General features: G+C 43.7%; 4 protein-coding genes, 1 non-coding gene and 1 pseudogene across 12 annotated transcripts in view; 4 read left to right on the top strand and 2 right to left on the bottom strand.

Annotated features, from left to right (window-relative positions):
- LOC143656395 (putative palmitoyltransferase ZDHHC11B) overlaps window positions 1-4624 on the top strand; it is a 106981-nt gene extending 102357 nt beyond the window's left edge. For all 8 annotated transcript variants that reach the window (XM_077128492.1, XM_077128491.1, XM_077128489.1 and 5 more), the window contains one exon: window positions 3191-4624. In XM_077128492.1, the coding sequence (XP_076984607.1) occupies window positions 3191-3630 (440 nt within the window). In that variant the 3' untranslated portion in view covers window positions 3631-4624. The remainder of the gene's footprint in view (window positions 1-3190) is intronic.
- A 56400-nt stretch (window positions 4625-61024) lies between these two features.
- LOC143656619 (U6 spliceosomal RNA) lies at window positions 61025-61131 on the top strand. The gene has a single exon (XR_013162535.1). It is a non-coding gene; the product is annotated as a U6 spliceosomal RNA (small nuclear RNA).
- Window positions 61102-62000, top strand: LOC143655513 (protein PHTF1 pseudogene; annotated as a pseudogene).
- A 19062-nt stretch (window positions 62001-81062) lies between these two features.
- On the top strand, window positions 81063-93130 carry CHRNA5 (cholinergic receptor nicotinic alpha 5 subunit). The gene is made up of 5 exons (XM_077128487.1): window positions 81063-81165; window positions 86627-86671; window positions 87977-88086; window positions 90099-90927; window positions 92603-93130. The coding sequence occupies exons 2-5, from the start codon at window positions 86645-86647 to the stop codon at window positions 92762-92764; spliced, it is 1128 nt and encodes a 375-aa protein (XP_076984602.1). The 5' UTR covers window positions 81063-81165; window positions 86627-86644; the 3' UTR covers window positions 92765-93130.
- Window positions 93131-93934: 804 nt separating this feature from the next.
- CHRNA3 (cholinergic receptor nicotinic alpha 3 subunit) lies at window positions 93935-118331 on the bottom strand. The gene is made up of 6 exons (XM_077128486.1): window positions 118241-118331; window positions 116311-116450; window positions 116152-116196; window positions 114228-114337; window positions 104440-105451; window positions 93935-95310 (listed from the first exon to the last, which is right to left on the bottom strand). Exons 1-6 carry the CDS (start codon window positions 118329-118331, stop codon window positions 95182-95184), a joined length of 1527 nt encoding a protein of 508 aa, XP_076984601.1. The 3' UTR covers window positions 93935-95181.
- Window positions 118332-122209: 3878 nt separating this feature from the next.
- Window positions 122210-141241, bottom strand: CHRNB4 (cholinergic receptor nicotinic beta 4 subunit). The gene is made up of 6 exons (XM_077126673.1): window positions 141156-141241; window positions 136860-137008; window positions 128191-128235; window positions 127979-128088; window positions 125492-126407; window positions 122210-122600 (listed from the first exon to the last, which is right to left on the bottom strand). Exons 1-6 carry the CDS (start codon window positions 141208-141210, stop codon window positions 122460-122462), a joined length of 1416 nt encoding a protein of 471 aa, XP_076982788.1. The 5' UTR covers window positions 141211-141241; the 3' UTR covers window positions 122210-122459.
- Between the last annotated feature and the right edge of the window lie 2938 nt (window positions 141242-144179).

Here is a 144179-nt window from a genome sequence, read left to right as displayed (position 1 = left end):
ATTATGGGCTCCCTGTTTTTCAGCTGTTCAAATGAGCTATAGATACATGGAGTTAGATTATGTGCTACAGAAAATTTAAGTTCCAGAATAAATAAACCTTTCTTCCTTTGGTCTCAAAGAGCATGCATGATTCTAAAATACAGACAATGTGCTCTTTACCTCTGTGTTCTGAATACTTTAACCCCAACCTGATCAGCTTTGTTGTTATCTCTAAATATCAGGTTTTTTGTTTTTTTTTTTAATGGGCAGGCACTGGGAATCGAACCTGGGTCCTCTGACATGGCAGGCAAGCATTCTCGCCTGCTGAGCCACCGTGGCCCACCCATATCAGGTTTTATATATATATATTCTAACTTTATATATATATTCTAACTTTTTCATGTTGGAAGTGACCGAACATTCCAACATGAAAAAGTTAGAATGTTAGATATATATATATATGAGACTCTCAAAATCCAAAAATGATAATTACCACTCCAGACTAAATGTGTATGCTATAAAATCTTACATTCTAGGCCCCTGTTTTCTTATAAGCATTTTCTAAAGGAGACCATACCATAATTGTTCTTCCATTTCTGATTTATTTTGACTCACCAAATGTCCCACATGTTCATTCATGTCATTACATGCCTCACAACATCATTCCTTTTTGTAGCAGCAAAACATTGGATCATATGTATACACCATCATTTGCCAATCTAATTCTCAGTCAGTACATCCTTCAGTTACCTGCATTCACCAGTCATCACGTATAGTGCCCAAAGTCCCTGGTCCATCAACACTCTCAATTTTAGATAATGTCATTTTTCCCAAGAGAAAGTCAACCAATATACATATCATCACCAAACAGGAAATCTAAATCTCCTCTTAGCTCTTGTCCTTCCCCCATTACTTACCTCTGCTGTAGCTGTGGTACTGGTGATGTTTTCCTTTTAAACATAACCCATAGCATGCAGTAGCAGTTTCCCGCCCCCCATGCCCTGGACATAAGCACTGTTTGTACATGAGTCATACCTCTGAAGTAGTTCTTGCAAGAACAATTTATATTTCTAGTGTTAATCAATGGGACACATAGGTCTATATAACCTCTTTCAGTCTTGCTCACCTTCAATATGGTAATATTACCTATAGACCCATTAGAGAGTCACCTTCACTTCTATCCATTCCCTTACTTTGAAGTTCAACCTCATTAGCTAACTGTTCACCCATCTCTAGCTTCTGTGTAATTCTAAATCCCCTATATTCTGTATTATAAGCCTCTGGTTTTACCTTCACCATAGTCATAAAAGTGGAATCATACAGTATCTATCCTTTTATGTCTGGCTTATTTCACTCAGAATTATGTCCTCGAGGCTCATCCATCATGTCATGTGCTTCAGAACAATATTTCGTCTTACTGCTGCATAATATTCCATCATATGTATATACCACATTTTGTTAATCCACTCATCAGTTGATAGGCATTTGTTTTGTTTTCATCTTTTGGTGATTGTGAATAGTGCTGCTATGAACATCTGTATGCAAATGTCTGTTTGTGTCATTGCTTTCAGCTCTTCTGAGTGTATACCAAGTAGTGCTATTGCTGGGTCATAGGGCAACTTGGTACTTAGCTTCCTAAGGAACCACCGAACTCTCTTCCATAGTGGCTGCACCATCATGCATTCTCACCAGCAGTGCATGTGTTCCAGTTGCTCCACATCCTCCCCAACACTTATAGTTTCCTGTTTGTTTAGTAGCAGCCATTCTTACAGGTGTGAGGTGGTATCTCGTTGTAGTGTTGATCTGCATTTCCCTTATACATGCCCATCTTTTGATACTAAAAAGTTTTAAGAATTACTGCAGATTGGGGAAGACAGATTGACTGGCCCATAGGCCATCTGACTTCCTGCCCAGCAATAAACTTTCTCTCTTTTGAACACTGTTGTCCCAGGAATTGGTCACTGAGGGCACTGGGCAGAGAACCCACCACCTTTGACTGGTATCACAACTGGGCTAAGAGGGTGATCCCAGGTCTTCAAGCTGAGAATGTAATATGGAATAAATCTGGTCTGGTTACACCAGGGGCCGTTTTCATCCTATTCTTCCAAGATTTTACACAAAGAAAAACAAAAAGCTCCACATTAAAAAATGAGCACAGATAGAGACAAAGGCCTGTGAGTGAGGAGCAGACTCTGTGGCAGACACAGTCACATGAATATTGCTGGGCTGGGCTCATGGGCACTTGGCCATGCCGCAAGAAGGAGTTCAAGGGCACAGCACAGAGGGAGAAAGAGGCCATTAAAGAGTGAAAAATCACACGAATTTGGGAGACTACTTCTCATACATAACTGTTAAAGGATTGGTATCTAGAATATATAAAGGTTTATCATTCAAGGGGAAGAAAAATAGAAAAATGATTGAATGGCATATCACAAAAGAGGATCCCAAATGGCCAAGAAACATATGAACAGTGCTTAACTATTTATGCCATTATATAGGGAAAGCAAAATTTAAAGCTTTGGGAACAGGCCCTGGCCAGGAGGGGAGTAAAGGAGATGGCCCCCATGCTGGGAGCATTTGGCCTGACCCACCCTCCTGGGAGTGGGAGTTCCAGTCCTGGGGGGCCAGTATCAGAGAACTGGCTGCCTTGGTGCCAGGCAGGTAATATGCGCCACAGTACTGAGTGTTGGCACCTCAGGCTGGGTCAATGGAAATGCCCATTGCAGAGACTAGACAGTAAACAGGGACAGTGTACAAGGAGCTACTACACTGCACTGAAGTGAAGGAGGCCCAGGTAGGCACTTGCACCAGTTTGTGTTATTTTCTTTTATTCTTATGATGAAACATATCAAGCACACACAGGAGGGGATAAACCCCATAGGTAGATTTAAGACAATAACCCATGTGCAGGAGATACACTTGTTGGTAAGTTTCAGCAGCCCCATCCTGCCAAAAGGGGCAGGTGCATGCAGGAGTCTCGGCTTAGGGCTGTGTCCTGCCAAGACCTGTGAGAAGGTCTTCCCAGGAACCAGCTGCCCCATCCAGCAAAAGAGGGCAGCTGTCCCCTGCTCCACCCTGATATGGGTGTGGGGTGGACGCCCCCCCATATTGATCCTATGCCATCAGGTGACCCCACCTGTGCCACAGACAGAGCCCTGCCTCTGCAGATGTCCCCCCAGCCCCTCACCCTGATATTTCCTTTCCTCTGCAGGAGATGATCCACCAGTTCCAGCTGAGGGCTCCACATGGCTGGAGTTATTCAACTCAGAAGCCCTGGGGAAGCCCCTGCCCCCCAGAACACCAAGCCCCAGCAGCCATAGTCCATCAGCTCCTGAGCTCTTGGGAACCATCCAGGAGGGCCACAAGCCTCAGAGCTTGGGGTTAAATGCTGGTGCCAGGAAATCTAAGGAGCCAAGCTTCCATCTGGGGTGTGACCTCCAGCAGGACCCACTGCCTGAGTCCAAACAGGATGAGTCTATGGATGGGGACTCAGCTGCTGGTGGGGAGACAGCTGCCGGTGGGGACATGCCATCCAGCCAGGTGGCCACAGACCTACCTGCTGCCCAGGGTGAGGTCAGGATTGACCTGTCCCCTGTCCTGAGCCTGCACAAGTCTGAGGCCATCCCTGTGGATGATGACATTGGGATTTGAGAAGGGGATTGGTTGTGGAGGGCCAGGAGCAATCAGTCAGGCCCAAGCAGGGAAAGTCCCCACACCATTGGGGCGGAATGTCCCCGAGAGTTAAACAATAACCAATGTTAGGAAACTGAGGGAACGGGATGTGTTTTGGCAACAGCTAACGGCATTTTTCTGCTTCTATGATCACGCTTGGCTTGCTAGCAACTGCAAAGCCACAGCATGATTTATAAGCTCACCTTGAAAACCCCTGCGGGCTGTTCTCTGGATCTTCCTTCTGGAGGTTTCTGAGGCAGTCCCCGGCCGGCTAGACTTCAAGACTCCAAGTTGGCTTGCAGTTTTGAATTGTGTGGTCTCTCTTTCGGTGCACCCCACAACAGAAGGATAAAGAAAGTTTCTTGACCAAAAGGAGTAAGAGAGAAATGAGACAAAATAAAATTTCAGTGGCTGAGAAATTTCAAATAGAATAGAGAGATTATCCTGGAGGCTATTCTCAATACCCTGGAGGTTATTCTTATGCAGTATGTAGATTTCCCCTTTAGTTTATGGTGTATTGGAGTGGGTGGAGGGAAGTGCCTGAAACTGTTGCTCTGTGTACCTTGTGTACCCAGCTGGGAACCTTGATTCCAGCCTTGGTTCTTGAAGACAATTGTATAAAGATACAACTTTCACAGTGTGACTGTGCAATTGTGGAAGCCTCGTGTCTGATGCTCCTTTTATCCAGGGTATGGACAGATGAGTAAAAAAATATGGATTAAAAAATAAATAATATGGGAACAAATGGTAAAATAAATTGAGTAGGTGGAAATACTAGTGGTCAATGAGAGGGAGGGGAAAGGGGCATGGTATGAATGAGTTTTTTTTCTTTTTATTTCTTATTTTGAATTGATCCAAATGTTCTAAGAAATGATCATGGTGATGAATATACAACTGTGTGATGATATCTTGAGCCATTGATTGCACACCTTATATGTATATGAACATTTCTCAATAAAATTTTTTTAAAAGATCTCAGCCACAGAATCATTCCCACTTTCTGTCAGCACTCAGTCTATAGTAAACCCACACTCCTTTAACCCACCCCCAAATCGCAAACACAAGTGTAAGTCCTATACTAACACCCTTCGATTACCTCTTACTAAACTGCTCTTATGTTTCCATGGTCCTCTTTCTCTTCCTGATTGCAGTAGAAAATCCAGTTTTTGCTCAACGACAGGTGGGTTCCTGGTTGTCTTTAACTGGAAGGCACTGATATGAATCTCTGAAATCTGAATGTGTCCATGTGCATGAAGGCACAGGCATCATTTTACTCTACACACCTGAATCTGCTCTCAATATTGAAACCCATATTCAAGAAATGAAGTCACTAAACCTGTGCTGACAGCACCTCCAAGGAGTGACACACATGTGGGATATGCTGAGTTGTGGGCACCAGTTATTGTGGAGCCAGTACACACTATGGCGGTGTATGCGAGTGCCTTAGGGGAAGTGTGGCTGGGGTGGGGGAGAGGAAGTTGCTCTGAGTGAGGGAGCAGAGAGCAAGTGCTTGTGACTGTACCTGGGCAGTTAGTTTTCCATCCACTACCCAGAGAGGCAGAGGACAGGGTGTCCCAGCGTTGGAGATGTGGAAGCACCTGCCTGTTCTATCGGCGTGCATGTGTGTGCATGCATATGTGTACGTGCATGCAGTGTGTGTGTACATGCATACATGTGTGTGCACTCATGAGGTGGGGGTTAACTGGTGAGGAGAGTGGAGGTGGGTGGTCTGCCAGTTTGAAGCTATTATCCCAGAAAAGCCATGTTTTAATCCTGATCCCATCTTGTGGGAGTAGCTGCTTCTTTTAATCTCATTTAATACCGCTGGATCAGATCTTTTTGATTGACTTGTTTCTAAGGAGATGGTTTCCATGGAGATGTGTTCAAGGTGGGGTTGCTTATTAAAGCCCATTAGGAGGGAGCCATTTTGGAAAAAAAAGCTTCCGAGACCTTTGGAGGTGCAGAAGGAAACACCCCCAGGGGTGCTGTTTGAAATGAGAAGCCGAAGACCCCAGCAGATGCCAGCCACGCGCCTCCCCAGCTGACAGGGGGGTTCTGGTCCCGCTGAACTTTCCTGAGCCAAGGTGTCTTTCCCTGCATGCCTTAATCTGGGTATTTGCATAGTGTTAGAATGGTAAACTTGCAATTTCATAATTCCTTTTTAAAAAGAAATTCTATTTCTAGTATCTTGTACTCTGGCAGCTTTATCTAACCATTACTGCAGGCAAGCAAGGAATCTGGTGGGGAAGGCTACATCCAGAATCAAGGAACTGAGAGTGGAGTGGTGAAGTCCTCACAGATGTATTCAGGAAAGTGGAGACGTGATTGTGTGTGAAAAGGTCAGTAACGCACTGTAGAGTCCTGGAAAACGAAAAAAAAATAAATAAAACAACCACACGCACACCCTCACATCTTTCTGTTCTGGGGTTGTTGCCTTAAGTGGCTTTGGTCCTTCCCACATGTGGAATGCAGTGGCCCAATTCAGCTTGCTGGCCCACAACTAGCTGCTCTTCTGAGGCCTGAACAGATATGAAAGGAGCTCTGAGAGTCCCCCTGGCTTTTCACTGCCTTGAGGTAGGCAGGACTTGAGTCTAGACCATACCAGCTCCCCTTTCCTTGCAGGGCTCCTGGGTGAAGTTTCCAACCTCCTGCCCATGCCTGGGCCAGTCTTCTCTCTCTTTTTTCTTTTTTTGGCAAATACTTCCTCAGGAGGCAAATCAAATCTCCCTTGCCTTAATGTTTTTCCATTTCTTCTTGTTTAGACGCCTGGTAATAAATGCATTTTGTCTTTATTAAGTAGCTGTATCTTGAAATTTTTTGATGAGCTTTGAGCCTCTCAGAAGAAAGATACTTTTAAATTCAATAAATAAATATACAAATGAACATGGCATTCCTAAGATTCTGACTCAAACAGGAGAGAGGGTAGAAAGGGTGACCTGAGACTCCAAATAGAATCTGAATCTTTTCCATGAAGTGCAAAAGCCAATTCTGGACTCCGCTGTTGTGATGATGAAAGAGGAGGGCCTGGGCTGGCGCAGCAGAGAGATGATGACTCTGGTTTCCCAGGGAGAAGACTCCCAGGGCCTCTGGGCAGGGAACAATCAACAACAAGCTGAAGATGCAAGTAGGGACTTGTAGGTTATAAGAATGGAGATATATATTTTTAAATGACCAAACTAATCAAATGGAACTATGCAGCCCTATTATTATGACATACTCATGTGAAAAATAACTTTGCAGTGACTACGTCAAAAGCATCCTGTTCACAGCTGGGTTGGGCTTCCTGTCCTGTAATGTGCTTGGAAAAGTAATATATCCACTGGGCCATGCCAGTTTTCTGTTCAGCAAGCCCATATGGAGAGGGAAACATACTGCTGTCATTGGTTAAACAGAAAAAGTGGAGTCACACTCTTCATTAGAGTAGGATTTATGACAATAAGTTGAGTTCACACAGTGATCTCAAATGTAATGTCTGATTTCCAGTTACCCAAATGAAGACAGCCAAGGCACAGCAAGAAATTGAATACAACACAGTAAGTGCATACTGAGTGATTGTTAAATGTACCTAAGTGAGTGTGCAAAGAGTGAATCTGGTTTGCACTGGCTGGTTGTACAATATGTGCTCAATGCATAGCTCAGAGACAGGGCTAATCTTTTTGAAGTAAGATGGCTTACAGAGTATATGTGAGGATTTTCAGTTGAATAGCTCATAATGGCTCTGCAAGTACTGAAACTTCACTAGAACAGAGCAGTTGTGCAAATAGTGTATTTGTAATAGAATTAGTGAGCAAGGAGTGGAAGTGGCTCAACACAGTTAAGTGTGTGTACGGAATGATGAATGGCACTGAGTAGGTCTAATAAAGGTTCAACCCCTTTGATGACTGAATCTTGCCATATTCAATGCCTTTTTAACCCCTCCCTCTTCCACTTCTGCATAACATTTGAACAAGCTGATAAAAAGGCCTGGTTGCTTTTGCACCAGTGAGAGATTCAAGTCACAAAAGCCTCTGACTATAAACTGGAACTTTACAGTTCCTCCCTCTAACCACTCTTCCCTGCTCTCCTGAGCTACTTTTTGCCCCAGAAAGCCTAATTATATGAGTAACATATCTTTTCATATTCCCTTTATATGTACATGGTGCCATAAGTCCCTATGTTCTAAGCAATTTTTGGTGGAGGTCCCTTCTGCTTCCTTGGAGTGACCTCATCAGCTGGGGTAGCAGGCAGGTTCTCGAGGAAATAACCAGTGTTAATGGAGGTCTTTCTTCTATTGCTTTGGCATGTTAACTGGCTCTGCATACTTCGAGTCTGCATGTTGAGCTGTGTTGTTTTGTGTTGTATTTGTCATGTGCCAACAACCCTCTGTAATAGATTCAACCAACCTAAGTAGGAAGTTTTAATGAATAATTGGCATTTAGTGGCAGGAGTGTGGGCTTGGGGCCCTTCATAAAATGGTCCTGAGTCGTGAGTCACAACCCAGACTTATCTTTGTGTCTAGCTGTGACTGATGCTAGGCTCAGGAGAAGCTCTCTCACCTGCAACCAATTGGTTGTGAGTCTCAACACAGTCTTGGCCCTATTTTACACACCAATCCAGAGAAAGCCTATCTTATGTGTGACAGATGGGCTGTTGGGTGGTTGCTCATATGGAAGGAATGCAATCACTATTTGAAGCACAGACAAGATACTTTTGCTGCTGCTGTGACAAAGATCCTGATCATAAGGACTGTGGGGAGCAACACCCATGGCACCCTGAGTGGAAGTGAGGGTGTTAATTCAAACCAAATTGGATCCTGGCAATCAAGGTTATGGTGGAGACCCCAAACTCCACAATCTTTATTTGAGACTCTTTGGAGGAAGAAACACCAATCTGAGCATGCTAGAATGCCCCCAGCGAAGTATATTCAGAAACAAACAAACCAGAATAACCCAAAACCCTGGATACAGGGAAGGAAATAAAAAAGGATATAAAGGTCCACAATTTGACTACACTGGAAATCCAAATTTTACTAAAAAATTCATACAACAGAGAAAAAGGCGTTGGTGAGATTTTATACTTCTACAACATAGGTTCTGAATTAAATTCAACATCTGCTGAGATGCATTAAAGGGAAAATTTTCATAGCATTTATACTGGGCCTACATTAGAGTTATAAGAGAAGATCCACCTAAATGTATACTACTTACACCCTGTAGTCTTAGGAGAGTTTCTGAACAAAAAACAGAGTACAAGCAGGTGTGCCTCACTATACCCATCAGAGCGAGGGCCTTGCCAGAATGCCCCATGGTCACAGTACCCTTTGCCCTAAGACATCCCGGGATGGTAAGGGACACGCTGATTCAATGAGTGGAAAATTAAGTTCTCTTCAGTGCCCATTTCAACAGCCTCCCTGTAGGAGTTTGTCATCATCTACGGAGGGACACAGAACATATTGCAAGAAAAGTTCTTGGAATCCAACTTTGTCCAGGAGCCCAGGTGTTAGATTACATTGATGACCCCCTCCCCCAAGGTGATTCCGTCGAAACTCCCATTCAGGACAGAGTAGGGGTCCCCAAGACCACCCTCAGCCTCAACGATTCACTAGAAGGGCTCACAGAACTCAAATAAATAATAAAAAAAAAAAACAGTTACATGCACAACTATGATTTATTCCTTTGAAAGGGTAGAGATTATAATCAGCAAAGGGTAAAAATCTGCCCAAAGGGTGGAGTCCAGGAGAGACCAGGCACAAGTTTTCCATTGTTCTCTTGAGTGAAGTTGCATGAACAGTCTATAATTCTCCAGACAATGCTGTGCAGAAATACATGAGAAGTTTTGCCACCCAGGGAAGCTCACCAGATCCATGGCATCCAGGGGTCTAATAGGGTTGGTCCCACAGGACTTGTACACCCATGGGAATCATCTTGGCTTCTCATTTTCCAGTTCCCTGGAGGTCAAACTGACCAGCATGGCCCAAAGGCTCAAATATACACAAAATACAGCATTCAACCTAAACCTCACAGTTAGCATAACCTAGGCCAAGGCCTCAGGCACACAAACACTCCCAACATGAAGGGTATTCCAAGGACTCAGATGTTATCTCCCCAGAGTGGATAAGGGCTATACCTGTGCAGTGGAATATGCAAGGTTTATGCAACCCAGGCCTGCTGACTTCACTTTTTCCTGCATAAGAACAAACATATACCCACAAAGGAGCTTATTGTGCTGGTTTGAAAAGGTTTATGTACCCTAGAAAAGCCATGTTTCAATCCTAATCAAACTTGTGAAAGCAAAGTTTTCTTCTAATCCCTATTCAGTATTGTATGTTGAAAATTTAATTAGTTTATCTCTGTGGAGATGTGACTCAAAGTTCCCATAGGCAAATGTGAGTATGTACATGGGGACAACTTGTCTGCAAATAGTTTGGCGGTATATGAAAGACAAATGTTAGTATGTCCTAATGCCTAGCACTGATGGGCCAAATCCTAGAGAAATTCTCCCATATGGTCACCAGAAAACACGTACAAGAAAATTCTTATCAGCACCATTTGCCACAGCTAAGATTTATAATACTCATATATACCCCAAAGAAAGAATGTGTCATACAATGGAGTATATTATGCAGCAATGTAAATACAAGTATAAAAATAACTGGAATGAATTTCACATAATGTGAAGAAAAAGAGGCAAGTCCAAAGGGCACTAAAATTTAAATGAATCTGTGCTGTTAGAAGTTTTGAGAAGAACTTTGGGGTGATAAAGTTTGCCAGGAAGCCCCAAGGCAGCTTGAGAGGTACAACAGGCAGCCAGTTGCAGTAGTTTCAGTTTGTGCATTCATCAACTGTTTGCATGTTATATTTAATACAAGTTTTGATAAAGAGAAAACAAATTTTCAAAGTAATTTTAAAACTCAATAGTCAAAAACTCCCAAGAAAATGCCAGTTCATGGAGTCTAATAATATTTTAAGATTTATATACGATGACTTAGAGGGATTTATCCCTGGAATTCAAAATGGGATCAACAAAGATCATCAGTCAAGGTACAGGACCACATCAGTAGAACAAAGACATACTAGAACTGTTGCTTCCTATTGAAACGGAGCTCGAAGGATATTAAGGAATGATGAGAAAAAAAGAAAGGAAGAAAGAAAGAAAGACACCGGGCTCAGGGGGTCTGAAGCTTGAGTTTACTTCAGACAGACTCCAGACAATTTTATTCTTAACCAGATCCTGGTTATATACCACAGGATGTCAATAGATATACATGCATTTCCTGAGGGAACAGAGTTCTTATCTTTCAGTGTTCTTCATACTTAACATAACCATTTGGGGTAAACATTCTCTTCCTCTCAGACTGCGCTACATAACAATCTCCACAGTTTACTGCTGCCATCCTGAGGCCAGCTGCTTGCAACAAATTCTGTAGGTCTTGCTTTAAACTCTTGGCTTCTACATTTCCCCCTTTTTATTTTATAAGCCGAGGAAAACAAGAATCACCTTTTTAGGGTGACTATAAGCAGAGGTGACCGCGCCTGTCTTAGGTTGCCCTTAGGCTCTGAAGGGTCTTACCCATCATTGGCTGCCAGTCAAGCTCTCTGACTTTGATTCTTTGTTGTTAAACACAGCTGAGGAGGAAGCGAAGTATAAACAGCCCCAAACCTAAGATTTTTTAGCTCTTGGTTAAGTGATTGTGTAACATTACCTCCATAGGCTACATGTAAATTACTCTGAGATAATTCTAATACCCCTTTTTTGTAATTCTAAGATATCAGGACTTAAACTATCTGAAAGCCTTAAAAGATGCCTTTTTACCTTTTCCCATTCTATTTCAGACAGGTTATATGTTAAAAGGGGGTAATACAAAAACTACTCTCTTTCCATTTACACTTTAAACTTTGTAAAAAATTTAAATTATACATTTGCTCTCCAATATGAACCAATGTCATTTTTATATCATTTAGTCTATTATTAATTTGCTCATCAATGAGATTGTCTATGCCACTGTTCACTGGTGTTTTTCTAACAATGCTGCATCTGTATAGTTTGAGGCAATGCAGTTCCAGTGACTGCAGCCACTGTGATGCTTCCAATGATTCCAATGACAGCTGCAATAATGAGTCCAATTAGTCTATTAGTCCTTTTTAGATATTCTTTTGCCAAATGGATCAGTATATGTGTTTCTGCAGAGGATTGCCAGGATCTTGACATCTGCACTGGCAGCCAAATACCTCTTCTCCTTGCTGCTATAATCATCTCATTTTCCTGCAAAATAAATGCTTGGAGACAAGTGAATAGAGAACAATTCCCACAATTAGAAGTTGATTTCTTATATGCATATGAACTTTAACAAATATATATGGATCTCTAATACTTATTTGTATATAGTGTTTATGGCTGCTGTTTAAAAAGAAGTTATAGTTACTAGAATTGGCTATAAAAATTGGTCTCAGTCCTAGGGAAATTTTCTGTCAATTTCTTTGACTAATGCTATATTTATCATCCCATGAATTTAGCACAAATTATCCTTCATGAATTAAACCCTGATTTAGCTTGCCTGTCCATATAGTCTCAGTTATCTTCAAGTTAGAAATGGGAGACCCCACAGGGGCTGCATCTCTTACAATTCCATAGGAATCATTAATTATGATAACTGCTCAATCCATATGACATAACTGCCATCCATTCCAACTTTCTTTCCCATCTAACAGGCAAGTATCCTTTGTTTCCATAGAGTTATGCATACAGGTCTTTCTAAAAATGGAAGAATTAAATTTGACACCAGTTTTCTTCTTACTGGACTTGGGAATCCTAAACTTGTATTCAGATTATTTTGGTAAAGTTGGATTGGCCCATGTTAGGGCCCACAGCAGAGGTGGGTTAGGAATATAAACCCAATAAGTATGACTATGTCCCTGTCCTTCAGCAATTAAAGTTATATGTCCTATAATATACATTACCCATTTAGTTATTTTCGTCCGGGTTGACATGTCTGGGTTTTATTCTCTTCGAGGGAATCCAAACCGAGTTTCCGTCATCTGCAATGACAAGAGCAAATCCCCTACCCCACACCTTTACCAGTCCTGGTTTCCATAAATCATCTTTAACATCTTTCCAATAGATTGGCTGCAGCTGCAGTTCTGTTTGGGTTGTATCATTTTTCTTTCCCAAATTACTAAAATGTTGTTCTGCAGGAGTCTGATGAATTATCATAAATGATTTTTTTTAAATTTAAAGTAAAAAGTGCTTTTGCTAATTGATCTTTAGGTGTACTTATTTTCATAACGTCATTTTCCTGATCATCATCTCCCCCTTTTTGTTTAAAGAGCGTAGACTTTAGCGTCCAGTTTGCTCGTTTAATAATTCCTTGCCTTGAGGGATTATGAGGAATTCCTGTGATATGAGTAATATTAAAAGTAGTACAAAATTTATGAAATTACTTTCCTGTATAAGCAGGACCATTGTCCATTTAATAGATTCAGGGCATCCCACAACAGCAAAAGCATTAAGTAAATGTGATTGAACATGGCAAAAACGATCTCCAGATTGTGCGGTAGCCCAGATGAAATGAGAACAAGTGTCTATGATAACATGTACATATTGCATTTTACCAAAATGTGAAATATGAGTAACATCCATTTGCCATAATTCATTTGCTTTTTGACCTCTAGGATTAATCCCTGATGCAAATGGGAGTGCATTTAAAGGTCCACAGGTTGGACAAGTCCTAACAATGTCCTGAGCGTGCTGTTTAAATAAAGATGGAAATTTCTTTCACAGCCCTTTGCTATTGATATGAGTCAATTTGTGAAATGTAGTGGGATCTTGAATTAAACTCACAAGACTATCTGCTTGCTGATTTTGTAATGACAAAGGACCTGGAATATTGGTATGAGCTCTTTATATGCAAGATAAAAAGGATTAATTTGACTTCTGATTAATGTTTGTAAATGTAAAAACATTCAGGAGAGTTCATCTCTTTCAAACAAAGAAGCTATCTCAATGTGAGTAACTGTTTGGCAAACATATTTAAAATCAGAAACAATATTAAGAGATTGTGGAAAACTTTGCAATACTTGAATTACAGCTGCTAATTCAGTACGCTGGGCTGAGGTATAAGGCATTTTCTAACTTGTTTTCCACTGGGGTGACATATTCCCATTAATATTATTATCAGTAAAGACAGTAATAGCTAGTGGGGAAGCCAGAACTATTTTAGGCAAAATCCATTGCGTTCATTTTTAAAAATTGTAAAAGTTTTGACATAGCAAATGATTATTCATTTGTCCTTTAAAATTATTTAATGCTATTTGCCAAGAGGTATTGAAAATATATAGACTTTGAACCTCTTCCTTTGTGATTTCACACACTATGCGATGAGGATCATGACTTCTTAATTAATAATATTTTTGGTGACTTTTGGCTATTAAAGAAATAATCTTTTGCAAATATGTATTTAAACATTTTTGTCAATTGTTTGGTAAAAAAATCCATTTTAAAACACCGTCTTGCTAAAATAGGCCTGTGAGAGATTGCAAGGTAAAGAAAATTATAAAATCAACAGGCTTTTTTAGATCTATTTGAACAAGCTGTCCTTTTTGAATGCATTGTTCAATTAATTGTAACTCTCATTCAGCTGCTTAATAAATCAGAATCTCCTTGTAAAATATCAAACAAGTTTTGTAACATATAATTAGGAATCCCTAAAGTGGCAGGTAGCAAAAATGAAAGCAGAGTGCCAATAGTGACGTGTACCCATAGTAAATGACCAGATTTTTAAAACTGAATTCATTGGATTGATTGAAAAGGAATGCAAGAATGTGGATTCTTTATAATTGGTTGTGCATTTTTTCTAATTTTAAATTTATTGCATGCAGTTTTTATGATATTTTCTACAATAGTGGCCAAATTCCAATTTGCTTACATGACCGGGCCCAGTTGGGTCCTCTGGGAACTGGCTAGGGACCAAGAGGAGCTTCCTGGGACCTAGATATCTTTATTAAAGTACACCTCCTTCTGGGGGGATAGCCAGTCCTCCCAGCTAGAGTGTACATTTTAACTATTTCTTACCAAGGTCATGTGATAGCAACATCAGGTGCATGTAATGGCAACATCAGGTGAACAAAAAGGACTCCACAAGTATATTTTTTCCTTGCATTCAACCCTCAAATCTGATCTGCTTCCAATGTAAGCCATGGTTATCTTGGGATAAATTTAGTTTATACATATATAGTTTATATAAACACTGGACAAAGCATTAAAGTATTTTGGCTTAAAGGAATTTAGGTATTTATATGATTTGAATATTATTTAGTCAGTAATAGATTCATTTATAGTAATAGTACTTAGATAATCGATTAAGCCACCTGGTTTAGGGCAAGAAGCAGTTTTTGCCAGTATAATGATACCCAGGAGAAAATCAGTATTTTTTATACAGATAACAACATGATAAAAGTTAATAGAAGTTATTTTGATAAAACACAGACTCTTTGCTTTTTAACTAATTATTTAGAAAAAAAAATTTTTTTATCTTTTCATTAGAACAGCTTAAGAGTCCAAGAAAACATTGTCATTTTAGACTCATTAAATCTGTCTTGATTTTAACCATAATTTCCATTTTTACAAACCCTCAGCACTTATTATATTAGTTTAGGCTTTGTCCCATATTTTTCTCATTTAGTAACAGTTATTCATTTTAGGATAAAACTATTCTGTTTTCCTATTAATAAAAATACATCTTTCATATTTTTCATACTTAAATCATTACTTTGAACAAATATTTTACCACATATAATTACCATCAAAATTAAATTTGTTAGAATAATGTTAAATACTTAAAATACTTTAGTTAATGTTTCAAATATGCGTTAACTATCAATATATAGTTTTTAACAAGAATTTTTAGTTTTAAAGTTCTTAAAATATATTTATTTTTAAAATATGAATAGGAGCTAAACTCATGGCCAGTTTCCAAACCACTGCCTGTCGAGAATTTAAGCCAACAAAAGAAGATGGGGTTACCATTCCCACTCTCCGTCACAAGACTTTACCTGTAGTATTGGTATAAATCTCATAGAACAATCATTCAGACTAAACAAAGGTAACCTAACAGAATACCTTGAGTCAGAACTACAATCCCGAACTGCACACCCTATTGGGGACCAACCTGCCACAGGAACCATCAATGAGCACTCACCCCCGTTTGGTATGGCACCTTTCTCACTGAATACTTTCTGACTCAGGTGTACATGAATCCCTATATAAAGGCAGCCCATCAAGAACAAGCCCAGAAACCAATCTTTCTTTATCCTGCTCTGCCAAAGGCATGGCAAAGAAGCAATTTTTAAAATCTATAATAAAGCAGTTCTTAGAAATTACAACTGGTGCGGGCAAGCCAGGCTGCAATGACTCCATAGGCTGAACCACAGTATCAACTTTTATCAAACCAGTCAACATTGTCCATTTTCCTGACCTCCCTCCTGCAATAAATATTGGAGAATTCCAAGAACCACGAGACTCCTCTAAACGTCCTGCTCCAAACTGTTCCCAAATCAACCGAGTCAGAGCCTCAAACCTCTCTACAGATAAGGGCCACTGCTCAACCCACAAAGGCCCGCCTGTAGTATTTGTAGTGGGTGTCCCTGGAGCGTCTGCTCACTTAATGCTTTAAGAGCTCCCTTATTAGATCCCTGTTCGGGCACCAATTGCCGAGTCCAGCTCAAGCAACTGTCCAAACAGGGTAAGAAGGGGTAGTGGGAGATTGAGAAGAAACACAACTTAGAGTTTAAGACAAAGCATGAGCCAGGTAGTTCATTGCCTGACTGAACACAATAACCAAATAGAAACAGGAATATTTTCCCCATTTTGTTATGTTCACTGCAAAGCCTTCATAACCAATTTCCATTACTTAAGATTTAAAACATTATGGCCTTAAGGCTGAAACCAAAAACAATGTTTTTGAATGCGATCAAATAAGCTTACTGATTCAGATGTTTTAACAGGCACCCCAGTAGCTTTAACGCACACACATACTCCTCCAGCCGCCTATTATGATTACCCATTACCCTGATGATCCAAGGAAAACGCTTACTTTACCAACATGACTCAAGTCCTCTTCTATCGGCTGGACACACGTGCCTCTAATGAGACTTTTCCTTGGTTCCTTAATATCGATTTGGAGTCTTCTTCTTCGAGCCCCACGTTGGGCACCAAATGTTGCTTCCTATTGAAACGGAGCTCGAAGGATATTAAGGAATGATGAGAAAGAAAGAAAGACACAGACGGGCTCAGGGGGTCTGAAGCTAGCTTGAGTTTACTTCAGACAGACTTCAGACAATTTTATTCTAAACCAGATCCTGGTTATATACCACAGGATGTCAATAGGCATGCATGCATTTCCTGAGGGAGCCAAGTTCTTATCTTTCAGTGTTCTTCATACTTAACATAACCATTTGGGGTAAACATTCTCTTCCTCCCAGACTGCTCTACATAACAATCTCCACGGTTTACTGCCACCATCCTGAGGCCAGCTGCTTCCAACAAATTCTACAGGTCTTGCTTTAAACCCTTGGCTTCTATATAGAACAAACACATGATAATCTCGACTGATACAGAAAAGCAATTTGACAAAATCCAACATGATTTAATAATAAAAACACTCAACATCATAAATGACATTTATGAAAAATCCACACTCAGTTGTAAATACTGAAGGTTTTCCATCTAAGATCAGGAATGAGACAAGAATACTTATTTCACTTCTGCCACTTAATATTTCACTGGGAGTTCCAGCCAGAGCCATTAAACAAGGAAAAGTAATAGATATCTTTCAAATTGCTAAGGAAGAAGAAAAAGTAATTTTGCAGATGGCCTGATCCTTTCTATAGAACATCCAAAAAATTCCACAAGAAAACTATTAGGGCTAATACATGATTTCAGCACAGTTGCAGGCTGCAAGTTTAATGTCCCCAAATAAATTGTGTTTCTATACTCCAACGATGAGCAATACACAATAGAATTCAAGAAAACAATTTAATTTATAATAGCAACAAAAAGAATAACATATCTAGGACTGAATTTAAGCAAATATATAAAGGACCTGTATGCAGAAAACTATAAAAGATTTCAGAAAGAAATTAAAGAACTCAATAAATGGAGATATATCCTGTGTTCATGTATTGTAACAATTAGTTTTGTTAAGCTGTCAACACTACCTAAAGGAATTTACAGAGTCAGCAAAAGCTCAAACTTCCAGCATCCCATGTTACAAAAGTGGAAAAGCCAATTCTGAAATTCATATGAAATCACAAGGGGCCTTGAGTACCCTATGCAATCTTGAAAACGTGCAAATGTGGACATCTCAGACTTCCTAATATCAAAACTTACTGTGAAGCTATAGTAAACAAAACTGTGTGGTACTGGGATAAGGATGGGCATATACACTTATAGAATATGATTTAAAAGATGCTCAACATCAGTAGTCATTAGGGAAATCAAACCCAAAATAAGCTACCACTTTACAACTATTAGGATGGTTATTACTGATAAAACAGAAAATAGAATCATTTGGCAAAGATGCAGAGAAATGGAAACACTTGAACACTGTAGATAGGAATGTAAAATGGTATATTCACTTCCAAAACAGTTTGGCATTTCTACAAAAAGATAAAAATAGCATGACCATATGACCCAGCAATTCTACTTGTAGGTACATATCCCAAAAAGTTGAAGACAGGAACTCAGATACTTGCACACCAATATTTGTGGCAGCATTACTCACAATAGCCAAGAGTTAGAAACAATAAAAATATCCATCAACAAGTTAATGGATAAATAAAATGTGGTATATACATACAATGGAATCTTTGTTGCAGCTCCTACATGCTACAACATGGTTGAAAGTTGAAGAGATGCTGAGTGAAATAATCCAGGTGCAAAAGAACACATACTGTATGATTCGACTTTTGTGAAATATCTGGAAGGATAAAATTCATCAAGACAAAAAGTAGACTGAAGGTTACCAAGGTTTGGGGGAAGGAGAAGTGGAGAACTTATTGCTTAATAGATATTGAATTTCTGTTTGGGGTGATGACAAATTTTGGCAAAGGACGGTACTGAGCGTAGCACAACATTCTGAACATGGTTTAAAATGGAAAGTTTATTTATATACACATGTATAAATACTTGTACATATATAACCATGAACACACACCACAAACACACAGACAGACACACAAAACTCAAGAGTGACAGGTGATTGAAGACAGGGTCATAGAGTCTTTGATTTTAAACCCAAACCATCCAGCTGTGAATCTGATGCAGCAACGTTGTCCCAGCACCACGAAGCCTCACAGAAGTGTCCTCAGCATCGTGTGGCATTCACATTTAGTGGAATGAGGACCAAGGCCACCAAAACACAAACACCTGACTGACTCCCAGAAATCAGCTTCGAGAGGTGTGCCAACGTCTTTGCACCCCCTTTTCTTCCACTTGGGGTCGTGGTTGCTCTCATCGAACCAACGTCCACCCTGACGGAAGGCAGTATTAAAAGAAGTGACGCAATGTATGCCAAAAGCCATGAGCAAGTCATTTCAACCATTTATGAAATATTTTTATTTTTAAATGTGTGATTTCTTGTAGTTTTCCACTGTCTTCCTAGTTCATACCCATTTTAGGCATGAACTAATGAAATTTTCTGAACTTTTCCAGTAAGTTTTCTGTCATGTTATAATCTATAAGTAACTGCAGTCATAATCTATAAGCAATCTGGACACACTCCGGGGGTGAGTTTATGCGATTTGCCCATTCTTAGATTTCTACTTTTCTTAGCTTTAGGTTACTGTCCCCATTTTCTTTTGCCCACATCACCATTTGATTAACCAAGCATTTCTTTGCTAAGAATGTAAGATCTGTGCAAATTCTACGTGGCAAGCCATCATGAATCAAAGCCATTTAACATAAGATCCATTTAATGGGGACATTTGGGACCAAGTGATTCATGCATGGATTGAGTAAATGGAAATTGATGTAGCCAAAAAACATATCAAGGAGAGAAAATAACTTGTAAACAATTTTTCTTGCATATCCATGGGTTTTAATAAGTGATAAACCATGATTACTACTAATTATCAAATATTAGTTATCAAAATATATTTTGATAAATGTGTATTATTCATCAAAAGGACAGGAACATACAACTTTGACAAAGTATAAAGGCACCTAAGTCACCTAAACCTCTGATGTGAGCAATCTAGAGCTGGTAATACCAGTTAGAATACATACATCTTAAAACACGGACCATCTTTTACAAACAAAGTAAAGGCTAGGGATTTCCAGGGAGCAGGAGACGGGGGGACCGAGCTCACCCCTGCTCGGTGGGACAGAATGCGGGGCAGCGAGAGAACCGCCAGGGCGGGGGACAGGGACGAGGAAGCGGAGGGGCTCCAGGCAGGTTTGCGGGAGCGAGGCGGGCACCGGGCCAGGGAGAGCCGGGCGGGAGGGCGGGAGGGCGGAGCCGAGGGGTGCGGCAGAGGAGCGGACCGGCGGCTCAGCGGGCTCAGCTCCCCGCGCGGGTCAGCGGCCAGCAGGCCCGGGACGCGGCTGGGCTGGGGGGTGGGCGGGGCAGACCCACCCTCCGCAGCGGGGGGCAGGCGGAGCCAGCTCCACCGGCGCGGCGTCTGCTGACCTGCCAGCACTGCGGGCCGCCGAGCCCCAGCTGCTGGGCGTCCCCAGCCCCGCCGGCGGGGACGCGGAGGCCGGTGGCCGAGGCCGTGGACAGCCTGCCACCTGCTGCCGCGGCCCGCAAGCCAGGAGGGGCGGGCCTGAGGGGGGGGGGGGGTGCCTCGGTCGCCCCCTGCTGCCGATAACCTGTAAGTGCAGGCAGGCTGACTGCCTAGGCTTTTTAATTTTTTTTACTTTATTTTTTAATTTTTACTTTTACTTAATATTCTTTTTTTGTCCCCCTTTTTAAAATATATTTTTTCTCAAAAATTTTACTCTCTATATATTTACTCTCTCTATATTATTTATAGAGAGTAAACATAATATATTTATTATATATTATATATTTATTTATTATAAATTATTTTTATATAGAGAGTAAATATATAATATATAATATAGAGTAAATATATAATGTAATATATAATATAGAGTAAATATATAATATAATTTATATTATATGATATAAATATTATATTTATATTATAATTTATATATATAATTATTTTCATTCTTTTTTATTTTATTTATATAGATTTTTATTTTTTGATTGACAGTTGTAAATTTTATTTATTATTATTATTATTAATTATTATTATTATTTGGGGGGTTCACTGTTTTATTCAGTCCCACGTTTTATCCTCTAGCTTTCCTTCTAGTGACATGCATGACCCCAAACTTCCCCTTTCACCCACAATCACCACTCACAATTCAGTGCTGTGAATTACATTTACAATAATGTGCTACTATCACCTCTATCCACTTCCCAAAACTTACAGTCAATCTTATGAGAAATTCTGCACAAATTACACATCACTCCCCATTGTCTACCCTCATTCTATCTCCTGGTAACCTATATTATTAGAGTTTAACTCCATGAGTTTTCTTATTATAATATTAGTGAGACCATACAATAGTCATCCTTTGTTTCTGGTTCATTTCCCACAACATAATGTCCTCAAGGTTCATCCATGCTGTCATATGCATTGAGACTTCATTCCTTTTACAGCTGAATACTATTCCGTCACACGTGTATACTACATTGATTATCCACTCATAGGTTGATGAACTCTTGGGTCATTTCCATCTTCTGGCACTTGTGAATAATGCCACTATAAGCACTGGTGTGAAAATGTGTCTTTGTGTCCCTGCTTTCAGTTCCTCTGAGTGTTCACCTAGCAGTGGCATTGTTGGATCACGTGGCAATTCTATCCTGAGCTTCCTGAGGAACCACCAAACTGTCTTCCACAGGGGCTGCATCCTTCTCCATTCCCACCAGCAATGAATAAGTGTTCCTGTTTCTTCGTGTCCTTTCCAACACTTGTAGTTTTCATTTCTTAATAGTGGTCAGTCTAGTAGGTGGTAAATGATATCTCATTGTGATTTTGATTTGCATTTCCCTAATAGCTAGTGATTTTTAATTTTATATATTATGTTTGATTATTCTATTTTTGTTCATTATTATTGTTAATTCTTAAATATTCTCCCAGACTAGTACCAGTCTCACTATATCTAGGGGTGTCTCCTTTTGACTCTAGGGCCTACGATTGTTGAGGTGTGTTTCGTTGTTGTTCTTGTTGCTTGTTCATATTTTTATTATATTCTTATTTTATTTTATTATTATCTTTTTAAACACTTATTTTGGGTGCATGGGCTGGGGATCAAGCCTGGGTGTTCCACGTGGTGGGCAGCCGCTCTGACACTGAAGTACCCCCACCTCCTGGTCTAGCTCCTAATAGACCCTCAGGTTGAGTTGTATCCCTAATGAGATCTGGACCTTGTCTGGAGGGGAATAACTGACAAACCAGGTGCAAAAGGAAACCTTCAGTGAAAACCAAGTAAATACAAAACTAGATGAGTAAAGGAAGCCAACTTGAAAAATAACCATAACAAGATAATCAAATGACCTGAACACAAAAGAAAATCAAAAACATATGTGAAGATCCAAGCAGAAATGACCCAGCCAAACAAAGAAATCAAAATTCCAGAGGGGACACAGAGTATGGAACAACTACTCAAGGACATTTATAAGGAAATAAAAGATATTGGGAAGGCACTGGAAGAACATAAAGAAGAATTTGGAAGATTAAGTGGAGAAATGGCAGATTTCAAAGAAATGAAAAAGAGACCAAATTAGAAATATACTAGAGACACACAATAACAGATTTGAAGAAGCAGAAGAAAAAATAAGTGAGTTAGAAGGCAGGACACTTGAACCATAGCACACAAAAAGAATAAATGACAAGAAAGATGGAAAAATGCAACTGGATCTTATGGAAATGATGGACAAGGTGCACAAATATAAGAATCATTGGTGTCCCAGGAGAAGAAAAGAGTAAAGGGCTGGGGAAGTTAGTTGAAGAAATAATGGGGGGAAACTTCCCAACTTTTATAAAAGACACAAATATGCAAATCAAAGAGGCCCAATGAACTCCAAATGGAATAAATCTAAACAGGCCCACTCCAAGACGCATATTAATCAAACTGTCAGGTGTTGAAGAGAAAAAGAAAGTCCTGAAAGCAGCATGAGAAAAGATTGATTTTGGACTACTCAACAGGCAATATGGAAGAAGAAGGCAATGGTAGGTTATATTTAAGATACTGAATGAGAAAGCCTTTCAGCCAAGACTTCTTTATCTAGCTGTGGTGTTAGATTCAGTTGCCAACTTGGCCGGGTGAAGGCACCTAGTTTTGTAGCTGTGGACATGAGCCAATGATATGTGAACCTCATCTGTTGCTCGTTACATCTGCAGTCGACCAGGAGGCATGCCTCCTGCAATGAATGACGTCTGACTGAATTGGCTGGTGCTTAAATGAGAGAGCACAGCATAGCACCGCCCAAGCAGCTCAGCATACCTCCTCTCAGCACTTGCAGCTCAGCCCAGGCCTTTGGAGATGCAGAAAGAAGTCACCCCAGGGAAAGTTGTTGGAACCGAGAGGCCTGGAGAGAAGGCCAGCAGAGACCATCCTGTGCCTTTCCCACATAAGAAAGAACCTCGGGTGAAAGTTAGCTGCCTTTCCTCTGAAGAACTAACAAAGTAAATCCCCTTTTATTATAAGCCAATCTGTCTCTGGTGTGTTGCATTCTGGCAGCTAGCAAACTAGAACACTAGCCAAGTTATCCTTCAAAATTGAGGGAGAGATTAAAATCTCCAAAGACAAACAAAGATGGAGAGAACTGGCCAACAAGAGACCTGCCCTACAAAAAAAAAAAAATACCAAAAAAAAGTATGAGCTGACAAAAAAGACAGGAGAAGGAGATCTTGAGGAGAGTGCAGAATTGAAAATTATGAGTAACAGTAACTTAAAGGATAAAAAGAGAGAAGAGGAAAACCATACTGATCTGACAATAAAAATTAAAGGATAGGATGGTAGAGTCAAGAACTGCTTTTACATTAATTACTTTGAACACTAATGGGTTAAACTCACCAATTAAAAGATACCAACTGGCAGAAAGGAGCCCCAAAGTACATGAGGCAACACTGGCAAAACTGAAGGGAGCTATAGACATTTCAATAGTGAAAGTAGGAGACGTCAACAGACTCCTTCAACAAGGAAATAGAGAAACTAAACAGTGGGACAAATGAATTAGACCTAATAGACATATGAAGATCGTTATACCCCAAAACACCAGGATATACATTCTTCTTAGCACACATGGAATATTCTCCATGACTGCTAATATACTGGGATACAAACCGAGTCTTTATAAATTTAATAAAATTGAAATTCTCCAAAGCACTTTCTCTGACCACAATGGAATAAAGCTGGAAATTAATAATCACTAAAGAACCAGAGTTTTCATAAATATATGATGACTAAACAACACACTCTTAAATAATCAGTGGGTCAGAAAGAAATTGCTAGGGAAATTGGTTAATATCTAGAGATGAATGATGATGGAAATATAACATGTCAAAACTTATGGGATGTGGTAAAGGCAATGCTGAGAGGGAAATTTATTGCCCCAAATGCCTATATTAAAAAACAAGAATTAGGGTGGGCAATGGTGGCTCAGTGGCAGAGTTCTCACCTGCCATGCTGGAGACCCAGGTTGATTCCCAGTGCCTGCCCATGTAAAAAAAAAAAGTGAAAAAAAAAAAAAACCAAGAAAAGCAAAACTTGGGGATTTAACTGCTCACCTGGAGAATTTAGAGAAAAAGAACAGCAAACTAACCCCAAAGAAAATAAAAGAAGAGAAATAAAAAAAGATTAAAGCAGAAATAAACTAACTGGAAAACAATAAAATAATAGAAAGACTCAACAAAACCAAAAGCTGGTTCTCTGATAAAAATTAATAGAATTGATGGATCCCTAGCTAGACTAACAAAGAAAAATAGGACAAAAATAAATAAAATCAGAAACGAGATGGGTGTCATTACCATAGATCATGAAGAAAGTAAAAAATCATAAGAGAATATTATGAACAACTAACTATATACCAACAAACTAAACAACTTAAACGAAATGGATAAATTCTTAGAAACACATGAATTACATTCACTGGCTCAAGGGGAAATAGAAGGTCTCAACAAACCAATTACAAGTAAAGAGATTCAATCAGTCATCAAAAATCTTTTCAGAAAGAGAAGCCCATGACCAGATTGTTTCACAGGAGAATTTTATCAAAAAGAAGTAACATCAATCCTGCTCAAACTCTTCCCAAAAAATGAGGAAAAAGGAATGCTGCCTAACTCATTTTATGACACTACATCACTATAATACCAAAATCATATAAAGACACTACAAGAAAGGAAAACGACAGGCCAATATCCCTAATGAACATAGATGCAAAAATTCTTAACAAAATACTAGCATATCGAATCCACACCACATTAAAAGAATTACACATCATGACCAAGTGGGATTCACACCAGAAATGCAAGGGTGGCTCAACATAAGAAAAGCAATCAATGTAATGCAGCACATTAACAAATCAAAAGGGGAAAAGCACATGATCATATCAGTTGATGCTGGAAAAAGGCATTCAACAAAATCCAGCATCTTTTGCTGCTAAAAAAAAGTTCAAAAGTTAGGAATTGAAAGGGCGTATGTGAAAAACCCATAGTCAGCACCACACTCAATGGTGAGAAACTGACAACATTCCCTCCAAGAGTGGGAACAAGACAAGGAAGTGTGTTGTCACTGCTATTATTCAACCTTGTTTTAGATGTCCTAACTGGAGCAATTAGACAGGAAAAAGAAATAAAATGCCTCCAATAGGAAAGGAAGAAGTAAAAGTTTCATTATTTGCCAATGACATGATCCTAAACTTAGAAAACTGAGAAATCTATGGCAAAGCTGCTTAAGCTAATAAACAAATTCAGCAAAGTGGCAGGATACAAGATTAATGTACAAAAATCAGTAATGTTTCTATACACAAGCAATGACTTATCTATGGTGACAATTAAGGAAAAAATTCCATTCAAAATAGTAGCCAGAAGAATCAGGTATCTAGGAATAAGCCTAATCAGGGAGGTCAAGGACTTATGCACAGAAAATTTCAAAAAATTGCTAAAAGAAATAAAAGATGACCTAAACCGATAGAAAGACATTCCATGCTCATGGACAGGAAGGTTGGATGTCATTAAGGTGTCAATTCTACCCAAACTGATGTACAGATTCAATGCAGTATTAATCAAAATCCCAACAACCTACTTTGAAGACATGGAAAAGCTGGTTATCAAATGTATATGGAAGGGAAAGATACCCCAAATAGCTAAAGATATCCTAAAAAAGAAGAGCAAAATAAGAAGACTATCATTTCCTCACTTTAAAGCCTGCTATAAAGCCACATTGCTTGTGTGGTCAAAAACAGCATGGTACTGGCACAAAGACAGAAGTATCAACCAGTGGAATAGAATCAACAGTGCAGAAATAGACCACCAAATTTAAGGACATTTAATCTTTAATAAGGCCCCCAAATCCACTGAACTGAGAGTGAAAGAGGACCCCTACCTTATACCCTATACAAAAATTAATTCAAAATGTATGAAAGACCTAAATATGAGAGCCAGTACCATAAAACTTCTAAAACAAACTGCGGGGACCCTCTTCAAGATCTAGTAATAGGAGGTAGCTTCTTACACGTTACACCTGAAGCACAAGCAGAGAAAGAAAAAACAGACAAATGGGAAATCCTAAGATTAAGAGTTTCTGTGCCTCAAAGGATTTTGTTAAAAAGGTGAAGAGGCAGCCAACTGAAAGGGAAGAAATATTTAGAAACCACATGCCAGATAAAGGCTTGATATCCTGTGTAAAGAAAGAAATTATACAGCTCAACAACAAAAGAACAAACCAATTATAAAATAGATAGAGGATACAGATAGACATTTTTCTGAAGAGCAAATACAGATAGCCAAAAAGCAAATGAAGGGGAAGTTCATTGCTTCCCTGGCTAAAAGGGAAATGCAAATAAAGGCTACAATGGACACCACCTCACACCTATAAGAATGGCTGCTGTTAAAAAACAGGAAACTACAGATGTTGGAGAGGATGTGGAGAAATAGGAACACTTATTCCCTGTTGGTTGGAATGTATAATGGTGCAGTTGCTATGAAAGACAGTTTGGCAGTTCCTCAGAAAACAAAACATTGAGTTTCCCCATGACCTGGCAATACCAATACTCTTTATATACCCAGAAGAGCTGAGGGCAGTGACATGAACAGACATTTGCACACTGGTGTTCATAGCAGCACTATTCACAATTGCTAAGAGATGGAAACAATCCAGTGTCCATAAATGAGTAGACAAACAAAATGTGGTATATACATATGATGCAATATTATGTAGCAGTAAGATGAAATGATGTCTTGAAGCATATGACAACAGGGATGAAACTTGAGGACATAAAGCTGAGTGAAATAAGTCAGTTACAAAAGGACAGATACCATATGATTTCATTATTATCACTTTGGTAAATGTAATCTCAGAGTATGTACTGTAGAGTATAGCAGACGTGGAGGTACACAAAAACTAGATACAGAGGAACTACTACCCAAAAGGTTGAATCTAAATGCGAGGGGATGGGTAGAAGTGATGGTAACTAACTAGTGGGTTGTGAAAAACATGACCATACTGAAGGTGACTGTGACTGAAAGGGGATGTGTAGTGTCATGGAGCCTGATGATTAAATTTACAATTATAAATAAGTCCTCACAGGAACTATTTCAATGGTTTGATGGTGGACATAGAGTCAGTAGAGGAGGGATATGGGTGGTGGGTGGGGGCTAGAAATATATGCTATAGCCAATAGTTAGCAGGAAGACACCGACAGTACCACAGCACTACCAGGAGAACTAACTGGGGGTGGGGGAGGGACAAGTGGTAAGGGGCAGTTATGATTCGATAGTTGGTGATGTTATGTCTGCTGGTTCTTTGTCACTCTGGACCAGTGAAAATTGTCTAAAATTAAGAGTGCTACTGATTATACAACCAACCAAAGATACTAAAAGACATGGTTTGTTTATTTTGGACATTACCCATGATGACCAATAGATGAAGGGAGCTGGAGGAGACAATGACTGAGAGGTACAACGGTGAGTGGTGACACATGTACATGATGGAATTTGGTCCAGCTACAAAAAGGAGGGATGTCAAGGGACACAAAATGAACTGAATAAATCTTGGGGACAACGGGCTCTGCAGAATGGGCCAGAAACAAGACAATAAATATGCTAAGGTCTCTCTCAGAAAATACTTATTAAAAAGCGAGTGCATGGATTGTGGACTCTTATCGCAGCCACGTTTGGTCTGAAATTGTAGCTGTATTTCTGGATTCTGAGACACTGAGCTATACGTGTATCAGCTGGTATCTCCCTGGAACTTTCTGCGACAGAAATGGACCTGAAAGTTAGCATAGCTGAGCTGTATATAACAACAGTTGAAGTAACCAAGAAAGAGATCACACCTCAATCAGAGTTTAAAGTGAAGCCAGTCTGGCTGGGTCTAAGGTGTATTAGAATGCAGGGGAAAAGACGATGGTGTGTGCACTCTAGACCTTCAGCTTGAATGAGGTCAAAGGCGGAGAGGTTTATTATGTCTAGAACCTAAATTTAATGTAACACATAGTCTGACTCAGGGTAGCTCACTTAGCCCAGAATCCTGGAGTCCAGGTGGGGATGAGGTCTTATACTTCTCTATGCCTTGGTGTAGTGCCAGGATACATCTTAGAGTGTGGTGGGATGACAATTAAGAAGTATTGGTAGACATTGATTGTACAGTTTGGATGATTACATGGTAAATGAGTATATGAAATACATCAATAAAATGAATAATTAAAAAAATTATTGGTAGAGTCTCTTGAGGATCTCATAAGGGGGAAATACATACATATATATGTAACTATTAAATACATACATATATATATGTAACTCTGATGCACACTGGTCTACGTCATGGGGCCCTTTGTGTGCATGTGTAGAGCTGCGGGAACAGGTCGGCATTACACCTTCGCGCACGTGCAGATGTGGCCCGACTGTGCAGGTCGGTACTTTCTCAGAGCTGGGAAGTGAGGCTGAGGGTTGTGTGCATGCGCAGTTCTAGCCCTCTTGGTTTATTTTATTTAGCTTTTTTTTTTATATGTGAAAAAGAACATATATACAAAAAAGCAATAAATTTCCAAGTGCATTTTAACCAGTAGTTATACAACAGATTTTAAAGTTTGGTGTGGGTTACAGCTCCACAATTTTAGGTTTTTATTTCTAGCTGCTCTAAGGTACTAGAAATATCAATATCTGAATCACCACTCATATTCATTTGTTAAACCTGTCCTTCTCTGTAGGGTTCTCTTTTTAGCTTTCTTTCAGTCTCTAGGGCTATTTGGGCATGGCCATTCTAGCTTTTTCATATTGGAAGGGCTGTCAGTAATAAGGGACAGGGGGATGGAACTATTTGATGTTCTGGAAAGGCTGGGCCCTCTGCATTTCAGGACTTATCTGGTCCAGGGACCCTCTAGGTTTATTTAATCCATCTTTATATCATGCATTCATATTAGTAGTAAAGGTTTTTAAAGGAATCTCCTTGCCCTTATTTCCTCCTATAGGAGCCAAATTAAAATGAAAAATGCATTGACGATTTGAGTAAACCTATATGAATTTATTAGTTATCATTGAAGTAGATCTCATAGTTGGAGAGAATGTTCGTTTCCTTTCACCTTTTGCAGGAAGAATATTATAATAATTATATGTAATTACTATAATATATATTATAATAAGAACCTTATGATAATTTCCTTAAAAAATTCATAATCATAGAGGATGGAAGAACCCAGGTAAAATTATTATCTGTGTTTGGAACAATCTACTAACTGACTTTTTGATTCTTAAGCACTACATTGGAAAATACACAATGAGTAAAATAAAAATCACCCATAATATCCTGTCCAATATTAACCACTTTTAACTTACCCATTTTAGATGCTGAATAAGTATACTGCTGATCTTTGGCAAAATTACAGACAAGTTATTTTTAAATAGTCCTAAAGTAGAATCTAAAAATAAATGTTTCCTTTTTGCTGTTTTTCCAAAGCAATTTGCAGTCCTAGAGAGTCAGAGCAGAAACTACCATTGATTGGATAAATGGTACGTGTCAGTTACTTTAAGGACATTAGTGCTAGCTCCCACAACTGCCTTATAAAAGTATTACATTTAGAGCACTCAATTATTGAGGGTCTACTGTGTACTCGGTGATTTATCCCCAATCGTTCTACTACATAGTTCAGAAAAGTGAAAGTGTCCTCTCCAGTCCAAGCCACCACTATCATCTCTTGCTTGGACTTCTATCTATAATAACCTCCCACTCTTGCCCTTCTGCAATTGATTCTCTATTTAATTGCTAGAGTGATCTTTTTTTTTTATTATTAATTAACGGAAAAAAAGAAATTAACCCAACATTTAGAAATCATACCATTCTACATATGCAATCAGTAATTCTTAACATCATCACATAGATGCATGATCATCATTTCTTAGTACATTTGCATCGGTTTAGAAGAACTAGCAGTACAACCGAAAATAGAGTGATCTTTTTAAAGGCGTACATCAGAGCTCATGTCTTCAACTTATTGTGAAGCTAATGAAGCTAAAGCTTCAGAGCTCTTCACTGGCAATGCCCTTTCCAAGGCTCTAGGAGGGGACCTTCACAAGGTGTTCTTATTCTCATCAGTTTTTGTAAAATTGGCAAAAGGAAGATATTTTAAGTGCAATTAATAAATACTACAGTTTCCACACAAACTCCCTCTCCTATTGGAAGGTTTTGGAATGGTCAGCATGTGTTCCAGTTTGCTAGCTGCCAGAAGGCAATATGCCAGAAACAGAGCAGCTTTTAAAAGGGTGAATTGATTTTGTTGCAAGTCCACAGTTCTAAGGCCATGAAAATGTCCCAACTAAAGCAAGGCTATAGAAATGTCCAATCTCTTAGATCATCCAGGGAAAGATACCTTGGTTCAAGAAAGCTGATGATGTTCAGGGTTTCTCTCTCAACTATAAAAGGCACGTGGTGAGCATGGCAACGTCTGGTAGCTTTCTCTCCAGGCTTCTTGTTTCATGAAACTCCCCTGGGGGCATTTCCTTCTGCATCTCCCAAGGTCTCTGGCTGTGTTGGCTCTGTTGGCTCTAAAGCTTTTTTCCAAAATGGTTCTCTCTTAAAGGGCTCCAGTAAGCAACCCCACCTTGAAGGGAAACCCATCTCCATGGAAATCATCTAATCAAAGTTACCTCCCAAAATTGGGTGGGTCACATCTCCATGGGTAATTAAAAATCTCCCACCCAGCAACATTGAATGAGGATTAAAGAACGTGGCTTTTCTGAGTTCCGCAAATTCAAACGAGCACAGCATGTAATGGAATATACTTATTTGCAGTAACTTTCACATATAGTGAGGTTATTGTTAACTTTCCCGGGGTAGAAATGGCTTCCAGGAGATTTTCTACCACTCTTTGAGCCAACACACCCAGCATCATGACAGGAAGGTACAGAGGCAGAATTTGTACCACCTTAAGAAAAATGTCTTTTATTGTGCCCACCATTAGGAGTTTATGGATAGTGGAAGAGAAACAAGGCTTAAAATGTATGGGTCAGAAGCTAGTCTAATGGCAAATTCTTCCAATATTCAGACTGTGAAACTGTGTAAAATTGTAAACTGAAGATTCAGTTCTTATTAATGCCTAGATGAAATGGTAATTTTCTCCCTGACAGAAATGTCCCCCAATTTAACATGAACCCAAAGACTTTATATGGCATAACCAAAATGAATTGTGAAGCTGAGAGAGACTTTTCTAAAATATCATTAATAAAACCCAAATTTTGATCAACCGTTTTGGCCAAAGGGTTTATTATCTTTCTTAGAGAAGTCCTTACAAATGATTGTCATATAAAGAGTTGCAGTCAAAAAAGTGGGAAAAAAAGGTATTGTATAGCTGCATTACATTTTAACCAAAATATAATTTACTAAATACTGTTATATTTGTGGCATTTTCCAATTTTTAAAAACATTTCTTATTTCTTGGGTGTTTTTCGCTCTTCGTAAATATCTGCTTTCATACCTACTTTCATATTTGTTCTGTTCTGTTCTTTTCCTTAAAGAGGACAGCACCCCCAATAGTATAATCTTTAGCGTAAACCTTGGTTGTCCCTTGCTTTTCATTGTCCTTGGAATAAAGTTCAAGCTCTCCATTCTGCCCTACAGCAACAGCACCTCCCTCCACTGCGCCCTCCCCCTACGTCTGGCGCCTCTTTGTCCCCCCTCCCACCTTAGCGCCCTTACCCACACCATCCTGTCTGTCTGAAATGCATTTCCCACCACCCTCTGCATGGCTGGCGCGTTCTCAGTCTCAGGTCCTTGTTTTCTTGATAATTGCCTCTGCATTCTTCTCCTAGGCAGTAAGTTCCATGAAGCCAAGGCCATTTTCTTTCTTGGCCACTGCATTATTCCTAGAACCTGACACATAGGAGATACTCAAATATTTGTTGAATGGATGAATAGCTAGAAAGTGTCACAGCAATGATTCAATTCATGCTTTTCTGAAAGCAGAGATCAAATGATGTGCATTTTCTGAAATACGATGAATTTCCTATATTTCCCAATATATCATACCAGGGAGCATTGTAAAGATGAGATCTGTGCCAGAAGCAAAACAAACAATTTCAACTCTGGGATCACCAAAAACAGAGAAGATCAGATAAAATGAAGGATCAGAATATCCTTTTCCATACAGGTGACTTCAAGCATTCTTTAGTGTTAAAAAAAAAAGAATTTGAAAATACCTGTTGGGAATTGAATCCTACCCCCCAGAAGAGGCACGTTGGGTTCCCAACCGCTGGTCCTGTAGGTATGGACTCGCTGTAATACCGTGGCTGTCCTGAAGATGCGACTTCAGCTAAGGTGAGGGTGGTCTCACTGAATCAGGTTGGGCTTTCAGCCCGGTTACTGGAGTCCTTATAAGCACAATGAAATTCAGACAGGGAGGCAGAGAAGTCCACAGCGAGCAGCCAGTAGCTGGAAATCAAGGGACTCTAGACGTGAAAGGAGACGATGCCACCATGTGCATTGTCACGTGGCCGAGAAGGCAAGGAGCCTCAGCGGTTGCGGGCCAACAAGAAGTTACTGAGACCAGGTAGAAGCAAGACTTCTGGCCTCTGAAACTGTGTGCCAATTAATTCCAGTTGTTACACCAGCCCACTCTATGCTATTTGTTTTAGCAGCCAGGAAACTGAAACGACATCTAAAATTAATCAGGCATATTGCAAAAGGGAGAGAAGTGTTGTCTCTTGGGTGAGGCAGTTGATCATTAATGAATGACTTTCAATTTTAAGAGATTTGGATCAGGTGGCTTAGATTTAGGTTAAAGATAATCAATTCCCTGAAACAATCAATGCCATACATTAGTCTATCCTTCAGAGGGAGCATTTTGTATTGCTAAGAAGCTGTGCATCTCATCCTGCTTCTTAATCTGTCTAGAAATCTTGACATCAATGAGTGTTCCACAGGAAATGAAGCAAGATGAGTAAGTGAACCCTTGCTAAATAAATTAAAGGAGCGGATGATTAAAGGGACAGATTGGCAACCTTGTTAGAAAAGCAGCTCCATTTTGGTTTTATTTTATCCTCACTTCCCTAAAAGCATCATGTGGCAGTTTACATATTGCAAATGGAAATAAAATATATTTAATTTTGAATTATTAGTTTTTGGCTTTTGAAGATCAGAATTTCATAAGATCTCTTGATTTAAGTGGGAATAATCTGGGAAAAGTTCAACTGGTAATCAATGAATTAAACTCTAAAAAGTGGCAGTTTCCTTCATGTGTAGTCACAGGCTTCTGGAGCATTTGTTGTTTATAACTTGTCCTTTAGACTCACTTTTGGTAGCTGTAGCTGTGCCTAAAAATACCTTTCATGTATAGCACAGAAGGCCTGAGTGAGATGCACGCTGAATATTTTGTTAGAATATTTAAATTGTACTTTTTGCCCAGAATTAAATATTTACAATTATCTTTTTTTCTTAGAATTTTAGATTCCTACTTATTGACAAATGATTTTTATTTTGCATGCTATGCATAGAATCAGGAAAAATTTTAAAACATTCCTATGAAATGATTTCAATTCTAGATTCATTCTTTGTTTTACATTTTGTTTATTTCATTCAGAGTCAAAATACTACCCATACAGTGTGATTTTTTTTAAAATCTGTCTCTAATATCTTTCAACCTACAGGTTCTTCTTCCATCTCTCTGTTTTTACCCCTTGCAATTTTTTTATATGGACGTTGTAAGTTTACAGACAATCATGCATGAAATACAGAGTTCCTATATACCATCCAATTATTAACATCTTGCATTAGTATGGTACATTTGTGGCAACTGATGAAAGAATATTTTTATAATTGTGCTATTAAGTAGTCCAAGGATTACTTTAGGGTTCGCTGTTTGTGTTGTACAGTCCTATGAATTAAAAAAAATTTTAATGCAATTGTGCCTTGTAAATATTAAAATGAGCGCATAAGCCTCTTTCTTAAATTTGCAATTCACATAATTTATGGAGAACAGATTCATTTAAGTAAAGAAATGCTTATATATACCTCAAAAGATATGTTTATTTAATATGCATATGTTGGGATTTTATATATTAAATAATTGCAAATCTGCTGAAGGCGTTTATCTACAGAAATCCATATATGTCTTAAATGAAAAGTGCTTTCATAATGTAATTCATTGCTCCCAGAGTTAAAAGCTTTTGATATTTGGGAGAATGGGGTTAGTATAGTGCATTTTCTTAAGGTGGAAAACAATTCCTTCTTTTATTATAAGAGCTGGTATAGGGCCACAGTGCTCCATCATTTGCCACTTTGCAGCTGAGTTGCTGTTCCTTGCTAGTGTGTTTTTCCATTGGTATATGATACCTGTGGTTTATGTATGTTATTATTAAAATATTGGACAGCTCTGTTTTATATATGGTTTATATTTTTGTGGTATTTGGTTTTATACACGACTATTTAGTTATTAGAGTCCAATAAAAATATAGCCAATTAATTGTCTGCACTTTTACATTTTGATTATAGTCACCGAAATAGTTCTTGAAAGGGAACTTTTATTTTATTTTTTTTGAAGAAGTGAATTTTAATATCTTATTAATATTTGATTTTTTCCTGTAATCTTGAGAATGCATTAATTTCAGCAGTAAAATTGACAGCATCCATTTTTATCTTTAATTAACTTTTCAGTTTGGCCTTCATCTTAAAGTTTACAGCAGAATTTATCACCAAGCCATAATGAAAGTGCTGAATGGAAGATTCGGAGAATCTGCCTAGCTCTGAATTTAGCTCAGTTGACCTCATTATAAAAAAGAAAAGTCAACACCACCATTGATATAAAAGAGGGCTCATTAGACCACACCATTCACAGATGACAATGTTTATTTTTTATTTCTGTTATATATTTGGTCTCCTAATTTCCTTCCCAAGCACTCTCTTTTAACTCCAAAAGCACCGTCTTTTGCTTGAAGGTTTTGCAAGTGCAGAAGCACATCAGAGAATAACTTCCATATAAATGACAGCAGCTACCATTTACTGGACACTGAGTGCCTGCACTAGGGCTTTACAAACATTATCTCCTGCAAAGCAAGTATTACTGTGCCATTTTAAAGATTAGGAATAGGGCTTAAAGAGAGAGATTACATTTAGTTTAGCCAATGGTTAAGTGTTTGAAGTGAGGCCAGATGGGCTTGAATCCCTGTTCCATCATTTTCTGGCTCACTAGCTCTGAGATTTTGGATAAACTATTAGCATTTGTTCATTCATCCAACAAACATTTTTGAGCATTTACTGTGTGCTCTATAAACTGGGCATATCCTGGTGAATAAAATAGAGAGCTGCTGTGATCCTGGAATTTATAGTCAATAGGGGGAATCAGATACACTAAAGAATATGCAATTATGAAATGTGACGAATGTGGTAAAGGGAAAGAGTAATAGGCAGGTAGGACGGTTCGAGAAGGCCTTTCTCAGGAGTTGACAGTGAAGCTCCAGTCTGAAGGAGGAGGAGGAGGAGCTGGTTAAGCAAAGAAGGGCAGGGGCTGGGGGTTTGGGGGTTGGTCTCGGCAGAGGGAACAGCATATGTGAAGGCTTGGGGTAGGCATGTGCTTGGTGGTTCCGGGGACTAACGGAGAACAGTGAGGCTGGAAATTCATCTGCAAGGGGCAAGTGTGTTAGGTGGGGGGTGACTCTAAAACTCAGGGTAAGGACTTGGGATTTGGCTTAGGTTTGAAGATGATCCCTCGGGCTGAGATCTGCAGAATGCTGGACAGGCAGGGGAGGAGACCCAGCTGAGAGGCCTTTGCAGGAATCTAACCTAGAGAGAAGCATGGATTTGATTATCATAGGTGGTAGTGGAGAGGAAGAACAGGCTATGGGTTCAAGATTAATTCAAGATAGTGTGGGATTAGACTTGGTGGATGAAGCAGAGGGGAACCAAGGATGACGCCCTGATGCTCGGCTTGAGTGATTAGTTGGAAGGTGGTACTGTTGGGATGGAAAGCCTAGGAGGGCAAAATGTTTGGGACATATCACGATCACCAAGTGATCCTGACGACAAGTAGACAGTCAGATATGCTGGAACCCAGAGGTGAGATTGTTACCAGACAAAGGCCATGGATTCTTTTGCCCTATGCACTCAGTGGCCAATTCCTGAGACCCTGGGGTTTCAAAAAGAGAATATGTTTATTTCTAGGCAAGTAGCAGGAGAGCAGATGGCCTAGCCACCCAACATCCCTGAGTTTAGGGGGTTCACAGTTTTCATGGATTTTAGGAAGGGGAGATGAGGTTATTACAATTTCAAATAGCAAGTTCTAAGCACAAAAGGGGACACATTTCAGTAGGAAAAGGTAAGTGGAAAGGAGGGGGGTCAGTTATCTTTTCAAAGGCAGAGCCTAGCTCCTGCAATTTACAAATGTGAGGGGCTGGAACTGGTTCATGGCTCACTTCAAATTCTTCATTAGCATTGGGTCTTTGTCCTACAAGTTCCTTTAAGAAAATGAGGGGTAAAGGGAGTGACAGCTCTTACAATCACAAAGGACCAGATATGGGCTTTTACAATCATTTCACTTATCAGGGCAGCTGAATTATAGGTTAAGGATTTAAGGTATCCCCTCTGTCTATTCCAATATACCAGAAAGCAAACAGGAATATCCATATCATGATTCAGTAATCAAAATCATCCCTTACACCCTAATTTCTTGGAGTATCAGTATCTGGAGTATGAATCTGGGCATGGTCCATACATGGATGGTCTTTAAAGTCAGGAAAATGGATAAGATCACCTCGGGGGTGCGGGGGCGACAGAGAAGCTTTGAGTTGGTGGAATCCCAACACATAGCAGCTGGGCAGAAGGGGAGGGAACTGCCAAGGAAACTGAGGAGTGGCCCAAACAAATTAAGGAAAATAAAAATACCTCCCTTGTAATATTTCTTGAGATTAAATAAGTTAATGTATTAAAAGTGCCGAACTTAACCCATCCCCAGTGAAAGGCAAACTCACCAAGAATGAGGTGAGGATGAAGGAGCTCAGGCAAAGGTTTTATTTCAGGAAGAAACAGAACCTCCCAGCGGTGCTCAGAGGGAGCAGGCATGCCAGAGCGGAGGGAGACAGGGCTTTTGTAGTTTGGGTGTGGGGAGGTGGCATGAAAAAACATGGCGGGGTGAGTTAGCGGTAAGTTTCTAGTCTGCTATGTGGCTCTGTATTCGGGACAGGCTGTTTGTGGGCACAGGTAGGTGGGGAGTGGGGGTGGACCTAGGACTATAGGTTTTGGTTCCACATTGTGTCCAGGGCAGGATGACCATTTGCTGTTGTGGGAAGTGGACCCGGAGTCAACCCTGCTTGGTGACGCTCTTGGGAAGTGGGACAGGTTTGTTCCTGCCCTCGAGGCCTAATGCTCAGCACTTAAGGTGAACTGATATGATGCTTATTAAGTTCTGCTTTCTATGGCACTTTCTATAACTGGCTCATGGGTTTTATAAAGATGAATAAGACACAGACCCTGAGCCTAAGTGCTCATTATCTACTAGAGCACGCAAGAGAAATAATTTATTGAGAAACAGGCCAAAAAGATGGACATTGATAAATGCTGTGAGAGAAATAAAACTAAACTGTTCTGGGAATTCAGAAAAGGAAGATGGCTGTGGCTGGAGGGGGGGGTCAGGCTACACTTCAAGGGGCAAGTGAGATTTGTGGTGGGCCTTAAAGAAAGGGTGGGTTTGTGTATTCAGAGAAGGAGAGAAGGAGCAGGAGGAGCTAAGGTAGGTGTTGGGCATGGAGCCATTAAGGAATTCACACAGAACAGCAAGTCAAAGCTTAACATATTTATTAAGGTGAGGAAGCAGGGAGAAGGGAGGTGGGAGCCTGAAAATGGCACTTGCCTGGGGAGCCAGCAAAAGGAAAGAGGAAATGGCTCCAGCTCTCTGTTCTGGGAGCTATGTTTTAAAGGGACAATAAGGTCAGGAGGGGAGGGTGCCTGCTAGGTGGTGTGTCATCCCTGGATTGGATGGGGGCTTGATTTGATGGGTGGCTGGGGGTCTGACACACGGCTCTGTCTCTCAATCACCAGACTCTGCAAAGGAAGCTGAGGGAAAGCTGAGGGACCCCTGATTCATGGAGGCCATTTTACAAGTTCTTTTTCTGAGCTCTGACATTCCTGCCTTTTTCTTTTAATAGAATTGAATGAAACTGGGGTTGGTTTTGAGTTACTACCTTAGCTAGGCTTGAGGCAATATTTTAGAAGGAGCAGGGGCATTATGTTCTTTCTTTGGCTACATCTGGCTGAGTTTGGGTGAAGTTAAGGGGGAGAAATTGCTTTGAACTGAGCGGGGGCATCATTAATTGGGTTTCTGGGCACCTTCTGTTGGGAAGGGCTGATAACAATGTTTTTGCTGTGATAGGAGCAGAGTTTCACATTTTTCTTGTAGCAGGAGTATGTTTTCAGAATTCTGCTGCATGGTTGTGGCTGCTACTGCCCTGTGGACAAATCTAGACAGACATTGTATGAGGCAGGGGGAAAGGAGGAAAATTAATAGAGGATAATTAAGGGTCTAACGAGGGGGAGCAGTGTAGCTCTGAAAGGAGTGGAAAAGAATGGAAGAAAATTTGGGGAAAATTTTCTAAGATGAATTTGCATTTGCTAAGTTATACTTGCATAAGAGTAATTTTCAGAGATGGAGGGGGCCAAGATGGCAGTTTAGAGAGGCGTGGGATTTAGTTCGTCCTCCAGAGCAGCTAGTAAATAGCCAGGATCGGTACAGAGCAACTGCTGGGGCCACATCAGTGACTGGACATGCAGTGTACCCCAGTCTGGATCAGCTGGACTGATGTGAGCCCCCCCCAGAACCGTGAGTTCCCCAAGCCATGGAGCTGGCACCCCTCCCCCACAGGCTGCTTCCCAGAGGGGAAAGGAAAGAGGCATTACTAACAGTAAGGGGCTAAGCTCAGCCAAGCTCCAACTGTGGAATTAATTAACAAATTCTGACTACTAAAAATAGGCCCCCAGCTCAGCTGAACTTTGAGTAAAAGCTGACATTGCTGGGTTTTGCCCATATGCAGAGGGGGCAGGGCTGATGGAAAAAGAAAAAAGAAAAGAAAAAAAAAACAGAGGTTTTTTTCAGATCGGACAGCACATAATACTTGAAAGGGTCTGGGCCCTGAAGGAAAGGCGGGTGGGGCACATAGGACCTGGAGAGACACACAGCAATGAATGTATCAATTTAAGCTCTTGATTGGTAAACCTGAGACAGGGGCCCTTCTCTGAAAAGGATTTCTCTTTTTCTTTTTTTGGTTGTGTTTTTATGAATTGATTATTCTTTGGATATAGTGGCAGGGCTTCTCAGGCTCACTGACCCAGGTATGGGCAGAATTAAGCTTGTTTGAGAACTTGTCTGGAGCCTATGCCTTCCCCAGGAGAGGGGTGGGGTCCAGCTCAGATGGATTCCCTCCCTCAGGGAATTCAGACCCCAGAGTCTGGAAAAGTGAAGTGATTAAAACCAGACTACAACCTCTCCTCTCTCTCAAACACGACCCCAGCGGGGACAGTCTGCTAAAGTTAAAGATAACACATCACCTTATGCTGGTGGGACCCGCAGGCAGACAAGTGCCACATACCAACGGGATAGGAAAAACACAGAGTCTAGAAGCTTCATGGGAAAGTCTTTCAACTTGCTGGGTCTAACCCTCAGGGAAAACTGACCCAGGTGACTCTTTCCTCCTGACAGGAGACCAATTTGGTCTGAGAAAATCTGGCTGGGGTATATAATATCTAAGTGGACCCTTCTAAGGGGGAAAAAATGGTACCATACAGGCAGGGCAAGAAACAAGAAAACAAGAACTGAAAAATTCTAATCTGTTATACAAAACCTAAGCTAGAGGACTAGAACAAGCTGAACTGAATGTCAAAGAACAGATGGACAACAAAGTCCTCCAGCAAGAAAATCCTAGGTAAAAAAAGTGAAGGCAATCTCCAGAATAAACTAATTAAGGAAATTAAATGCCCAGACACCAGCAAAAAATAACAAATCATACTAGGAAAATTGCAGATATGGCTCAGTCAAAGGAACAAACCAACAATTCAAATGAGATACAGGAGTTGAAATAATTAATTCAGAATGTTCAAACAGACATGGAAAACCTCATCAAAAATCAAATTAGTGAATTGAGGGAGGTTATAAAGAAGGCAAGGAATGAACAAAAAGAAGAAATCGAAAATCTGAAAAAACAAATCACAGAACTCATGGGAATGAAAGGCACAGTAGAAGAGATGAAAAAAAAAAAACAGTGGAAACCTACACTGTTCGATTTCAAGAAGCAGAAGATAGGATTAGTGAACTAGAGGATGGGACATCTGAAATCTGACAAGCAAAAGAAAACATAGGGAAAAGAATGGAAAAATATGAGCAGGGACTTAGGGAATTGAATTAAAACATGAAACACATGAATATATGTATAGTGGGTGTCCCAGAAGGAGAAGAAAAGGGAAAAGGAGGAGAAAAACTAATGGAGGGAATTATCACTGAAAATTTCCCAACTCTTATGAAAGACTTAAAATTACAGATCCAAGAAGTGCAGCATACCCCAAACAGAATAGATCCAAATAGGCACACTCCAAGACACTTACTAATCAGAATGTCAGATGTCAAAGAAAAAGAATCTTGAAAGCAGCAAGAGAAAAGCAATCCATCACATACAAACGAAGCCCAAGAAGACTATGTGTAGATTTCTCAGCCAAAACCACGGAGGCAAGAAGTGAATGGTACAATATATTTAAGTTACTGAAAGAGAAAAACTGCCAACCAAAAATTCTATATCCAGCAAAATTGTCCTTCAAAAATGAGGGAGAAGTTAAAACATTTTCATACAAAAAATCACTGAAAGAATTTGTGACCAAGAGACTGGCTCTGCAAGAAATACTAAAGGGAGCACTAGAGACAGATAGGAAAAGACAGGAGAGAGAAGTGTGGAGAAGAGTATAGAAATGAAGACTATCAGTAAAGGTAAAAAGAAGAAAAATTATATATGACATACAAAATCCAAAAGGCAAAATGGTAGAAGAAAGTACTGCCCTTACAGTAATAACACTAAATGTTAATGGATTAAACTCCCCAATCAAAAGGCATAAAGACTGGCAGAATGGATTAAAAAACAAGACCCATTATATGCTATCTACAGGAGACACATCTTAGATCCAAGGATAAACATAGGTTAGAAGTGAAAGGTTGGGAAAAGATATTTCATGCTAACAACAATCAGAAAAGGGCAGGAGTAGCTATACAAATATCCCACAAATTAGACTTCAAATGTAAAACAATTAAAAGAGACAAAGAAGAACACTATGTATTAATAAAAGGAACAATTCAACAAGAAGACATACCAATCATAAATATTTGTGCACCAAGCCAGAGTACCCCAAAATACATGAGGCAAACACTAAAAAGAAAAATAGACACATCTACCATAATTGTTAGAGACTTCAATTCCCCACTCTCATCAATGGGCAGAACATCTAGACAGAGGATCAAGAGAGAAACAGAGAATTTGAATAATACAATAAATGAGCTAGACTTAACAGACATTTATAGAACATTCCACTCCACAATAGCAGGATACACCTTTTTCTCAAGTGCTCATAGATCATTCTCAAGGACAGACGATATGCAAGGTCACAAAGCAAGTGTCAATAAATTTAAAAAGATTGAAATCATACAAAACACTTTCTCAGATCATAAAGGAATGAAGTTGGAAATCAATAATAGCCAGAGTGCCAGAAAATTCACAAATATATGGACGCTCAATAACACACTCTTAAAGAACCAATGGGTCAAGGAAGAAATTACAAGAGAAATCAGTAATTATCTTGAGGCAAATGAAAATGAAAACACAACATATCAAAATTTATGGGATGCAGCAAAGGCAGTACTAAGAGGGAAATTTATTGCCCTAAATGCCTATATCAAAAAGGAAGAAAGAGCAAAAATCAAGGAATTAACTGTCTACTTGGAAGTACTAGAGAAAGAACAGCAAACTAACCCCAAAGCAAGCAAATAGAAAGAAATAATGAAGATTAGAGCAGAAAAAAATGAAATTGAGAACATGAAAACAATTGAGAAAACCAACAAAACCAGAAGTTGGTTCTATGAGAAAATCAGTAAGATTGATGGACCCTTAGTGAGATTGACAAAAAGAAGAGAGAGGATGCAAATAAATAAAATCAGAAATGGAGGAGGAGACATAACCACTGACCCCACAGAAATAAAGGAGGTAATGTGAGGATACTATGAATAACTTTATGCTAATAAACTATACAATGCAGATGAAATGGACAAATTCCTAGAAAAGCATCAACAATCAACACTGACTCAAGAAGAAACAGACCTCAACAAACCAATCACAAGTAGCGAAATTGAATTAGTTATTTAGAGGTTCCCAAAAAAGAAAAGTCCAGGACCAGATGGCTTCACATGTGAATTCTATCAAACGTTCAAGAAAGAATTAGTACCAAACCTGCTCAAACTCTTCAAAATAATCTTGAAAGCAGCAAGAGGAGGGAAGGCTACCTAACTTATTCTATGAAGCCAACATCACCCTCATACCAAAGCCAGACAAAGATACTACAACAAAAGAAAATTACAGACCAATCTCTCTAATGAATATAGATGCAAAAATCCTCAACAAAATTCTTTCAAATCGAATCCAGCAGCACATTAAAAGAATTATATACCATGACCAAGTAGAATTCATCCCAGATAGGCAAGGATGGTTCAACATAAGAAAATCAATTAATATAATACACCATATCAACATATCAAAGCAGAAAAACCACATGATCATCTCGATTGATGCAGAAAAGGCATTTGACAAAATTCAACATCCTTTCTTATTGAAAACACTTCAAAGGATAGGAATAGAAGGGAACTTTTTCAACATGATAGAGGGAATATATAAAAAACCCACAGCTAACATCATCCTCAATGGGGAGAGATTGAAAACTTTCCCCCTAAGATCAGGAACAAGACAAGGATGTCCACTATCACCATTGTTATTCAACATTGTGTCTAGCCAGAGCATTAGACAAGAAAAAGAAATACAGGACATCAAAATTGGAAAGAAGAAGTAAAATTCTCACTATTTGCAGATGATATGATACTATATGTCAACCCCCCTGAAAAATCCACAGCAAAACTACTAGAGCTAATAAATGAGTACAGCAAAGTGGCAGGTTGCAAGATCAACACTCAAAAGTCTGCAGTGTTTCTATACACTAGTAGTGAACAATCTGAGGGGGAAATCAAGAAAAAAATTCCATTTACAATTGCAACCAAAAGAATGAAATATTTAGGAATAAATTTAGCTAAGGATACACAAGACCTATACAAAGAAAACTACAAGGAAATTGCTAAAAGAAATCAAAGGAGACCTAAATAAATGGAAGGGCATACAGTGTTCATGGATTGGAAGACTAAATATCATTAAGATGTCAAGTCTACCTAAATTGATTTATAGATTCAATGAAATATCAATTAAAATCTCAAAAACTTACTTTTCAGAAATAGAAAAACCAATAACCAAATTAATCTGGAAGGGCAGTGTGCCCCAAATAGCTAAAAATATCCTGAGAAAGAAAAATGAAGTCGAAGGTCTCGTATTACCTGACTTTAAGGAGTATTACAAAGCTATAGTGGTCAAAACAGCATGGTACTGGCATAAAGATAGATATACTGACCAACGGAATTGAATAGAATGTTCAGATATAGACCCTCTCATCTATGGACAATTGATCCTTGATAAGGTAGTCAAGTTAACTCACCTGGGACAGAACAGTCTCTTCAATAAATGGTGCCTAGAGAACTGGATATCCACATGCAAAAGAATGAAAGAGGATCCATATCTCACACCCTACACAAAAACTAACTCAAAATGGATCAAAGACCTAAACATTAGAGCTAAGATCATAAAACGTTTAGAAGAAACTGTAGGGAGATACCTCATAAATCTTATAATAGGAGGCAGTTTCTTAGACTTACACCCAAAGCATGAACATTGAAGGAAGAAATAAATGGGAACTCCTCAAATTAAACACTTTTGTGCTTCAAAGAACTTGGTTAAGAAAGTAAAAAGACAGCCTACACAATGGGAGACAATATTTGGAAATGATATATCAGATAAAGGTCGAGTATCCAGAATATGTAAAGAGATTGTTCAACTCACCAACAAAAAGACAGACAACCCAATTACAAAATGGGCAAAAGACATGAACAGACACTTCTCAGAAGAGGAAATACAAATGGCCAAAAGGCACATGAAAAGATGCTCAACTTCCCTGGCTATTAGAAAATGCAAATCAAAATTACAATGACATATCATCTCACACCCACCAGAATGGCCATTATCAATAAAACAGAAAACAAGTGCTGGAGAGGATGTGGAGAAAGAGGCATACTGATCCACTGTTGGTGGGAGTGTCAAATGGTGCAACTGCTGTGGAAGACATTTTGGCGGTCCCTCCAGAAGCTAAGTATAGAACTGCCACATGACCTGGCAATACCATTGCTAGGTATCTACTCGGAGGACATGAGGGCAAGGATACAAACCGACATATGCACACCAAAGTTTATAGCAGCATTATTTACGATTCCCAAGGGATGGAAATGGCCAAAATGTCCATCAACAGATGAGTGGCTAAACAAGCTGTGGTATATACGTACGATGGAATATTATGCAGCTGTAAGACAGAATAAAGTTACAAAGTATGTAACAACATGGATGGACCTTAAGGACATTATGCTGAGTGAGATTAGCCAGAAACAAAAGGACAAATACTGTATGGTCTCACTGATATGAACTAACACTAGTGAATGAACTTGGAGAATTTCAGTTAAGAACAGAGACCATCAGGAGATAGAAATAGGGTAGATATTGGGTAATTGGAGCTGAAGGGATAGAGATTGTGCAACAGGGCTGATTGTAAAAATTCAGAAATGGATAGCACAATACTACCTAACTGCAATTCAATAATGTTAGAACACTCAATGAAGCTGAATATGAGAATGATAGAAGGAGGAGGGCTGGGGCACAAATGAAATCAGAAGAAAAGATAGACGATAAAGACAGAGATGGTATAATCTCGGAATGTCTAGAGTATACAATGATAGTGACTAAATGTACAAATTAAAAAAATGTTTTGCATGAGGAAGAAAAAAGGAATGTCAATACTTCAGGGTGATGAAAACAGATGGTAATTCATATTTTAAAACTTTAACTTGTGTGTGAGACTAAAGCAAACAATGTTTATTTGGTACAAAATTTATATTTTGACTAGTGCATTTCCTAATATAACTTATGTGGACAGTTTAATTGAACACCATAAATACATGGAACCTTGAATAGGGCATGAGATTTTGTAGGTTGTCCAGAGTGATGCCCCAGTAAATCCCAGAGTGATTTGAACAGTAAATAAAAAAGCATTTGCCAAGTCTCCTTGGGGGAATGGTGAGAAAGGGAGAAAATTCAACTTCCCTATGTGGACAATGCCTGATGTTCTCACAAGCAGTGGGGACAACTAAAGCAATATGCCAAGCCCTCAATCTCGGGGCTTGTTCATATGAAAATTATCCCTACAAAGGATAGGCTAAGCCTACTTAAAATTAGGCCTAAGAGTCACCTCCAGAGAACCTCTTTTGTTGCTCAGATGTGGCTTCTCTCTCTCAGCCAACATGACAAGCAACCTCACTGCCCTCCCCCCTGTCTACATGGGACATGACTCCCAGGAGTGTGGACCTTCCTGGCAACATGGGACAGAAATCCTAGAATGAGCTGAGACTCAGCATCAAGGGATTGAGAAAATCTTCTCGACCAAAAGGGGAAAGAAAGAAATGAAACAAGATAAAGTGTCAGTGGCTGAGAGATTTCACACAGAGTCAAGAGGTTATCCTGGAGTTTATTCTTAGGCATTATATAGATATCACCCTTTTAGTTAAGGTGTAATGGAGAGGTGGAGGGAAGTACCTGAAAATGTAGAGCTGTGTTCCAGTAACCATGTTTCTTAAAGAACTGTATAATGATAAACATAGCTTTCACAATATGACTGTATGATTGTGAAAACCTTGTGTCTGATGCTCCTTTTATCTACCTTATGGATAGATGAGTAAAATGTGAATTAAAAATAAATAAATAATAGGGGGAACAAATGTTAAAATAAATTGAGTGGATGGAAATGCTAGTGGTCAATGAAAGGGAGGGGTAAGGGGTATGGTATGCATGAATCTTTTCTCTTTTTAGTTCTTTTTCTGAATTGTTGCAAATTTTCTAAGAAATGATACGATGATGAATATGCAACTATGTGATGAAATTGTGTTATTGACTATATACCAAGAATGGAATGGTAAAAATGTTTGTGTTTGTATGTCATTATGTTTAAAGAAAATTTTAAATTAAAAAAAGAGAGACACACATACTAAAATAAAGAGTAACCTCCAGAGTTTTGCAATCTTCAGAGGGAAACACGGTCTCTGGGATGCAGGCGCATTTTAAAGACTCTTTGACCTGATTTGCTTTGTAGAACAGATGCTACTTTGGGAGAACTTTCTAGGCGGTGGTGTCATCTGATCTGCCTGCCCTCCTAGTAATGTGAAGAAGCCTGTTAGCAGGGACAGGTCCAGCTCACAGCCAGCAATCAGGAGTAACTGGCATATCCTTCTTAAAAAAAAAGAAAATCCAAGATGCATAAATTATGCTATGATTATTTTCATGGATTTTAAAGTGCCCAACAAATTACATGCTATACCTCTCATTTAGAAACAATACTACACAAGAAAAAAAATAGAAAAAAAAGTAAAAAGTACACAAGACAGTACTAACAACTAAGAACATTTTTTTCAGAGATGATGTAAATAACCTTTGTTCTCATGGTTATTGATAAAATACTGCAGGGAGGTTCAGGAATTCCAGTCATTCTTGCTGTGGCTGAAGTAATCACCATTTAATTCAAGTTTTGCCACTGACAGGTTCTGTGACCTTCAAGAGTAACTTAATTATTGTTTCAAATTCCCTTGCGGTATATGTGGAATAATATTTTACTTTCCCCAAACATCATTAGGGTGAGTTGTGTAAGAGTCTATAAGCCCCGTAAATTCTTTAGAGCAAAATGCAAATTTTCAGTAAAAGTACCATAAGTACTTTCTTTTATTCCTGTGAATTACTAATCAGGCCATCAATTTACACAGGCCCTTTCTTCAAGCCGGGTTGAAGCAGGCAGGCTTCAGTGAATATTGTTTCCATTTTCCTGGCTGTGTTTAGGCTTAAGAGAATATGGTCTTAACAGAATTTTGCTGTTCAGATCTTCTGCGACCAGGGTGAGTTTTTCAACAGATTCACCAATTCTGGAGCTTGGAGTGAAATTTCTGCTCGCGAGTCTCAGAGGTGTCAACTCCATAAAGCTTTCTGGAAAGAATCTCTGCACGCTTTGCCACTGAAATTTAAGGATATTTTGCCTGACCCTCTTCAGCCAAATAAAGCTTTCTAATCAATTATGAACAGAGGGAATGAAACATAGGGCTTAGAGGGATTTGAGGCGGGATTCCAGCAGTCAGCATCAATTACATCGCAGTTGCTAAGGGTCGGTGGCGGAAGGGAGTCGCGATTATTCACGGATGTAAATCGATAGCAATCAGGAGAGCCTTGCGCACGTTTGAGGCTGTCGCATGTAATTTCTGTGGATGGCTTAAACTCGCAGGGTGCACGTCGGAGCTGGACCTTCGGTGTTCTCTCGTTTATCCGCCTCTTCTTAAGGATTAAGGAAACAGGGTCCAGAAGCGCGGTGACTTGTCCAGGATCACCTGTCTGGTCTTAGAACACACGCCCCCCAGCAGCCCCGGGAGCCTGGCAGGCTGCGACTGGCACCTTCCCAGTAAGGAAGAACTCAGTGGGCAGCGGGGCGGAGTGGAGGGCGCGGCAGCGTGGAACCTAGAGCAGGTCCCCCCAACCCCACGGAATTCTGTCTCAGCCTCCCGTTCGTTTCCTTTGCAGCTCTTACCCCAACTCAGCATTACTTTGTATGGTTTACTGGCTTTCTGTCTGCTGGGAGCAGTCCGGCCCTCTCGGGGCCCAGCACAGAGCAGACATTAACCGACGGTAGCTCTCCTGGGTATGCAGTGACTTGCTCAAGGTCATCCCGAGAGTCCGGCCTGGGGGAGGGGCCAGGAGCCGGCGGGGCGGGGCCAGGCGGGGGCGGGGGCGGAGTTGGGGTGGCGGCACGGGCTCGGGCTGAGGCGCGAGCGGCCCTGGCACACACCCGCGGCCTGCGCTCGGGCCCCCGGGGGCGCGTGTTCTTGGCGAGGCCGGGGGCTGGGCGGCTCCCGCGTTCCCGCGCGGACTCCCGGCGATGGCGGTGCAGGGATCACCCGTCGGGCCGCCTCGGGGCTGTGATCCCGCGGCGCTCGGCTCCGGGCTCCGGCCGCTGCGCCTGCTCTTGCTTGTGCAGCTGCTCGCTGGGCGCTGGGGTCCGGCCGGCGCGGGGCGAGGCGCGCCTGGAGGTGAGCGCGGGGCTGGGGGCGCGCGGGGTGGGGCTGGGGTCCGCCGGGCGGGGGCGCGCGGGGCGGGGGCGCGCGGAGCGGGGCTGGGGGCGCGCTGAGAGGGGGCGCGCGGGGCTGGGGCGCGCGGGGCTGGGGGCGCGCGGGGCTGGGGTCCGCCGGGCGGGGGGCGCGCGGGCCGGGGGTGGGAGCGCGCTGAGAGGGGGCGCGCGGAGCGGTGGGTGCGCGGGGCGGGGCTGGGGTCCGCGGGGCGCAGGGCCCGGCCGGGCGGGCAGCGCGGCTCCTTCCCCCCGGGTCCCGCGGCGTGGCGTGTCCGTTTACAGGCGCGCCTCGGCGCGTGGGTTTGCAGAGAGAGGTCTGCTCTTTGTTCCGCGCCCTGCGTGGCCGGGGCCGCCGGACGACTTGGCTGCACACTTGGAAGGAAGTTTTTCCCCGTTGTCATCTCGCGGGGCTCCGTTCCCGCGGGTCCTTTGTTACCGTCTTCGCGGAAGGAACGGAGGCCCGTTGAGCTTCCACCAGGGTTGAGACTGGATCTTTTGGGGGGGCTCCGCCAGCGTTTGCAAGCCTTTCACCCGAGCCCGGGGTGGAGGGCGTGGCGGGGGCGCGTCCCGTGGGGCCCTGCCTGGTGCGGGGCTGGTGCTCGCACCCCGCGTTCCTCAGCTCCTTAGGAAGGAGAATTAGCCCCGTCTACCATGTCAAGATGTTTCAGGCAGGAGTAGAAACTACGAAAGAAATGGTTAGTACTGCAAATTTCAGGAGCTTTCAAAAGTTTTAGAGTCAGAGCCCCCAATACCTTGAAGGAAACTATCCCGTTGATGGAGCACCTATGCTGGATGTAGGAAAGGAAAGGGTCCTTTGAGAGAGGAAAGGGGAAGTTCACTGCATCCCTGTTTTCCTTTTTTTTCTTAACGTATGAACATTCCATGCTTGGTGTGCAATCAGTGGCTCACAATATCATCACATAGTTGTGTGTTCATCCCCGTGATCATTTCTTAGAACATGTGCATCACTCCAGAAAAAGAAATTAAAAGAAAAGAGAAAAAACTCATAAGTAACCATGCCACTTACCCCTCGCTAGTTCACGTTTTATGTGTGTTTGTTGAAAGGAGAAAACACTGTTTGGATATGAGAAGGACCATTTCTTGTCTTCCCTTGCTTAAGGTTTTTAATTTGTGATTCCTGATTCTAGGAAACAATAACTGAAGACTAGAATTACCTATTGCGGGAGGAGATTTTTAACTTGAGAGTATTGCGTAATATGGACCGAAGAGAAATAATGTGCAGGTTGATTTAAACACATAAAGCCCTTTGGAGAGAAAGTCATGGTTTTAACTTTTTTTTTTTTTTGCAAATGGGGGTTATCCTGCCTACCTCTTAGAGTCATTTTCAAGATTAGATGATATATACATACATTTTCAAGATTAAATGATGTATACATGTAATGTCAGGCATAGTGGCTGACACTCTAGAAAATGGTAGTCCTCTACCCTTCTGCTGCAGCTGGAACTTTTTTTGAACGCACATCTTTATGTGCCCAAATAAAAAGCAGGCATTATATGGTGAAAGTAGCTGTCTCTGCTCATGCATGATGTTCAGTGTTCTCCCAGAGTCGATTGCTTCCTCCTTTCTGCCTTTCCCTCTTATAAACTACCTCTCATCACATTGTATTCCATTTTTGTTTTCTTTTCTCTTTGCCCCATGTGAGCTCCTTAAGAGCTGGGAGTTTATCCTGCTTATGTTTGTATCCCCAAGACCTAGCTTATTGTAGGAGCCGCATGAATGTTTGTGGAATGAGGGAATGGCACTGCAATTACTCTTTGCATATGAGTTCCTTCATTTATAAGCTGAGTGAATCTTAAAGGCTCCCCCTTCCAACTCTGGAATCCTGTGTGGTCTTAGTGAGGGAGCGCCTTGAAGAACAGTGATGCTGGGTGATGGTGGAGTTGCTTATTGCCTCTAAATGGAAATATGCTTTTGTGTATGAATGCCCTTCAGTTCGGGGTGGCTGAAAGAGTTCTGTTTAGGAGTCAGGAGACCTGGCACTAACTTGCTAGGTGTCCTCCAGCAGATTTCTTTCTTTTTTTTTTTTGTGCTGAATAAACCAGATTTTTAAAGTTAGAATAGCTGCAGAAAAATCATGCAGAGAGTACAGAGTTCCCATATGCACTTCCCCCTCAAAACCACGGTTTTCCCTATTATTAACTCTTTCTATTAATGTGGTATCATTACTGATGAAATAGTATTATTATGGTTTACATTAGGGATTACTGTTTGTGTTTTACAGTTCAATGATTTTTTACTTTAGTTTTTATTCTAGGAACATACACACACCCCAAATTTTCCATTTTGACCACTTTCAAATATAGTTCAGCGGTGTAAATTACATTCACGATGTTGTGCTACCGTCACTATCATCCATTGCCAAAATTTTCCATCACCTCAAACAGAAACTCTGTGCTGTTTAACAGTTAACTCCCTGTTCCTGTTCCTTAGCTTCTCCCTGGCCATGGTCACCTGCGTTCCAGTTTCTCATGAGTGTCCAGCATATTTCTTGACCTTGCTGGTCCTTTATGTCTTCCTCTTTAAAATGAGAGGGTAGGGTGTTGCCTCCGTAGCTCAGTGGCAGAACTCTTGCCTGCCATGGCAGAGACCCGGGTTCGATTCCTGGTTCTCTGCCCTTGCCAAAAAAAAATTAAAAATTAATTAATTAAAATGAGAGGGTATAACAGATGTTTTAGGTAGGTACTTTCAACTATAATTACTTCTATATTTTCATTAATTGTCATGTTCACTCTAGATTCTAAATAATAACTCTTCCTTGTGGTTTTGGGTGAACCAATCTCCATGGAAAGAGAATGGGTAGCCTGCCAGCAGCCATACCTATTTGACTAATGGAAGGTCATGGGCCTTAGAAAGGTGGCTCAGGAGGCAATTTTGTCTGTATTAAAGTATAACCAGTACATTAAAATAAAACCAGCCTTTTAAACTGTGACCTAACCGATTTATGAAAATTAGTCATTAGCCTTTTCTTAGCCATGTAATGTTTTAAATGGCTGAAACTTTATTTTTTAATATGCATAGCAGTTGAGTTCTGTTTCATTCAAGGGAACATAAAATAATTATTTGATGGAAAAGTAGATTTCTTCTCACCTTTAGTCATTTTCGTTAACGCTTTCAGAATGAACAGAATTAGACACACAGTGTATGTCTTCTCTACGTTTGTTATAATTATATCTCAAAGAGTCTCCGGGTGCCTCTGGTACTTAAACTTTTTGCACAATTAAGTTGAAAATTAACATTTATTTTGGTTTACTTGCAGATACTAAGCATGTTCTTTGAGCTGGAATGTGAGCACATGGACAGAAGGGTTTTGTTCATCTGTGTGTCTCCTGATGGTCGCAAATGTACCTGAGTTTGTGAGTGTGGTCTGTGGATGGACTTTGAACAGCTTTTCGGTCATTTGTCAGATCGACTTCTTTTTTTCCACCTATGATCTATAAGTTAGATCTAGCAAGTAACTTTTTATAATTAGGATATGAGTTTTTAGTACAGTAATTTCAGTACAGAACAGTTTTCTTCTAATACCATTATTCTCCCTTAAGAATTGGAATTAAACTATTTCTGATGATTCTGTAAGTTTAATATTAAATAAGCCTATGGCCATGATACGAGTGAAATATTAGAATAATTTTTGAAAGCCATTTAGAATATGTTTCTTTAGATAGCTTGTCCTTACAGCCTAGGCATAGTATTATAATGACAATAGGATTAAAAAGATTGTTTATTTTTAATGGTCCTTTTCTGCTCTATGACTAAAATTTTAATTTATTTGTTTTGTTCCATTTCGGAGACGCAGACTGTTGTGTATTCTACTATGTTTCTGCCACTGACCTCATGCTCTTTCCTTCTAAAGTAGAATTATAGAACATAGACTTTTACCAATAAAAGAAGGCATTAAATAATGGATATTTGGATTTTGGCAAAAAGGACAATATAGACTTTTGGTATTTTTATTTGTTTTTATTTTATGGTTCACAGTATATAAGGGTTGGGCAAAACTGTATTTTCCCTGTAGGTCAGAGTTTCTCAATCTCTGGCATTTATAATTCTTTGCTGTGGGGGCTGTTCTAGGCATTGCAGCACGTTTGGCATATCCTTGCCCTCTGTCCCCAAGGTGCCAGTTGCAATTCCCCACTCCTCAGGTCATGACAGCAAAAACATTTCTGGGCATTGCCACATGTCCCCGTGCGGACAAAATTGCTACCCGCCCACCCCTACCCCAGACACTAGCAACTCGATTCCAGGCTGTGCACACCAGGGCTTCTCACACTTTAAGATGCACACACATCTCCTGGGGAGCTTGGTAAAATGCGGATGCTGACCCGGTAGCTGAGAGATGGCTTGGGAGCCTGCATTTCTAACAAGCCCCCAGGTGATGTGAACTTTGAGTAGCAATGAGGTAGGCAGTTCCCCAGTCATACCAAATTTGGTGAACTCTCAGGGACCCGGTGAAAGAAATTATGGAAGTAGTGACTCTGTAATGAATTATAGCACAAACAACTAAGAAGAGTCAAAACTAAGAAGAAAAAAAACAAGCATTATTTCACCATTTCCACAGAGCAGCTGTCTTCACTTTTACCTATTTTCTCCCAGCCCTAAGTTATCATTCATAATGGGACAGTTGTAAAGAGGAACTTTGCAAGGGTCTTATCAGCGTCATAAGCCGAGGCAACTGCACGTACCATGGGGCGTTTCATTGCATAATACTATAGATGTACCAGCTCATACGACGTATTTATTGCAGGTGGAAAGAGTTATGATATCAAATTGAGGTCGTGAACTATGCATTTACCTGATCTGATGATGCTCAAACTTTTTTCAAGTGTGAAAGTTGTCTCTTTTCTTGAAAACTATTGACGGACCTAAATTTAACACTGCCTGAGAATCATTTTCTTACTATACATTTTCTGAGGTTTAAGGCAAGATTTTAAATTAGGTTTCCTAAAGCATCTTAGTTGCAGAGATACTTTATCCTATAATTCTGTGATTAAAATCAATATAAAATATAATGAAAATCCTGCGATGAACAAATTCCATCTGTAATATGTAATGATTGGTGAGCATGTCACATTGAAAATGTGGGGTATAATTCACGTTTTCTCTTATTTACAAGATGGTTGATTATGTTCACAGCTTTATCTTGCGATTGCTTAAAATAATCCTTCTAGAACTGCTGTAAAGAGGATTTTTTTTAAAAACGGGGCATCTAAGACACTTTCCATCAACTTTAAAAAAGAGACAAATAGAAAAAAAAAAGAAACAAGGAGACTTAGGGGGGAGGATTAACAACTTTAGGAATGCTTTGATATTTAACTGGGCATATATGTCACTCTTAGAAGCCTTTTTAGATATGTTATTTATTTCATTCTGTGGCATCCTGTGACTAAGAAAGGGTAGCCTATTGGCCGTTCCTACTAAAATTTAAAATTTACACACCCTTGACATTTCCATTTCTGGAGAGTCAGTGCTATAGAAATGCTTGTTATGAAAAAAAGATGCTTATTATTGCATTTTTCCATTATGGCATTATTAGAAATAACCAAAAACTGAAGACTGTGTAAATGCCCATCAGTGGTGAAAGCTTGCAGAGCTGGTACACGTACACAATGCAGACCTCTTTGCAGCGTGAAGAAAGAGATGGAAATGAGAAGGTATCTATTTACATGATACTGTGTTGAATGGAAAAAGTAAATTGCACAACTTAGAGGAGAACATTTGTTTTTATGGGGGGGGGTTGTACATATTTTATACTGTCTATACAGTAGACATTATTCACCAATGGTTATTTATCCTTGGAGGAAGGGGGATGAGGAGGAGGGGGGAGCTGAGGAAAATTCCCAGGGTTTATGTGCTTCTGGATTTGAGTTTTGACAAGGATCACTCATTATTTTAGTAATTAAAACATTATTTTGAGAAAAAAATAAAAACAAATCTAGGCCCTAGTTCCACCCCGGCTACCCTGTACCTACTAATGCTATACTGGAGCGTCTCAACCCGGGGTGATTCTCTTCCCCACAAAGGGAGACATTTGACAGTGTCTGGAGCTATTTTGGGTTGACGCAGGGGGCAGGGGGAAGGGGTTAATCTAGAGGATAGAAGCCAGGGCCACTGGTAAGCGTCCGACAGTGCTCAGGCAGCCCCTTCCAACTCCAGTCTGGGATGTCCACAGAGCCACGCTGAGCACGCCTGTGCTCGACTCCAGGGTTCCAGCGTGCAGGCTGTGCGCTGTGATGTCAGCCGCAGTTCACGCTGTGCGGTGTTCTCTGCACAGCTGTACAATTTAGTAATTGTGATGTCGTGAAAAGAAATAAACGTGCGTATTTGTGCCCAGGAAAGCAGGAACCGTATGTTTGTCTCCTGCTGTACCGTTGACACCTAGCACAGAGGCTGGCACAGAGTTAGCAGCCAATCAGTGTTGTTGAATGAGTGAGTGAGTGAGTGAATGAATGAATGAATGGATTGGCCTAAATGTTCTGTAATATGTAATGATTGGTGAGCATGTCACATTGAAAATGTGGGGTATAATACACGTTTTCTCTTATTTGCAAGATGGTTGATTATATTCACAGAACCTGTTACAGGTTCTCGTATACTCAAGTTGTAGTAGATGCTACCGACTTAAGAAGAATTTATGGAAGGAACTTAAAATTTAGCAAGTGCTGCCTGTTAATTTTTCTTCATCTGCAGGTTAAGAAAGACTGCTAGTATTCATATTTCTTCCTTGTTAGCTACAGAACACCTTGGTTGATTTTTTTCAAGAACCCACATTTTTTTTTTTTTTTTTTTTTTTTTTAAAGGAAAGACAGAGAGAAGGAAGGAAGGATAGAAGGAAGGAAGGAAGGAAGAAAGGGAAACATCTTTAAATATTTTCGTGTTTTTATTGTATTCTGTTTCTCCGTTTTTGTTACATGGGCTGGGGCCGGGAATCGAACCGAGGTCCTCCGGCATAGCAGGCAAGCACTTTGCCCGCTGAGCCACCGCGGCCCGCCCAAGAACCCACATTTTTTAAAATAAGAAAATCATGGTTCTTTGTGGAAAAATGTCAAATGTGTACTTCCTAAAATTGGTTTTAAAAATCCTTCATTATTTGTCTTTTTGGCTTCATACTGTATTTTCTGGGCAACAGCATTCACATACCAGGTAATTTAGTGAAGAATACTTTGAAAAAACATTTTAAATTACTTTAGACACTGCCCATAATAGTAAGATAATGTACATTATTTCATTTGATCCTCGTAGCGGTCCGGGCAGCTAGCAGAAGTTATCATTTTTATTTGTTAACATTTTTATAATGGAAAAATTCAAACATAATGCAAAATGGTCACATATAATGAACAAAAAGTATTTCCCATCCACTTAAAAAAAATACTTTTATTGAGAAATAACCACAGATGGACAGTCCAACCCTATTGTACAATCAGTGGCTCAAAATATCATCACGTAGTTGTGTATTCTTCACCGTGAACATTTTTAGAACATTTGCAGCACTCAGAAAAAGAAAAAAGAAAGAACCTCTTACACCCCTTACCCCTTCCTCTCATTGACCCACAGTATTTCAATCTACTCAGTTTTTACCCTTAATCTCCCCCTATTATTTATTTATTTTTAATCTTTATGTGTTTTACTCATCTGCCCATACCGTAGATAAAAGGAGCAGCAGACACAAGGTTTTCACAATCACATGGTCACACTGTAAAAGCTGTATAGTAATACAATTATCTTGAAGAATCTAGGCTACTGAACACAGCTCAACAGTTCAGGTACTTCTCTCCAGCCACTCCAATACACCATTAACTAAAAAGGTGATATCTATATAATGCATAAGAATAACCTCCAGGATAACCTCTTGACTCTGAAATCTCTCAGCCACTGCCACTTTATTTTGTCTCATTTCTCTCTTCCCCCTTTCGGTAAAGAAGGCTTTCTCAGTCCCTTGATGCTGAGTCTCAGCTCATCCCAGGAGTCCTGTTTCACGTTCCCAGGAAGATTTACGCCCCTGGGTGCCATCCACTTTTAACAATTACTGACATCTTGCCAACAGAGATATCTTTATTTTATATAGATTAGAAACTTGTGGCATGTGGAGGTTAACAGCCAATTAGTGGCGCTGAGTGTTCAAATTAAGTTTTCCAGCTTTGCGGTTCAGTGTCCTTCCTTCTTCGAAAGACTGTAATTAAGGAGCAAGCTACATTTCTCTGGAAGTATATGTGGTTTCACTAAATGACTGGAACATGAGATGTTTGTGGTAAATCATTTTTCCAACTCCTCGAGCCTGAGACATCACTAGATTAATAATATTTAGAGTTAAAATTGAATTTGTAAAACCCAAGTTTAAATCTTACCCACATTATGCACATTTGTACCTCTTCTAGGTATTCAGCTTACTTTTTCTCTTGTTAATTGGGGAGTACTTTGAATTACTTCAGAAGAATTACCCCATTTATCTTTTTGTTCTTATCCTATTTTTAGTCCCCTTAACTGCTCCGTTCTCTTTGTTTTTCTGAGATATGTGATGCAGCTATTAGTAGGTACATATTCTAATTATTATTATTATCATTAAAGGATATAGATTGGAGGAAAGTGTTTTATTTGAACTGTCATTGCTCTGTGTTGAGAGTGCACTGTGCCACAAATACTGTCTTCCTTTGTGTTTTTGCAGGGTTCCATTGCCTTGGTCAGCTGTACTGAGATGGTATTTGTGTGCTATGAGGAAGTTTTAAATGAAATCAGTAGCTCTGCAGGCAGTGATTGCTTTTGTTGCAATATTTTTGTGTATTTGCCTATTGAGATCTACCAGTCACCATTACTTTAACTGTTATTTGTGGAATAATAAGAAAGGCCCTGTGCTGGGTATTTTTTTTTAACTTTTTTATTGTGTAATATAACATATATGCAAAGCAAAGAAATAAAAAAGCAATAGTTTTCAAAGCACTCTTCAACAAGTGGTTACAGGACAGATCCCAGAGTTTGTCATGGGCTACCATTCCACCGTCTTAGATTTTTTCCTTCTAGCTACTCCAGAATATAGGAGGCTAGAAGGAATAAATATTTTTTTATCATCACAATTGACTTTGTTTTTCTTTTTTGTGAAAAATAGCATGCAAAAAAAAAAGCAATAAATTTCAAAGCACAGCACGACAATCAGTTGTAGAACAGATTTCAGAATTTGGTATGGGTTACAATTCCAAAATTTTAGGTTTTTACTTCTAGCTGCTCTAAGATACTAGAGACTAAAAGAAATATCAATGTAATGATTCAGCATTCATATTCATTTGTTAAACCTGAACTTCTCTGTATAACTCCACCATCACCTTTGATCTTTTTCCCACTCTGTAGGGGTATTTGGCCAAGCCCATTTTAACTTTTTCACGTTGGGAGGGTCTGTCAGTAATATGGGGTAGGGAGATGGAACTATCTGATGTTCTGGAGAGGCTGGGCCCTCTAGATTTCAGGACTTCTCTAGTCCAGGGACCCATCTGGAGGTTGTAGATCCCTGGGAAGTTACTCTATTTCATGGAACGTTTGTAGAATCTTATGAATTGCCCTAGGTGTTCTTTAGGATTGGCTGGAGTGGTTTTGGTTGGGGTTTGGCAGGTTAAGGTAGGTAGCAAGGTCTAACTGAAGCTTGCACAAGAGTGACCTCCAGAGTAGCCTCTCGACTCTATTTGAACTCTCTCAGCCACTGATACTTTATTAGTTACACTTCTTTTCCCCCTTTTGGTCAGGATGGAGTTGTGGATCCCACAGTGCCAGGGCCGGACTCGTCCCTGGGAGTCACCATCCATGCCTGAGCTGGATATTTTTTATGCAGAATTTCACTGAATCCTCACAGTAATCTTGTTACCAGACACAGGTTGTGGATCCTTTGCCCCATGTGCTCAGTGATCAATTCCTGAGACACCATGGTCTTCAAAGAGGGAAAGAGTTTACTCTTTCTATATGAAAGTGTGAAGCAGGAAACCAAATGGCCTATCAGCTCAAAAATCTTTCTCCCCAAACTACAGTAATTCTGATAGTTTTATAGTATCAAAAGATGGGCAGGTTTTAGGATAATGAACACAGAGGGGATCTAATTTTGGGGTATGCGTAAATTGGTTGCACGCTTAGTCACAGAACATATGTAAGAAAATGGTGGCCTTAATATCATGGGTATGAATTTTAGTATTATAATGAGGTATAGATGACTTATAGGCTAAGGTCTAAGCTACTGCCCGTGTTGGGCGGGGCCCATTTTGGTTCGATCCAATCTCATTTATCAGTTTGGATTGGGGTGGGTTAGTTCTGGGCTGACCCAAGGGCCTTCATTAATAAACATTAGGGGCTCTCTTCAGGGATTACAAGACACCAGAGCCAGAAAACAAGAGAAATGGGTACAAGTGATGGTCAGTCACAAGGTTTTTATAATCACAAGGGCACAAAATAAAGGTTATACAGTAATTGTCAGAGATTAAGGTAGTTAGATTACAGTTCATAGATTTCAGGTATTTCCCTCTGTCTACACGTTACCCATGTAATGATTCAGCAACCATAATCATCCCTTAAAGCCTAACTTCTCGGTTATAATCTTAAAAGGGTGATACTGCTTTTTTACCCATTTTAGAGATGAAGAAACTGAAATGCAAAGAAGTAACTTGCCTCCAGGTCATACAATAAACGTTAGAGACTGGACTGAACCCAAACTGTCCATCTTCAAATCCTGTATTCTTAACCAGTATGTTTTACTCCTTTCCTTCTTATTCAAGTATGTGTAAGACAAAAGTTTCTGACTTCAAGAAGCAGAATCTAGGGCCTTACAATCCTAAAGAGTAAGTTTGTAGAGATCGTGTGGCATTGGCTTCACAGTCAATGATAAAGATTCTCAGTAGAGATACATGGGAATTTTCAGATGGCACTGACTCATTTATTCATTCATGTATTTATTCACGAACAGCTGGTACCTACTGAAAGCCAATATGTTGATAGGTGCTGGGGATATAATGATGAATAAACCACAGTTCCTTGATGTCATTAGTTTACCCCATAGTGGAGAAGACAGATATTCATCTAATACACTCTATATTGTATGATTACAGCCCAGATAAGGAACATGGTTCTCTGTAGAGGAGCCCAAAAGAGACTGGGGTGAGGGAAGAGTCCCTGATGAAGTGATACCTGGGTTGAGATCTAAAGGTTGAGTGCAGGTGAGCCAGGTGAGGGAGAGGGCAGAAGGATATGTGCCTTGCAGGAGAAGGTAGAGGGTCGTGTGTTTGAGAAGCTGCACTGTGCATGTGGCTGGAGCAGAGACAGCAAAGGGAAGGGCTCTGCCGGAAGAAGCAGAGGGTAGGACTGTTGCCACACTTTACTATAGGAAGTTTGGTCTGTCTTAAATAATGAGAAGCTACAGAAGCTTTTTTTTTTTTTAAGTAAGGGTTAGATAACATGATCAGACTTGTGTTTTGAAAGGTCGCTTCTGCTTAAAAAAGAAGTTGGAGGAGATGCTTGGAGACCACTTCTGGTAGGAAACTCTTGCTCTAGTCCTGATGAGAAAAGCAGGTAGCTTGTATTAGCATGGTGGTGGTAGGGTGGCAGGAAATGGATAGGTTGAAGAAACACTGGGGAGAGAAAATCAACAGTTTCCTGAAGGATTGTCTATGGAAATGAGCGAGAAGGTGGTGTCAGAGATGACTTCTAAGTTTTGGGATTCTGGAACTAGACAGATAGTGGAACTGCCCCTGCAATGGGACACACTGCGAGGAGACTGTTTTAGGGAAGGTCATGAATTTAGTTTTGTTCGTTTTGAAGTTGTAATGTCTTTAAGACATCAGAATGGAGGTGATCAAAGAATTTTCAGATCCAGTTCATGGGAGGGCTGTGCATTTGAGATACATAGTCCATAAAAGCAATCTCTTCTTCCTTTAAGTTATTTTAGTTGCAGTACCCTTGGAAATGGCCTTTGGGGATTCTGTATGATAAATAAATAGACAGCTGTTCTAGAATTTCTTGAATTTCCATTGCTGTGTGTAATTTTGTAAGCCTCCTGTGAACTTTTGAAAAATAATTGACGGGTCCCTTAAAAAAAATCCCCCCCATGCTTGCTTTGGCAGCATGTATAATACAAAATTGGAATGATTCAAAGAAGATTAGCATGGCTCCTGCATAAGCATGACATGCAGATTTGGGAAGTATTCTATATTTTTCAAGGAATAGATTACCAGATGCTAGGAAATGGTGTCACCATTGGATTAGCATTTTTTCCTTTCTTATATCAACTTTTCTATGAGAAGAGCCTTGACCAATTAAAGTCCATTTCAACTGAGGAGCTCTGGACTCTCTTTTGTGGTTTACCACCTGTTACACCCGTTGTTATTTTGTTTATAATTAATTTTCTTGAGTGATCCTGTCTTACTTGGATTTTTTTTTAATGATGTGTGTGGCAGAGAGAACATGTAAACAGAGATTTTTATTTGCAAAACTCTTCAGCCATCTTACTTCCACCAGGAAGGCTAGGAAATATGAAAGATCTCATTTCAGACTTGAAAAGGTGGAGGACGTTAAGATTTAGCTGTCAGTGTTCCCTATCTAAAAAGCAGGGGTCCACAACATTCGGTTGATGTGGTTTTTGTACTGGGTCTTCTTATTGACACTTCCGATTTCTTTCATTTGTTTGGCCCAGCCTCTCCAAGGACATAAAGCTTTCCTTATGATGCATATAAATGGGACATTTTGTTCCAGGAAACAACTTTACTGCATCTCTTACTGTGCCTGGCCTCAGTGGGGTCTGAAGCCAAAAAGAAATACAGTAACGTTTTGATATTGCTTACTGAACACATTAACTTATATCTTCAGATGAGAGAAAAGCTAAATAAGAGAGAACAGCTGACCCGAGAGAGCAATGTGTTAAAGCTATCTGCCAAGCTGTTGCATACCATTACCATTTGGACTCTTTGGACTGACAATGAATCTCTTAATTTACAATATCACATGAACAGTCATTCTTTCTATTGTCTCTGGGGCTATAAATGATCTTCTGGGATTTAATATAAGACTGTGGAAAATTAAATCATAGGCTGAGCTATGGGCTTGGACTCTCGCCTTGCTGGATCAGTACTTACCCATTAAGGAAAGAGGCAACTGCGGAAACAAGTGAGTTCCCCTCCTTATTCACAGGCAGAGGTGTTCTCAGCTCTGCAAAGTCTAGTGAGTGAGATTTTCAGAGGAACACACACCCTTTTCCAACTGGGCATGCATGCTAAAAACCTAAGACTTCATGGCTCTGAAACAATATGAATGATCAGAAGATTAAAGGTGGTGTGTTATGGTAAGACAAGGACAAGTCTCTAAGCTCGGAAATGTGTTCTGGGCACTTTGGTGTTGTGACAATATATTTACATGGAAATAGTCTTTTGGGTAACAATGATAGATGCCCAGAGCATGCGGCAAATAGCCTTTACTGCAAATGGGCAAATTCAGTACTTTTCTGCTATAGTCTAGAAAATTGAATATTTCGTTTCTCTGAAAAAGAGAGAGAAAATTTAAACTATTTTAGGTTGGATCCAAATAAAAGAATTTACTGGAGGAAAAGAAATCCCTGCCAGAGTAACAGATCTGCTTAAGTCAGTAATTTGTGATTGGTTGGTATTTCTGAAAGTGTCCCCCAAAATACTAGGTTCCCTGAGGTATATTAGATGATCTGCACTGGAAGGTATGATTTTTTTTGTATACATTTCATAAATTTGAAGTAATAAGATTACTCACAGCGTTGGGGGAATTTCCATGGTGCTGTTAACGTTTGGAGTCTTTTGCACGGTCTGGGAATCGAACCCGGGTCTCCCACATGGAAGGCGGGCCTTCTAACCACTGAGCTACCGTGCCCCCGGTGTTTGCATTCTTAAAGAGCGTGCATGAAGGCACTGTTCTCATTGTCTCAGCTGACAGCATGGTAATGGTGGAGGTTAGCTTGGCTTTACATCATAAGAGTCATTGCTGACGTTAGGTACTTGGTTTGTTTTTTTTGTTTTTTTTTTTTTTTTTTAACATGGGCAGGCACCGGGAATCGAACCTGGGTCCTCTGGCATGGCAGGCGAGCGTTCTTGCCGGCTGAGCCACCGTGGCCCGCCCAACAACTTGGTTTCTGTGGTTACTATCATGGTATATTACATCTCATTTTATGAAAATGGATCAGTGGCTCCAAAACAGTGATCATAACTAGTAAAGTACAACCCCAAATCTTACCATAAATGCATTATGCGTACGGAAGGTCAACTCGTATGTCCCTGGACAAATGAATCAGCAAACGTGGTGCTTTCACTTATACTGCCAAAAAAAAAGGAAAACAATCTGGAACTCAGATTTCATCATATAGGTAATAACATTCCCCAGTATGCAGAGGTTATTTTATCTTGAAACTTCTACAAATAATCCCGGCCTCTTAAAGCATTTGTGTCACTTTCAAACAAAGTACAGTGGCCTCTCTGGGATAAATATAAAATAACACTTTGCAGTATAAAGTTGATAAATCGTGCTGCTCAAGGCAGAGAAGAGACCAAAACCGTCCAGAATAGAATGTGTCCTCTGCGGCAAACCTGAGTGTAAGATGTGCTGTCAATGAGAAACTTGTAAGGCCAGGTACAAGTTATTCTGCTTGAAGAGAAAAAAAAAGCAGAAGCAGCTATCGACAGAATGCCTCATTAAATGACACCGCTGGGTGTCACATATTAATGACGTGCCATACGGAAGCGCTGTTACTATCAGGCGTGTGTCCCCGCGTTTTGCTGGATGGGTGGACGAAACCGCTGGTGCTGAAGCACCTTCTGGCTTGTGCATACTGCATATGAGGTCCGTGTCCCTGACCACATTGTGATTTTATCATTGAAAACTCATGTTACAGGAGAAGAGATTTTAATGTTTTGCTTGGAATATTTTGTGACCCCTGAGATAGACTGGGAAAAGTGCATGGAGAATTGTTCCAGCAGACACCCTGTGGGCAGCAGGGAAGGGAGCTGCTGTGCAGGGAGGAGGTTCTGGGCTGGAGGGCCGAGCCACGGCTCACTCAGAGGATGGCGGGATGCAGTGGGCATCCTGGCCTTGACCCGGTGTCTAATGAGAAAATAAAACAGTGTGGATACAGTCCGGTCACAGACACGGAGCATATGTTTGTAGCTCGTTGTATGAAGAAATGGGCATTGCACGGGAGGCTCTGCTTGTCCACGTTGATATATCCCGACTCTCAAGGAGCCCAGTGTGCACACAAGTTCTACGGGACACGATGATGCCAGTAAGCCCAATCTTGCTGATTTCAGACGTCCTCAAATAGCACAGCTTATGGATACAGTCACATCTCGAATATCCAGAACTGATCCCTTGGGGGTCAAAAATGATGATTTTTAGTTTTGAGGCTATGGTAGTTAGATTCAGTTGTCATCTTGGCCAGGTGAAGGCACCTAGTTCTGTTGCTGTGGACATGAGCCAATGGTACGTGAACCTCATCTGCTGCTGATTACATCTGCAGTTGGCTAGGAGGTGTGCCTGCTGCAATGAATGCTGTTTGCTTTAATTGGCTGGTGCTTAAATGAGAGACTCAACATAGCACAGCCCAAGCAGCTCAGCATACCTCATCTCGGCACTCGCAGCTCAGCCCAGGCCTTTGGAGATGCAGAAAGGAATCACCCCAGGGAAAGTTGTTAGAACCCAGAGGCCTGGAGAGAAGGCCAGCAGAGATTACCCTGTGTCTTCCCACGTAAGAAAGAATCTCAGATGGAAGTTAGCTGCCTTTCCTCTGAAGAACTAACGAAATAAACCCCCTTTTATCAAAAACCAGTCCGTCTCTGGTGTGTTGCATTCTGGCAGCTCACAAACAAGGACAGAGGCGATCAGTGTGACATGATAATACTTTCGAAATGTAAATGTCCCTTTGTGTTCTTCCTGGCCCCTCGCCCCACCCCTGCTCAGGCAGGGTCAGTCTACGCTCATACTTCAGAAGGGGAATGTGACAGCCGTAAGCAGAAATAAGGAATTCCTTTTTGCCTTTTGGGTTGCAAAAACCTGAACCTTCGTTGAGAGTGGGGGGGACTTGGCACAGGCTGCATTAACGGTAAGAGCAAAGCTTCTCTCCGATGGGAGAAGATGATTCCCTGAGCTGAGGGGAGGAAGCAGAGACAAGGAGAGGGACTGCAGGGAGGGGCTGGGCTTGAAGGGATCATTGCACACTCGGCCTCCACTGGAAAGAGCCCCACCCATCAGAGGCGCAGAGAGGGGCACAGGTGGCTGTGGGCCACGCTGGGCCTGCGAGCGGAGCTGACCTTTCCTTTGACAGCAGTCGGCACAGCACCTGTGGACTGCAGCAGAAATGACCCTGCCTGTTGCTAACAGCTGAAGCTGAGTGGGTAGCATCCTCTCCACCTCCGTTTCAACATTCCAAGATGTTTGTAAGCCCCAAGTTCGTTCTCGGGCTGGGGTGTGTAGGAAACCTGTACTTTCGTTGCGCTTAGTTGGCATCAGCCCCAGACTTCCTCCCTCCTGTTCCTACTGCCACCCCTCCCACGTGGTGATTGTGTTGAAACAGTCCCACCTTATCATATTTCTTAAGAACACTTAGTGCATAAATGCCTAAAATGACTGGATGCGAGAGAGTTGAATTCCTTTCTAATGCTTGATCTGCTTTGTTTGGAGAAAGAAGTTAATCACTTAAAAATCATGTTTAAAAGTTGCATCCATGTGCTGCAATGGAGAATGAAGAGATACATTTTGAAGTGAATGCAACTAAAGAATGTGTTAGGAAGCCCGCAGGTTCAAGCTTCACCCTCAATCTGATTGTAGTGCATCTCAATTTAGAGTCTGTTGCAGCATTAAAAGCACTCGTTAGGTATTATCATCCTGCTTGCTGAGGACCAATTCTTTTTTTAAAAATTTTTTATTAATTAAAAAAAATTACAAGAAACACAAACATTCTTAATATATGATCATTCTGTTCTACATATATAATCAATAATTCACAATATCATCACATAGTTGCATATTCATCATCATGATCATTTCTTAGAACATTTGCATCAATTCAGAAAACGGAATGAAAAGACAACAGAAAAATAAAATAAAAACAGAAAAAATATATATACATACCATACCCTTCCCCCTCCCTTTCGTTGATCACTAACATTTCAAACTAAATTTATTTTAACGTTTGTTCCCCTTATTATTTATTTTTATTCCATATGTTCTACTCTTATATTGACAAGGCAGATAAAAGGAGCATGAGGACCAATTCTTCTATAAAAATGATTTGCTTTTCATAATCAATTTTAAAATTTACTAAAATCACTTCTCTGTCTGTGTGTACATGTCAAGACATAAGAAAGTTTAAGAAACAAAGCTAATCTGATGAGTGTGGGCTGCTTGAGAATTTTTTTTTAATTTATGCAGTATTTCTCCCCTTTCCATTGTTTTCTCACCCCTTTTCCCCAACCCACTTCCATACCTTCCTGGCTAACCCTTATTAATAACACAGTAAACATTTCCATAATTTTCTTCAGGCATACATAATCCTATAGATATAATTAGGTAGATTTTAATCACCCATTTGTTTTACAAAAATGGGATTATATTATATTCCCTTTTCTGTGCCTATTTTCCCCTCCAACAGTAAGTACCTCATGAAAATCCCTCTAAATCAATTGCCATAACTCTAATGCAGTTTTGGGTTTTTTTTGTTTTTTTTTCTCACGTGGTCAGGCACCGGGAATCGAACCCAGGTCTCCAGCATGGCAGGCGAGAACTCTTCCTGCTGAGCCACCGTGGCCTGCCCTCTAGTGCAGTTTTATTACTGCATAATATTTCATATACCATACGTTATTCAATGTTGTTTCTCATTTTTGCTGCAGTAAACACTAGTGCAATAAACATTCTTTTGCCTCTGTCCTTAAATACGGGTGCTTTTATTGCTCTGAGATCTGGCTGTAGGGCTGCTGAGTCAAGAGTCTGTGTACTTTTATTTTTAATAAATTTTACAAGATTAAAATGTTTCAAGATGACTTTTCAAAAAGGCAGTACAGGGTGCATGGGTGGTTCAGTGGGAGAATGCTCGCTGTTCATGCAGGAGACCTGGGTTCGATTCCTGGACCATGCACCGTCCCCCAAAAAGGCAGTACACTTTATATTTCTACCACCAGTGTGTGAGAGCAACCTTTTCCCCATATAAGAGAGACAGCATAACCTCAGGTTGTGAAGCCAGGCTGCCTGGGCTGGAATCCTGGTTCCACCATTTGCTAGCTATCTCCTGGGGATGTACTTCTTCGCTTTATCCCTTGGTTTACTCCTACCTCATGTGTTATTATGTTAATTAAATTATTTTTTCTTATGCATGCACATTTTTTTATGTACTTCAAAGAGTGCCTGGACATAGGAAATAAAAATCCATGCCAGAAACAGATGTTTTTGTTCTATTCTCAATGTTTTCATTTTTTTTATTAGAGAAGCTACAGATTTATAGAAAAATCATGCACAAAATACAGAGTTCCTATATACTACCCTATTATTAGATCATACATCAATGTAGTACATTTGTAACAATTCACAAAAGAACATTGTTCTTTTTTTAGAACTGTGGTAGTAACTACAGTCCATGGTGTACTTTAGGGGTCACTGTATGTGTTGTACAGTCCTATTTAAAAAAATTTTTTTTTCTAGTACTATATGTACAACCTAATATTTCCCCTTAATTGCTTTAAGATAATGACATCTAAAGAGTTTTTAGTATTCCAGTCCATGACCACAGAATGTCCTTCGATTTAGGTCTTCTTTGATTTCTTTTAACAATGTCTTGTAGTTTTCTTTACATCCTTGGTTAGGTTTATTCCAAGCATTTGATACTTTTAGTTGCTATTGTAAATGGAGTCTTTTTTTCTTGATTTCTTCCAATTGTTTGTTGCTTGTGTTTAGAAACTCTCTTGATCTTTGGGTGTTGATCTGTATCCCACTACTTTGCTAAATTCATTTATTAGCTCTAGGAGCTTTTTGTGGATTTTTCAGGATTTTCTGTATATAGGATCATGTCATCTACAAATAGGGAATGTATTACTTCTTTCTTTCCAACTCCTTCTATTTATTTTTCTTTTCAAATTGCTCTGGCTAGAGCTTTTAGTACAGTGCTAAAGAATGGTGACAGTGGGCATCCTTGTGTTGGTCCTTGTATTAGAGTCCTCTAGAGAAACAGAATCAACAGGAAACACTCGCAAATATAAAATTTATAAAAGTGTCTCACATAACCGTGGGAATGCAGAGTCCAAAATCCGCAGGGCAAGCTGTGAAGCTGACGATTTCTATGGAGGGTCTGGATGAACTCCACAGGAGAGTCTCGCCAGCCAAAGCAGGAAGAGAGGCTGTCTCTTCTGAATCTTCCTTAAAAGACTTTCAGTAATTATATTAAGCATCACTCATTGCAGAAGACACTCCCCTTTGGCTGATTACAAATGGAATCAGCTGTGGATGCAGCTGACGTGATCATGATTTAATTCTATGAAATGTCCTCATTGCAACAGGCAGGCCAGCACTTGCCCAACCAGACAAACAGGTATCACCACTTGGCCAAGTTGACACATGAACCTGACCATGACAGTCCACCCCTTGTCAACTTTGGCAGCTATACCTATCACCTTAAACCATACCTGATTTCTAAATAAATAACAATAAAACACATTTTTTTCTTTCACTAACAACACTCAACTGTCCTGCATATAACTGGAAACACATTAAATCTCTCTAGAATAGGGTGCAAAACCTTGGGTAATATTCATTCTTAAACTTGATATCTTACAACTTAAATAGTATAACATGAACAAGACAGCATCACAGTCCTTGTTTCTGTAACTGATCATGTGGTCGAAGTTCATATTTATCACTACCTTCTTCCACTACCCATTTCGTGTTCTCTTTACCCTCAGCAAGCGCTTCAGCTGGCCGTGGTTCTTTGCCTGGTGGGGTGACCCAAACCTTCATTCCTGAAGTTTCAGAGCCATTGGTAGTCCTGCTTGGATTGGGTTGTTGCAGATTTCCATTAGTTTTAATCACAGGGCATGGTATACTGAAAGACGCCCCAGGGGATCTCCTATATTCCAAGAAAACTCTTCTTTACCTCCATTGTGTAGTTGCAGTCCTACTTCCCCCTGATAGTCAGGGTCAATCACCCCAGCCAATAATATAATCCCCTTCTTGGCTTGTTGATCCAGGGGCATGAGTAGCCCAAAGTGACCAGGTGGCAGTCTTAGATTCCAGTTTAATGGAATCGTTGTTTCTCCTGGTGGAAGCACTCCCCATTTTGGAACAAAACCTGTAGACCAGCAAAGCTCAGGGTCACAGGGACAGGAAGCAAAAATTTTCCTAATGGATCACTAGGGGTAATAGTGAGTGGTACCACACCCATTTCCACACTTTGGTTCCTGGACCCATGAATCCTGGCTATGGGAGAAACAGCATCATACAGCATACGCTGATTCAGGTCATGTACAGCTTCCTGGAGACCATTACCCCAGCCTTTCAAGGTACTGCCACCTAGTTGGTACCGTAACTGAGTTTTCAAAAGGCCATTCCACCGTTCTATCAATCCAGCTGCTTCTGGATGATGGGGAACATGGTAAGAACAGAGAATTCCATGAGCATGTGCCCATTCCCGCACTTCATTTGCTGTGAAATGTGTTCCTTTATCAGAAGCAATGCTATGTGGAATACCATGACGATGGATAAGGCATTCTGTAAGCCCATGGATGGTAGTTTTGGCAGAAGCATTGCATGCAGGGAAAGCAAACCCATATCCAGAGTATGTGTCTATTCCAGTTAGAACAAATCGCTGCCCCTTCCTTGAAGGGAGTGGTCCATGTAGCTGGCTGGTCACCTTGGGGAATGGTGCCATATTGGGGGCTGAGTGTGGGTCTCTGCTACTGGCAGATTGGGCATTCAGCAGTGGCTGTAGCCAAGTCAGCCTTGGTGAATGGAAGTCCATGTTGCTGAGCCCATGCATAACCTCCATCCCTACCACCATGACCACTTTGTTCATGAGCCTATTGGGCAATGACAGGAGTTGCTGGGGAAAGGGGCTAACTGGTATCCACAGAACAGGTCATCTTATCCACTTGATTATTAAAGCCTTCCTCTGCTGAAATCACCCTCTCGTGCGCATTCACATGGGACACAAATATGTTCATGTTTTTAGCCCACTCAGAAAGGTCTATCCATGTATTTCTTCCCCGGACCTCTTTGTCACCAATTTTCCAATTATGGTCTTTCCAAGTCCCTGACCATCCAGCTAAAACCATTAGCAACAGCCCATGAGTCAGTATACAAATGCACCTCTGGCCAGTTCTCCTTCCAAGCAAAATGAACAACCAGATGCACTGCCCACTGGGAGGATTTCCCCTCACCACTGTCCTTCAAGGATACCCCAGAAAGGGGTTGTAATGCTGCAGCTGTCCACTTTCGGGTGGTACCTGCATATCGTGCTGAACCATCTGTAAACCAGGCCCAAGTTTTCTCTTCCTCAGTCAATTCACTATAAGGAACTCCCCAAGAGGCCATAGCTCTGGTCTGGGAAAGAGAAGGTAATGTGACAGGAGTGGAAACCATGGGCATTTGGGCCACTTCCTTATGTAACTTACTTATGCCTTCAGGACTGCTCTGGCCCTATCTCGTATATACCATCTCCATTTTACAATAGAGTGCTGCTGTACACGCCCAGCTTCACCCAGCTTATGATAGGCAATTCAGGTATCATGGTAACTTGGTGGCCCACAGTTAAGCATTCAGTCTCTACTAAGGCCCAGTAGCAGGCCAAAAGCTGTTTCTCAAAAGGAGAGTAGTTATCTGCAGCAGATGATAAGGCTTTGCTCCAAAATCCTAAGGGTCTGTGTTATGATTCTCCTATAGGGGCCTGCCAAAGGCTCCAGACAGCATCTCTATTTTCCACTGACACTTCCAGCACCATTGGATCTTCTGGATCATACGGCCCAAGTGGCAGAGCAGCTTGTATAGCAGCCTGGACCTGTCGCAGAGCCTCCTCTTGTTCAGGTCCCCACTCAAAATTAGCAGCTTTTCTGGTCACTCGATAAATGGGCCAGAGTAGCACTCCCAAATGAGGAATATGTTGTCACCAAAATCCAGGGACCAACTAGGTATTGTGCCTCCTTTTTGGTCATAGGAGGGACCAGATGCAGCAATTTATCCTTCATCTTAGCTGGGATATCTCGACATGTCCTACACCACTGGATACCTAGAACTTTCAGAGGTGGAAGGTCCCTGTATTTTTGTTGAATTTATCTCCCATCCTCTGACACGCAGAAATTGATTAAGGGGCCATGACTGTGTTTTTGTAATTCAGGTTAGACTTCTGTTCACTTGACCTAGAACTCTTTTGTTTATACAGCTCAAACAAGAATTTACTAGACTGTCCTTCTATTGTATTTCTAGGAACCCCATGATTTACTAGCCAATGCCACAGATCTCTGTGAGTCAGATTATTTTTACTCCTGCTTTGAGTTTGCTGTCTATTATAATAGCCATGTCCACCCTGTCTTTGGCAATTAAGTGCTGCCACTTGGCTTCTGCCAACTTGGGATCTGGTCATCCCCATTGTGTTTAAGGATTCCAGCTCAGTGACAGCAGTTCCCACAGTAATATCTGACCTTCAGAGAAGTGCAACTACAGAGCTCTTCAGGGATGATGGTGCACATCTCATAAATTTATTTCTCACTATTCTGGTAAAAGGTGCATCCTCTGGACATTCCTGGGGTGTAAGAGCAGGCTTTGCATGATAAATCCACTCTTAACATTCCAATCTCTCTAAGCCTCTGGATCCCCTCATCTGCATTATACCAAGGCAGTTCTGGCATTTCAACCTCTGGTAATGTTGGCCACCTTTTGATCCATGTTTCAACCAACCATCCAAACAAACTGTTAATACCTTTTCTAACCACTCGAGCTATAACATTGAATGCAGAATCTCTGCTTAGTGGGCCCCTATCAATAAATTCAGCCTGATCCAGCCTTATATTCCTCCCACCATTATCCCACACCCTTAAAATCCATTGCCACGCATATTCCCTTGATTTCTGTCTATATAAATTGGAAAACTCACACAGTTCTTTTGGAGTATAATGTACCTCCTCATGTGTGATACTTTGTACTTCACCTTTAGGGTCCTGTTGGGACTTTAGTTATAGGTCTGGAAGAAATGAGGGGTGGTGGGGGTGGGTCATGAAAAGAATTAGAAATATCTCCCAAGCCATTTGCTTGAGGGCATTCATTTGCAGTTTCATTTGGTGAAACAGAATTAATCACTCTAGGGCTATGCCGTTCAGGAGGAAGTTGGGTGGCCAACTCCTCAAGGCAGGCTGGAGGTGGGGCGGCTTTGTCCATAGGGCAGACTATTACAGGGCTGTCTAGAGAAGATTCAGCATGACCTAGGGTTTCAACCTCACCCCTGACATCATTATCAATCCATATGTCACCACCCTGTTTTTCAGGGTCCCACTCCTTTCTAATCAACACCCTCACTTTAACAGCAGCCACCATGCAACATTGAGATTTCAGTTTACATTGTGAAATTGCTACTCTAACAGTAAGATTCTGAGTCTAATTTTCAGAGACCTCAAATCTACGGCTACAGGAAACAAGATTTTCCTTCAGGATACTCATGGAAACTTCTACATCTGTCAGACAGTGCTTAAGCTTCTCGTTTGAAGCCTTAAGCCCATCACTTTCACTCCTTAACGTATCCAGTGTATTTAACAACAATCAGCCAACATCTATATACCTCTTATTTCCACAAAACTCCATAAAGGTGTCAAAAACATTATCCCCCAGAGCCTGGCTTTGTACAAGTGAAGCATTAGGAGAATCGAATGGTGATATTTTGACTATCTCTTTTGTCAACTCACTCCATGGATTGGAAGTGTCATTCTGATTATAGGAATCAGAGTCCTTAGTGCCTTTGAGTCCAGTCAGAGTAGAAAACCATTTATAAAAACCCATTTTTAAGTTTCTGTTTCTTAAGAACCACTCCTGATATCAAGATTTATTAGTTAGAGTTCTTTAGAGAGACATAATCAACAGGAAACACTCGCAAATATAAAATTCATAAAAGTGTCTCACATAACCGTGGGAATGCAGAGTCCAAAATCCACAGGCAGGCTGTGAAACTGGCGATTCTGATGGAGGGTCTGGATGAACTCCATAGGAGAGGCTCGCCAGCTAAAGCAGGAAGAGAGCCTATTTCTTCTGAATCCTCCTTAAAAGGCTTCCAGCGATTAGATTAAGCATCACTTATTGCAGAAGACACTCCCCTTGGCTGATTACAAATGGAATCAGCTGTGGATACAGCTATGTGATCATGATTTAATTCTATGAAATGTCTCATCGCAACAGACAGGCCAGCACTTGCCCAACCAGACAAACAGGTACCATCACTTGGCCAAGTTGACACATGAACCTGACCATGACAGTCTTAAAGGGAAAGCTTTTAGTCTTTCACCATGAAGTATGATGTTGGCGATGGGCTTTTCATATATGTCCTTTATCATGTTGAGGAAGTTTCCTTCTATTCCTAATTTTCTAAGTGTTTTTATCGAAAAGGGGTGCTGGATTTTTTTTTAACTTTTTTTTTATAGTATAATATATATACAAAGTAAAGAAAGATAAAAGCAATAATTTTCAAAGCACTCTTCAACAAGTAGTTACAGGGCAGACCCCAGAGTTTCTCATGGGCTACCATTCCATTATCTCAGATTTTTCCTTCTAGCTGCTCCAGAACATTGGAGGCTAGAAGAAATACATGTATTTATCATCACTTCTTTTTCTTTTTTGTGAAAAACAACACGTTCTAGTTTGCTAGCTGCTGGAATGCAATATACCAGAAACAGAATGGCTTTTAAAAAGGGGAATTTAATAAGTTGCAAGTTTACAGTTCTAAGGCTGAGCTAATTCCCAATTACAACAAATCTGTAGAAGTATCCAGTCAAAGGTATCCAGGGAAAGATACCTTGGTTCAAGAAGGCCGATGAAGTTCAGGGTTTCTCTCTCATCCGAGAAGGCATATGGTGAATGCAGTCACGGTTTCTCTCTCAGCTGGAAGGGCACATGGTGAACACAGTGTCATCTGCTAGCTTTCTCTCCTGGCTTCCTGTTTCATGAAGCTCCCTGGGGGGCGTTTTTCCTCTTCGTCTCCAAAGGACACTGGTTTGTGGGCTCTCGTGGTTATGTCGTTCTTCTCTGGCTCTCTCTGAATCACACTCATTCTCCAAAATGTTTCCTCTTTTATAGAACTCCAGAAACTTCTCAGGACCCACCCAAATGGGTGGAAACATGTCATCATCTAATCCAGCATAACAACCTCTCTTGATTAAATCACATCTCCAGGGAGACGATCTAATTACAGTTCCATACATTCAGTATTGAATAGGAATTATTCTGCCTTTATGAAATGGGATTTTGATTAAAACCTGGCTTTTCTAGGGGATATACATCCTTTCAAACCAACACACTAGCATATATAAGGGCTTCTCTGGTCCGGGGACTGTCAATAATATGGGGTAGGGAGATGGAACTAGCTGATGTTTTGGAAAAGCTGGCCCCTCTAGGTTTCAGGACTTATCTGGTCCAGGGACCCATCTGGAGGTTGTAGGTTTCTGGAAAGTTACCCTAGTACATGGAACCTTTGTAGGATCTTATATAATGCCCTAGGTGTTCTTTAGGATTGGCTGGAATGGTTTTGGTTGGGGTTTGGCAAGTTATGATCGGTAGCAATGTCTGACTGAAGTTTGCATAAGAGTGACCTCCAGAGTAGCCTCTCAACTCTATTTGAACTCTCTCAGTGTGGTAGATTTTGTCAGATGCCTTTTATGTGTCAACCTTTTTGTCCTTCATTCTGTTAATGTGGTAGATTACATTAATTGATTTTCTTATGTTGAACCAAGCTTGTATACCAGGGATAAATCCATTGATCATGATGTATAATTCTCTTAATATGCTGTTGCATACAGCTTGCTAGTATTGTGTTAAGGCTTTTTGCATCTGTATTCATAAGGGTATTGGTGTGTGGTTTTCTTTTCTGGTAGTTTCTTTATCTGGCTTTGGTATAAGGGTAGTATTGGCCTTGTAGAATGAGTTGAGTGCCCTCTCTTCTTCAATTTTGTGGAAGAGTTAAGTCTTCTTGGAATGTTGGTAGATGTTCTGTGAAGTGGTCTGGTCCTGGGCATTTCTTTGTTGGGAGGTTTTTTTTTTGACTGATTCAATCTCTTTACTAGTAATTGGTTTGTTGAGATCTTAATTTCTTCTTGAATCGGTGTAGGTAGTTTGTGTGTTTCTAGGAGTTTGTCCATTTCATCTAGGTTCTCAAATATGTTTGTGTATAATTGTTCATAGTAACCTCTTATTGTCCTTTTTATTTCAGTGGATTTGGTAGTAATATCCCTCTTTTTCATTTCTGATTTTTTATTTGTACCATCTCTTTTTTTTTTGCATAGGCAGGCACCAGGCACTGGGAATCGAACCAGGGTCTCTGGCATGGCAGGCGAAAACTCTGCCTGCTGAGCCACCATAGCCCACCCTGTGCCCTCTCTTTTTTGCCTTCATCAGTTTATCTAAAGGTTTATCTATTTTGTTGATCTTTCCAAAGAACTAACTTTTAGTTTTGTTGATTCTCCTGTTTTTTAGTCTTCTATGTCATCAATATCCATCTAATCTTTATTTTTTTCCTTTTGCTCTCTTTGAATTTAGTTTGCTCTTCTTTTTCTGGTTTTCAATTTTGAGGTTATGTCTCTGATTTGAAATACTCCTTTTTTAAGATAAACATTTACAGCTACAAATTTCCTTCTCAGTACTACCTCTGCTGAATCCCATAAGTTTTGGTATGTTGTGTTTTCATTTATTTTGAGATATTTCTTTTTTTTTAATTAAAAAAATTTTTTTAATACCATAAAACACCAAACAAATGCAAACATTCTTAATTTTTGATCATTCTGTTCTTCATATATAATCAGTAATTCACAATATCATCATATAGTTGCATACTCATCATCATGATCATTTCTTGCAACATTTGCATCAATTCAGAAAAAGAAATAAAAAGACACAGAAAAAAATTTATACATACCATACCCCTCACCCCTCCCTTTCATTGATTACTAACATTTCAAACTAAATTTATTTTAACATTTGTTCCCCCTATTATTTATTTTTATTCCATATGTTCTACTCCTTTGTTGACAAGGTAGAAGAAAGGAGCCTCAGACACAAGGTTTTCACAATCACACAGTCACATTGTGACAGCTATATCATTATTCAATCATCTTCAAGAAACATGGCTACTGGAACACAGCTCTACATTTTCAGGCGGTTCCCTCCAGCCTCTCCATTACATCTTGACTAAGAAGGTGATATACTTTGAGATATTTCTATAATTTCACTTCTCATTTCTTCTTTAACCCATTGATTAAGAGTTATATTATTTAAATCCACATATTTGTGAATTTTCTCTCTCATCCTCCATTGCTGGTTTCTAGCTTTATTCCATTGTGGTCAGAGAATATACAGTTGTATGATTTACAGTATTTTTTAATTTCTTGAGACTTGCTTTGTGACCTAACATACGTCCTATCCTGGAGAATGGTGTGTTTGCACTTGAGAAGAATGTGTATTCTGTTTTTACTGAGTACAGTGCTCTATATATGTTAAATCTAGTTGACTTAATGTGTCATTTAAGTCCCCTACTTCCTTATTGATCTGATTTCTTTGAAAACTCATTCTGACTCTTTCTTTCTTCTCCTGCAGCTGCTGTAATGTGTATATTGGTATATTTTAATGGTATCCCAGAGGTCTCTTGGGCTATTCTTTGCCTTTTATCTTTTTTTTTTGTCCTTCTGCTCCTCAGCCTGACTCATTTCAAGTGTCTTGTCTTCAAGTTCACTGATTTTTTTCTTCTGTCAGCTCCAATCTGCTCTTAAAATCCCCCTGGGCATTTTTTATTTCAGTTATTGTGGTCTTTAATGCTAGTAATCCTATATGGTTCCTTTAAAAAAATTCTCTTTATTAAGTTTCTCATATTGCTTGTTGTTGTCCTCATATCCTTTAATTCTCTCTCAGTACTTTCCTTCATCGCCTGGACCATTTTTAAGGTCATTTTTTACAGGCTTTTTTTTTTTTTTTTTTTGGTATGTCCGCATTTTTGTCTTCTTCATGGTGTTTTCTGTATTTTTATTCTCGTCCTTTGGATGAGCCATCATTTCCTGTTTCTTTGTCTTACTCTTTGTTACACATTGTGCACTTTAATATTTTGAAATGTGAAGTCTGGGATTTGCTTCCTGGAATGTCTGTTTCTTGGTTTGTAACCAGCTAGGATAAGACAGAGGTTTTCCTGAGCTTCAGCTCCACCTCTGGAAGGTCCCCCAAGGTAAATGCAGCGCACAGGGTTTGCCCTGTCATGCTGGGTCTCTGTCTTGTCCTGGGCTTTTTAGAGCTCCTCCGCTTACAGGAGTTTGCTTCCCAGGGGACAGACCTCTGTCTCGTTGGCACTGGAAACCAGCAGGCCTTTATCCCAGATTGTCTGTGTAGTTTTTGCACTCCTCTTGTCTTCTGCAGCTTTTGCCCGGAGGGCAAATTTGGGGTGCAGGGCCACTCCTGGGAGAACTATCCCAAGTTGGTCTTTCCCAGCCAAAGCAGGGCCCTGGACCCACAAAGGGAGCTCAGACCTGCTCCAAAGTATTCCGGGAGGGAGTCAGGACGGGTGCCAAAAGCTTCTCCAATGGCTTCCCCAAACTGAGCTTTCCTGGCCTGCCCAGCAGATGCAGCCCTTCAGCTAAGTGTCCCCCGCAGCCCCAAGGAAGCGCTGTGTCTTTAAATCTCCACCGCCTCTGCCCCTTTCTGGGGAGGGCTGAGACAGTGGGTGCTGCCACTGGCCGAGGTACATTGAAACAATGGCTGCCATCAGAGCCAGAACCCAGCCATGATGTGAATTAGCTCATCCAAAGCCATGATCAGCCATCAGCCGTGCCCACCCCTGGTCTTGGTGAAGAGGATTTTATGTCCCTTTCTGACACCAGCCTGCTAGCCAGGGGGCTGGTCCCCGTGGCAGCAAGGGTGGGGTATGGATGCTGGTAGCCGCCACATAGAGAGAACAATTTCTAATTTTTTACTGTATTTTATCAGCCTTTTCCTCCCTCTCTTCCCTGGATTCTGTACAGTGTGCTTCTGGCCTCTGGGGTTTCGAAATAGTTTGTTTCCGACAGTTTCTGTCTGCTTAGTAGCTGTTTTGCTGGGAGGACGGAATCCTGGAACCCCTACTCCGCCACCTTTCCCGGAAGTCTCTCCCAGCTCCCTCGTTTTAAGTCAAGTGTTTTTGAGAGAAGGAAGGAAAAAAAACCTAGAATGTATTACATAATTACTCAGCCAGGATTATACTTGGTACTGTAGGATGCCAGAATGTAGACACAATTCCAACCTTCCAGGACGCTGCTTTCTTGGGAGAGATCCAAGACTTGCGTGAATTAGTCAGAAACTAGCACAAAATGGTATGTAATGTGTCGAACAGTATATAATTTTGGTTGAAAATAGCATGAAAAATAAATGCTCTGAGATTCTAAGAAAAGCAGGTTGAAACTAATTTTTTTAATATCATTTTTTTTTGGTATGCTGTAGGGCAGGGTCACATTTCATTATTTTTCCATGTGAGTATCCCGTTATTACAGCATCATTTGTTGAACTTATTTGTTTTGTTTTGTTTATTTGTTTTTTGGGGAAATGCATGGACCGGGTATCAAACCCAGGTCTCCCGCATGGCAGGCAAGAATTCTGTCTCTGGAAACTAATTGATTTTAAAAGTGTTTATTTTGAGTTGGTTCAGCAAATGTCAACTATTGAAACTTTTAAAAAAATAATTTTCCTGTATACACTATTTGATTCTATTTATTTAGAATTTAGCTTATGTACAGAATTGTGTACACCATGCCTTGTCTCTCTGACTGAGCTGTTTTGCTTACACTGGGTGCACCAGTGCTGACCAAAATATGTGTCCAGTAATGACCCAGCAAATGCAGCCCCCGTCAGTGTGGGCCAGAGCTCTCAGGGGTGTGCCACTAATTAGGCTCCTCTTCTAGAAAGATGTGTCCAGGCAGAAGCTATTAGGGTAGAAAGAACAAGAGGCCAAAGGGAAGCCCTGGGCATCCTCAGAGCTCTGCTGTAAACAGCTCTGCAGCACCAGCCTTTCTGGTCATCGGACCCCATCTGTAAAATGAGAGGAGTGACTGGCTTATATCCATTTTAGCATTTTGAGGTTTAGGAACACCATAAAATTACAACATTTAGAACCAATTACAAAAGCATGATCTTTTAGTAGTACTTGAGTGCACCATTAAGGTTTGGTGCTAAAATACCATTGATGTTTGCACCTGCCATCTCTGTAAAGTCATGCTAAGAAAATGGCATTTCTAGTACTGGATGTATTAGGAAGATATTCACAAAGCAGAATCTTAAGGGTTTTCATTAGGTGGACTGTTAGGATTAATTTATTATTTTGTTATACCATATCTACTTTCTTTCAGACAGGATTTGAGGTGGCAATTCAAGCTAGATTTGTTTTTTTTAAGTAGGAATGCAAAAGGTCCTTACATGCTGTTGAGAGACATTTTATTTCTAAACAACCTTAAATATTTAGTATTTTTTGAACATTTGCATCTCTTCAGAAAAAGAACAAAAAAAGGAAAAAACTCATACATGCCACACCCCTTACCCCTCCCTCTCATTGACCACTAGTATTTCAATCTACTCAATTTATTTTAACCTTTGTTCCCCCTATTATTTATTTATTATGCACATTTTTTTAGTCATCTGTCCATACCCTGGATAAAAGGAGCATCAGACACAAGATTTTCACAATCACACAGTCACACTGGACTCAGCTCAACAGTTTCAGGTACTTCCCTCCACCCACTCCAATACACCATAAACTAAAATGGGGATATCTGTATAATGCATAAGAATAACCTCCAGGATAACCTCTCGACTCCATAAAGAGACTTTTATAGGAAGCAAGGTACAGACTCTGTTGCATTTATGGAGTAAATCAAATACCTTAAATTGCTCAGAGAAGCAGGACATAGAAACTCCTGTAGTACAGTCTCTATTAATGATTAATGAAAAAATAGGCAGTGAAAGAGATTCAGAGGATGGGTTTCCTCTTGCTAGAGTGACCAGATAATCTTTAATAGCTCCCATATAGAAAACAAGGTCTATTGTCATAAAATGATTTTGGGGGAAGTGGTAATTTTCTGTCAAATCATTTCTTTTAGGTTGGAGAAATACCATCAGTAGCTATTATCATCCCTGTGCGCAGATATTATGATAAATAAGCTGGTGACATTTTTCTATCAAGTGAATGTTTCTTTTTCATAAATGCATTCGAGTCTTGAGTCAACATCATGCTTGGAATTTCATACATTTCATATTTCCTTGACAGAGGCTGATTCAGCCAACACTGAAAACTCTTATTTCATCAGAGAGGCTTATTAGTGGGGAGAAATACGACGGTCATTGAAAAATCTTTGTCATTTTTTTTAACTTAGAGCTTGAGGTAGTTTTATACAAACATGTATAAACAACAGTATGACAGAGCTGAACAGATGATCCAATCTTTACCTATTTGCATGTTAAAACTATGAATTTATAGCATGTTTATTTTACACTTACAGTTGATAAATGAACTTTGTTTCAATATATCTGTTTTCTAGGTTTGGAATTTTATGACAAGCAACCCCCACTTAGCCCGGGCAAATTAAAAGCTTTTGCAACTTCAATTTTAAGTTACTCTGTATTAAGTGTTGAGTTTTTCTTAAGGAATTTAGCATACTCCAAGGCAGGTAATCTGATTTAACTAAGAAATATATCCAAGCCAGAGTATTCCTTACTTGATCATCTGTATTAACATTTAATTTTAATGCATTAGTAATAGCCTAAATGTGTGGTTGCTTAATGATGTTAAACTGTTTTACAAGTATAAGTTTTTGGTGGGAGAGAAGTCAATATACTAACCTTTAAAAATTTGTCATACAGGCTTATCTGAACCATCCTTTATTGCAAAACATGAAGATAATTTGTTTAAGGATTTATTTCAAGACTACGAGAGATGGGTTCGTCCTGTGGAGCACCTGAATGACAAAATAAAAATAAAGTTTGGCCTTGCGATCTCTCAATTAGTGGATGTGGTACGTGTGCATCTCAGTGCGTGTTCAATGGCACAAAGCTTTATTGGGAGTCGGTGGTGGGTGACGGTGTGTAAGACACAGGCCTTGCCCTCAGGAAGTCACAGGTGTGATTGAGAAAACTCTTTTTTATCTCATTTGATAATGAGGCTAGGCGTATTTAGAAGCTATTAAAGCAAACACTTCATATTGAAGTGTCTCCTTACATGTGTTAAATTTTCTGAATCTAGTTGTATTTTTTTTTTTTAACATGGGCAGGCACCAGGAATCGAACCCGGGTCCTCTGGCATAGCAGGCAAGCATTCTTGCCTGCTGAGCCACCGTGGCCCACCCTGTAGTTGTATTTTTGAAAGGAGAAGGTCACAGAGTAAAGTTATCGTCTTAGGACCAAAAAGTGTCTCAGTGCCACCCTTCACGCATTTCAGGGAGTCTTCCATATGACATTCACCAGTGGAATAAGTTCCTTTGACAGCTCATTCTTACTCTCAAGAGAGTCTTTCTATTTAAATGCTAACTTTTAAACTACTTTCTTCTTGTTTTGTCAATCAAAAATTGTTTTCCTGCTGTGTTCCCAGAATAATCCAGAAGTGTTTGTCTGTCTGTGTGTATATATACACATATACATTTCAAAATAACATCTGTGGAAAAATAAATATCAGAAAATACCTATTTACTGTAATTCTACCACTTAGAGATTATCAGTAACATTTTGTTGTATTTCTTGTCAGTTTTTTCTTTGAATATGTGTCCCAAAATTGGAATATCTTAGATGTAATTTCTATTTAAACTTTTCCTATACCATGCATAATCTTCAAATATAATTTTTAATGGTCACGTAATACCCCATTTATAATGTGTTTGAACATTGCCCTATTGTTGGCAGAAGCTTGCTCCCAATTTTTCCTATGATAAATAGCAGTGATGAATATATTTGCGTACATATGTCTGAATTTCTCTTTTCCTTAAGAAAAAGCAGCGAGCAAATCAAAGGATATACATTTTTTAGTCTGCTGATGCATGCCACCTAACTGCTTCCAGAAAGTCAATATATACATTTTGACTGTGTGCTTAGCCCTTTGCTGGGCAATGTGGGAAATTTTAAATATAAGTAAAAATGGGAAAGTAGGAAGAAAGGTAAATGGGACTTGCCCTCAAAGATCTTTCCCTCTGGTTGGTGCTGTTAGCATACAAATGACAGACATTCAGAGCACCACGGTACTACATTGTCATGCCATAAAGATCTGCGAATTCAGATTTTAAGACTATGAAAGTCTCCCAGGAGATTATGGAGGAAGGCAGGCTGGAGGAAGCCGTGCTTGAGCTGACCTTGGAAGAAGTGAGGGGTTTGACAATGGCAGAGAGAAAAAATACTTAAATCAGAAGCACCAAAATAATCCTAAGTGTATAAGTGTTCCTGGGCCTTTTTGTTGGCCACTTTAGATCAGAAGATTGTGTCTGAAACCCAGCCAGATTGGAGAGGTCTGACTGGGTGGGGGCAGTGAGGGGTGAGCCCTGCATGCCTCTGTGCCTTGGCTCCAGCTATTTCTTAGGCTGCAGAGTTTCCTTCTAGGCACGAGCCATTTTTCCTTCATGGCCAAGTTCATTTGTCAGACCCTGAACTCTTTCCAGCCGAGTGGGACTGTATTAAAGTGCAGAGGACACTGTGGGCTGAGTTTGGCCCCTTAGGCTGGCCAGCGCCCCTGGGTGCTGGCATCACATCCTCAGAGCAGCTCCGCCCCTCGCACTTGCCCCAGAGCCGGGCACCGCGCCTGGTACATGGAGAAGACTGGATGCACAAGAGATCCGATAGGGAACAGATTGGTAAAAGTAAGACGTTCAGGAGATCAGTGAGGCAGCAGTCATAATACAGGGTGATTTTAGGAGTGAAAGAAAGACTGGGCGCTTGGGAGGCAATTAAGGAAATGAACAAACTGGCAGAAGAAGCAGGAGTTGGCCACTGAATAGAGAGGGATGCAGCAAAGGTGATGCCAAGTTTTGAAGACTCAGTGATTTGAAAGAATTAACACACATTTCAAAGATACAATTAGTTATGGGGGAGGGGGTGGAGAAGATGGTGAGTTTGTGATTTGGAGAGATTGTGGCACATTCAAAAGAAAATATTCATTAGGTCCTTGAAAAGTCAAGACTTGATTTGACGCAAGACATGAGGCAAAGGATGTCAGTTTAGAATTCCTGGCCCAGGGGCTATTGTTGAAAACTTTGGATTAATGAGTTTTGTCTTGTTTTTTATTTTACTGTGTTAAATACATGAAAATTGTTATTTTTTAAAATAATTTTTTATTAGAGAAGTTGTAGGTTTATAGAAAAAGCATATATAAAATGCAGAGTTCCCATATGTCACCCTATGATTAACACTTTGCATTAATGTGGAATATTTGTTGCAATCCATGAAAGAAAATTTTTTATAATTGTATTAACTTTAGTCCATTGTTTACAATAGGGTTCACTGTTTGTGTTGCACAACCCTATGTTTTTCTTTTAAAATTTTTATTCTAATAATATATATATGCCACCTAACATGTCCCCTTTTAACTACATTCACATATATAACTCAGTGCTGATTTTAACCGTTTTTTTAAGTGGTATTAATTATATTTGCAGTGTTGCGCAAACATTATGACTGTCTATTTCTAAAACATTTCATTAACCCAACAACAACTCTGTACCCAAAAGCAGTACCTCTCCACTCCCCCTCCTCTAAGCCCCTGGTCACCTCTCATCTGTTTTCTGTCTTCTGAGTCTGCTTGTTCTGGATTATTCGGATTGATGAGTTTCTCAGGTAGGTGAGGAGAGGGCAGGAGTCTAATCCCTAAGAAACAGTAGTGGGAAGGATGGACAACCAGACAGCGTTGCTTCCCGAGAGAAGCGCCCAGAAACTGGAGTGACTACAAGCTGGGAAGAGAACTTGGCCCCAAGAAGAGGAGGGTTGAGTGGCCTGCAGGTTGAGAAGGGAAGACTCACAGAGTTGCTTCTCAGCTGTTTTATGTGCCTTTTATCTGGAAGATTTTTTTTCCCCCAGCAACCCTGTAGTTATGTTTGGTGGCCCCTCCTTGACGTTTTCTCAGAATCCATCTTCTTTCCACGTGTGTTCTCTTTTAAAAAAATCTCCCTCTGGGTGTGATGGTTGGGTTCAGGTGTCAGCCTGGCCAGGTGATGGTGCCCAAGCCCTCATGATACGGTTGTCTTGTTTATTTTTGCTTTATTTTTTTTATGGCTAGGTTTAAAAAAAAAAGACTATTACCCCTAAAACTTTTCTGCCCTACTTAGGTGTAGTTCACCTTTCTCCATTTATTGGTGGGTTGTTTTTACCGCCTGCGTGGCATTCTACATTTGTCCTTATTTAATTTTGCTTTTGTTGCACCCTCTGTTGTGCTGAACGCATTATACTCGAGGTCGCCTTTGGGTGCAATGGTGAACCAACCCCCACATATTTGGGGGAGAAGGAGGGTATGGATTTGTGGATTGATCTGTGTTACTGTTGAAATTATAAAGTATTGTCTGGGTTCTAGCCCATAGAGCATATTTTGTATATGTTTACATTTTTCTGGGGAAGAACTTTATACTTCTCAGTAGATTCCCAAAGGTGACCCACCACCGTAGCACGTCATAGGAAATATTCACCAGAACTTTCCTCGCTGTTAATGCCTCCACTTAGGACTTTTGCCTAATAGACATATCTGATACAGGAGTCAGTCTGGATGGTGTATGATTTGGTGGGGAGGTGGGAGCACAGCTGGCTTGTGGAGTAGGGTTTGGGTTAAGGAGCTCTGAGGTCCAGAACTGGTTGTGTCCCTTAGTGCTGTGATTTTTAGGCAGGTCATCTCATGGGCCACCGTTTCTGCATATGAAGAATGAAGGGATTGCAATAGATCAAGTCCCTAGGTCTTTTCCACTTCTAATGTTTTAATCAGGGAAAATTGCTTTTTGGAATTGTAGTATGTTCTAGTTTGCTAGCTGCTGGAATGCAACACACCAGGGATGGATTGGCTTTTAATAAAAGGGGATTTATTTTGTTCCTTCTTCAGAGGAAAAGCAGCTAACTTTCACCTGAGGTTCTTTCTTACGTGGGAAGGCACAGGGTAATCTCTGCTGGCCTTCTCTGCAGGCCTCTGGGTTCCAACAACTTTCCCCGGGTTGATTCCTTTCTGCATCTCCAAAGGGCTGAGCTGCGAGTGCTGAGATGAGGTATGCTGAGCTGCTTGGCTGTGCTGTGTTGAGTCTCTCGTTTAAGCACCAGGCAATTAAGTCAAATGTCATTCATTGCAGCAGGCACGCCTCCTAGCCGACTGCAGGTGTAATTAGCAACAGATGAGGTTCACGTACCATTGGGTCATGTCCACAGCAACAGAGCTAGGTGCCTTCACCTGGCCAAGCTGACACCTGAATCGAACTACCACATAGTGTAAGAGGGAGGGCCGTGGATGGCTCTGACAATTCTTTGACAATGCTGTATTTCCCACAGAAGGGACCCCACACAGCTCCCGTGTCCCTACCGTGGACTCCCTTGTGTCTCCTGCCCTTCCCTGGGTCTTCCACCTGTTGTGGTTGAGATCAGGAATGGGTCATCTCCAGTCGTGTAAGCTGTTATGTCCCTGTCCTCTCTCCCCAACTGTAGTCTCGCCTGACACTTCCGTGGGTCTCTGTGCTTAGCATTGTATTATCCTATAGACAGTGTTTGTGGTGGTGATTCTGGTGATCTTTTCCTGGTTCAGCTGGATCCATGATATTTCAGTAAAATTTAAGGGAAGAGATAGCATTTCAATTAGGCCTTGAAAATTTGGTGGGATTTTAGATAGAGGGGATGGCAAAATCAAAGATATAACAGCAGGAAGGTATAGGTGGCAAGTAGCAAGGACCCCTAGTTCTCTAAAAAAGCAGGATCTGAAAGCTTTATGGGGTTGGCCTACAAGACTGTGACCTCAACGTTTTTTCCCTACATAGCAGCTCCACAGAGATTCGGATTTGAGTCTCAGCAGACAAATGTCATTATAGTCCCTCAGAAACACCCAGAAGCTCTGTACCTCACTCAATCTCAGGTGGACACTGTTCTTGTATTAGCACTTCTAAAATAAAGATGTCTTAAAACCGATGGCAGTTTATAATTAACTGGAACCTTTTAAAAAATGTCTTATCGCTGAACATGTAAAATAATGCTGTGTTTGTATCTTAGATTTGGTGTAATATGCTAGTTAAAATCATGAGTGTTCATGGTTTTAAAATTCCAGTGTTGCACTTTAGTATAATTTATCTGAAATACAGAGTACCTTAAAAGAAGAAAACATGAAACTAGGCGTGGGGAAAGAATCCTGCTTTTCTAGAAAACCAGATTCACGCAATGTAAACACTCATTTATGGAGAGGAGTATGTATAGAAATGTACACTTCTTATTAAAAATATCATTTTCTATAATTAAAATAATCAGCCTTCTTTACATTTTTTATAGGATGAGAAAAATCAGTTAATGACAACAAATGTCTGGTTGAAACAGGTACGTATAAAATTCAAAAGGCACCCAGCTGATGGCTGGTAGGGCGAGGGGACACAAATAGGTGGTCTCAGTGGCCTGGCCAGGATACAGAAGGATGAGGTTAATGAGTTCTTCTGTTATTTAATGAATAGTTTTGAGTTCCTGCTCTGTGGCAGTTCTGGGACTGGGGAAACAGTAATGAAGAAAACAGACAAAAATCCCTGCCCTCAATGAACTGCATTCGGCGGGAGGGCAACCAACAAGGAAGTTATATAGTAACTGAGCAGCTGCGAGCTGGGCGAGAAATTCAGTGGGAAAGGGCATTAGGAGCCCTGGGGATTTTACTGTGAAGCGGGATCAGGGCATGCATCCCGGAGAAGGTAATATTGGTGCAAAGACATGGGGGAGGAGAGGAAGCCAGCCATGTGGATGTCTGCGGGAACAGTGTTCTAGGCAGAGGGACCAGCAAGTGGGGACACCCTGAGGGTGGAGTCCGCCTAGTGTGTTTAAGGAATAGCAAGAAGACCAGCATGGCCAGAGGTGAGTGAGCTGGGTGGAGAGGAGATGAGGTCAGCGAAGCAAAGGGAAAACAATGGCACAGCACCTCGTATGCCGCTGCACGTACTTTGGCTTTTGCTCTGAGCAAGATGGAAATGGGCAAAAATGTGATGCATTATTTTTATGCAGATGGGCCCTTTTTATATCAATAACTTTTTTTCTTGGCCACCGTATATATGTCCCCCATCTGCTATCGAGTGCATCCCTCTGTTCGTCCTTTATCAGCACTAATTTTATATACCTGTTCCTTAGCCCCATTTAAAAATCCACGTATGAGGTGCCTTTGGAGTGGAGCTCTAAGTTGATGTGGCCACAGAACTGTTACTGAGTGGAAGTTGGACGTGGTGTTTAAATGTGTGAACTGTGTAATAAATCCAACACCCCTTTGCACACAGACAAGTCCAGCAAAATCCGGGAACAGTACAGCTGGAAAAGAGAGTTTCTCTTGTGCTTGGAATTTAGATGCACGTGGCTGCAGCTTCTGTGCATGGTCAGTTGGTGGCAGAAGCTTCTGGTGCTGAGCAGAGCCAGTGAGTGGCCCACGAGGACCCTGGCTAGAGCTGCTGCGAGGGGTGGGGTGGGGTGGGGTGGGGACACACAGCGTTATGCTCGAGGGCTCATAAAAAAGGAAGACGTGCAGGTGAGTTTTCCCTGTTGGGGGTAAAGATGAGTCATGTCAAAAATTTCTACGTTTGACCAAAAAAAGTATACTTTTTCACTGTTTTTGACTATTTTGTTGAGATTGAAGGCCAGTTCTTTGTTTTCAAGGAATGGATAGATGTAAAATTAAGATGGAACCCTGATGACTATGGTGGAATAAAAGTTATACGTGTCCCTTCAGACTTCCTCTGGACCCCAGACATCGTGCTGTTTGATAAGTAAGTTCTATTTATCAGTATAACAGTGTGCTTTCAAAAGAAAACACTTCTGTTAATATTAGTCACCAGTAATTTTCTCTCTCTTTTTGGAAACTGTTCAGCTCTAAAATCAAATGATGTGAGTTTATCTTCTTCCATTTCATAAACCTATAGTTAGTTCTGTAGATCCTCACCTTTTTTTAGTGTATTGTTTCCTGATCATAAAAGTGCTTTTAGATGCAGGAGACCCGGGGTCAATTCCCATCCATGCGCGTCCCCCCAAAAAACAAACCAACAGAAAGTCAACAAATGGTGCTGCAAAAAAACAGGATACTCACATGGAAAAGTACTGAAATGTGACCCCGCCATACAGCATACAAAAAGAAAGTGTTCTTTGATTTCCAAATTTGTAAAGAGTTTGGAAAGTACAGGAAGGTATAAGGACATAGGGGAAAATCACCTATAATCAATCTCATTATCCCAACTACTTTTATTAGTTTGTAAGTAATGAACTTCTCGTGTGTCTGGCAACATACTAAGTGCCTCACATGCTTTATTTCATTCGGTTTTCATGATAACCTCATGAGGCATGTGTTGCTATTACATTTATTTTACAGATGAGAGGGAAGCATAGGACATTTATTCCTTGTTCAAGATGATATAGCTTAAGTGACAGAGTTGGGGTTCAAACCAAGACATCTCCATTTATTCTCTTATTTAGGAGACTATGGATTTGGCAGACTTCCTTCCAATTTTTTTTGGGGGGGTGCAGTTTATACAGAGTTGAGGTCAAATTTTATATTGAAATTTTGCATAAGTATTATAATTTTCCCACAATGAGGAATGGTAGGTTAATAACTCATCTTTATAGAAATCTTAGCCTACCTAAGTGTGTTCTGAAGGTGATTTTTAAACTTTTGGAGAGGATAACTCTGGGTACTAGGATAACTCTGGGTACATTTTTCCTTGGGCCACTCCAGGGAAAATCTGAGACTTTGCACTTGTCCTGAAGCTTTTTTTTTATCTTCCTTGCAAAAAGGCAATTTGGCATGAGGACCAAAGCAAACACCACACAAAAATACCTTTTATCATTTCAAACCTTTTACCTCCATGTGTCTTAATATGCAAGGGGTGAACAAAGCTATAAGGTAATACGATGCAGCTTCTTGGAGCATCGTTTCACTTTAAGTCATTGGAAACATTTTCCTATTAAACATGGCTGTATTACAGAGCGAACTGCAAAAGTCACATGAACTTTAAATTAATGATGTTTCAAAGAAATCTTTGGTTTGTGGTGCAGCTTCTTATTAGCCTTCTCCAGTGTATGAATTCACTGGGTGGGAGAGTTTGAGAGGCACTGCCTTTTTTCAGGGCCATGCCTGCTTGATTTTCTTATCCTTTCAAAGAAGAAAGCGCCCCGTATTTGTGGTGGGCTGGGAGGAGCACTGTGTTGGGAGTATAGGAGTGTGGATTCAGGTTGGGCTCTGTGCATGTCTGTTTCATGAATAGCCCAATTATATATATATTTATGTTTTTTTGTTTTGTGTTGTTTTGTTTTGAGGGGGGAAGTGCATGGACTGGGAATCAAACCTGAGTCTTCCGCATCCAATTCTATATTTTTGTGTGTATAAAGCGAGATCTTTTCAACCATTAAAATCCTAGGATCTGGGCTGTGCAACGATGGCTTAGTGGTAGAATTCTCACCTGCCATGCTGGAGACCCAGGTTCGATTCCTGGTGCCTGCCCATGCAAAATAAATGAATGAATGAATTAAAAATCCCAGGATTCTGTGGATATCTCTGTTAATTGTCAGTCCTGTATTATCTGTGACGATATAATTGTCAGTCCTGGGGTGGACATGGAAGAAAGGGTCCACTTCACAGTAAACTTAGATATTGAAGGGAGATGGCTCAAAAGCCGGTGTTCCCTAACAGTTATTTCATGCTATTGGTTACAGACTTTTAAAGTCCTAAGCTCCTAAAGTGCACGTCTGGGTTGTGTTCTCTCTGCATTGCTGTGTGTATGCATTTCAGTGCAGATGGTTGCTTTGAAGGGACCAGGACGAAAATGGTGGTCAGGCACGATGGCACCGTCACGTGGACCCCGCCAGCCAACTACAAAAGTTCCTGCACCATCGATGTCACATTTTTCCCGTTTGATCTCCAGAACTGTTCCATGAAGTTTGGTTCTTGGACTTACGACGGCTCACAGGTCGATATCGTTTTAGAGGACCACCACGTGGACAAGAGAGATTTTTTTGATAACGGGGAATGGGAAATTGTGAGCGCGACAGGGAGCAAAGGAAACAGAACTGATGACTGCTGCTGGTACGCATATGTCACCTACTCATTTGTCATTAAGCGCCTGCCTCTCTTTTATACCTTGTTCCTTATTATACCCTGTATCGGGCTCTCGTTTTTAACTGTACTTGTCTTCTATCTTCCTTCAAACGAAGGTGAAAAAATCAGTCTCTGCACCTCAGTCCTTGTCTCTTTGACCGTTTTCCTTCTGGTGATCGAAGAGATCATACCTTCCTCTTCCAAAGTCATCCCTCTGATTGGAGAATATCTGGTGTTCACCATGATTTTTGTGACGCTCTCGATCATGGTAACTGTCTTTGCCATCAACGTCCATCACCGCTCTTCCTCGACACATAACGCGATGGCACCCTGGGTCCGCAGGATATTTCTCCACCGGCTCCCCAAGCTGCTGTGCATGAGAAGCCACGTGGACAGGTACTTCATTCAGAAGGAGCAGCCCGGGCACCGTCACGGGTCACAGCCCCGTAACACACTGGAAGCTGCGCTCGACTCTATCCGCTACATTGCCGGGCACGTGCTGAAGGAGAATGACGTCCGCGAGGTCGGTGGCGTTGGATTTAAAAATGCAGATGCGCTATTGTCCCATTTCCATTCGTGCGGAGCCCTTATTCTCAGCACAGACCGTGGGCTGCGAATGTGCATGCCCTATTGTAGAAAGGAGCTTAACTAAATACTTGCTTCGGTCAAAACCCCTGCAAAAGGGAGCCTGTGTATAGAAACAGCACCTCCGTTTCCCCAATCAGAATTAGGGTGGCCTGAAGAAAACTTCAGTGTTAGGCTGACCTTTCTGTTATTCTAGGGAATAGGCAGTCTGCCCTAGGTTTTCCTGGCTCTGAATGATCAACTGTTTTAATTTTATCCTCAGTAACTTTGTTTCTGAATTCTCTGGGAATTTGCAGACACCAATTGCTTTATGCTTTGTCAAAAGTTATTTTATTTTTTTAAAGAATGAGCTTCATTGAAGCTTTTATAAATGCAGCCAAGATATGTTTCTAGAATAAATATTTTTGGTTATTCAGCTTAAGAGAATGTTGGTGAAATTCAAAGGAGTAAGATGTTCTCATGTGTTACGCATCTGAGTGTTCACAGAAGCTTAGTAATAACTTAATGTAATGACAATTTAAGTTTAATAATTTAAATATTAATGTATTTTAATTAACTTAATTTAGTGATTTATTTATTTACATTTACTTATTAATTTAAATGCAAGAATTGAACATGAACACGTTTATATTGGACCGAATTTTTCTTTCAAAGCATGTAAAGTTTCAATCTTGGCACTATCCCTTCTCTTTATTATATGTAATATTTCAAAAGCTATGGCTGTATTTTAAAAAATGAATTTTATTGAATGATCCCATTAGAATCATATAATTCTAATTTCCAAAGCTTTTTTAGGTGGAAAAATCTGTAGAAGGTATGGGAAGCAGACAGAGTGAATTTGGTAAAACAATACCCTCCCCCCCCTCACAGGGACAGTTGATACCTATTTTTATAAGCTTTTAGTGCATATAGATTTGAAAAGTTTCTATTTAGTGATAGTAAAATTAAGTAAATTGGCTTATACTGTCTGAAGCTATGAGGGAGTTTTGAAACGATTTTTAGATGAACGATTTAGACTGAGATGGAATTTAATAAATGTATGCAAAGTAAAGAGATGTAGATGGGCTCTTCTGGGGTGGGGCTCCTTAGAAGCAGGGAAGCAGTAGAGTGGTTCCAGTGTCCTCAATTCTCATTATCTCACAACTTGGGGCACAGGCACTAGAGAATTCCCGTGTTTCATAAAGGGTCAGGGGACTAGGGAAGCCCCAAAGAAATGGCCTTGTGGAGCCTCTCTGCTCAGTGGCTGGTCCCAGCTTGCCCTTACTTTGAGGTCATTGGATCTGCCAAGCCAGCTCCTTGCTAACGCTCTGAAAAGGGGGAGGAAATGAACCTCCTGGTCCATCAGTTTTATCTTCTGGGAGTTTGTTAAAATTAAACTGAAGCGGGAGTCTCTTTAAAAAATGGAGACAATACCTGGCAGGAACAACTAACCCAAATAACTGTATGGGGTAAGAATAAAGAAACTTCTTTAGTTTATTGTAAAATAGCCAAATAGTAGAAATATTTAAATTTTCATTAATAATCTACAAAAATAAGTTACTTATAGTTAAAGTATGTACAATTATTATTAATGTCTTGTGTGTTTTCTTCTTTTTTTTTTTTTTTGGTAACAGGTGGTTGAAGATTGGAAATTCATTGCCCAGGTTTTGGACCGGGTGCTCCTGTGGACGTTCCTACTGGTTTCAGTTGTTGGATCTCTTGGGCTTTTTGTTCCTGTTATTTATAAATGGGCAAATATAATAATACCAATTCATATTGGAAATGCAAATAAGTAGTACTGCTCAAGAGCTGTAGTATGAATTTAGTTACTGAAAGGCACATAGATCTAATGGCACCTTTTATAAAATTATGAAAATATAAATTGTTTAAAATGTAATGCAAGCTTTTCGCAGATTAGTAGTTGCAAGTGTCAGTTTATCTTAATAGATTGCCTCTGAGAACATCCACCTGCATGACTGAAATAACAACTGATCAAATAACTTTTGGTCTTCTAAAAATAGAAGCAAAATATTATCTGCACTATACCAGAGAAAAGTTAATGTTTATATCCTGGCAAATAATACTAATTTATAGTCAACTATAAAATTTGTCTTTTCCAGTTAAAAGATAAATTTATATTTTAATTGTGTTGGAAACTCCAGTTGGAGACTAATTTTAAACCTTTTCTGCATGTGGTGAAGATAATCTTTCTGACCTATATTCACAGGAAAACAGCTTATCTTTAATATAATATTATATACTACTGTATTAAGTAAACTGACTACTTAGTATGATTGCAATTTAAAGCCACGCTGCTTTTCTATGAATGTTTGTTTAAAATGGAAAATGACAATTGGCAACTCCGCTAAGGTTTACATTAGATGCTCAAACAAGCAATCACTGTATTAAGTATTTTCATAGCTTACCATTCAAAATAAAGTCACAGAATAGATGACTCCTGTGGACACATGATTGCATGCCCTTAACATTAATTTCAACCCCCTTGTCCACATTTTCCACAATTAATAGCACAATCTTCTATAGATATTGTGATAATTTCTTATACTTGATTTTAGAATAATTCCGTAGAATTACATGGATCCTGTTTTAAAACATGTCTATGGATGCTACTAAATCATTCTATGAGAAAATCATCTGCCAAGATAAAAAGATGGTATTCTAATTAAGAACAAGCACACTGCTATATAACTGTAATGCTTCACTTTTATCTCCCTCATTCCAACAATTACAATAGAATCTATGAGTTTCAGAGGTCTTTAAGTGTTATTGAGTCTTAGCCTGTTACTACTTATTCAGTATAGTGTAACGTAGCACAGGAAAGCAAGTTAAATCTCATCTCTACCTGTCCCTCATTCAGCTGTGACCACAAAGGAAAACCTGCTAGAAACTTGCATTTGACTTAGAACTCTTAGCTCTTAAGAGAACAAATAGATGCCTTATTTGTTTGTAGGAAGTAACCCATCGAAGTTCAAGTCAACACTCTCAGAGGGCAGAAGGACCCTGTTTAATTTGCATTTTATTTTAGGCAGGTGTTTAATGCCATTTAATGAATCAAAGTCTGGTTTGATGAATTGCCTGTTAGCTATTTTAACATATATACAGCCATGAGTACTCATACATCTATTTCTGTTACTATTACAGAAAATCTTACATATAAATAAATTTTATAAAAATCTTCCTTTTGACTTATCAAAACATGAGTCAGAGTGGGCTGCACATTTGTAAGTTTTATTTTCACACAGGAAAAGCATCGTCATGTCTAGCGAGAAGATGAAAATGGCTTCTGTCAGTGGTGATTCAGATTCAGAATAGCATGGGTTACCATCTTTCTTAATAATTTGTCTAAAGTGGTGATTCTCAACTGGAGGCAGTTTTGTCCCTGAGGGGACACTTGACAATGTCTGGAGACACATCCGGTTATCACAGGTGGGGAGAATGCGACTGGCATCTAGTAGGTGGAAGCCGACGACGCTGCTAAGGGTCCTATAATGCACAGAAGAGCCCCCCACAATAAAATATTATCCTGCCCAAAATGTCATAGTGCCAAGGTTAAGAAACCCTGTTTTAAAGCTCATTAATAACGAATGTGTGATTGAGCATCATTTCTAACGATATAATAACTTACAATTATGCAAGATAAATAGTTGAGCTCTCTGTAAACAGTAAAAAACTTTTGAAAAGCAGTAAAAAAGAAAACATATACACAAGAAATGCATGGTAAGAAGTGGTAATAGTGGGGTATAGCTGAAAGAATATAAAACTTGAGATTATGGGCTAAACACTCATCAGAATATCTGCTATCATAGTGAACTAAATAGGTTTTCAGTCTCTCTAAACAGCAAGTTTTTCTATACAGCTGTGTCTTCAAGGGGGGCAGTGTTCCTACTTAGCCCATTTTCACATGTCCTATGGCACAGCATACTATTTATCCCTGTGACAATTACACCTTGACATTTTTATTCATTCTTTTATCTTGTCAAAAAGGCCAGTTCAGTGTTCATGTATCCATAATAAACACTCCAACATTTGTCTTGCATGATTCTTTTTTGACAAAGTTCAAGTCAACTGGACAAACCTTGAACTGTCAGAAACGAGGTCGGTATTCTGATGGCAGGAAGTGTATTCCTGCTTTGAAACAGCCCCCCCCACCTCCCCCCATAAATGAGCCTCGGGCAGGTCCCCGTTTTAGTGCTTACACATCATCCCTGGCCATCAAGGGCTGCAGAAACAACCCCGCTGTCCCTAAAATGCACACCAGGATGAAAACCCACAGGAAAATTCGATCAATCACCATGGCAACGTACTTCCAATCATCCTGAATCTGAGAAGACAAAAAAGAAAAAAATCATGAAAGCGGGGGATGGAGGTGGGGAAGCCTGAAAGGAAAGCAAAGCGAACATGTTTTCAATATTCAATATTCAATATGCTGCAGCAGTAAAACCCATTTTGTTTGCAGTGTGCAAGGGATCATTTTTCTCTAATGGACGTGGTCTGAAGACATCTGCCATGCTCGATCCTTTTGATGCTGTGGGGCAGCAGGTAGAAGACATTTGTCATGTTAGCCCTGTTTCAAATCAGAAATGTCTTAATGTATACGGAAGCTATTTTACCTAAACTGAATATACGTTTGTTAACATCTGTCAGCTAGTTCCAAAAATAAGCACCCCAGGGCAAACCCATCATCATTCCGCCTCCCCCAGTGTCCCCCCACCCCTCCCCCCACCATTTCCAGCTGCCCAAATGTCATCTTTAATTATTAAGGCCAAAATACCCTTGACTGTGCAGTGAGAGAGAAGTCTGAAAATCACTGCCAGCAGTAAAATAAAAGGTGGAAGAAGTAGCAAGACTAATTCTAATTCTAGATAACATAGCTTCCATTTGAGCTCGAAATAGAAAGCAGAATTGTGTAATTATATGCCTAGACAACTCAGAAAGCAAAGAAACTATAATTGAATTGAAAAAGAGAACCCATGAATCAACCAATTTTAAAGAAATAATCGCATAATGAAGAGGCAGCATGTGTGATTTAGTAATTTCATTAAGGGCACCGAAATAGGACTGGGAGACAGGGATTTTATTGGACCATTATGAGCCAGAGCAAGTTATATTCTCCTGGTGTATTAGTTAGGGTTCTCTAGAGAAACAGAATCAACAGGGAACACTTGCAAATATAAAATTTATGAAAGTGTCTCACGTGACCGTAGGAACGCAGAGTCCAAAATCACAGGGCAGGCTGCGAAGCCGATGACTCCAATGGATGGCCTGGATGAACTCCACAGGAGAGGCTCACCAGCCAAAGCAGGAATGCGACCTGTCTCCTCTGAGTCCTCCTTAAAAGGCTTCCCATGATTGGATTTAGCATCACTAATTGCAGAAGACACTCCCCTTTGGCTGATTACAAATGGAATCAGCTGTGGATGCAGCTGACGTGATCATGACCTAATCCTATGAAATGTCCTCATTGCAACAGACAGGCCAGCACTTGCCCAATCAGATGAACAGGTACCACAACTTGGCCAAGTTGACACCTGTCCCTAACCATGACACCTGGTGACACTAAGAAGTCAGGTAAAATTAGAATTATACTGCCACGTTCACCACAAGCTCCTCTGTTTTGAATTCCTAAGACTGTGGTTTGTAAGCACTTCAAAACCACAAGAGACCTTACATTCTTACCCTCTCTGCCCACTTGTCAACCCTAAGGCTCTAGGGGACAGCGGGGTGAGCCAGAATGGCCTCATCTGTCAAATGGGGATAACAACAGTACCTACCTCAGAGGTTCGTTTTGAGGATTAAATGAAATAATGTGCCCGGCACGGAGTCCTTAATGAACGGTATGTACTGACGTTAATGCAGACCACAAAAGCCCTCACCCAAGCACGAATCTCTCGCTGGCAGCAACTCACATGGTTTAGCCTAGTGAAGGAAGATGGGATCTATCCCAGGGAAACAAAAAGCGCTGCCCAAAGAGTTGGGTGAAATTGAATTTTATATCTAACCCTGCAAACCTTTAGAACACAAATTTCATTCTGGAAACTTTGGAAGCTAATGACAACTAACAGGACATTTCGCTGTAAAGCAAAGCGTTGAACCAGCCCAAGCTACAGGGTTTGCTCCGTCTCCCAGCCCAGCCCTGGAGATGCCACAGACGCAAGAGGAGAATTCGCTTGAAATGTGATCAACCTGGGGAGGTGTGGGTGGGTGAGCATGCTCATGGGGGAGGGCATGGCAGCCCCGCAGGACAGAGAGACGGGAGAGCTCTGGCACTGTGCTCTCCCTCCAGCCATGCTGCTCCTTTACAGCCTGCCCCTTCCCAGCCCTGAGATGCAGATTTGGGGCAGACTTCCGAGCCAAGCAGAACCTGCCTGAAGCGAAGAGCAGAGAATAAAAGGTGCCCACTGGCCAGCGGTAGCCTGAGGCTTCTTCTTCTCCTCCCACATCGAGGACTGAGAAACTTCAGTCAAAGGAAGGGGGCTTGGACGACACTGGTGCCAGGTGGGAAACAGGTCCTCTGAGTGGCAAGGTGGCCTGGAGCAGGGGAGTGCCCTTGAGGAGGGGGAATCTAGCCCAGCTCGTGGCGATGTGGGCCCTTTGCCCTGGGTCTGTACGGGTGGGACAAGATGGGGCCTGGACTGAGCATCTCCTCTGAGGACGACGCCACAAGGATGGCTGACACCCCAAGAAAAAGTGAGTTTGCAGGCCCTGGATACAAACTTAGGCATCTGAAAGAGAATTTATGGAGCACAGAGGTGAGGACTTAAACATATCTGCAGAGATGAGAGGGAATATTTGAAAGACGAAGTAGGAACAAGCAGTTTTATTGACAAACCAAGTGGAAATGCAGGTGTGAAAAAACAGAACAGTTGTGATAAAGAACTCAACAGATGGGAAAAGTAGGGAGGGGAGATGCAGCTGAGGAAAGAAGCTGGGAGGTGGGAGATGAGACTGAGAAACTGCTGGGGGAAAAAGAAGGGAGTGAAGAGGAGGGAAGTATAAAAGAAAGAGATGTAGAGGCTGGAAGCAGATGTGTCCAATCTGTACAACTGGAATTCAGAGAAAGCAAAGAGCTAAGTGGTGGGTGGGGATGCTTTAGAAAAATAATGACCTTGAATTTCCCAGAATTAAAGAAAAATGAAAAACCTCAGAATGAAATGGCTTAAAAGAATGCCCAAAAAATTAGGACAGAACCACATCTGGATGCACTGTGTTCAAAGTCATTAGATTTCTCTACAAAAAGATAATCCCAACAGCTCCTAAGACACTATAGATCACTTACAAAGAGCTAGCACTCGGATTAACTGAAAACTTTCCAAAAGTGACACTGGGGCACAAAGACCACGGAGCAGTATTTTCTAAGTACTTAAGGGAAAGAACTTCGGCCCTAAAATTTTGTATCCAACTGAACACTCACTTAAAAGTGAGGGCATAATAAATGTGTGACCCTGAGAAGGTTAACCAATAAACATTCTTGAGAAGGTATGCTAGTAAGAGAAATCTAAGAGAACACCATAAGATATCTATGAAGGGTTAAGTAAAAGTGATTTAGTAAACTTGACTGTAGACTAAGGAATGACCAAAACAAAAAGTATATTTATAAAATCCAGAATTAAAGCTCTAGCAACACCCAGGGTGTTCCAGGAGGTGGGGAAGATCAAAGGGGAAGAAGTGGGGGGAGAGCAGTGCAAAACAGAGAGAGAAATACAAGAGGCAGGGAGAATCAGAAAAGAGGACTTGAATATGGGTCTAAATCAGCTACTAAAAGAATAAAATAATAGAGCACGTGGCTTTCAGCCAACAGGAAAAAGACTGAACTTTCCAGTGATTGACAAGATATGAGGCAAAAAAAAAAAAATACAGATAGTAAATGGAAAGCATGTAATAAGATGGCAGAAATTTAACCCCCCCAAAATGACAATAAATGCAAGTTAATAAATAATTGTTCATAAGACAGGCTGTGAAGGGAATTAATGGAATATGTACATCTCAACCATACAGGAAACTGCTGGTCTCAACCAAACAGGAAGTGGGTGGCTCTGATCTGTGCACACTTCAAGGCCTGGCGAGCAACCAGTACACCAGAACCAGCCATGGAAAGAGGAGTCATAAGAACCTCCCCAGCAGAGCACTTCCGTGGGCTCTCAGGGGAGCTCCCTAACTAGTTTCCTAATTTGGTAACCCAATCCTAGCCCTAAGTCTGAACTTAAAGAATAATTACTACTAATTAAACTTCTTATTAATAAGATTGAATGTGAGAATACCACGTCACACCCACAGGGATGGCTATTATTTAAAAGTTGAAAACTAACAGGTGTTCGTAGGATGTAGAGAAACAGGAACTCTCGTGCATTGAGTGGGAATGTAAAATGGTGGATGGAGCACCCGTGGAAAGGGGTTTGACTGTTCCTCAGAGAGTAAAACATCAAACTGCCATATGACTTGGCAATTGCACTCGTAGGTAAAGGCCCAAAGAATGGAAAGCAGGGACTCACACCGATATTTGCACACTGATATTCTCAGTGCCATTATTTACTATAGTCAAAAGATGGAAGCAACCCAAGTGACCATCAATAGATGAATGGAAAAACAAAATATCATATACATATAATGGAGTATTAATGAAGTTCGGATACAGGCGATAACAAGGATGAATCTTGAAGACATCAAGTTGAGTGAAATGGGGCAGACACAAAAGGACAACTATTGTATGATCTCACTTATTTGAAACAAGTAGAATGTGCAAACTCATAAAGTCAGAAACTAGAATACAGGTTACCAGGAGCTGGGGAGGGTAGAGAACAGGGAGTTAAAGCTTACTTGGTGTTTCAGTTTGCTAAAGCTGCAAGAATGGAATACACCAAAGATGGATTGCTTTTAATAAGGGAATTTATTTAGTTACAAATGTATAGTTCTTCAGAGCAAAGGCAGCTGGCTTTCCTCTGAGTTTCTCTGTCATACGGGAAGGCACACAGCAGTGTCTGCTGGTCTTCTCTCCAGGCTTCTGGGTTCCAGCTGCTTTCCCCCGGGTGATTCCTTCCTCCATCTCCAAACATCTGGGCTGAGCTGCGCGTGCTGAGATGTGTTATGCTGAGCTGCTGGGCTCTCTTCTGACCTCTCTTTCTAGCCTCCAGCTAATTAAATTAAACCTCACTCATTATGGAACTTCTTTAAGTCATTCCCCTTCCTGACCTCAAATGTAATCGGTCACAAATGAATTTCACATGCTGATGATTGATGTCCACAGAAACAGAACAACTGGGCACCATCACCTGGCCGAGTGGACACCTGAATCTAACTATCACAATTGGTACAGATTTCTGTGTGGGGTGCTGGAAAAGTCATGGTCATGGGTGGTGGTGAGGGTGGCACAACATTGAGACTATAATTAACAGCACTGGATTGTACAACTCAAAGTGGATAAAATGGGAAATTTTAGGTTGTATATATGTCACCAGAATAAAAGTTTTTTTAAAAAAGGTGTAAAGTTCTGATACACACGACAACATGAATGAACCCTGAAAACATTCTGCTGAGCAAAATAAGCCAGACACAAACGGACAGATATTGTATGATTCCACTTATATTAAGTAACTAGAATAAGCAAATTATTAGAGAAAGAGAGTAGAGTACAGGTTATGGGGGTGGTAGCACACCGGTGTAAAAGGAATTAATGCCGCTAAACTGTATGCTTAAAAAACAGTTAACATGGCAAATTGTATGGTAATGTGTGTGTGTGTGTGTGTGTGTGTGTGTGTGTGTGTGTGTATTACACAATTATGTATAAAAAAAGATGGGGTGTTTGGAAGTGGGGAGGACCTGTGTGAACAACTTAAAAACAAACAAACAAAAAACCAGTCACGATGAGCTGGACACTAGGACACTGCCCTCCCTTTAGGGACCAGAGCACAAGACAGGGGCGGGAGAGCCACAGAGAGGTGGCTTTAGGAGCAATGAGCCTGCTTCTTTAAAAAGGAGCCCAGGATGGTTAAAACCAGTCGTGTTGGGTGGGCCACGGTGGCTCAGCAGGTAGAGTTCTCGCCTGCCATGCCGGAGACCCGGGTTCGATTCCCCGTACCTGCCCATGCAAAAAAAAAAGTGCCGTGTTGGAACCAAAAGACTTAGGAAATTGCAATCTCTCTGGAAACCTGTGTGCTCACAGCAGAGTGGAAGTGACACAGTGAGAGAAGGAAGGCGTTCCTCAGGCAACTCCACCCTACCCTAGAGCATTGAGGAGGCACCTTTATTCCAGCTCTCAGCACGCTCTCATCCACAGGTTGCAGGCCTATGGCCTGCGGTCCAGATTTCTGCTTCCCCTGGAAAAACTGGAGAATCAGGCAACAACTTCCCGTGTGGTGACAAATGATCGGAGGTAAGCAGCAGCCGCCCCCGGAGACAGAGTGCGTGCCACTGGTCTGTCACAGACTCCACTACTCCCTGTTGCCCTGTTGCCACCTTCAGGCTTGTTCCCTTATTTATCTTCCGGCATTTAGGTTTGTGACCACTTTAATTTAAATACCGTCTTTTCCCCGATGTCTGTCTCTGTACATGTCTCAGACCCTACTGAAGCTCCAACAATTTCAGGATGGTGAAACTGTACAACGCCTCGTGAGTGATTTTGTGAATAAAGGTAATTCGGAATAGCTGTCCAAGGCTAGAGTACAGGTTCTTAGGGCTCCACCGTTAGTTAAATGTTTGCTAACTTCAGAAAGAGAAATCATTATTTTTAAAAACTGGTAAAGGGTAGAGAATGTCTGCAAAAGTTATCAGTGTTCAACAAATGAAAGTGATTTGTGCCAGTCACTGACTTCCTGTCTCTGCTGGTTTGAAAGGATGGATGTAGCCTAGAAAAGCCATGTTTGAATCCTAATTCCCTTTCGTAAAGGCAGCTGTTTCTTCTAATCCCTATTCAGTACTGTATGTTCGAGACTATAATTACATCATCTCCCTGGAGATGTGACTCAATCAAGAGTGATTGTTAAGCTAGATTAGGTGGAGACGTGTTTCCACCCGTTTGGGTGGATCTTGATTAGTTTACTGGAATCCTATAGAAGAGGAAACATTTTGGAGAATGTGAGGAGATTCAGAGAGAGCAGAGAATGCTGCAGCACCACGAAGCAGAGAGTCCATCAGCCAGCGCTTTGGAGATGAAGCAGGAAAATGCCTCTCGGGGAGCTTCATGAAACAGGAAGCCAGGAGAGGAAGCTAGCAGATGATGCCATGTTCGCCATGTGCCCTTCCAGATGTGAGAGAAACCCTGGCTTAGTGTTCGCCATGTGCCATCTCACTTCAGAGAGAAACCCTGAACTTCATCGGCCTTCTTGAACCAAGGTATCTTTCCCTGGATGCCTTAGATGGACACTTCTATAGACTTGCTTTAATTGGACATTTCCACCTAAAAACTAAAAACTGTTAACTTGCAGGTTATTAAATTCCCCTTTTTAAAAGCCTTCCGTTTCTGGTATATTGCATCCTGGTAGCTAGCAAACTAGAACAATGTCTAACAATTGCTTCGACTGATTTTAATTGCCTGACATTTTGGCTGAACTCGTGGGATTGGCCGGAGGTGGTGCCTGTGTTATGTCCACAGGACGTGTTCTCAGTTGCTCAGATGACGTGAGGACAGCAGCTGGTGCTGGCTCCCCTCTGCCCACCCTATCTACTTCTGCAGGCCATTCACGGCTGAATAGGAAAGGCCCAAGGCATTTGCTACCCACGTTAATTACTTACAGTGCATCCGGAGCTGAAATGATCTGGTGATGGGCTCTTCCCTAATAATCAACTCAAAGCCTCATAATTTTAAAACAGAGCTTCTTATAAAATTATTGGATGTAAACTTGGGGGTAAAAAAGAGTCAGGGCGGGAGCCAGGCACATAACATCATTTAGCATAAAAATTTCTTATCTGTAGTATGTAACATTAGTTCTAGCACAAGATTTTGGAAAGAGATGAAAATGAGCTCACACAGTTTTAAAAATGGGCAAAGGAATTTGAATAATTTTACCCAAGAAGATATTCCAATGGCCAATAAGCATATGAAAAAGAGCGCCACATCACTACTTAACTGGGAAATGCAAATAAAAACAGCATTGTGGTTCCCTACACCATACAAATGAGTATGATGCTGAATCACTAAATTGATGTTTCTTTTAGTCTCCAGTATCTTAGAGCCGCTAGAAGTAGAAACCTAAAACTGTGAAATTGTAACTCATACCAAACTCTGAAATCTGTTCTACAACTAATTGTTGCACTCTGCTTTGAAATCTATTGCTTTTTTGTATATATGTTATTTTTCACAAAAAAGAAAAAAAATCGATTGTGATGATAAAAAAATATCTATCCCTTCTAGCCTCCAGTGTTCTGGAGCAGCTAGAAGGAAAAATCCGAGAGGATGGTGTGGTAGCCCATGACAAACTCTGGGATCTGTCCTGTAACTACTTGTTGAAGAGTGCTTTTGAAAACGATTGCTTTTTCCTTTCTTTGCTTTATACATATATGTTATATTATATAATAAAAAAGTTAAAAAAAAAAAACACATCTATCCAATGAGCCAGCAGCTCCACTCCTAGGTATATATCCAAGAGAAATGAGCACTTAATCACCAAAAGACAGGTGTGAGAAAGCTCGCCAGCCTTAGTCATAATAGCCCCAAACTGGAAATAACCAAACATCTAACAACTGTCAAATAAATAAACAGAAAATGGTATAGTCGGACTGTGAAATGTTACATTCACACCAACAAGAATTAACCTGAAAAACAGGGCGTTGAATGCAAGAAGTCAGCTACAGAAGAGTTCATACCCTGAGATTTCATTTACAGGGCACGGAAGAATAGGCAGGACGAATCCACGTGGAGAAAGTCAGCATGTGGTCACAGAATAAGGAGGGAGAGAGCGGCTTGGAGAGGGCAAAGAGGGAACTTGCTGGGGCCCTGGAAATGTTCTCGATTTTTACTTGGATGGTTACATGGGAGTATACATAATGTAAAAACCCATTGAGCTGTATACTTAAGATGTGCCACTTTATGTAAATTATACCTCGATGGAAAAATAAACTTAATTAGAAAGTAAAAATAAAAATGTAAGCTCAGCTGATGCATACGGCTTGGAGATAATCTCACCTGAGCCTTTCTCCAGCCTATCTACTAATCCACTCTCTCCTGACATCAGGTGTTCTATTGGCCCAAACTACTGGCAGCCCAGTGATTAACGTCAGGGCACCATATATTCACAAGCTTTGTCATCCCGTTTTACAGATGAGAAAACAGGCTCAGGGAGGAGAGGTAAGGTAACAATCCAAGGACATGTGCTGGGTAAGTGGAAGAATTGGTCTGAACACAGCCTCCTGACTTGAGAGCCAAATTTCTTAACTCCCACCCTACGCCTTACCCTACACGGAAACACTAAAGGTTTGTTGAATGAATGAATGACCGATCTCATCATAACTATCTCCTTACCTCTTTGGCTTCATTTTGTGCTTTCATATTTTCAGCAATATACTTGACGCTTTCGATAGCTTCTTTGACTTCCGGGGACAAAGCGGAGAGGGACAGCATGGCATCGACAGATTCAGCACTGGAGCTTCTTGTGAGGTTGGCACTGAAATTTGAGATCTTGATCCTGCGATGATGGCAGCAGCCGCACATCCCATCCTGGCAGGGGTAGCCTTCCTTGCAGCCTTTGGACTCTGGACGGCTGAAGCAATTCAGGTTGGAAAGCTCAGCGCTGTAGAAAGCTCTCGGCTTCTGAGCGTTCCCTTCGTTGCTTGCTGGTCTGATCATGAACATCATCCTGGGAAGCAGGTTCAAGAAGATGGTCTTCACCCAGGCAGGCATGGTGTGCGTGGTTGGGGTTCGGTAGTGCACATTGAGGACAAACACCGTGATGACAATGGACAAGGTCACAAAAATCATGGTGAACAGGAGGTACTCGCCAATCAGGGGAATCACCAGGGAGGTGGACGGGATGGTCTCAGTGATGACCAGGAGAAACACAGTCAAGGAGAGAAGGACCGAGATGCAGAGCGTCACCTTCTCCCCGCAGTCGGAGGGCAGGTAGAAGACGAGGACGGTCAGGAAGGAGATGAGAAGGCAGGGGATGATGAGGTTGATGGTGTAAAACAAGGGCAGGCGCCGGATGTACAGGGAGTACGTGATATCCGTGTAGATTTCCTCGCAGCAGTTGTATTTGATGTCGTGTTTGTAGCCAGGGGCTTTGATGATGGCCCACTCGCCACTCTCCCAGTAGTCCTTGAGGTTCATGGAATCGCCGATCAGGACCAAGTCGATTTTTGCCTTGTCGTAGGACCAGGAACCAAACTTCATGGTGCAGTTTTGGTAATCAAATGGGAAGTAGGTCACGTCGATCTTGCATGAGCTCTTAAAGATGGCCGGGGGTATCCAAGTCACCTCCCCTGTGTGCTTGAGTAAGGCCTTGGTCTTGTCATCCACCTGGAAATCCCCAACGGCACTGCAGGGACAAACAGGGGGCCATGCAACACAGGCTCAGCCTCCAGCCTCTCGTGCCACCGCCAAGTAAGCAGCAAGAAACTGGAGGCATGAAACAAATGGCCTCTGAGTGCCAAAGGGGGCCAAAAGTCATTGGGCTCATCACCCCAAATTTCACCAGCGGGGATGCTGAGGCCCAGAGAGGGGCACAAGCTGATGAGCTGGTACAGCTGAGACCACCCCCCACCTCCTCAACAGCATGACACACTTGCCACCCCTCCAGCTCATACCTCTAAAGTACAACGCCCGACTTGTTATTTGTTGAGAAAACTCTGTGCATCAGAAAAGGATTTTTCCCTTTAAGTAAAGAAATGGCAAGTGAGCTTTCTTTCCATGGGACGTAAGTGACCATCCTGTTTAGGCGGCTTCTGAGGGTCTTTGCCTCCTACTGTCCCTGCGGCATGGACCTTGCCCGCATCCCCTCATTCATTCCCCACTGGGTGACTGGGATGCAGGGACCACCTACGGGAGCCACCCTATAAAAATAAACCCTGGTAGTGGGTTTATGACCAAACCCCATCTCTGGATCCTGATTCTATCACTCGCCACACTCCCCATTCCTCCTAGCACTGTCTCAGAATGAATCAACTTGTTTTCTGATTCCTTGTTTTCAGCATAGCAGGTTCCCTCACCTTCAGTTTCCCTATCTTTGCTCTTTTCTTCCCAAGTTTTTCTTCCTTCCTTTCTTCTTTCTTTTTTTTTATTTTTATCTTTATTTATACAACAACCTACAGGCACACACATTCTTAGCATACAAACATTCCATCCATGGTGTACAATCAACAGCTCACGATGTCATCACGTAGTAGTATACTCATCGCCATGATCTTTTCTTAGAACATTTGCATCACTCCAGAAAAAGGAATAAAAAGAAAAAAAGAAAAAACTCACTCATATCATACCCCTTACCCCTCCCTCTCATTGACCACTAGTATTTCCATCTATCCAATATATATATTTTTAAATTTTAACATTTGTTCTCCCTATAATTTATTTATTTTCATTCCATATGTTTTACTCATCTGTCCTTACCGTAGATAAAAGGAACACCTTCTTTTCTCTTTACACAGAGATACATATCTTACTTAGAATCATCTTTTTTTTCCTTAGATAAGATTGACTTCATTATTTTCTTTTTTAAATGTCCAAGTACATTTTAACGAGTGGTTATACAACAGATTTTAAGGTTTAGCGTGGGTTACAATTCCATGATTGTTCATTTTTTCTTCTAGCTGCCCTAAGACACTGGAGTCCAAAAGAAGTATCAATATATTAATTCAGCAGTCATGTTCATTTGTTAAATCCTATCTACTCTGTTATACTCATCCTTTTCTTTTTTGTGTGAAAAATAGCATATATCCAGAAAAGCAATAAATTTCAAAGAACATTGCAACAATTAGTTGCAGCACAGACCTCAGAGTTGGGTGTGGGTTACAATTCCACAATTTTAGGTTTTTACTTCCAGCTGCTCTAAGGTACTGGAGGCTAAAAGAAATATCAATATACTGATTCCACACTCACACTCATTTGTTAAACCCGACCTTCTCCGTATAACTACACCATCACCTTTGATCTTTCCTCACTAGAGCTGTCTTGTTTGCGTCTACACACAGGTCTGCTTAACAGATCTGCCGACGATAAACTCATTACCCCCCGTCACATCGTGCGCACAGCATCTCTCCTGCAGCAGCCAGCTGAGCTCATCCAGGAGTAAGGCTGGGCACACTTCACAGTGCCCCCCTGCCCCGGGAAGGCTCCCCACGCTCCCTCCATCAGCCCTGTGGGATTTCTGGGGGGTCAGCATTTGAAATGACGACACGCCGCCATGCTCCTTCGCCTTCAAACAGGGGCTGTGAAGAGCAATTGCAAAACCTGAGCATTTAGGGCCTCCCCTGTGCTGCCACTGCTACCGGACAAGGACTTGCGAACACTGTAGGGGACCTCTGCTGGAACACGTTCCCGCTCCCTGCTGCCCCGGGGCCCTGCTGCCTCCTTGGGTTCTGCGGAGCGGTCACCACCAGGTCGGCCTGTCTGTCCCAAGACCACCTTGCTGGGGTTATGACATTCAGAGCCCCCACTACACCTCGACGGTGCCCTCAATTCCCCCCCCACGATTATTCCTGGCCCCTGGCTTGAGGAAAAAGTGTAGGTGGAGGAAGGAAGCCGTCCACACAGCCCCCAGGTGGGCTCAACCTGCGTCCAGCGCCCGAGCAGCCATCCTGCCAGGTCCCTGGAGCCTCCTGGGTCGACAAAACGCCCGAGGAGGAAGGGACCTCAGGCTCCAGGGTCTAGGCCGGGGCTCCGGCTGCCCGGTTGTGTATATAAAGTTAACATACTGTCTGTGCTGCTTTCCTGCCGCAGTGGCAGGGCTGGGGGGCTGCAGCAGAGACCCTGCAAGCCTGACACACTACCCACCTGGCCCTCTGTGGACCAGGTATGCCAACCCCTGCTCCAGCCCAGTCCTTTCATTTCTTGCAGGAGGAAACTGAGGGCCTGATGATCCCGCAGAGAGTCCACGGCACAGCCTTGGCCAGTCAGAACTGGGGACCCTGGAACCCCGTGGCCAGGTCTGCCTGGGCCGAAAGGCCACCCGCTGCTTGGGTGCTGCAGGCGTCCCGTTCGTGCCGCTGGGAGACAGAGAACATGAAGAGCCAGTGCGGGGGCTCGGATCAGGCACAGGCCAGCCACTTGGCAGGAACTTGGCAAGTATGTGCTGAGTGAATGAATGCCCAAGAAATAAACGAAGGGCAGGCCACGGTGGCGCAGCAGGCAGAGTTCTCGCCTCCCATGCCGGAGACCCAGGTTCGATTCCCGGTGCCTGCCCATGCCAAAAAAAAAACAAAACAAAAAAACAACAGAAGAAGAAATAAACGAAGGTCTCACCCCCCAAGAGGAACCCAAGAGACAGTGGTCCAAGAGAGGGTCTCGGCCAGTAAGCTGCAGAAGCACGCGAGTTGATTACAAAAAAATAAAATTAAGGACCACGTAAGCCCTGAAATGCAGAGGGACCAGCCCTTCCAGAACGTCAGCTAGTTCCATCTCCCTATGCCATTATTGACAGCCCCTTCCAACATGAGAAAGTTAGAATGGGCATAGCCCAAATACCCCTAAAGACTGGGAGAAAGATCAAAGGTGATGGTGGAGTTATACATAGAAGATAGGACTTAATAAATGAATATGAATGCTGAATCATTAATGCTGGTATTTCTGTTAGCCTCCAGTAACTTAGAGCAGCTAGAAACAAAAACCTAAAAATGTGGAATTGTAACCCATACCAAACTCTGAAATCTGTTCTACAACTAATTGTTGTGATGTGCTTTGAAATTTATTGCTTCTCTGTATTTATGTTATTTTTCACAAAAAAAATAAAAGAGAGAGGGAAGGAAGAGCATAATAGAGAAGACAGGATGTAACAACTGAGTAGGACTACTGAATCAATATATTGATATTTCTTTTGGTCTCCTGTGTCTTGGAGCAGCTAGAAGAAAAAAAATGAAAAATTGTGGAACTATAACCCATATCAAACTTTAAAATCTGTTGAATAAACTACTCGTTTAAAATGCCTTGAACATGTATTGCTATTTTGTATATGTGTTACCTTTCACATTTAAAAAAATGTCAAAAAAACACCAAGAAGAAAAAGGCAGGACAGATGCAAACAATCACTAAAAGTATTGCTTTAACACAAGGGAAAATCAAGAGCTTCAGTGGGGATGGAAGAGGTGAGGGGTTTGAAAGAGATCTTGATGGCATTAGCTTTTTTAATCCCTTCAAATTCCCTCAGAAAAGTAGGGCAGGGAGGAGAGCAAAAGGAAAACCTACTGACAGCATCATCTACAGTCAGGTTACAGCGTCCGTGAGCCTCGGATGAAGAGAGCGTGGGGTCCCAACCCCAGCAGCAGGGTCGGGTGGAATCTGAGCAGGATGAGTTGGGTGGGGTCACCGAGGGAACAGAGGGGACAGGTCATGTCCTGGGAGCCCCAGACAGGGAATCCATCACGAAACACCTGCCCTCCTTAAAGAGGCTGCCTGGAACCCTCAGCAAGCAGATCTCTGAGAGCGGGTCACGGGTTCTGGTTTGGGGGAAAGGGCAAAAGAGACGACTGTGGGACGCCCCGTGGGCCTGCAGAGACATGAGTCAGTGCGACTTCAGCGCCCAAGGAGCAGAAATGCCCCCCAAATACTCCCTTCCCATACAACAGAGACCAATCCAGAGGGAAAGGTCAGGTTTTTTAATGCTTCAAAGAGGGAACTCAGAAGCAGGTACAGCCAGAAAAGCTACACTTACCTGCTCCCTTCACATAGGAACTTATTCCTAAAGGTGCAGCAAAGGCCACCTCGCGTTAACAAGAGCAAGAGAAAAATACTGGGATTGAATCCCAAAAGCACACTGCAAAAAATATGTACGAAAAGAATAACTGAATAACATATCAGCAGATAAGAGCACACCAGAAAAACAGAGCTACAAAGCAGACGAAAGCTATAATCTGATGTTACAAATTAAGCAAAAAGAATGAAGAAACCTTTAGAAACTATTGTGAAATAGTAGCATAAATCAGAAATGGAAAAGCTAAGAAATAATGTGGCTAAACAACAGGAGGATGTGTAAAGAGCTGACAGGAATTTAGGAAAGAAAAGGAAAAAGGAAGAAAAAAGTCATTTTGGAAAGAAAAGTTCAAATATTAGAAACATAAGAGCAGGAAAACACCAAGGAAAGCATGGTAATAGAAACAGAAGACAGAAAGGAGAAAGTTTTAAGATCAAGCAGAAAGAAAGAGAAATAATTTGAGAGAAAACAACATATTAAAAATACAGGCAAAGAAGTTCCAATATATGTAAAAACAGAGTCCCTGGAGAAGAAAAGCAATGGAACAGAAAAAATTTTAAAAACCATAACCAAATAAAAGAAGGCTTATCTACATGAGGAAATTTACTAAGGATAGGCAGCCCCAAGATATTCTAGGAAAAACAACTAGACTTTAAGAATGGAGGCAAAATTCCTCTGGGTATCGAAGCTGAAAGAACACTCCACGTATAAACAAGGTGACAACACACGACAGCTTGCCTGGAAAGGTCCTATTTTACACCTGAGGTCCTTGTATACCTATTAATAGTGTTCTCTTTTACTCTCAAAAGTCACCTTACATACAGAGAAAAGAAAATCAGATTGGCATCAAATTTCGACAGCAACACTTCACACCAGAAGACACTGAGATGGTACCTTTAAGATTTTTATGGGAGAAAATACAAGCCAAGGATTTTATATCCAGCCAAAGTGAGCTATAAAGACTTCACTCAGTTATGAACTGCAAGAACTTAGGGTATGTGGTGTCCAGGATCAGTCTCTGAGGATCCTAGGAGAGAATGAGCTTTAGCAAACAAAAATCATTGGAGAAACAAAGTTGTATTTCTAGAGTACCAAAATGAAGAGAAACCCTCAACAGAAGGCCAATCCTGGGAAACAGAACTTCTAACTAGGAGAGAGAAGTATTGGATGATTTTCTTTAAGTGTTATTTTCAGCTTTAGATTCCAAGGAAATTCCTTATGATATGGGTTTTGCTCCACATCCAATGTGAAGCATTTCATATGTCTCTCATTATTATGAAAAGCGCACATCTTAAAATACCCCAGCTGTTCACCCAAGATTGCCATTCAGAAAAAAGCTATAAAACCCAAAACATAAGATAAAAATTTTTGCCTATTTTCTTAATTCTAGCTTAGCAGAAATTGTCTGCACCCTGCTCAACTCCCAAAGCATCTTTAGATCATGAGATTTCCATGCCTGTTCATCAGTGCAAGGAAAAACTTCTGCAAACTAGCTGAGTTTATCTTGGGGCCCACTTCTTTATGGCCCATTCTACAGACACAAAGTGCATGGAAAAAAATTTATCAAATTTATAAATGCTGTGTTTCCTTGGCCACAGAGTAAATAAAACACAAGCTGCCTTTGAAGTGAGCAGCTCAAGGCTTCCTTTTGTTTATACCCATGACGAGAAAATGGGAGTCAGCAAAGAACACAGATTCTCCTAATACTAAATCTAATCCTAAAACTAACAGTGCTAATACTATTAGCAAAATTTATTAGCTCATACTAATATGGCATAAGAAAAGCTAAACACAGGATGCTTTTATTCATTAAAATTAGACTAATGCTATATGACGTTTTCTGCTGAAAAGTGTTCAATCATTAAAATACTAGAAATTAAAAAAAGGTACAAAAATATTATGCTTTAATCTTTGGAGAACAAACCAATTACATACTGTAAAAGTTGATTAAAATTTGTATTTTCATAATAAGAGAGCTTAAATGTAGAAAGTGCAGCTCTGGGAGGGCTGAGGAAAGACAGGTTTTAAAGGCTTCCTGAGGGGCAGGATCAGACTGGCAGGAAGCATTGAGGGGTGTGCTGGTTTGAAAGGCTGCATGTACTCTAGAAGAGCCATGCTTTAATCCTAATCCCATTTTGTGAAGGCAGCTGTTTCTTCTGGTCCCTATTCAGTGCCATAGATTGGAAATTTTAATTAGATTATCTCCATGGAGACGTGACTCAGTCAAGTGTAGGTATTAAACTCGAAGTGGGTCTTGATTCCTTTACCGGAATCCTATAAAAGAGGAAACATTTTGGAGAAAGCTGGAGATTCAGAGAGAGCAGAGAAGAACGACAGAGCCACAAGGAAGCCACAACAGAGAACGCTGCAGCACCACGAAGCAGAGAGTCCAGCGACTTTTGGAGATGAAGAAGGAAAATGCTTCCTGGGGAGCTGGAGAGGAAGTTAGCAGATGATACCATGTTCACCATGTGCTCTTCCAGCTGAGAGAGAAGCCCTGACTGTGTTCACCATGTGCCTCTCCACTTGAGAGAGAAACCCTGAACTTCATCAGCCTTCTTGAACCAAGGTGTCTTTCCCTGGATGCCTTAGTTTGGACATTTCTATAGTTTGGACATTTCTATAGACTTGCTTTAATTGGGACATTTTCTTGGCCTTAGAACTAGAAACTAGAAACTTGCTAAACTCCCCTTTTTAAAAGCCATTCCATTTCTGGTATATTGCATTCTGGCAACTAGCAGACTAGAACAAGGGGAGAGAGGGGAGAGGTTTCCTAAGGTTGCTGGGCCAAGGGTTGGGGCACTAGCCTACAAACAGCTGCTGTGGACTGGTGGAACCACCCACTTTCTTGTCCATCCCTAGAGTCATCCTTCTCAATTACTTCTCAGCCTACATGCAGCCACCCAGAAAACCTCTCCCTGCTCTGCACCTGGGGGTCCCACTTTCCCTGCTGGGGAGGACACATGACCCTTTCCCTGAGGCTCACAGACTTTTCCTATAAGAGAAGGTTCGGAGTGTGCCCTCATGGAGGGGGGTGATTGCCTGCTGGCAGGTCCTTTCCAGATGGGAGGTTTGCTCTCAGGGGAGGGCAGGGGGGGGTTTGAGGACAGAGGCAGGGATGGGGCTAGGGTGTCGGCTGAGCCCCTGTGAACACATCATCGGCCCCTCACGTTCACTCACTGCTCACAGGGCCCCAAAGCCAGGCTGGGATGCTGAGAGCACCCCACGCCCGGCTCTGCCACGCAGCCACTGAGTGAAGTCATCTGTCCACTCCAGGCCCGGGATCCTCAGCTGAAAAGCATGGGGACCGGCTGGCCTGGCGATTCCCAAAGCAGGCTGCGCCCGGGCCCCAGACCCACACGCCTGGGCCCAGCCCTCACCCGAGGCTGCAGGCTTTCTGTGGGGCTGGGCGTGGGGACAGGGGTAGAGATCTGTGCACAATACAGTGTCTATTAAATAGAAAACAGTAAGGAACAAAGAGGGACCTATATCGTTAAACAGCTTTTAGGTAGCCGTGCTGGTCGGCTGGGCTGGGGACACGGGCTCACACACCAGCACCTCAGGCTTGTGCAGTTCAGCCCCCCAGCCCCCTCCCCTTCCTTCCGAGAAGAGGGTGAGGAGGGGCGGTTGGTTCCCATGCCCACCTGCCTGCAAAGGGCTGTGACACTGCAGTCAGGGCTCTCTCCCGCACTCCCGGGGGCTGGTCCCCGGCGGCCGGTGACACACTCTCCTGCCCCCACGCCCTGCATCTGCTCCAGCCTCCCCTCCGTCAGACCCGACACTCACTTCAGGGCTTAGTGCAAAGCTTTCTTCGCAGGTCCTCTTCCACCCGCACATGGCCCCTCAGAGGCACCCCCTGCCCCTCGGCATGCTGCCATTCTCCATGGCTGTCTCGGCCTTCGGCTCACTGGCCTTTGGGGACACGACTGAACCCCCTGCTTCCACCACCACCACCACCCCCCCAGCATGTGGCAGGGTCAGGAGCTGGCAGGGGCTATTTGCCTGGTGAGCAAAAGAATGAAGCCTTCCCGTGGCCCTAACCTCCCAGCCTCGCCGCCGGCCCCCGCTGCAACCTCCCCGGGGACTTGGACGGCAGATGTCATGCCCCCCAGTACCCGCCTTCCCCGCCCTTCCCCCAGCTTGTAATGGCGTCCTTGGACGTAATGACTCACGCCTGCCCTCCCCGCTGGGATGAACTCCTGGAAGCAGGGAAGGGCTCTCTGTTTTGCTCACCGCTGTATCTCCAGCGCCTGACATGGAGTAGATACTCAGTAAATACTTGCTGAGTGAGCAACTGGATAGAACCCTCTTGGAAAAGCCCCGACGAAGGCCAGGGTAAAGCTGCAATGGACGGAGGGCCAGGAGCCCAGAACGACAAGCCGAGACGGCACGGGCTGCCCCGGAATCTCACTTGTTATACAGCACGATGTCCGGTTTCCAGATCTTCTGGGCAGGGACACGCATGAACTCTGCGCCATCGTACTCAGAGGGGTTCCACTTCAGCTTGTAGTCATTCCAGATCTGGGGGTGGGGGTGCAGGGGATGGGTGCGGGAGGGGATGGGTGCGGGAGGGGAGGAGGCAGGGAGGGCAGGAGGCAGGGAGGGCAGGAGGCAGGGAGGGCAGGAGGCAGGGAGGGGAGGAGGCAGGGAGGGGAGGAGGCAGGGAGGGCAGGAGGCAGGGAGGGCAGGAGGCAGGGAGGGGAGGAGGCAGGGAGGGCAGGAGGCAGGGAGGGCAGGAGGCAGGGAGGGGAGGAGGCAGGGAGGGCAGGAGGCAGGGAGGGCAGGAGGCAGGGAGGGCAGGAGGCAGGGAGGGGAGGAGGCAGGGAGGGCAGGAGGCAGGGAGGTCAGGAGGCAGGGAGGGGAGGAGGCAGGGAGGGCAGGAGGCAGGGAGGGCAGGAGGCAGGGAGGGGAGGAGGCAGGGAGGGGAGGAGGCAGGGAGGGCAGGAGGCAGGGAGGGGAGGAGGCAGGGAGGGCAGGAGGCAGGGAGGGGAGGAGGCAGGGAGGGCAGGAGGCAGGGAGGGGAGGAGGCAGGGAGGGCAGGAGGCAGGGAGGGGAGGAGGCAGGGAGGGGAGGAGGCAGGGAGGGGAGGAGGCAGGGAGGGCAGGAGGCAGGGAGGGGAGGAGGCAGGGAGGGGAGGAGGCAGGGAGGGGAGGAGGCAGGGAGGGCAGGAGGCAGGGAGGGCAGGAGGCAGGGAGGGGAGGAGGCAGGGAGGGGAGGAGGCAGGGAGGGCAGGAGGCAGGGAGGGGAGGAGGCAGGGAGGGGAGGAGGCAGGGAGGGCAGGAGGCAGGGAGGGCAGGAGGCAGGGAGGGCAGGAGGCAGGGAGGAGAAGAGTACAGCAGAAGGACCAGCAGGGTTTACTTTCTCTTGACATAAACCATCTCAGGCATGCCCTACCCCTGCTGCATGTCACCGAGTCTCCCATGCCACAGACCTCACTGGCCCACTTTTTCACAGGGGCGCAGCTGGAGAGAGAGCCCTGGGCTCAAAGTCTGCAGGCCACTGCCCAGCTCTAGGGAAGCCACTGTCTCCATGATGATGGGCAAGCCCACAGGCCCCTATCAGTCAAAGAAGGACTAGGGTGCTTTTTCATGTCGCTCTAGTGCCAGGGTCCAGCTTCCATGCCTTAGCTCCTGCTGCTTGCACCCCCGGAAATGGCTCTCTGGGGGTCTCATCAGACACGTTCCCCACGAAGCCCCAAAGAGAGGGTGCTGCTCAATCACACAAAAGCCTGTTCCATGTCCAGGCTAAGCAGAGCTGGCTTCTGCGGAGTTTGGTGGGGAATGCCCAGGAAGTGTTTGGGAGCAGAGGCTGGGGGGGTCTGAGCCCAGGAGGAGAGCTGGGGGGCTGCTGGGCCCATCTGGCCTTCCAGCCTTGCAAGGAGGGAAGCTGCGCGAGCTGAGCCCGGGGCATATGTGGGTCAGCAGCTCTCTTAGCGTGGCTGGACCAGCCTGGGAGGCTGAGTGAGATGGGATAATGCAGAGCCTCCACCCTCGCTCCACCAACGTCGACAAACATCTCCTTCTGACTTGAGGAGGAGCTTGTGGCAAGAGGAAGGGAAGGTGGTCTCCGCCTGCCCTGGAGTCGGGGTCTGGGTATGGTCCCAGGTCTGCCCCATTTTGTGGTGTGACGTGAGGAGAAAGTCTCTCTCTCCAGGCTGCAGTCTGTCCGTCTGTGACGTGAGAACCTTTCAGGGGTCTGCAGCACAGTGCATGTCACCCCAAGCCCAGTTTGGTCCCCAATCTGTGTGCAGCACCAGCCCCGCCCTTCCCGGCCCAGCGAGGGCAAGGCCAGCGGGCACCACCAGGGGGCAGCAGGGCGCGGGGCCTGACCCTTACCTGCTTCAGCCACAGGTTGGTTTCCATGATCTGGTTTACTTCATCCTACAGGGAGAGATTAAGGCAGACAGCGGGTGACTCAGAAAAACAGGCTGGCTCCGGAAGCCCCCTCCCCACCCAGCCCCCACCACGGCCCCGGCTCGTGGCCCCGGCACTCACCACCTTCACCAGCTGAGACATGGACACCTCAAAACGGATGATCACGGGGTCGGACACGTTGGCCACAGGACGGATAATTTCGTTGTAATCTGTGAACAGCCGCTCAAACAAACGGTGCTCGGCCTCAGAGGTGCTGGCCACTGAGGGAAATAGCCTGTCAGACCCCGGGGAAACTCTCCCTTGCTACACCCCAAAGCAGGGATATCATCTACCTACAGCCTCTCCTTCACCCACTGGGGGGTACTCTATGGAACCCCAGGTTTGCAGAGCTACAGATGGGGAAACCGAGGCCCAGCAGGAGCAGGGATTACACCAGGTCACGCACACAGAGGGAGGCACAGCGGTTATAAACCTGGGCTCTGACGTTGGAACATGTGGCTCAAATCATGGCAAAGCACAAGGGAGCTGTGTGAGTTTAGGCAGGTGGCTTAACCTGTCTGAATCTCATCTTTGATCTGTAAAAATAGACTGGAAATGACCGCCCCTCCGGGGGTTGTTATGTGTGAAGTGCTTAGCTCAGTGCTGGGCACGTGGGAAGAGCTTCAGAACCATTAGCCATCCTTAGTCTCGCGGCTACTACAGGGCAGGGGTGCGATGCAAACAGCCCGCTGAGGTCCAGCCCTCACTGCTTCCAGGATGCTGAGATGACCAGTCCAGCCCCAGGGGCAGGACCGCCCAGGGCTGCCCGGGTCCATGTGTCCTGCCTCCCAGCCCAGGGGAAAGACTACAGTCCAGATCTGTGGCTTCCTTCACCCCACCCGGAGTCCTGCAGGGATGAAGCCCTTTTAAAGAAGCCAAGTACCCACGTGGCCCCTGTAATCCCAGAGCGTGACCCATAACTAATGCTGCCTTCACACCCCGAGAAGGTGAGGTGCCTCACACACCTCACCTCCCTGGAAACCCTTAGGGACCCCCTTTGTCTGTAAACCACACACCAGCACAGATGCGGCATCTTAGATCAGTTGTCGGCCTTTTCCCACGTACAGATCTGGGGACAACCGTGTGGAGGGGATGAGAGGAATCCTTAGGGAAGTGGGAACCAGTATCTCCAGACCCTGGGATCGTATCTTGGCTCCCTGCCTTGTCCTCAGAATTAAGAGAGAGGCCACACGAGTGCGGGGTGGGGCTGGGGGGGGGGGCGGTAGATGTCAGCACAGCTGAATAGGGAGGGTCGCAGCACCAAGGCAGAAGCACATGGCTCGGCCGGCATTCTCCCAAGTGACCACCCCGCCTGGGCTCAGGGCAATCCCCTGCGGCCCCTGCCAAGGTATCAGCTCAACCACAGGCGCGCCTCCCAAAGGGCTTTCTGGCAAGGGCCGGGCTCCCCTCCGAGGGCGTAACGGGTTCCCCTGGAGAGTGGCGGGGAAGCGAGGGCGCGCCCCGCGGGGGGCAGAGCCTGCCGAGCCCAGCGCAGTGGGGAGGCCGGCTCCCGCCGCGATCCCGAAACCGCGCCCGCCAACCTTTACCGACACTTTGGGCTTTGGGCACGTCTTTGGCCCTCTCTGGCCTCAGTTTCTCCCCCTGTATGTGAAACGAGGAGCTGGGCAGGATGCACCGGAGGTGGAACCGGAGGCCTCGGTGCGCCAGGCTGGCAACCAGTGCACAGAGCAGGACTCAACCCCGGAGTGCCCGGGCACCGAGCCGAAAGGGCTCAGCAATCCGGAGCCACCCCCACCCGCACCCCGTGCCTTCCTGGAGGCTCCCCCAAGACGCTCTGGAACCGTGAGCCCTAAGGAAGACAGCACGCCCTATCCAATTCGCCTCGCGTCCGTGACCCAGGGAACGGCGCCCCCAGCCCCACCCTCCTCTGCACCCCAACTCTCCGCTGCCCTGCGCTTCGCCCGCGCCCCTGCCCCCTCCGGACTGTGCACCCCGGAACCGGGACTTCCGTCCCTCCCACCACCCCCAGCCCCGCGCCCAGGCGCCCGACCTGGCAGCAGCAGCAGCAGCAACAGCCAGAGCGGCAGCGGCGGCGGCCGAAGGAGACCCCGTGTGCGGGCTGGGTGCCGCCGCGCGTCCATCGCTCGTCGCCCGGGCTGGTGGCAGACCCCGCGCGGACGGGGCGGGCGGCAGGGCAGCGCCTCCGGGCGGACTTTGCTGGCGGCCACGGGCCGAGCGAACCCGAAAGGGCGGGCGCCGCCGTCGGGGTGACAACCTGGCCCCTGCCGAGCTCGCGACGCAGCCGTGCGGTGGCCGGGGACGCGCGGGCCTCGGTGCGCGCCGGGCGCTGGCTCCTCCCGCCGACACGCCCATCCCGGGGCGCGGACCCCGCCTGCCGCTGTGGGGGCCCCGCCCACGCCCACGCCCACGCCCCGCCGCCGGGGCTCCGGAACGCTGCGGGCCGGCCAAAGGCCCGGGCACGCCCCGCGTGGGGCTTCCGGAGTCCCGGGCGTGGGCAGAGCGGTCGCGCCCCGAAAGGGAGGGGACTCGTGGTCCCCCGCCCCCGGGCTGCGGGGTCTCTACCGTCGCTCTCTGGCGTGCGGAGCCCCCCAAGGACGGCTCGGAGCCCCTCCCTATCCGAGCGAGACTGTCGCGGTCCACGAGGAAGAAAAAAGGGCGAGACGGTCCCTAGCTCCTGGGACGTGTGCGGGTCCCTAAGGGGCGTGGGGACCCCTGGGTGAGGCAGGCGGCCAGGAACCTGCTGCTTCTCCGGAGAGGTGCTGGCAGGCCCTCACAAGGCCTCCAGTATTTGACGCTTTTAAGTAATTGTTACTATATATTTTTTTAGATGTGGTCATGACAATTGGCTGTTTGATTTTAGAGCCCTTATAGCTTAGGGGGGGTGGCCTAGAGCCCGTGGACATAATATCGGCCGTTTAAATTGATCATTGCTGAGGCTGGGTGATGGGGGCTGGAGTTCATTTACACTGGTCTCCTACTTTAGTGTATGTTTGAAACTTTCCTTGATTAAAAGTGAAACACCATTTTAAATTGATTTATGAAACGTACCGTGGAAACAGGCTTTACAATGATTATTTGGATACTTTATTCAAATATGCCTGTAGTTAAGCTAAGATGTCCGCTTTTGGCGGCTCTAAGTGTGTTTGTCTTCATAAATAAAAATTTTTAAAAAGAAAAAAAGTAAAACAAAGATAAAAAAAAACCAAAATAAACAAAAACGAGACTTCAAGAGGGTGCTCCCCACTGCGCTGGCCCTGGCGCCTGCATGCTCCGGCAGAGGCCACGTCTGCAACCGTAGGCTGCCCCCAGGAACGTGCAGTGACCCGGGAAGGCTGCCCTGGTGAAGGGGCACAACTGGGGACGCTCACAGTCCTCCCTTTTTCACTGGAGGAAGCTTTGGGGTAAGCGCTCCTCTTGGCATTCCAGCAAATGTTGAGTAGCCTTACTTATTTTCAGGAAGGAGCATCTACCCACCTTAAAACCAAACAAATGGAAGACTTTTGAAGGACCCAGAAAATGTTTTGCAAGCACTGCAGCCCACCTCTTTGGCCCCCATTTTAAGCATTCTCATTCTCCTGGCTGAAAGAAAATATTTTGCACGTCACACATGCCAACACAGGACTCTCAACACTCAATTGTAAGTATAAACAGGTATGAGGGAGCTTTTTGGGGTGATAAAAATGTTCCAAAGCTGGATTGTGATAATAAACATCCTAAAACTCATTGTACCCTTAAAATGGGTGAATTTTATGGCTATGTATATATGTTTGTTTGTTTTTTAAAAGTTCAGTAAGAAAAACTCCAATTTTTAAATGAGCAAAACAGTTATACACTTCAGCAGAGAACCCAGTGAAGGCAAATAAGCACACGAAAGGATGTTTGTGTCACATTAGGGAAATGCAACTTAAAACCCGGGTAAAATGCCCCTCTTCAAATCCAGTAAGATGGCTAAAACAAAAAATACCGATGCAGAGTCTTTCCTACATTGCTGGTAAGAAGGCAAAATGGTCCGGCCACCTTAGAAAACCTTTTGGCCCTTTCTGACATACCTAAGCACACACTTACTGTTTGACCCAACAATCACACTCCTGAGGGTTTATCCAGAGAAATGAAAACTTGGTTCACACAAAATCCTACAGGGAATATTTATAGCAGCTCTATTCATAATTGCCCCTAACTGGGAAATAACCCAGCATTCTTCAACCCCCTACAATAGAAACTGCTCAGCAGCACAAAGGAAGAAACCACTGATGCCCTGGACAACTTGGGTGACTCTCAGAGATGCTCTGCAGGATGAAAGAAGCCAGCCTCCAAGGTGACATGCTGTGTGGTTCCATTTGAATGGCATTCTTGGAAAAAGAAAAAGAAAACAACAAAACTAGTGTGGTGAAGAAAAAGATCAGTGGTTGCCAGGGGCTAGGAATGAAGGGATCGCAGGAGGGCTTTGGGATTTTCTTTTTTGGGGTGTTATATCTCTTTCATTGTGGTGTTGGTTCCACTAATCTATATATGTGTTGAAATTCACAGAACTGGACATCGAAAGGAAGTTGTGCTGGTTTGAAAGGATGTCTGTCCCCTAGAAAAGCCATGTTTTAATCTAAATCCCATTTCGTAAAGACAGAATAATCCCTATTCAATACTGTACGTTTGAATCTGTAATTAGATCATCTCCCCGGAGATGTAACCCAATCAAGAGTGGTTGTTAACTGGATTAGGGGAGATGTGTCTCCATCCCTTTGGGTGGGTCTTGATTGGTTTACTGGAGTCTTATAAAAAAGAAACATTTTGGAGGATGAGAGAGACTCAGAGAGAGCAGAGCAGGATAACATAGCCACGAGAAGCAGAGTCCACTAGCCAGCGACCTTTGGAGATGAAGAGGGAAAATGCCTTCCGGGGAGCTTCATGAAACAGGAAGCCAGGAGAGAAAGCTAGCAGATGATGCCTTGCTCGCCATGTGCCCTTCCAGCTGAGAGAGAAATTCTGTGTTCACCATGTGCCTTTCCACTTGAGAGAGAGACCCTGAACTTCATCAGTCTTCTTGAACCAGGGTATCTTTCCCTGGATGCCTTAGATTGGACATTTCTATAGACTTGTTTTAATTGGGACATTTTCTCGGCCTTAGAACTGTCAACTAGCAACTTATTAAATTCCCCTTTTTAAAAGCCATTCTGTTTCTGGTATATTGCATTCCAGCAGCTAGCAAACTAGAACAGAAGTCAATTTTATCATATAATAATTTAAAAATTAAAAAAATTTTAAAGTCCTCAGTTTGAGTTTCTGCTTGCAGGCACTGTACAGAAGGTGGCATGGGGGGAGGGAGGCTGTGAAACCAATGAGAGCACCTGTGAGGAGACAGACCAGGACCCAGGCGTGGTGTAAGAGCAGGAGACGGCTGGGGCTGGGGGGCCACCGAGGAGGGGGCCGTGCCCTGCAGGTGCGGGATGCAGGGAGGCTGCTCAGAGTAGAGGGCGTCTGAGCTTGAAGGATGAGTAAGAGCCTTTTATTCATTCATTCAACAAACATTTATTGAGCACCTACTGCATTCCAAGCTCTGTCGAAACCGCAGGGAAGGTGACGGACGTACTGCCTCCTCCTGCGGAGCTCACACCCTAGTGGGTGGGGTGCAATGATAAATGTGCCACCCATAAGAGCTGCAGGTTCTAAGGAGCGGGCAGGGATGGGGACAGGCAACAGGCCAGTGTGGAGGCTACTTTAGAACCGCTGATGAGACAGGGACTCCGGGGGAGGTGCCATTGGAGCGGTGCCCTGAAGGATGCAGCCATGGGAAAGGTGGGGGAGGCCTTGGGTGGGGGAAGAGCAATCGGGATGGAAACTACCACTAATGCAAAGGCCCCGAGCTGGGAAAGCTCGTGAAGTGTCTGGGGGACTGAAGGAAGGTCAGTGAAGCTGGTGGAGGAGGGGGAGGGGAGTGGGATGGAGGACAGGGTGGGGGGCGGGGACGCTGGCAGGATGCCCAGCACAGAGCAGGGGCTGCCACGATGCTCATCTCCATCCATCCAGGTAGGGCGGGAAGCAGGCTGCCATGAAACTACCTGAAGCCCCCTCCCACCGGGGTCTCCTGCAGTTCTCCCAGGCTGTCAAGACAGCCCAGGCCCCTCCCAGGCTGTGCCCACTTTGATGAGGGTGGCGGCTGGCACTCACATGTCCATTTGGAAGCAGCAAGCTGCTGGCCCACTCGCTGTCATCTCAGCCCCCACCCCCGGTGGGCCTGGGGCCACACCCCACCACTAGGGCCCCTCGGGAGGTGTGCGGGTCTGGAAGAGGGGAGGGAGGAGGAGCCCGGCGGTGCCCAAGGCACACACAAACACAAACACCCACAGGAACAGCCGGTCCGCCACCATGGCCACATACTTCCAGTCTTCAGTGACCTGTGGGCAGACACAGGGGCTGGTTATGGGGGGCCAAGCACCTGGGGCCCCTCTGCGTTGCCTCCCCTCCCCAAGTCGGGCCCTTGGCACCAGGCCAGTGAGCCCAGGGCCAGCTCTGAATTCCAGGCTGGCCTCCTCAGTGTCCTCAAACTTAGTGAAAGGAATCACCCTGACCTGTCTCCTGCAGCCCCACGGGGACCAGGGCTCAATGGAGGGTCAGGAAGTTACCATATCATGATCCAAAAACCAAATCTGATTTATAAGGCAGATGAGGCCTGGGGATCACAGGCTCCTTCCTCTCACTTTCACCCCAAACGCTCTGCCCCAGCCGGCCCTATCCAGGGGAAGCTTATTAGCCTGCAGGATGCCTGGACATCAGGCTCTTCATTTTCCTCAATTCCACTTCCAACCATGTCTACTCTTCCCTGTAATTATGACCCAGCCTCGTCCTGCCCCACCCTCTGGGTTTCTTTCACTCCTGGGTCTTCTCAGACCCCAGCGTTGTGTGTGAGGTTGCCAGAAACCTGGCTGGCCTCTGGGAGGGCCACCGCAAATGTGGTCCCTCTTCTGTGCCGGGGCTGTGGTGAGACCCAGCGTGGGTGGCCTGGCCTCCCTCCCTGGTGCCACTTTCACATCATGCCTGTCCAGCTCATGCCACATACTTCCCTGCTCAAGGCAGTGGGATGGGAAGGGTGCAGCAGAGGCTCTGGAGTTGGAAACCTGGACAGCAACCAATGAGTTGAGGTTACTGACCTGAGCTGCCCGGGCCTGGTCAGTGGTGTCAGTCTACCTTTCAGGGCAATCCTGTTTCAAGGCCGTACCTCCGTCCTCAACCAAGCACGTCTGCTTTCTGTCCCCAAGACTGCACAGTTCCCCACACGGAGCTCTCCTCAGCTTTCTTGAGTTTCTTTTTGACAGCTCTAATCCCAAAGGGCTTTCTAGTGTGTGCTCTCCCCCACCCCCTTTTATATTTTTGTGCTATTTATAGTGACCAATTAATCACCAGGGAGGGTGAAAGTGCTGAAGATGAGAAACAGCATGGGTTGGTTTAGGGGGCTCTAGAAAAGAAGGAAACCTCTTTTCTCCAACTAAACATGAGAGTCAGTCAACCAGTAATCACCACGCGCTCAGCACAGGGAAGGGAGAACAAGAAAGTTTAAGGACATCAGAAAGATCTGTGCACGAGGCCTGGCTCCATCCTTGCCGGCTGTGTGACCCCAAGAAAGTCAACGAGGCTCTCTGTGCCTCACTTTCCCCATTGTAAAATGGGGGGTTGTGGAAAAGGCTGAGCAGTAATGTCTCGGCAAAACACGGATGCGCAACTGGGGCTAGATGACATTGATAATCATATCAATAGGCTAATTACTTGGTCCCTTCCCTCGAGAGCCTTGCAATTCAGCTAGAAACAGCAGGGCACTCCGGAGTGCCAAGCAGGAGGTGAGGCCTTTAGAAGAAGCAGCTCAAGTTGGGTGCCTCCGGAGAGCAGCGCTTCTTTAACTCTAATGTGTACACAGCCCCCAGGTGATCCGGCTAAAAATGCAGGCTCCTGGACACTTCCCCCATAGACCCTGGCTCGGCTAGAAAGGGCAACCCCAGAAGCTTTAGTGAGAAGAGATCCCCTGTGGCTCTCCTTCGGCCAGCAGGACCCCAGCCCAAATACAGACAAAAGGGAGCCAACAAATTAGGTGATGCTGAGCGACTGAATGGTTTGAAATGAGATCAAATTTAAACACGACCAAATTAATTATTTAGAATGCAAAATCAGATCGTGCTATAGAGCTGTGCTTCTCAAGCTGTGATGTGCCTGCAGACCTCCTGGAGGTCTGGTTAAAAAGCAGGTTCTGATTCAGCAGGTCTGGGGTGCGGCCAGAGGACCACGTTTCTGCCCAGCTCCCAGGGGGTGCAGACACCCCTGGACCAGAGCCACAGACTGAGTGCAGGGCTGCGCAACTATCTCACGTCCTACATTCCGCTGGTGAGCAACTCGCTTCTTTCCATTCCATAGCATGATTTTGGCACTTCCCCAGTCTGCTCTTTTCTCTCCGCCCTAACTAATGGAATTCCAGGGCTTTCCCTTGAGAATGCTGCTAGCGAAAAGGAAACTGAACATGTGGCTGCAGAGGGAAAGACAGATAAGGTGTTGAAACGAGAACATTCACGAGGGTATGTCTTGCTCTCCCACCCAGCGTGGAAACATAGGTGAAATGTCTGTTACCATTGCATTCTGTTTTCAGTTGTTACAAAACTGTCCTTAAAACTGCGACTCGTTCAGAGGAGTCCTTTGAGACACCCAAGCTGTGGTGCTCATTGCTTTATCCTATGAAAGTGAACTTAACCTCTAAGAAAAATCTGTAATTCTAGTCCCTCGCCTTGATAATATATTGCCCTGGTAGCAGTAACATTTTAACTGATGTTTCTGTGCGCCTAAAAGCTATAGATAAAAAGGTGGATGGATTCTTTGCAAGTCTGAAGAGGTGGAGAGAGGATGCCCTCTGTGCTGCAGGACTGAATTCCCTGGAGGTCCTGCAGTCAGTGCTTGGCCCCCCACTTCAAGGCCGGTGCCCACCCCCACCCTCTCTGCCGGAGGCACTTCTCCAGCACAAGGGTGCTTGCTCCTGGCTAAGTGGCACCACCCGGAAGTGCAGGGGAATGGGCAGCCCAGGGTTGTCCTCGACCGGTAGGGGATGAGAGCTGGTGGGGAGCTAGCCCCGCCAGGCCCTGTCTTTGGGGGTTGGAGATACGCAGAGCAAACAAAACTATATCAGCAGCCGAATGCATGAAGCTGTCGCGGGGCTCCTGATTCAAACAAGGAGTGTGGGAGTCCCGGCCTCGAGCTCCCCTAACCGTGGGCGACGGGGGCCTGGTGCTTTCCCCTGGGCTGACCCACTTACACTCTGGTCCCGGTCGTCGCTCCTCATGTGCTCTGCGATGAAGCTGACGCCCTCCAGGGCCTCCTGCACACCCTGCCGGAACCTTCCAGAAGGCCGCGGGCGGAAGTCCCGGGGCATCCCCGCGGGGTCGGGGCAGCGGCCGGAGGGGCCCCCGGCGGTGGCCTCGGCCTGGGTCCCGCGGGGGCGGCCGGGCCGGGGCTCCCCGGGGTTGGCGCCGCCGCCGCGCGGGCGCTGCATGAAGAGGCAGGCGGGCAGCAGCTGCAGGAAGCAGCGCCGGACCCAGGGCGCCATGGTGTGGGTGCTGGGCGAGCGGTGGTGCACGTTGAGCACGCACACGCTGGTGACGATGGAGAAGGTGACGAGCACCATGGTGAACATGAGGTACTTGCCCATGAGCGGCACGTCCAGGGAGGTGGGCGGCACGATCTTGGAGATGAGCAGCAGGAAGACGGTGAGCGCCAGCAGCACGGAGATGCACAGCGTCATCTTCTCGCCGCAGTCGGACGGCAGGTAGAAGACCAGGATGGCCAGCGAGGTGATGAGCACGCAGGGGATGATGAGGTTGATGGTGTAGAAGAGCGGCTTGCGCTTGATGATGAAGTCGTAGGTCACGTCCACGTAGCTGGGGTCCTGCGGGTCCACCGTCCTCCGCCCCGGGAGCGCCACGATGTCCCACTCGCCGCTGGGCGTGAAGTCGTCCATGCTGGCCATGGGCGACTTGAGGACCATGTCGAGCTCCGTGTGGTCGTAGGTCCAGGAGCGGAACTTGAGGGTGCAGTTCTGCTGGTCGAAGGGGAAGTGCTTCACCTGGATCTTGCAGGCGCTCTTGTAGATGGCGGGGGGCAGCCAGAGGATGCTGCCGTTGGAGCAGACTACCACGTTGGTGTAGAGCGACACCTCGTATGTCCCGTCGGCGCTGGGGGCCGGGGCGGGGCGCCGGGCACGGCAGCGTGAGGGAGACCCGCGCGCCGGGCCGGCAGCTGGCACAGCTCCCGCACGCCCCCACCCCCGCGCCCCCAGCCCCCCCATGGATGCCGCCCCGAAAGGGGCCTGTTTTATGTGGGTCAAAGATAAATAAATAATAGGGGGAACGGAGGTTAAAATAAGTTGAGCCTATGGAAATGCTGGTGATCCACGAAAGGGAGGGGTAAGGGGGATAGAAAACAAAGTTGGGGGAACAAGGGCTAAGAGTAGATGGAAATACTAGCAGTCAGCGAGAGGGAGGCGTGAGGGGTATGGCATGTTTGAGTCTTTTTGCTGTTTTCTCTTTCTGAAAGGATGCAAATGTTCTAAGAAATGATCAAGGTGATGAATATGCAACTAGGTGATGATATTGTGAGTTACTGGTTATATATCGAGAATGGAATGATCATATGGTAAGAACATTTGTGTTTGCATAGGATTAAGTTTAATTTAAAAAGGGGGGGGGCTGTTTTTAATCCCTTCCAACATGAAGAAGTTAGAAAGGCCACAGCCCAAACGCCCCTCAAGAGAGGGGTAGAAAGATCACAGGTGATGGCGGAGTTCGAGAAAATAGGACTTAACAAATGAACGTGAGTGCTGAATCATTAAATTGGTATCTCTTTTAGCGTCCAGTATCTCAGAGCAGCTGGAAGTGAAAACCTAACATGGTGGCATTGTAGCCCATGCCAAACTCTGAAATCTGTTCTACAACTAATTGTCACGATGTGCTTTGAAATGTATTGCTTTTTTGTATATATGTTATTTTTCACACACAAAAAAGTTAAATGTGATGATAAAAAATATTTATTCCTTCTAGCCTCCTATATTCTGGAGCAGCTAGAAGGAAAAATCTGAGAGAACCACATGGTAGCCCATGACAAACTCTGGGATCTGTCCTGTAACTACTTGTTGAAGAGTGCTTTGAAAACGATTGCTTTTATCTTTCTTTGCTTTGTATATATGTTATACTACACAATTTAAAGAGTTTTTGTAAAGGGGGGGAGGCGCCTGTTTTTCTCAGCAGTGGTACAGTGGGGAGGGCCCTACCATGAGGCAGTATGAAGGCACACACGGAATAGCTTGTTTAAGCCTCACAAGAGTCCAAAGAGGCAGGTTCTGTTATTATCCCCATTTTACAGATGAGCAAACCAAGGCTCAGAGAGCTTAAGGGACTTCTCCAAGGTCAGAAAACAAGTCAACTTGGTACAGCTGAGACTTGAACTTGGGTCTATCTACCTCTAGACCTTGTGCTCTTAATTACACACTCTCGCTGTATAATTACAACCCAGGAAGAATCTCTTTAGTCCCCCACCCCCAACCTACCAAAGGTATTAACACATCATAAGTGGGTGCTCCCAACCCCCAACACTGACAAAGCCACCAAGGTCTCAGCCAAGCATGGAGGACAGAAGGGGCACTGGGCTTCTCTCTGGGCCTCTGACTTCCCACCTATCACTGAGGGCACTGGCCCTGCCCATTCCGAAGTTTGGGTGAAACACCACGTGGCCCTGGGCCACCACTCACTTATTGTAAAGGACGATGTCCGGCAGCCAGATGCGCTTCGCAGGGATTCTCAGGATGTTCACGCCCTCGTAGCGGGAGCTGTTCCAGGCCAGGCGGTAGTCGGTCCATTCCTGAGCGGACAGGCAGGGCCCCGCCACTTGTAGGTTGGTCGTCACCAAGAGGCAGCCCTAGAGGAGCTGTCGCCTGGGCTGGGGACCCTACGGGGTACTCACCTGTTTCAGCCAGACGTTAGTGGTCATGATCTGTTCCCGCTCATTCTGGGGAGGGAAACGGGGCTTTCAGTTCGCAGGAGGGGGGCTCGCACGGGCCTCGCTTTGTTATGCAGAAGGCTCTGAGCTCCAGGCCCCTGAGACCAATTGCTGATCCAACACCCAAGCTCATTTCCCCCAAACCTGGGCCTCCTTCAGCATCCCCATCTCAGTGAATGACAAGCCCCAGCTATTCGATTCCACAAGCCAGAAAGCCAGGGAGTGGTCCCTGCCACCCCGCTCACTGATTCATCAATGACTCTTCTGGACTGGACTTGCCACAGGCATCTCAGATAGGTCTGCCTCTCTCCAGCTCCACTGCCACCGCCATCTGTCTCCTGAAGAACTGCAGCAGCTGCCCTGCTGGCCTCCCTGCTCCATCCTTGTCTGCTTTTAGTAGCTCAAGCCGTGCCTCCCATCTCACCCACAGTAAAAGCCAAAACCCTACCATGCTGGCGGGACCTACGAGATCTGTTTTCCCCTCATGGGCTCCACTGCCTCCCATCTCATCACACTCTCTTTGGCTCATTCTCCTTCAGCCCCCTTGCCTCTCTGCTGTCTTCCAGCACCCTCCTGCTTTTACAATACTGTTCTCGCTTCCTGAAAATCCCCATGGCCAACTTTCTCACCTTCTTCAGGTCCCAGAAATGTCACCTTAAAAGAGGTCTTCCCTAACCTTCTTAGATCAAGCAGCACCCCTCCTACCTTGCTTTATTTTGCTTTGTAGCACTTATCACCACCTGGTACTGTATTCACTTGTGTATTGTCTGCCACCTCCCACTAGAATGTAAGGTCCCTGAGGGCAGTAGAGTACTTAGTGGAGTAACTGGGACATATTAGATATTCAATGAATATTTTCTGAATGAATGCATCACGAGTCCTAACAGCAGGCCAGGCCACCATCACCCCTGTCTCACCCAGACCACTGTAAGACCTGCCCAACCCAGTCTCTCTCCATCCACCTGCACACACGTGCCTATCCTCCCTATACATCCAAAATGAACTTTCCAAAGTTCTTGGTGCTTTTGACCTTAATGCCAATCCTGCTTATGTCACTCCTGCGGATTCCCTCCTATATAGAATAAATATTTAACTCCTTCACAGAGTCTGCAAAGCTCTGCCAACTTTCCCAGCCTCATTTTACCTCCCCATGCCTTTTGTTAGGTGCTGTGGCCACCCTGGCCTTCTTGAGTTCCCGGAATGTGTCTTTTTCTCTTACTCTGCTTTTCCTTCTCTCCTGTCACCAAGATAACGCCAAGACCACTGAGCTCAGCTGGAGAGTCACTTCTCCAAGCAACCTATGCTAGACCCTCAGTTAAGTTTATTGGAAGGATAAGGTTCAATTGCCAGTAACAGAGAGCCAGGGTAACATTGGGTTAAACACAGCAGAAGTTTTCTTTCTTTCTCATGTGATAGTTTGGACAGATATGATGATTTTGCTTTATAAATTCCTGAGGGACCCAGGTTCCCCTCAGCTTTCTTCTCTATCACACTCAGCATGTGAGCCTCATCCAGATAGTCCAAGATGACTGCCAGAGCTCCAGCCATTACATCCACATTCCAGGATACTGGTGGGGATTGAGAAGGTGGGGATGGAAAGAAAAAGGATGCATACCAACTGTCTCTTTCTAATTGAATTTTTTCTAATGGAATTTTTAGATTATTTACATTTAATGTATACTAATACTGGGTTTTAACCTACCATCTACCTGTTTTCTGTTTATTCATTTTTCTTTTCTTGCTTTGTTTTGAATTAAATATCATATTCCATTCTCCCCATGTCAGCATGACTCCTTTTAGTAGTTTACCCTAGAGACTATAATAGGCATAATAGACTTTTTACAGTCTGATATAAATTAGTACATTTACCACTTCCGGAACAAGGAAAGGATTTCAGAACATTTCAACTCCATTTATCACCTAGCATAATGGAGTTGGACTATTATTGTCATGTAGATAACACCATATGCAACTAAAGTGTTTACACTTTCAACATCAATTTAAATAAACCCATTGTTCTAATTTGCAAACTGCTGGAATGCGATATACCAGAAACGGAACAGCTTTTTAAAGGCAGAATTTATTAGATTGCAAGTTGACATGTTCTAAAGCCACGAAAATGTCCAAATTAAGGCAAGGCTATGAAAATGTCCATCCTAAGGCATCCAGGGAAAGATACCTTGGTTCAAGAAGGCAAATGACGTTCAGGGCGTCTCCTCAACTGGAAAGGCACTTGGTGAACATGGCCACATCTGCCAGCTTTCTCTCCGGGTTTCTTGTTTCATGAAGCTCCCTCGGGGGCGTTTTCCTTCTTCCTCTTCAAGGTCTCTGGCTGCGTGGGTTCTCATGGCTTTTTCCAAAGTGGTTCCCCCTTAAAGGGCTCCAGGAAGCAACTCCACCTGGAATGGGTGGAGACACGTCTCCATGGAAACCACCTAATCAAAGGTTACCACCCACAATTGGGGGTGTCACATCTCCATGGGTAATCATAAAGCTCCCACCCAGCAATATTGAATGAGGATCAGAGGACATGGCTTTTCTGGGGGTACACTACAGATTCAAACCGGCACACCCATATATACATCTTCTCTGTTGTGCTTCATTATTGCCTATATTTCTGCATTTCTACTGGGATCATTTTCCTGGTAGCTAAAGAACATCCTTTGATATTTCCTTTAGGTTTGGGTCCTCCGATATTAAAATCTCTCATTAAAGGTGAAAACATCTTTTTTTCATCTTCGGTTTTGAAGGATATTTTTGCTGGTGGTAGAATTCTAATCTTGCAGTTTTTTCTTGAGGCACTTTTAACATGTTCCATTTTTTGGCTTCCATTTTCAATTGTCAGTCTTATTGTTGTGTCTTTTGAACATAATCTTTTTTTTTTTTTTGGCTGCTTTTAAGAGTTTCTCTTTTGTCTTTGGTTTTTGGTGTCTTTTTCTATCTATATGTCCCTTGTGGGGTTCAAAGACCCTCTTAAATATGCACCCAAATATCTTTAGTCAGTTTGGGAATATTCTCAAGTCCATATAACTTCAAAATATTGCTTCTTATTTTTATCTCCTCTTCCTCTCCTTCTGAGATTCCAATTACACATCTTAGAGCTTTTTAACATGCCCTATATTATCTTCTCTTCTGCATTTCCATCTTTTTTTCCTCTCTGTGGTTTGTCTAGATATTTTCAATTGACCGTTCTCCAACGAATCCTCTCTTCAACCTCCGCCCAATCTGATATTCATACCCTATGAGTTTTAAAGGTTTTGTATATTTTTAGTTCTAAATAGCTTAGAATCGACTCTGTTTTTCTTTACATTTACAATTTTCAGTACTCTGGAGAAATTTTCCATCATTACAATTTTCTTGAGATATTAGTTGCAGTCATTTTAAAGCCTATGTCTGATAACTCCAACATCTGGGTCACCTAAGTGTCTGTTGCTAGTATCTGCTTGTTTTCTCCCGGTCTTTTCTCAGTTGGGCTCGTCTTAGGGCATTCTTGTAAATTTTTATCCAATTTTATATCCCCCCAGAGAGCATTTACTTTAATTTTATGGCAGGCAGTTAGAGTTGAGGCCGAGTTGAGGCAGTCTGAGGCTAAGCTTGTTTCAGAGTGGGTTTTAGGCTTCGTGAGGGCTGGTATAATTTTATTAGTTTACTTTTAAGAGTAACCCTTCCAGGATCCCCACTAAGGCCTTATCTCCTCGGTGGGGCACAAAGTTCAATATTTGTCACCTCCCTGTGAGATTCCAAAAGTCCAGATAAGATCCTCAGCCTCTCACCTACTGGTTTGTGCCCAGCTTTTTAGCCTCTTGCCTTAAACTGTTTACCATCAAATGAGGGGAAAGCACCACAGATGTCAGAGTCACCTCCCCATGCCCCCGCGCCCTTCGGCTCCCGGTCCCTCAAGTCCTGGCTGCCTTGGTACCCTCTCCAATACCATTCTTGGTTTTGATAGTGAAAATAGGCTTTATTTTTTTAGTATAATAGCTGCCCGCAATATACTGGTGTATGAGTTCCAAGAGAGAGAAAAGAAAATACAAGCATTCTAAAATAAGCTTTCATTTGCCTTTTCACGCAATTCTAAAGAAAATACTCCAATTCTGCTGAACATTACATCTTGGGGAATTATATTTTTCCATGATAAAAGTGTAATTATGGTGGCCCCAATCTTGATAATCTGTAAAGAGTTGAATAAAAATGGCCCACATAGTATAATAGCATATCCATAATGAATGCCTCCCTTCTTTGAATCAAATAATAATTATAACCAGTGTAAGACACTCGTATCAATAAACAATGAAATGTGCATCAAATGTGCATGAAAACATACATTTCTATTTCCTCTCTTTTTTACTCTGGAGATACTTTAAAAATGGATTTTTTGATACACAGAAATGAAAGCTATCTACATGCAACTCTGGAGGAGATTTAAAACCCAACAGAGAGGAAATAATAATGCCTAATTTCAAGTGGATCAGCTTGGTGTAAGAATAAATCCAAGAGGGTGGGCCACAGTGGCTCAGCAGGCAAGAATGCTTGCCTGCCATGCCAGAGGACCCGGGTTCGATTCCCAGCGCCTACACATGTTAAAAAAAAAAAAAAAAAACAACAGAATAAATGCAAAGAATCTCCTCATCATATACAGAATGCTCAGGGACTTAAAGGTATGTTGTGAAGGGCCAAAGTTACCTAGAAATAAAATCTCATTTGAATGTTATCACAAGTTATCAATACTATCAAAAGAAAACAGAACTGTATAGAAAATTTGCATCTACATTAAAAGAAAAAAAAAAGTTCAGTACCTTCTGGCAATTGGGAAAGATTGTTCTTGGGTGACACCCTGCTCTGCCATTAGTGAAAGTCACAGTTCCTCAGCTGACTTAAAGAAAACTTTTTAGACTTGCGGAGGGTGCAGTGCAGCCTGTGGCATCAGTGTGCGTGCTGTGTCCTCCAGCCGAGGGGACCGAACTCAGGCTGCAGGAGCTGGGGGCCGTGGCAGCCAGGAGGGGGATTTCATCAGTCCTGGGCACCGGTCTAGCTGCGAGCAAGAGGAAGCTGCAGCCGATGGGGGCTGCCCTCACCTGACACCTTCAGCAGCAAACAAGGTAAAGCAGCTTCTGAAAGACAAGCCTGAGGGGTGCACGGGTAGCTCAGTGGTAGAATTCTATAGCCTGCCATGCAAGAAACCTGGGTTCAATTCCCGGCCCATGCACTTCCCAAAAAACAAACAAAAATTCACCAAATGGTGCTGCAATAATGGGGTAGATACTCCCGTGGAAAAATGATGAAATGTGACCCTGACATACAGCATGCAAAAAAAAAAAAAAAAAAAAAAGATAAGCCCCCTGAACAGGTAGTGTGAAAGTTGGTGTCTGAACCAGGGTTTTAATGGTTTTTCTTATAAGCTCTAGACTATACGAAGACGAAAGGAGATTCTGACGAAGAAGTTGGTCAAGATGGAGTCCGAGTGTTCATCACAAAAAAGCGCAGCTTCCACCTTTAGGAACAGAAAGGGATTGCGGAGAAGACAAATTATGCAGTGAGTTTGTGTTCAATAGCCCAGTTTTTAAGGGAACTTGTGAGTGTGGAAAAAGCTTTCATATTGGACCACCTCACGCCTCCTCCTTCAGCTGCAGGCTCCAGGGATGCTCCTGGGGGGACTTGGGGCTTAAAAATAAATGATGTGGGGTGGGACGAGGGCGGCTCAGTGGCGGAGGCCTCGCACGGTAGGTCTGCCACCCAGCCACTGCCGCACCGCCCAGAAGTTCGTTCATTTTTATTGCGTGACTGCTCTGTTCTTTGTTTATCCGTTCTCCTGCTGATCGATGTCTGCAGTGTGTCCAGTTTGGGGCTCTGATGAAGAAAGCTGCTGTAGGCTTGCACAAGCCTTTGTTTGGACTTATGTTTTCGCTTCTGCTGAATCTCCAGGAGTGGAGTTGCTGGGTCATGTGGAAAGCATATGCCTAACTTTATTAGAAACTGAGAGTAGAGCACAGCATCAGATAAATGTACAGATAAGGAAGCCTGGCTCACAGAGAGAAAGGAGGTTCAACGAGCCCATTTGGCAACAATTATTAAAACAGACAAACAAACAAAAGCACTATTTTGTTTACAACCTAAACAGCAGAGGTGCTTTAATAAACTGGGTGCACCTGAAAATTCAAATCTGTCTCCCCCTACTAGGGTGCAAGCTGCATGGGATCAAGGAAGGGAGAATGGGGCAGACCCCACAGAGAAGGAAGGCTGAGCAATATCCCCACAGCACTCAGGTCTGCTCCTGGCGGGCAGATTCGGGGCACCTCCTCAGTGGCACTCCAGTAATAAACCCCGCACCCCACATTTAGCTCAAGCCAGCTGGTCCCTTTCTGCTATTTGCAACCGAAAGGATTCTAAATACCCAGAATGGTACTTGGAGACGGGTCAGGGGTATTCCTGCAGCTTCTCACCCTCACTGGCTCACCTCTGCTCCTGGGCAATTGAACTGCCTTTGCCTGGGGCTTCCGCTCCGTGCAGCAGCTGCTCCAGCCCCAGTCCTGCGGGGGGTCTGACCGGCCACCCTGCCTTCCCTGCCACCCCCCCCCCCCGCCCCCTGCCCCCAGCAGCTGCTGAGTGTGCCTCCAGGGCCTGGCCCCCACAAAGAGCTGCTTCTAAAGCTCTGTTTGCCTCGCCCAACACCGAACCACTGCCTCCTCCCCAGAGACCTTAAACTGGCCCTGCCCATAACTTTCCCTTCTCAAAACCACATAGACAAAACAAACCCTGAAAAATAGGGGCGGAGGGCTGTAAAACCTAATATGAGCCCTGTGTGCCTCCTTTCAGGAACACACAGCTCACGGTGCTTCCCCAGCCCTCAGGGCCAAGGCTTCAGATCGGGTCAGGGTGGGCTGAGGCCGGAAGGGCTGCCAAAGCTGCAGGCCCATGTCCCTTCCCCGGCTTGGCGGCTGCAGGGCAGAAGCCGGGCTTGTCCTGTTCAGCAAATGGCCCTTGGCTGGCTGGACACGTGGTACTCGGACGCCAGCCCGGGCGAGGCCTGGCCAGAGGCCCTGACTCCTTCCGGGCTGGCTGCCGAGGGGACAGGGTCGGAGGGCACAAGCCCTTCCTGACTGGAGGGCTCCGTATGTGGGGGCCGGTTGTGCAACAGAGAGAGGCTGGGGGCAGGAAGGGAGCCGCCTGAGAGAAGAAGTAGGTCAGGCCCCTTGCTGCCCTCTGCCCTCCTTCCCTCTGCTGGCCACAGGGCCCTGCAGGCTCCTCAGGTGGCTGCCCCCTTCTCGGCTGATTACAAAGGGAGGGCTCGAACCCTGGGGGTGAGGGCACGGCGAGGGCCACGTGGGGGTGCTTTACAATGGGCCATGACGCCCTGTGACACGCAGAGGGGAGAAGAAGAGAAGAGAAACTCCCTGGCACCCCGGCCTTCCTTGGCACCGCCACCCCCACCCCACATCCACCCCGCCCAACCTGTCATACCTGTGAACTCGGCAGACCAGCCCTCCTTTCGTACCCATGCCGAGCACCTTCTTTGTCCAAACCCTCATCTCACTTGGCCAGGCAGGTATTGGTCTCCAGCCCTGCCCCTGGGCCTCGGCACCCATCAGTGGCCCCCACCTGGTTCCTATTTCCCCCTAAAAGTAGGGGGCAAGCGAGGTCATGTGATGCACAGGCTGGGAGAGGCAGTGGGGCAGGGCTGTGAGCACGAGGAAGAGAAGTTGGTGGCTCTGCTGGAAGCCCAGCAGAGGTCCACCTATCCAATGGTCACTGCCCTCCTCTTCTGTGCTAACAAAGCCCTGGCTCATTGGACACACCACATTCAATGGGTCCCTCTCCAGCTCCCTTGCCCTGTATTGAAGTCGAAGTCAACCGTAGCAATTCTATTCCTCTGGCCAATAACTGGTTAAGGCTTAGGCATGAACTGGCCAATGAGATGCAAAAGGTGGCTCAGAGAGCAGGTGTCTGGGAAGGCTTTCCTCATACTCAAAGAAGGGACCCTAAAAAGAGATTCACCATTTCCTGCCAAGAACAGTATCACGGGGAGACTTTATGTTTGGAGCTGTGGCAGCTATCTTGTGACCATGAGGGAAAAGTGAGAGGATCTTGGAGTGCTAACAGCACTGATAACAACCCAGAGTCCTCACAGCACTGAGTCACCTAGTTACAATTCTGGAACCTTCAGCCTGGTGTCTTGTTATGTGCTATACTAGCTGCTTTTATCGGGTTTGTCACTCTTCGCTGGGTGTTCTGTTACTTGCAACCAAAGCATTTTCATCAATATATAGATCATCGATTTGCAGCTGGCTCTAAACTGTTGAGTGAGGTGGACAAAGTGGGCCGGATGTCTAATGAGAAGAGAACAATGTGTGCAAAAGCACAGAGGGTTTTTGGGAAATCAGAGAGTCATAACCTAGAGGCAGGGTCAGAGCCCTCAAAGTTTGAGACAAACTCCTTAATTTCTAGATACGGAAAAAAATATCAGAAGAATCACCTGGGACCGACCCAGGAAACGGGGGAGATGCCAGAAGTAAAACATTCAGTCGCCCAGCTCCCAGCCCCACACTGAACGGCCACTCCTCTTCTACTGCCAGGCACTGGGCACCCATTCTAGCTTCTCCTCGTGCGTCTCGGGCCCCCGCTGCCCCTGCACCTACCACGCTGATGAGCTGGGCCAGGATGAGCTGCAGCTGGATGGAGATGCGCTGGGCAGAGCTGGTGGCGGGGCGGATCAGGTTGTTGTAGTGAGTTTTGTTTAGCAGGTCATCCATGAGCCTCTCCTCAGCGTTCGCCACGCGGCATTCCCCTGGGAAAAATCACATCGGGCCCGCTGGACCTTTGTCCATCTCACCCTCACTGCAGCGGATGGCGAGGGGGCCAGGGCTCAGCCACAGACAGGTATCCTCGGGGCTGGCAGAGGCAGTCAAGGGGCTGGCGGGGGCTTCGAACTAAGTATGTCCAAGACAGAGCTCGGCTCTCTCCTCCCACCCCAAACCTCTTCCCCTCCTGTTCCCTCTGGCAATGAATGGCACCCCGTGCTCCAGACACTCTAGTCCCAACAGTGGGCGTTTATTCTTGAGCCTTCCCTTAGCTCATCTGAGTGGGCACCCAGCCCTGTGTATTTGACCTTTCCAGCCTCTCCGTCTGTCTGTCCACCCATCTCCACCCCTCCGACCTTGACCCTAGTTCACCACCCATCCCTGTTCCAGCAGCTTCCTCACCAGACTCCCTCCCACCCACACACCACCTAGCGACAGAGCCGTCCTCCTAGAGCACAAACTGGACCAGGGCCCTTCTGCCCATGGCCTCGGAGAGCTGCAGGTAGGACTAAAGCTTAAGTGTCAGCTCCTGCTCGCTTCTCTCCCGTGCTGCCCGCAAGGTCTCCCTTCCACGTCTTAGAACACACTCTTTGTTCTGACAGGTTCCAGCCATCCAACATCCGGGTGCCTGTCGTGTGCCATTCACTGTGTTCCCTGCTGGGAATAATGACAAACAAGCAAACAAAACACGGAAATGGAGACAGTGGGGCTTTCAAAGAACAGAATGGGGGGTGGGGGTGCATAGGCTGGGCTCAGAGGTGCAGCTGCAGGTGCCAGGGGCCCCCGAAACACCCAATGGAAGGGCCGGCCGGGAAGTGGCTCCTGGGTCTGGAGCTTAATTAAAGGAGACATCTCGGTTCAGAGCCCTATTCAAGGCCCAGCTCAAACGCGGCCTCGTGCAGGGAACCTGACCCTGAGAGCACACAGCCCCAGATCTGTGCCTCTCCACACCCCGATCCCTTGCGTCTTTGCTTCATCTCCTTCCCATGTCTTGGAGTGCGATTCAGAGGCCTGGCCTTGTTTATTCTGGTGTCTTACGGGAAACGTGGCAGCTGTGGGTGGAGGGTCTGCTTTGGAAAGAGCAAGACTCAGGGGAGGGTCAAGGATACCTGAGCAGGAGCCCAGGAGCAGAAAAGGAGGTAGAAGTGGGACGGAAGAAAAAGTGCTGAGTAGGGTGGGAGAAGAGAATAATGGGGGCTGGAGGGGCAGGGATGCTCAACGGGGTGGGGGTGGGGGGTCCTGCCTGGCCCACCAGGCCCAGGAATTTAATTACATCCTCCCCCGGAGGGCCAGTTCACTGAGTCTTACCGCGCCCCTCCCTCTTTGGGTAGGACCAGAGCATGGGGTGCCCTGACTGTGCAGATCCACAGTAGACTCTCAGGTGGGTGCTGGGCTGGACCCGTTGCTGTGGGTAGCAGCCACCATCCTGCCTGCTCCATGCACTTTCCAACTCACTGCCCATCTGGAGCAGATGCAATATTTACTGCCTTGTAAAATACGTCCGCAGCTCACCTGCGGCCTGCTGTCCCTCCCCCAAACTTCCCGGGGTTGTCCAGGGGCCTCCCGGGCTGCCTGGTCTAAATTCTGGACCCTGGCCCTCATACCCCAGACCTACAGGGTATGATGGAGACTTATCCGTCCTCCACTCCCCTCTCAGAGGCCAGCTTCCCGAGTACCCTAAAAGCCAGGCTGTAGCCCCAGGCTGCAGCTGGGTCATCCGCACAGCCCTTCTCTACCTATGTGAGCTGACCTTTCATTGCAGAGATGCCTGCGAATTGCCCAAGTCCATCAGAAAAGGCTGGGGCAGCTCTAAGGGTCAGAGCCTCAGTTCCTGCCTTCTCCCCTGCAGTCTTGTAGAGCTGGGGAAGGCTGGATCCGTTGTCTCTGCAGCCGCAGGGGGATGGTCCTGGGAGCCCCCAGGGAAGCAGGGTTGCCCTGCAGGCTGTAGGGGCTGGGCATACAGCTCCGGACCCCCCTGCGATGTACAGGCTCCTCATCTTTGCGCCTGTCTTGGGCTTCAGGAGTTCAGCTGCCCCCCTCCCTCCACCCAGGAACCCTCCCTCATCTTGAGGACCAGCTATGGGTTGCAGAGTTAGAGGCACCCAGAACTTTTGACCATTTAGCCCAACGCTCTATTTCTCAGCTGGGGAAACTGAGGCCAAAGAAGGAAAGGAAATTACTCAAAGCCCCCCAGCAAGTCAGCAGGAGAGCCAAGCCAAGACAGAGGCCTGCCCCAGCCCCCTTCCTTCTTGAGATCCTTGTTGCTTCTGCTGTGAGGGACTCCCTGCCTCTGCCGAGGCTGCGGTGGGCCCTGGCTGGGGCCATGTGCACACTCGTGCCTGCACTAGGTTTATACATGTGTGTGCATGTGTGTGTGCCAAGCAGGGCTGCTGGGGTTGAAAATACTCCGACCTCCCCCAGAAAGGAGAAAACCAAACACCTGACTAGCATATGCCAGTGGGACCTGCTGGCTCAAAAGACAAGAACCAGGCCTTTTACTCCAGCTGACGAGGCTGGCCCAGAATGGGTGGGAGCTCTGGGGGGCCCGTGGGGGTTCACTTCCCAGCCCAAGAACCCACATGGTTAAAAAGGAGTGTCACCGCTAGGGGTCAGTCACAACTCAAAGATTCTGTTGAGGAATGGGTCATACCTGTCTCGGTCCAGGGTTCTCCAAGGGACCAGGTCTGCTCTGGAAAACTGCTCCCTGGGAGAAAGGGGTTCCAATCCCAGGAAACCATAGGTGCAATTCTAAACTATGTGAGTATGTGAACAGTTTGTAGAAAAGCATATCTGACCTTAAAATCTATATTGGAAAAATGGCCATACCTCTGGTTCTGGAATACAAACTACAGAAAGGAAGGGTCAATAGAATCTTCTTGGCAAGATTTCACTCTGTGAAAGGCAGAGTGATTTTCAATTGGGGTGCATCCTTAAACTGCAAAAGGAAGCACTAGATTTGTGTTTATTAAAAGATAGCTGTGGGTTAAAAAAAAAAACAAACTTGAGGCTTTACCTTTTACAAAGAACTTAGTGTCTCTCCACCATGTGTAAGAAAGGATGCTCATAAAATGCAGATTTCCCAGGCCCCACTTTAGGAGATTCTGGTCCAGTGGGCCACGGGTAGGGCCTCACCATCAGTACTGGGTGATTTGGAGGTAGGCTGCTCCAGGAACATGGCAGCCTACCTCCAGACTGCACGCAAATATGTAGGCAGGGCATATCGTCCCCATTCAACAGATGGGGAAACTGAGGCTCAGAGAGGGGAGTTGAATGGAACGGGTGGCCGAGCAAGGGACACCCTCATTGAGTGCGGACACCATCTTTGACGAAGTCCCCACGTCCCTGTAGGAACCTTGTGTGTCCCCCCACCCGGCATCCCTAGCCGGTAATGGCTGTCTCTCCAGGGAAGATGTAGTCTCAATCCTCTAGATTAATCAGGGCTCAGACAAGCTTGGACCAGGTGGTAGGAGCTGAAAGGGTCCTCAGGAGCTCAGATGGGGAAACTGAGGCCCAGAAAAAGTATCTAGACTCTGCCTGGAGGAGAAAAGCTGATTGATTGTATTTCCCTTTCAGTGTCAGGTCCTGCTCCAGCAGCGAGGCTGACTGGCCTTACCAGGGCGGGTGTGCAAAGGCGTGGGGTGCCATCAAGTGTGTTTCCTGGGAGACCTGCCCCAATTGCAAGATACTTCGGGGCTGAAGAGTTAGGCAAGCCCCTTCCCCCATCTCGGCGAAAGTTTGCTCGTCTCTCAACAGCGCTGCGGCAGGAGACCCTTCCCTGGGGCTGAGCTGGGCATTTGCTCCCCGGCGTCTACACCCGCCGGGCTGCCGGCTGCGCTGCTTTAGATCGTCAAGAAAGTCACTTCGCCGGCGGGGGAGGTGCCTTGGCCCCGCGGGGACCCAGACTCGGTGCCTCCGGGCATCCTTGCGCAGCCGGGACTGAGCCGAGCTGCCTGGGGGGCCGCCGGGCAACCCGGCCCGGCTGCTCAGCCCAAGGGGGGACCGTCGCCCCCAGAACCTCGCGGCCCGCCCCCGCGGCTGCAGCGCCCGGCCCCGGCCCCTCCCTCCACCTGTGGCCAGTCTGTCCCCGCTCGGGCGCACCCCGCCCCACTCCCTCCTTCCCCGAAAGCAGCTCACCGCCTCGGCCCAAGACGACCAGGAAGCAAAGGACCAGGGGGTGCGCGCTCCCCATGGCGGGCGGGGGCCGGGGAGGCGGCGGCGGCGAGCTGGGCTGTCGGGCCGCGCGGGCACTGGCGAGCGGCGAGCCGGCCTCGGAGCTCCGCACGCGCCGCGGCGGCAGGCGCTAGGACCGCGCGCAGTGGCCGGGAGCCCCGCCCACTGGGGGGAGAGGAGGCGGGGCTTCCCCCTCCCCCGCCCCTCCGCCTCCGCGCTGGGCTCTTCGCCTGCAGCCTGGCCTGGGGACGTCCCCACCTGCTCCGAGGGCGCAGGCTGGGCGGCGCCGCGCCCCTCCGGCAGCCGGGGAGACTGAGGCCTCGGGGACCGCAGGTGCCGGCGCGGGACCCCTCCTGCTCCCAGAAGTGGTTGTCCCCCAGCAACCGAGGTCCTGGGCTCTGCCTGCTGTCACCCTGAACTCATGACTTGGGGGTTCTTTAGAAAAACGAATAGTCTCAAGTTCAGATTTTGCGGGCTCTGCCTTTGCTGAAGGAACGGGGCGCTGCAGGGATTCAGCGTTCTTGAGGGTCTCCTGCTCTCTGCAGACGCTGGGGGAGAAAAATGAGAGGGATTTGGGAGGGTGCAATAGCTTGGGGTGTTCTTACCCAGTTTGGGGAACGGTGGAAGGGCGCAGACTTCCCCGGGGAGGATGGCAGGGGTGGACTGCCGGTGGCCTCCCCCTTGGGCTTTAAGACCTGAGCTGACCAGAGGCAGTTCTCAGGGCTTGGGATCAAGCCTCCGGCCTCCCTGCCCAACCTCGGGGTCCTCGCTAAGGTTTAGAATGAGCCCAGTCCCCGCCTCAAGACCGGACCCTGATCCAGAAGGGCCTCTGGCAGGCTTCCCAAGGCCCAGGCACTCCCTTTCCCTCTCACTCCAGCCCCCCACCCTGGTCTGGGACAGGCAGGTCTAAAAACTGGAGGAACGTGGTGGGAAGGGAGGGTCAGTCCATGTGACTGATTTACCTCTAGGATGGGTTGGACGATTTAGGTTTGAGTGCATCCTCTCTGTCCTAGACAGCAATAACAGGTGAAATATAGAAAGTAACTAAAAAAAAAAAAAAAAACCATAGCCAGGTTGAAGATAAGATAATCATCTCCAGGAATCAAAAACAAAAGAAACACAAAATGGTCAGGGGGCTGAAACCTGGGACTTGCTGTGCTCCGGAAGCTGAAAGCAGGGGCGGGTCCTTAGGAGTAAAGGAGGACTAAAGGACTCTCAGCTGGAAGTCAGGACTTGAGTGTACCCCAACCCCTGCCAGGATGCTGGGGATGCGAAGCCTACTGCTGGTCTGTTATCTGTAATCTTAGCTTTATAGCTATCCCCAGAATATCACAAGACAGGAGTTTGAACATTCCATAAAACCTAGAGGCAGCTAAAAAATTGTAAGACAAATTGGGTGAGCAAAGATGGGAGGGTAGTAAGAGAGGGAGGGAACAAACATAACATCCATTCAAAATAGGCAGGAAATAAGCAATGTGTTCAGAGAATGAGGAGGACATGCCAAAGGGACACAGAAGCCAGCTTGAAGAGGCTCCACTGGCCAGATCTTGGGCAATTTGAACATTAAAATAAGTAATGACAGTGATGAATTATGACCCATTGAATAAAGTAAGAAATGATGAGTCTATATGGAAGCAGATAAATAACTGGGTAAATTGAAAGTTTGATGAGAAACACGATATTTGCATAGTTTCCAAGTACCTCCACACAAAATACTTATTAATTATAACGGGAAAAGAGTTAACTCTAAAGAGGAGATCTCCAGCAGACACCACCTGTTGTAGGCTGTATAATGTCCTCCAAATAATGTCCTCCAAAGATGCTCAAATCCTAATCCTTAAACATGTGAATATGCTACCCTTATATGGCAAAAGGGACTTGGCAGATATGATTTGGTTAGGGATTTGGAGATAGGGAGATAATCTTGGGTTATTTGGGGTGTACCTGCTGTAATCACGGGGATCCACTCTGGAGGCCAGAGTGGGAGAATGCAGTGTGAAGACAGAAGCAGAGATTGGAGTGAGGCTGCCCCAAAATTTGAGACTTTGTGATGACCCCATCCCAGTCCCCAGCTTGTAATACTTTATGTGCATTGCCTACAAGGATATTCACCTACATAGGCAAAATGTAGCCATCAAGTCAGGGAATTAAGACTGACAAGCTTTACTGCCATCTGATCCTCAGATATCATTCAAACTTTGCTACTTGTCCAATAATATCCTTTACAACAATCAAGTGTTGCATTTAGTTCTGATGTCTCAAATTAATCTATATATTCAGTGCTCTTCTGGTACAAATCCCAATGGAATTTTTCATGGAACTTGACAGACCGATCCTAAAAACCATATAGATATCAAAGAGTCCCACCCATATCTCTTGGCAGCAGTAACCCCATGCATTCAGAGATGGGATGCCTCAAAGGGCAAACCTCAGCCAATGAGGAATAAGAGTTGATGGATAAGTTACTCACCTTGCCCCTCAGATGGAACAACTGAGGTGTGGTCCACGTGGTTTCTCAGAAGTCCTCAGTGAGGTTGAGCCCCGGTTACCTCCACTGCCACCCTGATCACTAACACACCCTCTGTTGGTTTTCTTTCTTCCCCTTTCTCACTCCCCACTCCTTTACCTGTGCTTCCTAGAATCAGCTGCTAAAGAAAATGTTTGTCCCAAATCCTGGTCAGGCTCTGCTTCTAGGAGAACCTCAACAAATTACATTTTTAAAGAATAAGAATGACAGGAGGTGCTGAGTGTTCTAGTTTGTAAGCTGCCAGAATGCAATATACCCTCATCTGCTAGCCTCTTCTCATTTCCTAAGGCTTCCCGAGGGCATTTTCCTTCTGCTCCAAAGGTCTCCAGCTGCGTGGGCTCTACTGAGTCTGGTGGCTCTCAAGCTTTTTCCAAAATGGTTCCCTCTTAAAGAGCTCCAGATAAGCAACCCCACCCTGAATGGGTGGAGAAAAATCTCCATGGAAACCATCTAAGCAAAAA

This window comes from Tamandua tetradactyla, chromosome 14 (assembly GCF_023851605.1).
Source record: "Tamandua tetradactyla isolate mTamTet1 chromosome 14, mTamTet1.pri, whole genome shotgun sequence".
Lineage (NCBI taxonomy): Eukaryota > Metazoa > Chordata > Mammalia > Pilosa > Myrmecophagidae > Tamandua > Tamandua tetradactyla.
Note: the sequence above shows the minus strand (reverse complement) of the source record. Positions and strands in the feature narration are given on the sequence as shown.

Bases quoted from the DNA above. Each gene is read 5' to 3' on its own strand.
- CHRNA5 (XM_077128487.1), top strand. From the start codon at position 86,645: ATGACAACAAATGTCTGGTTGAAACAG. The intron at 88,087-90,098 runs GTAAGTTCTATT...TATGCATTTCAG, and splicing joins GACATCGTGCTGTTTGATAA to TGCAGATGGTTGCTTTGAAG. The intron at 90,928-92,602 runs GTCGGTGGCGTT...TTTTGGTAACAG, and splicing joins AGGAGAATGACGTCCGCGAG to GTGGTTGAAGATTGGAAATT.
- CHRNA3 (XM_077128486.1), bottom strand. From the start codon at position 118,331: ATGGACGCGCGGCGGCACCCAGCCCGCACACGGGGTCTCCTTCGGCCG. The intron at 116,451-118,240 runs GTCGGGCGCCTG...TATTTCCCTCAG, and splicing joins GCTGCTGCTGCTGCTGCCAG to TGGCCAGCACCTCTGAGGCC. The intron at 95,311-104,439 runs GTAAGGAGATAG...TTGTCTTCTCAG, and splicing joins CACAAAATGAAGCCAAAGAG to ATTCAGGATGATTGGAAGTA.
- CHRNB4 (XM_077126673.1), bottom strand. From the start codon at position 141,210: ATGGGGAGCGCGCACCCCCTGGTCCTTTGCTTCCTGGTCGTCTTGGGC. The intron at 137,009-141,155 runs GTGAGCTGCTTT...GATTTTTCCCAG, and splicing joins GGTCGTCTTGGGCCGAGGCG to GGGAATGCCGCGTGGCGAAC. The intron at 128,089-128,190 runs GTGAGTACCCCG...CTGTCCGCTCAG, and splicing joins CTAACGTCTGGCTGAAACAG to GAATGGACCGACTACCGCCT.